This window comes from Leptodactylus fuscus, chromosome 10 (assembly GCF_031893055.1).
Source record: "Leptodactylus fuscus isolate aLepFus1 chromosome 10, aLepFus1.hap2, whole genome shotgun sequence".
Classification (NCBI taxonomy): Eukaryota; Metazoa; Chordata; class Amphibia; order Anura; family Leptodactylidae; genus Leptodactylus; species Leptodactylus fuscus.
In genome coordinates this window covers 14,741,072-14,885,250 of record NC_134274.1, presented here as the reverse complement: position 1 = coordinate 14,885,250, position 144,179 = coordinate 14,741,072, and the positions used below count along the sequence as shown (strand labels likewise).

The window sequence follows — 144,179 nt, the reverse complement described above, 5'->3', positions numbered from 1 at the left end:
CAGCAGAGCCAGCGCTGATTGGTCGAGTTCCGTACTCTGGCCAATCAGCGCTGGCCAATGCATTCTATTAGCCCGATGAAGTAGAGCTGAATGTGTGTGCTTAGCACACACATTCAGCTCTACTTCATCAGGCTAATAGAATACATTGGCCAATCAGCGCTGGCCAATGCATTCTATTAGCTTGATGAAGCAGAGTGTGCACAAGGGTTCAAGCGCACCCTCGGCTCTGATGTAGCAGAGCTGAGGGTGCACAAGGGTTCAAGTGCACCCTCGGCTCTCCTACATCAGAGCCGAGGGTGCGCTTGAACCCTTGTGCACACTCTGCTTCATCAAGCTAATAGAATGCATTGGCCAGCACTGATTGGCCAGAGTACGGAATTCGGCCAATCAGCGCTGGCCAATGCATTCTATTAGCCCGATGAAGTAGAGCTGAATGTGTGTGCTAAGCACACACATTCAGCACTGCTTCATCACGCCAATACAATGCATTAGCCAGTGCTGATTGGCCAGAGTACGGAATTCGGCCAATCAGCGCTGGCTCTGCTGGAGGAGGCGGAGTCTAAGATCGCTCCACACCAGTCTCCATTCAGGTCCGACCTTAGACTCCGCCTCCTCCAGCAGAGCCAGCGCTGATTGGTCGAGTTCCGTACTCTGGCCAATCAGCGCTGGCCAATGCATTCTATTAGCCCGATGAAGTAGAGCTGAATGTGTGTGCTTAGCACACACATTCAGCTCTACTTCATCGGGCTAATAGAATGCATTGGCCAGCGCTGATTGGCCGAATTCCGTACTCTGGCCAATCAGCACTGGCTAATGCATTGTATTGGCTTGATGAAGCAGTGCTGAATGTGTGTGCTTAGCACACACATTCAGCTCTACTTCATCGGGCTAATAGAATGCATTGGCCAATCAGCGCTGGCCAATGCATTCTATTAGCGTGAACTGAGTTTGCACAGGGGTTCTAGTGCACCCTCGGCTCTGCTACATCAGATTGCTACATCTGATGTAGCAGTGCCGAGTGTGCATCAGATGTGTAGTTGAGCAAAACTGACTCAGCACTGCTAAGTCTGCATTCGCATAGGAATGCATTGGCCAGCCTTCGGCCAATCAGCGCTGGCTCTGCCGGAGGAGGCGGAGTCTAAGGTCGGACCTGAATGGAGACTGGTGTGGAGCTATCTTAGACTCCGCCTCCTCCAGCAGAGCCAGCGCTGATTGGTCGAGTTCCGTACTCTGGCCAATCAGCACTGGCCAATGCATTTCTATGGGGAAAAGTTAGCTTGCGAAAATCGCAAACTGACAGGGATTTCCATGAAATAAAGTGACTTTTATGCCCCCAGACATGCTTCCCCTGCTGTCCCAGTGTCATTCCAGGGTGTTGGTATCATTTCCTGGGGTGTCATAGTGGACTTGGTGACCCTCCAGACACGAATTTGGGTTTCCCCCTTAACGAGTTTATGTTCCCCATAGACTATAATGGGGTTCGAAACCCATTCGAACACTCGAACAGTGAGCGGCTGTTCGAATCGAATTTCGAACCTCGAACATTTTAGTGTTCGCTCATCTCTAGTTACAGTACATTCTGCAAGTCATTTCCCTTGTTTTCAGTCTCCTGGAAACCTCACCATCTAGGTGCTTCATGTTCTCCGTTACTGCAATTAAGCGACAATTATCATATTAGTCAGACAATCAAATCAATAAGGGCATTTAATAAGACTGCGCGGAGAGTGACCTGCGTGCAAAGTATCCCCGAGTCTGCATTCGTGAACCACAACCTGGGCAAACACTGTACACAGGACCAAAATATATCATCGACCATTAGGATTGATTGTATTGATACAAAGACACAAAATATCACACGCCAATGTTCGCTTATATTACGTCTGTCGCTAGGTATGTCATTGAAAGTCATTCTATATTCTATGTACAGTGTAGGATAACAGGAGAGAAAGCAATCAGAATATTCCAGGGGACAATATCTCCGTACGTACAGAGTCTAGTGCAGCCCACCATGAATTGGATGAAATTTAAGGCATAGGGAGATACAATAGAGATTCCTGCACCTCTATAGATGTCGCACTATGACTCTATGTAATGACTGGCACTGGCCAAGCGAAGGGTGTGAATACCTGCAGCATCAATGGACATGCTGTGGATAGAAAACCTGCACGGAAAGTCGATTTGGCCTGCACGGTTTTGCACAGCGTGAGGATGGGATTTGATAAAACCTCGTCCACATTTTTTTAACCAGAATTCTTTTTTATTGGTTTTATCAGTTAAACACAAATATATGATTTGTATTAACTGTAGGGAGATACAATGTGAGTACAATAATGGGGATATTATCATCTACATTATATTGGGGTGCAGAACATTTCATCAGTCACTAGTAAATTACATATGGTGGGAGAGGGACGATAGTTGGGGGTGAGGGAGTTGGGAAAGGAGCCATAAGACTTGGTTTACACAGGGTTTTTCGGACCAGAATTTGACGCATAGGCAGTCTCAGATTCTGATACCAAAAATGGCTGGCCTCCACTAGATGCCGGTGCAGTGCATTGGCATCCAGTCGCTGCATTCTGCTCCGGATTAGGCCCAAATGAATAGGCAGACGGGAGGTGTCACGAGACAGACATCTGCGGCTGAATCAGCTGTGGAATCCGCCTGAAGAAAGGGCATGTCGTGGGAACAAACCACTCGTGAAAAAAGTAAATGACCGGATCCCATTGATTTCAATGGGAGGCGTTTTTATGAGCCGGATGATGGTGTGGATTCTGCGACAACATTCGGCCCAAAGAACCCCGTGTGAACCCGGCCTAAGGGGTTGAGGAGACTTCCAGCCAGTATCTTACTCTACACTCAAAACTCACTCGTGGATGGGAACCTCTTCCTTGTGGAGGAGTTATCTTCACCCAACTTTGGATTTTCCAAAAAAATGTAGTGATATTGTAAGCTTTATTGTTGTGTAATAAGTCTGCGATGAATCTGGCAATGTTCAAACCAATACATAAGGACTCCAGAGATAGATAGATAGATAGATAGATAGATAGATAGATAGATAGATAGATAGATAGATAGATGATATATATATAGAGAGAGATAGATAGATAGATAGATAGATAGATAGATAGATAGATAGATAGATAGATAGATAGATAGATAGATAATAGATAGGAGATAGATGTCCAGTACAAGTGAGCAGGTAGACGGAGTAGTGTGACCACAGTCGGAGGACATCTGTTTCCCGCACATAAGCCAAACTTGTTTGTAAATTTTTTTTTCTTGTCTTTTTGTAGCGTCAAACACCAAACAATGTTTTCGTCTGTTCTCCCCGGGGAATGATATCCGTCATCTTTTTCGCCAGGGGCTTGTAACGTTTAAAAGTGCGGCACGGCCATCTCTCTTTTTCCCTCTGTCACTAGATTTACACTTAGAACTGAATTCAAAGCTTTCGCTGGCAAATCTCCAGAAACAGAAAGGGCACAGGAACGAAAACCAACCCATAGGTTGCAGCAGGAGTGATAAATTATTTGCAGTGTCATCTTGCCACACGGAACAAAACATGTGGCCTTTTCACTGCGAGAAATTATCTGAACATCTGTAGGTATTGATTACGCGGTGACGGCCATGTTGCGCTTTGTAGGGCCATTTGGGGAATCGGTGACAATTGTGGATTAGAGTTGAAGTCTTCATCAAAGGAACTATAAAAATGTGTGATCATATAGATAGCAGGTGTAAGACACATAACTATAACAAACATGGGGCTGCCTTACAAGGAAGCCAATTGGAACTAAGCTGCAATACCAGACACAGCCCATGGATAAGGGTGGCACTGTTTCTGGCCCACTCGAAAAAGATCCTATAAATCTAAGAGTCCTCTACTAGTCTGTTTTTGGTCAGCCCAATAGACATTGACCATCGCTCCATTCCAAACCTCCTCAATGGTCAGGCACTGTGAAGGAACAAGGCTTTGGACCCCCATTCTAGTGATCTGTAGGGTTCCCTGTATTGGGCCCCTATGGAACCAACATTCATCAGCTATCCTGTGGATACATTATTCTGTACCCCGTTTCCATTCGGGGTTTCCTACCACAAATCCACTTAAAAACGCGGAGGACTTTTCTCTTTTTCAGGTGAAAGCCAGGGAACCCCATTATAGTTTATGGTGTCCACAAGTTTTCGCGGGTAATGACTTTTCCCAGGAATGGAAACCCAAACACAGGGGTGAACTTAGCATCACAAACCTTTACAAAAAATTACTTGGCAAAAAATTCATTAACACCCCCCCCCCCCCCCCCATAAATACAGAAGAATTTGGAAAATAATATGAGGTGGTCTCAGGTTCCTCTCCAAATTTCAGAATCTGCCTTAAAAAAAAATCAGCTCCAAATTCTGTCATATAAACTAATACCCAAAAACATTGAATGTCTTAGTAGTAGTTTTAATCAATCTATGGAGAGGGGAGGGGGAGGAGGACTCAGTCAATTGCTTTATTATCTCATCCTGTGCTAATCCTGAAACATAACAGCATCAGAAGTAACAAAGTAACAGAGCATGGCAGCTGTAGCTATTTGTGTGTCTTTTCCAACAGCCTCCCCCATCCCCTCTCCATAGACTTCTGTAGACATCTAAGTAACTCAGTCTGATAAATGAAGAAGGAAACATATTTGTTAAACAAGATATATTACAAAGTTTCTTATATCCACATGTACTATTCATTTATGTAAAGTTGTTATATATTTGGAGGTATCTATAGGTGTCTATAGCCTTTAAGCATTAAAGAGGACGACAGATGGATGTGCTTGATATCTGAGTTCAGTTTAAAGTATCACATGATGTTACTCCAGAGAAGGAAATAATATACATAGAATATGCTCAGGTTTTAGAAAATAATTCAGGTGAACGTTGCACTTGGCTTTAGTTGTATACGGCATGACTACTAATGCCTCCTGCCCTAGGGATCCTTTTAGATGTGACCTATACGCTATTTGGTTAAATTACTATGCACTGCGTTTGATTGAATCCAATTTTTCACATGCGCTGTTTTGACTGAAAATAAAAGCTCTTATGGGTAACTCACTTCCCAAATTGCCCATTTAATATCAGGCGGTCTGACTACCTGAATTATCATTGAGTAAGGTTGGCAGATCCCAACAAGGTATTCAATCTGAATTTATGCGGAGGGAGAAAATACAGCCTAAAATATCCTCTGTATGCACGAGTCGGTAAGCACGGAGGTTTTAGCACCGGCATCAATTATAGAGCAGTTCTTTAAAGCAGTTTGGTCATCTGTAACCAGAGGTAACTATGTGGGATATCAATAGGATCCACAATGGGAAGTTGGTAATGATTATGGAGCGCTTTTATAAATGCAATATCTTAGAAGCAGCCGCTCTGTTATTGTAGACTGTACTCCAGTAACGTCTACGTGTGCCTGCAATACTAATCCGATGACCTTTAGCACCCGCTTGCTTTTCCTTCACTTGTATTCTCTGGAGGATCTCGCTCTTATTGCAACATTATCTTTAGATTTGTTTAAATCAAAACATATTTTATCCAATCCTGACAAAAGACTAAAAATCCACATTTATATTCCAAACATCCATTCAATGCAGATACACGAGGAAGCGGGTGAGAAGTAATAGAACTGGTTTCAAGACTTTGTAATCACCGGTAATGTCGTAATGACCAGTTCAATAAATACACCTGCCATACTGCTCAGTAAAGAGAACAGACCTAGGGGAGCATAATAATGGGGAGTAAGCTTTCTGTAGATCATTAAAGGGAGAATTCACATAAGAACGTGAAAGTAGAGCTCAGACTTTGAATGAGACATGGTTAGGGTTGAGCGATCGGGAAAGATCGGAGTAAATTTCACGATCGCGATCGGTTCCTGCGGGATTGAGGTCAGAGGTTAGCTCAAGATCGGCACAACCCTATTCATGTATATATCATTAGTAGGGTTGAGTGATCAGGATCGGAAAAGATCGGAGTAAATTTCACAATCGCGATCGGTTCCTGCGGGATTGAGGTCAGAGGTTAGCTCAAGATCGGCACAACCCTATTCATGCACAGTATATATCATTAGTAGGGTTGAGAGATTGGGATCGGAAACGATCGGAGTAAATTTCACGATCGCGATCGGTTCCGGCTGGATCAAGGTCAGAGGTTAGCTCAACCCTATTCATGTATATATCATTAGTGGGGTTGAGCGATCGGGAAAGGTTGGATCGGCGATTGAGTAAATTTTACGATCGGCTGGAAAATGACTGGAAATCGGATTTTAAAATCGATCCTGAAATCTCTATTTCGGCTCAACCCTAGACATGGTCAATGACCAATATTTTTAAAAAATTTACACCCTTGCACAGGTTGTTCTGGACAACAGTGCCAAGAGTATACAGAGGATACGATAATCGAAAAAAAAAAATTACGGTATTGGATTCAAACAACTACTCAACTAAAGTAGAGCGAGATGTCAAGAAATGTTCTAAATAGGGATTAAAAGGAGTGAACTGCATTAATAAGCTAGGTTCGTTATAAATTTTTCAAAAATTTTGAGTTCAGCTGAACCTGAAATTTTTGGGGTTCTCCACCCAAAAACCATTATTATACTGCTGATATAATATTTGGGGAGGTGAGTAAACATAACAGCCTTGCTCACCTACGCTAGTCTCTGATGCAGCACCCTGCAGCCGCTCGGCATCCTCTTTGGGCCTCCAGAACAATGTCAGTGGGACCACCAAAGCTTGTGATTGGGCCTCTTTCGTCTAGTGGGGTGCATTGACATCATGACACATAGCTTGATGAAGATGGCAAATCTTATGGACATCTGCTGTCTCCTGGGACCACTGACATCATTCTGGAGGTTATTTCTGGTTCTATGCACTGTATAATACACAGACGGCATGGACCCTCAAATGGCTGGTTAAGGGGGTGGCCTATTCTTTGGATAAAAAAAATCCTAGACAACCCCTTTATGTAGCCAGCAGATAGAGTATGCTCATGACCCTAGCAGAGACTGGTATAGGGCAGGAGAAGAGTATCAGCGACGAGGAGAACTTTTAGCACCCTGAGAGGTTCCTCGATGACTTGTCACCACCAACTATGTCCAAAAATTATATCAAGGCATAAAGGCATGGGGTTAGAACCCTATTAAAATACCCATATAAGTAAAACTATCCATAACAGAATCAACTATACAAGGAAACGTGTCCATATGAGAAACAACGTTCATAGATCCCGCTTTCTATTGAAGGTAAGATGCCATGGAAAGATGCTTTCGAGTAATTCAATTCTCATCGTCTGACTTCCTGCAAGGAGCCTTATTACGCTTGCGTGTTACATAATCGCATGTTTTATTGCATTTTAATTCAGCCTTGTGTCAGAGAAATACAATAAAAATGATGTCCTCTAAAATTAGCTTTATTAGGCCACTCATTTCCTTCCACGAGGCAATAACCAGCAAAGCTTTTCTCTCCCAGAGTTTTAGCAAACAGTATGGGATTCATGCGTTTCTTCGGCTGGAGGAAGTCCCAGGGTGCCTATGTACTTTCAGCAAAATATTATTATGTTTACATAGTCAGTTTATTTTGTTCTCTGTACCTTATGAAAACATATAACAAGTTACCCTAAGAAAGTAATGAAATTCCCTAAGGCGGAATTTCAAGATTATCTTATCTCTGTGTGGTGTAAAATAATACAACAGATTCATATGCCGGATAGACCCAGTCATGCCGAACGGCTGCCTCAATGAGTAAAACCTAAAACTGGTTACATATGTATTTTTCACGTGTTTTTGATTCTCATTTTCACCTTCTTATCAATGACCAGATTGGTGTTACGGTTCTGTGTATATATTTATAAATAATATTTTTAAACGACAGACCCGCTAGTCTGCAAGGCACTGCAGCGAGGTCCACAGGCCCACATGGGGGGCTGTAAGGTCTGAACAGCGTGCTACCAGTTAAACTGCATTGGCAGTCATGTGGCGCGGTACACAATGTGAACAAGTTGCAACAACACCCTGCCAGTTAACCTCACTGGACAGGTGCATAGTACAGCTGAAACAGCAAGGCTGCCTAGGGTTAAACTTCACCCCAGGTCAGCAACAAAATATGCTCCTGCAATAGCTAGGAGCTACTAAGTGAGTAGACAGTTAAATGGGCTACTGATTCCCACTGGCAGAGCCAAGGAATCCACTCTAGATTCCTAGAGACTGCTCCTACCATTAACTGGAACCTAGCCCTAACCTCCTGTCTTAAGGTACTTAGTCAAAGTGTGAGCCCCGGGCGGGCATCGGCTCACATCATATAAAAGCTAGTCCCTGCCCAACAGGGCGGTGGCCATGATGTCACCGATCATGCTCAGTATGGGCAAAACGGGACTTGGCCTCTGAGCCTCTGAGCGGCTCCAAAATGTCTGAGCATGCTCAGTAGGCCGAAGACTGGACTTACACTCCAGACACCTCACTACCCGAGGCCAAGAGCAAGAGTTAGATTGACCCGCAGCTGGTGCTGTGCGCTGAGAGAGAACCCTGCGGGACCCAATCCTAACAATTGGTAAAGTTAAGCTGTACTACAATTATGAAGGTATTGATGGCAGGAGATGCATCGCATATACTTAGGTTGGTTTGCTGGATGGACCCATACCATTAATTCTTGAATATACTCAACTCTAGTAGACACGTTATATTGTCCTCCTCTATCGACCTACGTAGGTGTTGCGTCTACTCATGCCTTTACCAGTAGGCATGATGTCAACTTTGCAGTTGTTGTCCATGATGAAAGGTCTTGTGATTGATGTGACTTTGGCGCTCAGAAATAGGCTAGTTACTTATGTCCATAAATCTAGAGCTAGCTGTTATTATATTGTAATCCCATGGTATATATGTATACTGCTTTTACTGTTGATATATTCCCATGTGGCCTCATTATGTAAGAACATCGTTCCCCTGTGATCAAATTACTTGGAACTTAGAAAGTCCAGAAACATTATTTCGGAAAAATTAGTCAAAATAATGAGATAAGCTTTGCCTTGAAGTAAGACAGGCCTGATGTTTAGGCCGCATCATGGGTTGTTTTTTTTTGTTAATTTTTCGAAAACAAGGGTTTCTTGTAAGATTGGATATCTGTAAAAGTAGTTAGGACGGACGTCCAAAGTCTCATTGAATAATGGAACAATGGGACATGTACGGATTTGCCATATCTTCATACAGGTGTGCACCTGTGTAGGTGATCTCCAATTTGGTTGAGGAATCCAATTTGTCATGAAATCAATATGACTCATATGTCCACACAGGGTGGTGACATATATACACTGATAGCATAGTTACCTATATCTGTTTATGTGAACCAGGGTTGTGTAGAGCCGTGGAGTTGGAGTTGGGCCCATTTTGGGCGTGAAAAAAGTTACTGATTCTGATCCAAAATCAAAATAATGTTTTATTATATTATACAATTATTAATACTGAATATATCAGCTGTGAGGGCCGTCTACTACCAAAGACTCTCTGCCCACATCCCAGACTTCACATCTGCAGACGAGAAGAGGAAACTCTACATCCTACTGGGAGAAGAAGAGGCCACTGTGGAGATCGCTGCCCAATATGTGTCCAGCTGTCACCAAACAAGAGGAAGATGAGACATATGGATTATCAAACCCCCCATGGTCTATTAAACCCCCCCTAAACCCCCATCACCTGTCTACCCCATACCCACCAACACCCCAACGCCCCAAACAAGAACGAGAAGACTCTAAAGACACTCAAACCCCCAACCCACAAACCCCGTACCCACCCCCTCCACCACCCCCAACTTTCTTTTTGCTTTGGCAACACCAAATGTTTTATTCTTTGGTAATGCTAATAAAGCTCATTTGTATCTTGTATCTATATATTTTCATAGGAATTTCCTCATCATCTTTGTTTGTGAATTAGAGGACGTTTTGTCTGACCTTTGGCTATTGTTGTCCGCCATTTATGAAAGTGTCGGAATCTTGGCAAGTTTTGGAGTTGGAGTCAGATTCAGGGTTAACATTGCAAAATCATGTTGTTTTTAGAAAAGCTGCTCAAGCTGTGACCATGTTAAGCCAAAAGGAAGTATAAGGAAGGATGTTCCTTTCTGTTCACCTACCTAGCGTGTTGTGTATGTTACTGGGGCCAAATGGGTCCTCAATTCTATTCCCGGAGAAATGTAACAAGTAAGTCCACTAAATCATCTTCACTTTTCTCTTCCTGGTAAGAAATGGGTTTAACTAACTTTTTGCTAACATTTTTGAGTAAGGAGACTTCGCATACAGTCATGTATATCCCAATATCTAGTTGTACCCCCCATAACATGACACCCATCTTCCAAAACTTTGTCTAGTCCGAGCTAGAAAACACAACCCATAGTAGACCCTGCATCATTTTTTATTTCTCAGCAATGTGTTGAATACAGAGTGTATAATAATTGCATATGGTGTCACTCCGGCTGCCGAGCACCATGGAGAGCCGTGAGTCACCGGAGATAAAATAGGAGCAGCCCGGGGCACAATCTAACAGATGAAGCATAAGGTTGACATACAGTTCCATGTGTGGGGGATTTACATACACTTATAGTATCAAGTAACACAACGTTATGACAACAGGCTTGGCAGTTGTGATATGACTTATACATTATTTAGTCACAAGCATATGTTGCATTCTATAATCATTATTATGTTGCTATTGTGAATGACAGGATGTATTGCCAGTCTGTTCCAAAGTACAGATCTCAATATAGTATAGCGTGGGAACTTTGTGTACGTTAAGTTCTCCCAAGGAGCCTTAATGTTTCTAAGATAAGTACTCAGATTAAAATAAATTGTATCAAATCTACAAAGATCCAAATCTTTATGCCTCTTAAAACTACACAGCTAGGGTAATACAAATAAGTCTGGGAACATGGCCTGCACCCCCAAGTTAAGGTTTAGAGAAATGAAGAGCAACACAGTAACTGGATGATGTAGGTAGTCAATAGAAAATCACCAATAAGAGTGGCCAGAGGACTCAGATTACACATGTCTATATAACTCTATGGAGAGGGCAGGGGGAAGGAGTAGGAGCCAAAAGAGAGAAACACAGGATTAGACTGATTCTGGAGCTACATAGACGCTTTCTATCATAGCACAAGTATTTTATTCTACTCTGTACTTGTCCTGCACAGTCCTGGGGCTGAGTGAGCAGAGTTATGGAGCAGATTCTCCTCTACTTACTGTGTGCAGTATATAACAGCTAGTCTCCACCACCAGCTCACAGAGGAATATAAAGTAAAAGTATAACATACATAGGGAAATCTGCTTAATATTGCAGAATATAAGTCCTGTATTGGCCAGATATAAAGTTACTCCTATGTGCACACACTGTACTGGTCATTTCTTGAACATTTATGCTTGAAAGATATTCTCCAAGATGACTGTTTCCCCTCCAGATACATCTTGTCCATGTTTATCTGATCTTGTAGCTCATATCACTTGACTTAAATAAGAAAGAGTTGCAGTACCAGACATGACCCATGGACAGAGGTGGTGCTGTTTTTGGAAAAAAGTAAGCACATCCACATAACACCATATGGAAATCTATGACCTTTCTATAATTTTATACATGACATATTATATACTCATTATCTAGATCTAAGTAGCGGCATATGCAGTATACCTCTCCGCTACTACAGAGAAGGTAACTGATTGAAAATTCCTTTTGTACCTGTTACCATATGAACCCACATGTAAAAGTTGCTCCATTTTTCAACATATTCAGCCCTTCAAAGCCATGCAAATATGACTAGTGAGAATGAAAGGCAACGTTATGTTATGGCCTGTCACGTAAAGCCAAGAGAAATTCAAGACTTGTGAAGTTAATGTCTATATAATGTAAGTATGGTATATAGCGTATACTGAGATACTAGAGGAGGTTTGTATTGGATCTCATGGATCCAGGTGCTTGTTGGAATACTCTGAAGTCAAGGTCATGTCTATGACTTTTTTCTGCTAAGATTATTTTTGGAACGCATAAAACTAGATAGAAGATGCTTCATCCTGACTAGAGGTGGATGGACCTCTGAAGATTAGTTTAATTTTGGGGTCAAATGGTTGGACCAAAGGTTTGTTTCTGGGCCAATAAATTTGTGAAGCTGTTAAATTGTGGGGTATCTTCAGATACCAAAATTTCATAAGGGGAGCATAATAAACAGTTATACTCACCTTCCCTCACCTCTCATGACCATCCTTACAGTGTCCTGGTGGGCCTTGAGGTCCTCTTGGGAGACGTCAAGAGCCCCGAGTTCACATAGGTCGCGCGGAAGTCAGGAAGCTTTAACGATGTCAGCCAGGAGGCTGAAAGAGGACCCCAAGGAAGCGTCACATGCCATGGAGATGCCCAGGAGAGGTGAGGGAAGGCGAGTGTGACTGTTTTATGTTTCCTTACGCCTCCTGGGCCTCCACTTAGATAGTTTGGGGGTTAGGTTTAAGGGTTAGGAATTAGGATTCTCTTCAGAACACAGTGTATACGGTCCAGGTCCATTTTGCTGTGTCGAGACATGGTTGAAAACATTTATCTGGCACAAGCAGGTTTTCATGGGGTATATACAGGGAGTTTAGCTATCTCAGGCAACATCATGGCTGGCCCTATGGTCATTGACAATATTGTGACAATTTGTAGCGCCCTTGTAACTGTCATGGAGGGTATGGTGGCTATTATAGAGCATTGTTGATGTTATTATGTGTTATAGGTTGCACAGGGGCTTTCACATTTTCATCATAAGAATTTTGGCTGGCTTAGGGCTCATTCACACTACGTATACGGCAGCTTATTCTGAATGTAAAACACGTTCAAAATCAGCGGCGTATAAAGCAGTTCCCATTCATTTCTATGGGAGCCGGCATACGAGCGCTCCCCATAGAAATGAATGGGCTGCTTTTTTCACTGGCACAAACGTGTTTTACGTTCAGAATAAGCTGCCGTTTACGTAGTCTAAATGAGCCCTTAGGTACTATTTTGACTGTTGCGAAATGCATTGTGACCATCGCAGGGACGCGGTGGCTGGCATGAGGAGAATGATGGATGTAATTAAACACAACCTTTGGTAATCCCCCCTATTTCCGATCCTTTCCTTTATTCAATAGGTACAACCCCACTAATTCTTTTATCCCCACCATTCCTGAGCAATCAGTGTTATTAGTTTCAGTACCTAATATGGTGTGTCATATTGGGCTGAAGAAGACAAACAGGGACTGTCCACCTGAGAGTAGAGACCAAGCAGTGTGACCATTGTAGGGACAACTTGGCCATCATGAAGGAAAAGTGGCTTTAAGTTGGTGCGATGTGACTATCATAGGGTGCATTGGGACCTCCTTGGGGGGAGCTTTGGCTTGTTATTGGACATAGACCTTATTATTGTCATGGGGGCATTGTTGCTGTTATGGAAACTTTGTTTATATCAAGGTGACATGGTGGCTACTATGCGGGCATTATTTTATCATTGGACATTCTGGCTTTCGTGAGATCATTTTTGCTGTCGTGGTGACTTTCGTGGACTGTGGTGTGGAATTGCCTGGGCTGTAAACACTACAAGAAGCTGGAAGAAGTCTTCATACCACTGATGGTAAGGATTGAGAAAGTGAGAAACTACAAATCCGAGAATATTGTATATCCGTCTATTTGATTGGTGCCATCTATACCTGTCCCGAGCGTGGTTGTAGAAACTGGTCATGTGGTATGTTACATAGTTTCCATTTAGTGCCGTGATTAACGTACTCATTTTTTATGGGACAAAATTTACATTGATGAGAATAGCAATATAGGACGAGGAGCAATAGGCAGGGGTTAATGATGGACGAGTTAACATTCTGAGCAAAAATAGCACAAAAAAACAACCTCTAGACTTGGAAACGGTTCATAGGTTATTTAACATTTCTGTCACTGCTGTCCCTTCAAATTCCATTTTTCAAATGTTTTGGTACACAAGAACCATTTAATGAGTACAGAAAGACGCCGCGTGAATTCCAATGCAGTTCTGTCCGGGCAGGATCCTCGTCTTCAATATCCCCAGCTTAACACTTGTGTATAGGCTACCTAATTCAAGTCTCCAAGCTTTTCTCCTTATTTCCTTGAAAGAATAACCCTTGTCTGATGGCCGATCACTTAAGATGTTATTTACATTCACAATCGCTAAAAAGGTTCAATCAAATTGGCACCTGCTGATTTTCATCCGTTGGCGCTGTCACCGTACCGATACTTTTCACGTTCACGTATTCTTCTCCGATATTTGCTGCAGTGTAAAATAGAATCTAAATTGTTGTCCTAGGCTTTGTGATTAGACGGCAGACATTTCTTATGGAAAGTGCAACTGTGACAGTAAAATATGGATGTTTTAGCTGAAAGAGGTTCATGTCTGGCACAAACTGTTAGAAGAAACATTTACTGCTCCCTGCTCGAGAACAGGGTCATCAATGGAAAGTGCCGAATGTAGAAAATACGACTTTACATTGGGGGGAAAATTGTAACTTTGGGACACATAAATAGAGGAGTTAATAATCATAGAACCCAATTAGAAAGAATTGGGTATGTCGGTATATTGATAACCTATCGTTAGGACGGGCCATCCATATCGCAACTGTTAGGATCTGACACCCGGTTCCCCTACCGATCAGCTGATCGAAGGGACTATGGTACCGGGTCCTGTCTGGTGTTATCAAGTACAGCAATGTAACTTATGAAATAGTTATAAATTGGGAAATAAATTTAGGGGAACTCTAGAATAATTATCATCACCAGGTAGGCCTGAAGACTTCTGGATCTAGGAGAGGTAAGTTACTTATCAAATGTGTCTGAAGCGGAATGCGGAACATAAAAACCACTGTTACATTAGATTATTGAGGCTTTGTTTTTGGTTTTTTTTATACCGGGACATTGAAAAACACTTTGTAATTGTGCCGAAACTGAGTTCTGGAGCGTTCCGGCCCATGTTATACATGGAAAGAGAAGAGGAAACTCTACATCCTACTGGGAGAAGAAGAGGCCACTGTGGAGATCGCTGCCCAATACGTGTCCAGCTGTCACTAAACAAGAGGACGATGAGACTCCACGGACTGTTATACCCCAAACCACCTGCCCCACCCCACCTCCCCATATAGCGGTCACCAACTAAGAGGAAGATGAGACTCCGCGGACTGTTATACCCCAAGCCACCTGCCCCACCCCACCTCCCCATATAGCGGTCACCAACTAAGAGGAAGATGAGACTCCGCGGACTGTTATACCCCAAGCCACCTGCCCCACCCCACCTCCCCATATAGCGGTCACCAACTAAGAGGAAGATGAGACTCCGCGGACTGTTATACCCCAAACCACCTGCCCCACCCCACCTCCCCATATAGCGGTCACCAACTAAGAGGAAGATGAGACTCCGCGGACTGTTATACCCCAAACCACCCTACCCCCTATATAGCGGCCACCAACTAAGATGAAGGTGAGACTCCACGGACTGTTATACCCCAAATCAGCTCCCCCCCCCATACTCTCGCCCTCGACTCCAAGGCAATCCGGTAGTCTTTGGTTAGGTAATGTAAGTCACAGCCTAAAGGGATGAGTGCCGTCTGTGGCAACGCTAGGAGTCAGATTCTCTCCAATCTGATACTGATGACATAGACTAAAGACAGGCCATCAATATCAAAATCCTAGAAAACTCTTTCATATCATGGTGGTAGTGACCCTTTCACTGAGGTTGAGATGTCCTCCTAATGCATACAAACTCTTCCTTTCTTGGACACATAGGGTGATCTCACAATAAGGGCAGCGCTTTAGAGGAACCTGTCCTTGCTATACCCTGTCCTCCATAAATATCTCTTTCTGTTGGATTCCAGAATTCAGCATGATAGAAGAACAGAGCGGGTTGGGGCTGACATTAAGTGGCCATTCCCATACTCAAATATTAAGGAGCTCATGTAGGACATTACATGCAATAGTCAGTGAGAACCACAAACTCAGCACTATTCCCAATCTCTCATAATGTCCACTGCCTCCTCAAGTCTGTCTAGGACCCCATCTACTGAGGATAAGTAGCAAGACCATGTCTACTTGGGTTCTAGATTGTGTTAAGGACTAGTTGATCCAGGGTTCTAGATTGAATGCCATATAGAACCCCTCATGGGGTTTTTGCCTTCCTCTGGATCAATACTGTAGGGGATTGTAGGTTTATAGGTTGGACTTGATGGACTGATGTCTTCATCCAACCTCATCTACTATGCAACTATGTAACTATATGACTTCAATCATAAGATACAGAGCTCTGCTCAAGGAGCTGAGGCAGCAGCAAAGGACCTACAGTAGGAGCCACCAAGGGAAGAGATCAGTCCATCAGTCCACGGTTCAATCTTCTTAACCAAATCTTAAAGGGACTTTACAACCAGTAAAATCCTGCTGCCCAGAAAATAAATGGTTAATCCCTGTGCAAATAAGCTGTCTGGTGCAGTAAGGAGGCTATGACTGACCAAAGTCCCATTTTCATGTGTTCACCACCCAGCGCCACCTCTGTGCTCCTCACCTCCAACACTTAAATTCATACCGGTCACCTCTGTTTTGATAAATCCCCATAACTGGGAACCTCCTTTAAGCAGATGCAGGAAAAAAATGTACCTGTAATTCACAAGACAGCTCTAAAGTGAAAAGGGAGAAAATTCGTGAAGCTCCTTTAAGTCACGAGATCACCGTCTGCATCCTAAGTACAGTGAGCGCTGCAATTACAGATAATGACGGCGACACGCCATTTATATTCAGGATCATTTATTTGCTGTAATGCCTGATGTGGTTCTTGTCACTTCACACTACAATCAGCCCTGGATGATGCGGAGCACAATGTAATACAATGTTAATCCGCCTGATTCGGCACCGTTGTGTGATTTCCCTTTTAGGGTCACTTTTAGGATGATGATTATGTTGATCAGGATTGATGATCTGCTTGTCAGAATTATGATTGCTGCAGTGGAGACCTTACATTTACACCCTGTAACATTAGGCTAGATCAGTCTACCGGCTGATAGTCAGACACATACAATAAGACATGCCCGGTATATACAGTATATATTTGTAGGGATCCAGCTCACACGGTGTGGGTCGCCAATGACACAGTTAACACAGGCAGTAGGTTTCGGCTGCAAGGGTGCTTTTATTTAGTTGCTTCAGCACAAACGAAAAGGAACACTGTGCAAACAAAATACAAAACCTAAGCCTAAACCATAACACCAGCCTATCTTACTAACCTAGTGCAGGGCAAAAACCATACCTCCCAACTTTTGAAGAACTGAAAGAGGGACAAATGTAGCTCCACCCACTTTTGTGTTGACTCCGCCCATTCTCAGTAATTTTTCATGTGCCCGCACACAGTATAATCCTCCTACAGTCACCCGTAAATTATGTCCCCCCTCTATCTCTCCCCCAGTTTCATATACACCCTTCATCTGCCCCCAGTTTCATGTCCCCTTCATCTCTGTCCCAGATTCATGACCCCCATCTCTGCCCACAGTTTCATGTCCTCCATCTCTGCCCCCAGATTCATGTCCCCACATTCTTGTCCCCCATCTCTGCCCCCAGATTCATGTCCCCCCATCTCTGCCCCCAGATTCATGTCCCCCATCTCTTCCCCCAGATTAATGTCCCCCATCTCTGCCACCAGATTCATGTCCCCCCATCTTTGCCCCCAGATTCATGTCCCCCCATCTCTTCCCCCAGATTCATGTCCCCACATCTCTGCCACCAGATTCATGTCCCCCCATCTCTGCCCCCAGATTCATGTCCCCCCATCTCTGCCCCCAGATTCATGTCCCCCCATCTCTGCCCCCAGATTCATGTCCCCCCATCTCTGCCCCCAGATTCATGTCCCCCCATCTCTGCCCCCAGATTCATGTCCCCCATCTCTGCACCCAGTTTCATGTCCCCCATCTCTTCCCCCAGATTAATGTCCCCACATCTCTGCCACCAGATTCATGTCCCCCCATCTCTGCCACCAGATTCATGTCCCCCCATCTCTTCCCCCAGATTAATGTCCCCCCATCTTTGCCCCCAGATTCATGTCCCCCCATCTCTTCCCCCAGATTCATGTCCCCACATCTCTGCCACCAGATTCATGTCCCCCCATCTCTGCCCACACATTCATGTCCCCCATCTCTTCCCCCAGATTCATGTCCCCCATCTCTGCCCCCAGATTCTTGTCCCCCCATCTCTGCCCCAGATTAATGTCCCCCATCTCTGCCATCAGATTCATGTTCCCCCATCTCTGCCCCCAGATTCATGTCCCCCCATCTCTGCCCCCAGATTCATGTCCCCCCATCTCTGCCCCCAGATTCATGTCCCCCATCTCTGCCCCCAGATTCATGTCCCCTCCATCTCTGCCCCCAGATTCATGTCCCCACATCTCTGCCTCCAGATTCATGTCCCCACATCTCTGCTCCCAGATTCATGTCCCCTCCATCTCTTCCCCCAGATTAATGTTCTCCCATCTCTGCCCCAGATTCATGTCCCCCCTTATCTGCCCCCAGATTCATGTCCCTACATCTCTGCCCCCAGTGTCATGCCGTCCTCTCCTTCATCTGCCCCAGACTACGTTCTGCTAAAACAATATATATACTTCTGGATTTCTGCTATCCTGGCTACATATACGCCTTGTCATAATAAATATAACAATAACTTTATAACTCCTGTCCATTTATAAAACTGTGTTTAATGAATAAAACTTCCAAAGCCCAGGATACAATACAATGTTCCATCGTCCTGTATACTATGTGGAGGGACTAGTGTATACTACAGAGCTCTGATCTATTGGAGCACTACAGTATAATACACAGCTCCTTATGTTATATCATTACTCAGTCTTATGTCCAGTCTCCAACACAGACCTTGATCTCAGAAACAATGCAGCCCAGGGATGAAATATTAATGTGTCTCCGAGTAGTCGGACAGAACGCTAAAGCCGCTGCATTCACAATTGTATGTTCTTCTGGTTTCCCTTTAGTACGTTTAGAATGTGAAGTATCTTTGATGTGACTGTATCTATGATGTGGAAATATAGTAGAACAAGATTTTTAGAAATTTGTCTCATCTGAACAAGATAAAGACACTTTTCTAAGCACGGTGATCAGGTTTTATCTCCATGGGAAACTGCTGGTTGTCACATCTGCAGAGGAAACTTATATAGTAGGATTAGATGCTACACATATATCACAGGGTGACCATGTATTAGAGCTGGCCAGTCATGAGTGGCAAAGGCTCTCCGCTCTGTCATGGGTGGCAGACCATATGTAAAGGGGTTATCTAAAAGCTGCAACCCCTTTTATATGAATGAAGCACTTGGGGTGAGATAGCAAACTTTATAATAGCTGCAGCAGCAAGCGTTTGCCTATGTCTCTGCTTCTCTGACAGCTGTAATTTGATACCTGTCATGACACCTGGTGGATAGGGTTGAGCCGATCTTGACTTTTCAAGATCGATTTTAAAATCCGATTTCCGATCATTTTTCATTCGAACCCGATCTCGATCCCAATTCCGATCCCAATGCAAGTCAATGAGATTTTTTTTATTAATCGGAGATCGGGTTTTAAAAGCAATCCTATTCATTATACAAAATGGAATCTAACAATTGAACGCTTTAATTGTTAGAAGCCACGCTGTGTAGTGAATAACTAAGTAGCCAGAGGATTTATTTTTAATCCTCTGGCTACTTAGTCCCCCCTGGTGTCTACTTACCTGCAGAGATGGCTGCTCCGGTGCCCGGTGTTCTTTGCCTCACTGCTGCTCATGCTGCTCTTCTCACCTCGCTGACCCTGCCTCCCAGATTAGGAGAGTGTGGGCGGGTACTGCCCTGTACCCGCCCACACTCTCCTAAGCTACAAGCCCTGCCTTCCTAGCTCTTTAAACACTAACCTGGGAGGGGGCGGCAGCGAGGAGAAGAACACCGGGCACCGGACCAGCCATCTCTGGAGGTAAGTAGCTACTAGAGATGTTAGTTTAGTCTCCCATTAGAATGAATGGAGGCAGCCGGCGCGCAGGGGGTTAAGGCTGTGTGCTGTCTGCTTCCATTCATTCCTATGGAACCGCAGCAGAGCCTTCACACTAAGTATACACTCCACTCAGAATGAGCGGAGCGTATACTCAGTGTGAAGGCTAAGCAAAGCATTGTGGGAAATAGTACCAATCTCGATCCCACCTAAAAAGATCGTGTTTGGAATTCCGATCGCGAAATTTTCTCAATCGGAATCCGATCTTTTCCGAACACGATTGCTCAACCCTACTGGTGGACATCCCCATTCAATCGGAGCACCTAAAATAGCTAAAGGCCATCTCTGGTGTTCCCATTTAAGGGGGTGGTAGCTCGTATGTGTACCGTCCACTGGGTCCATGCACAACAGGGGTAATATCTGCATTCTCAGGATCTGTGGGGGTCTTATTGCTGAGACACTACAAATAAGGGATAAAAAAATCTTCATGGAATGACACCTGGTGTACAGGACACATCCCCATGCCGATTCAATGGTAGCCCCGAAAATAGCTAATGGTGTTCCCATTGAAGATGGTGGTAGTGTGTATATGTGGCGTCCACTGGGTCCATGCACAACAGTGGTAATACATCTTCATTCTCAGGATCCATGGGGGTCTTATTGCTGAGCCACTACGAACATTGGATAAATATTCTTCATGGCATGACCCTTTTAACCATTATATATCAGCAGCATTGCCAAAGACTAACACTACTTGATAGAAAGCCAATGCAGCCATTTGTAGACACAAATAAGCCAAGAGCAATAAAACACGTAAATGTAAGTGCAGCAAATCCAGTAAATTATTGATAGATTTACTGACCTTTGAAACTTTAGAGGATTCATAACTGGGGCTGAGACATTGAGATATTGACTTCCGCTCGAGCATTTGCACAGTTTTGCATATGGTGTAAGTGTCGACAGCCCACCCACATTCTGCATGGCATAAAGCTATGTGGACAGATGGTAAGTAAATTGGCCAGTGGTTTGTGGCACAGCGAAGCCTCATGGAACCCGTGTGATATATTCATGGTTTTCAAAAACAAAGACAGAACACAAATCCCAATCACCCCATAGGCAACTATATGTCTATATGTCTACTGCTGACTGTATTCGGGGTCTCTATAGCTTTGCTGGACTCTTCCTTTTGTGAAGCCGAGGAGCCTTTTATCCTTTTACTATAAGCGGTTTATACAATGTCTCCCTGCTGGGCCCCCCAGCGACAGGCTGTAATATGTGGGAAGACCTGCCAGCGTGCGCTTTATATCCAGGCAGCACCACCACGCGAGAAAGAACGGATAACACAATGCCCATTGCCGTCAAAGAGTTGCCTGTATACCAGGTCCTCCAGCACATGGTCTCCTCTTCGTAACCTCTCTGCACTATGGATATGAGATACGAGTCCTGAGCTGGATTCCCTAATAAGATATAATATAAAAAAACAGGTATCCTAAACTAAACAATCCCTTTAAGCAGCCAGGATAGGAACACAGGGAAGGAGTGAGCGTTTGGATGTCCAGTTTGCATGAAAGGGTTAATTTTGTTGCTTTCATGGTTTTTTTCATTGACATATTCTTAGGTTCAGCATAACTAGTAGAGTTGCAGGTTTACTTTAGTCATTTAGAAGGGAGATGCCCAGTAATGGCAGGTCTAGACAGGATAGGTTGACCATTTTGAAGCTCACTTTTAAGCTTTACTGTGTAGACTGGGCAAAGTCAGCAGTGTCATATCATTATCATCAAAGGGTGAGGGACTTTTAGGGGTTGTCCATGACCCAGTGAAATTGTATACTGATGACCTATCCACGGTATTTGTGTTACTGATATATTTTGTAATATACAGGCTCTGAGAAGGTTCATGTCCATCCCAGTTATCTGCCCATCTAGTGTATGAGAATACCTCTGGTGTAGTATGGGGGTATACAACCTCTGTATGCATCACAAGAGAGGAGTCATCTGATTTAGACATCTACTGGTTGGCTCTAACCAGTGAATTGTATTGATAGCCTTGGTGTTGGCTTGTACATCACCAGTATGACCTTCCCAAGAGAGACCTGACCTGAAGATAAGTGACCTATTGTATTTAGTGTCCTTCCTTCTTATATTCCCATCATCAGAACTCGATCACATCAAATTGAGACATCTAATGGTTCGCTATTACTAGTGAATTGTATTGAGCTCTTGGGTGTTGAGCTCTCCAAGACAGACCTGACCCGAAGCTTAGTGACCACTTCTGTCTGGTGTCCTTCCTTCTTATATTCCCATCGTCATCATCACTGGATCACATTCTTCCATCTGATTGAGACATCTAATGGTTCTCTAATTATCAATGAATTACATTGAGATCTTGGGCGTTGGCGTAGACATTTACACACTGTCTAAGACTTAGATACCATCAGTAAATCTGCCCTACTGTATGCTACTAAATTATTGGCATGTCAACCATTTGATTCCCACCATCCTTGAACCCACCATTAAACAGGGCTGATACATAACTAACATGGGCAATATTTTACGTTCATTTTTTACTCTACAAATCTATCATCGGTAAGGAGGAAATATGGATATGAGATGCCCGTTCTCGTAATCGGTGAAGGTTCCAGTGGTGGGATCCCAAGCTATCAGACATTTGTCATAGGTGGGGAAACCACTGTAAGGTTGACTTCACATGACCAGGTTTGGTCCATGAGATATGGACTAGATGTTGACCGTATGTCCTGGACCAAACCATGAACCAGGACCAAGACCCCCAGCATCTACTGTACATTGGTAGGAGTCTCTGCTTCCCCGCAGTATTCTGTAATGTTTCATTATCGGACAGTAGGGTCTTGGGAAAACAGGATTTCCAGAAGCTGGCTATTATGTTGGGAGTCCAGCGAATACAGCCATCTATATCTTACAGGCTGTCTAAACCTAACACAATATCATAACCTCAGGCTGGATTATTGGTTTTATATTATGGGATGTGGACTTGCTGACTCATTCTACAGTGAAGTGATCATTTTGGGTTGTGTGGGTTGATGTGCTGTTGTTTATTGGTACTGCAATCTGCTTCTGTTCAATATATCCTCCACTGAAAGCAAACTCTGATATACTGCAGGAACCGAAGAAGGAACGTCTGGAGGAATATAACCAGCACTCTGTCTGCTGCATTTATAAGCTGGAGACAGTAAACCATGCCTTGGCCAATATCCATTCACTTCAGTGTGAATTATAAGGAAGAAAAAGACCGGAAGACATCGGCACTAAGAAAATAATGACAAAACATTACGTTGACACCGATATGAATGTGTATAAAGTGAATGTGTAATGACAAAGTAACGTTATTTCATCCAGGTTTTATGATACAGGATAGGTTGACATTTTAAAAGCTCACTTTTAGCTTTACTGTGTAGACTGGGCATGGTCATCAGTGTCATCTCATTATCATCAAAGGGTGAGGAGCTTAAAGGGGTTGTCCCTGACCCAGCAAAGTTGGATACTCATGACCTATCCACAGTATTTGTGTCACTAATATAGGTTGTGATAAATTTTGGCTCCTTAATGTGAAATCCTGAATTTTCTCACTCTGTATTGAGAGCTGTTCCTGCCTCTCACTGAAAGTTACTGTCTATATAGAGTACGGGCTGTGTAATATGTAAAGAAAAGGAAGGATGGCTTTCAATAGAGAAACAAGCGAAGGAGTGAAAGGATTTCACATAAAGGAGCCAAAACATGTTAATAAAGTATATTACAATAGATATTAATGATACAAATACTGTCAGAAAATCCAAAGTTGTCCGAAAGTTTAGTTTACACACAAAAGATGTGAAAAATATCAATACATTAAGTCCTTAGTCTAGTAAGAATGCATTAATATAGGAAACAGCCGTATATCCCTGCCGCTGCACCGCTGCAGCTACAAGGGTCCCCCACTGGTCTGTGCCCCAGAAAAATACTAGAGAGATGGATGAAGTCAGTGTATACAGTACAGGTGATCTAAGAGGTGAGCGTGGCCCAGAAAATAATACACTAATAAATTACAGTTTCTCATTTAATAAAAAAATACACTTAAAAAAAAAACAAAACTACATACACTTTTGGATAACATGGTCGATTCGTCAAGGATCCAATTGCCTCTTGTCGGTCCAATAAAATCATGTCCATTGGTCACATAGCCATGTTACAACTCAGTCCCATCCAAAAGAATGGGGCTGATCTGCTATATCAAACACAGCCATTATGCAATGTTCAAGTTAAAATCACACATAAATCAATAGTATAGCCTCCTATAACTCTCTAAACATCACAATCGTCTTCTATCTACTCCATTTCCCAATCTTGCTCCTTTGAAGTATTTAAAGGAAGTATTTTAAGTTAAAAAAGAGGTGGGGTTTATATGTTAAAGGGGTGTGGTTTAGAAGGAAAGGGGTGTGGCACAAAAGTCTAAGTCTTATTCTATTGTATAAACAGACTAAGTAGTGTAAAGATACATACGATTTATTATCCAGCACTGACAGGAGTATAACTCAAGGGGGCGCAGAGGGTGTGACCAGGACTCAGGAAACTTAGGGGGCCCATAAGGTGTCTCACCCAACTTTCCTAAGCTCATGAATGGCAAATGTATCTAGATATATACTTTAGCAATGTTAAAGTGAAATGTATCAGCAAACACAAAGATTCATTTCTTCCAATTGGTACTTGGGAAATCTGAGTGTTAATCCTGCTGTAAGGGTCCCAAATATTAAGAAACTGGTTCTAGTGAAAGTGAAATGTAACCAATTTTCACACCCCTGTCCCTAGGGTGTATATGGCATTACAGTCCCATTCACTTTAATGGAATTTGGCTGCAATACCAGACACAACCTAAAGACAAGAATAGCACTGTAATTGGAATAAAGCAACCATGTTTTTGCAATCTCATACAACACCTTTAAAGGGGTTTTTCCAGGACTTGTATATAATACAGCAGCAGCTCAGTCCCATTCCAGTGGAAGTGGCTGTGCTGCAATACCAAGCATGGCCACTATAGTATGTACAGCGCTGTGCTTAGTATCCATTAAAGAGGTCACACTGCTCACCCCAACATTTTAGCCTCTTCACCAGCTTATCAGTGGAGATCCCAGGTTTTGCACCCCAAAAATCTAATAGATCATCCATATGTAAATCCAGAAAACCCCTTTAATAATGTAATACACCTTGTTTGGGTCCAAATCTATTAACTAAAGTAGAGAGAAGCTACACAGAATGTCTCTGTCTCTGGGAAACCCAGTAGGTTCATACATTACATTGATTCAATGGGCACCACGTAATACTGAATCTCTCCTGTGGTGGCGCTAGAGGGGAATGGAACACTTATTGCCAAAGATTATGGCATCCCAGCAGCAGGATATCCATGTTATCTCAATCAAACAATACAAAGCAGTAAAAAGTGCAAAAAAAAATCTATTATTAAAGGGAACTAGAGATGGACAAACCAGATTTGTCCCAAATTTCTCAAAAATGTCAGATTTCACAATGTTCCGCTGCACAGGCGCCTTCCTACACCTCTTGAGTCCCTAGCAGATGGTCCATAGGGTGGCCAGTATAGCTTCACTCAGTATATAGCGCCACTCAGTAATGTTCACTAAGGCTGTATTACACTTATCTTTTCATACAGACCCACCCACTTGACACTTAAGCCCAGACTTTATTGAAATTGTAGCTTGCTTAATTATTTTGCAACTTTTCTATCAAAACTACAGTACTAAGCAAAAGTACCGCAGTGGAAATAATACTGCAAAGTAAGAATGTTTCCAGAAATAGAAGGGTTAATAGTTTATTTTTTTTTTTAAATGAACAAAGAAAAGAGAAATGTAAATCCCATCAATATTGGGTGTGACTGGGGACCACACGGTGGCTCAGTGGTTAGCACTACAGCCTTGCAGCGCTGGAGTCCTGGTGTTCAAATCCTGCCAAGGACAAAAAAACATCTGCAAGGAGTTTGTATGTTCTCCCCGTGTTTGCATGGATTTCCATCCCATATTCCAAAGACATACTGATAGGGAAAAATGTACATTGTGAGCTCTATGTGGGGCTCACAATCTACATAAATATATATATATATATATATATATATATATATATATATATATATATATATATATATTGGGTGTGACCTTTGCCTTTGGATGAGGAGTCCTGGTAGTGATGATCCGGCCCCCACAGAGCTCTGAACACGACATCCAATCTCTCTGGGATGACATGAAGAGGCAGACGGATTGGAGCAAGCCGACATCTACAGAAGATCTGTGCTTAGTTCTCCAGGGTGGCAGGAACAACCTCCTTGCTGGGTTCTGAAGAAAACTGTGCAAGTACCAAGAAGAAGTGATAGAAGACAAAAGGGCAAAGGTGAGATCAAATATAGATGGGATTTAGATTTTCCCATATCTCGATTATATGTGTCTCGATATGTTTTTCGCCCAGCACTGTATATATGTATTTCTGCTCTACTTCTCCTGCTCTATAACATGCTGCCGGCAGACTTTATCTTCACCATAGCAAGTTCCCAAATTTGCCAATTTTGTGCAATTTCTATGATACCAGATTATGGGTGTTCTCCATTCAGATCCTAGGCTGAGGTGTGGAGCTAAGGACAGGACTGGCCAGGGTATGGAGTTCATGGAGTAAAGGACAGGCCTGGCCGGGATATGGAGTTGAGGACAGGACTGGCCAGGGTATGGAGTAAAGGACAGGACTGGCCAGGGTATGGAGTAAAGGACAGGCCTGGCCAGGATATGGAGTTGAGGACAGGACTGGCTGGGGTATAGAGTTGAGGACAGGACTGGCCAGAGTATGGAGTAAAGGACAGGCCTGGCCGGGATATGGTGTTGAGGACAGGACTGGCCAGGGTATGGAGTTGAGGACAGGACTGGCCGGGGTATAGAGTTGAGGACAGGACTGGCCAAGATATGGAGTTGAGGACAGGACTGGCCGGAGTATGGAGTTGAGGACAGGACTGGCTGGAGTATGGAGTTGAGGACAGAACTGGCCGGGGTATGGAGCTGAGGACAGGACTGGCCGGAGTATGGAGTAAAGGACAGGCCTGGCCGGGATATGGTGTTGAGGACAGGACTGGCCAGGGTATGGAGTTGAGGACAGGACTGGCCGGGGTATAGAGTTGAGGACAGGACTGGCCAGAGTATGGAGTAAAGGACAGGCCTGGCCGGGATATGGTGTTGAGGACAGGACTGGCCAGGGTATGGAGTTGAGGACAGGACTGGCCGGGGTATAGAGTTGAGGACAGGACTGGCCAAGATATGGAGTTGAGGACAGGACTGGCCGGAGTATGGAGTTGAGGACAGGACTGGCTGGAGTATGGAGTTGAGGACAGAACTGGCCGGGGTATGGAGCTGAGGACAGGACTGGCCAGGGTATAGAGTTGAGGACAGGACTGGCCGGAGTATGGAGCTGAGGACAGGACTGGCTGTAGTATGGAGTTGATGACAGGACTGGCCGGGGTATGGAGTTGAGGACAGGACTGGCCAGGGTATGGAGTTGAGGACAGGACTGGCCAGGGTATATGAGATCCTCATCCGTCGTCGTGTGATATGCTTGCAGGGTAGCAGGGAGGGGGAGGATTACTAAGTGAGATGGGGAGGGAGGAGACTGCCTGCCTGGCTACTGAGCACTGAAGTCTTATTTCCCAGTTCTCCTCACACAGCAGAGCGGCATGCAGGACTTCTACTCTTACTGGCATCTGGATGTTACACTCACTACTGGAGATTTCCATTGCGGGATAAGGGGAAGCTTGGTAGCATCCCTAGTCCAGCCCCATTCTGTGGGAGGCAAAATCCTGGTGCAGTTGGATATATAAGATGTAGGATGCTCCCCGTTTCAAGAATCAAGCGACAGCCCTTTCTCTGGCCGGTGAATGCTGAACCAGCTCCCTGGATTTGTATGATCCCAGATACACCTGGTGTCTTTCGGATAGGTGCGGTGCCCCCTCCATTTATTGTATCCTGCCCTCACCCATCACCTTTGCTACAAGGGGTACCTGCCTGGCAAGTCCCTTGCGACCCTTTCCTACCTTTGATGTCAGTGCCCACTGCACCAGAGCCTGCTGTTCACCAGTTTCCTTTGGCAAATGGGCAGGTAAAACCCCCTTATAGTGTCATTGTGCATGATCTGCAATATAAGAGGTGTCTGTCTACGAAATACCAGTGACGTGTCCTATAGGGTCCCATCCATACCCAACTTTCATTACGATACTATATCATGTCATTGTATATGGAAATTACTTGGGTTCGCTAAGTTGAGTTGTATCCTTAAGACATTTTGTATCATCCTCAAGTGGTTACAAATATTCTATCTATCTATCTATCTATCTATCTATCTATCTATCTATCTATCTATCTATCTCCTATATCTCTCTCTCTCTCTCTATCTATCTCCTCTATCTATCTATCTATCTATCTATCTATCTATCTATCTATCTATCTATCTATCTATCTATCTCCTCTATCTATCTATCTATCTATCTATCTATCTATCTATCTATCTATCTCCTCTATCTATCTATCTATCTATCTATCTATCTATCTATCTATCTATCTATCTATCTCCTATCTATCTATCTATCTATCTATCTATCTATCTCCTATCTATCTACCTCCTATCTATCTATCTATCTATCTATCTATCTATCTATCTATCTATCTATATCTATCATCTATCTATCTCTATTCTGATACTTTATTCTCAAATCAAATTCAATGTATCCAACCAATGTAGCAGAGCTGAATTTGTCATCGGTTTCTTTCGACTCAAGGTAATCCTATGGACATACCTGCAGCCCTATGGAAAACCAGATGATGACTTCTGTCTCATGACATACTGAGCTCTGCTACATCTGTACACAGGCTCCCCTCTATACAGTAGCATCTCCCCAATATCAGTCTAGCATCTCCTTGGTATCACACAGGGAACATTGTGTGTGCAATAAGAGCTACAATATTAAACTATTCATCATGATAAACCCTTTGCACCTCCGCTCCTAGCCGTGGCGTCTCCGCTCCTAGCCGTGGCGGTGTAGCAGAGCGCAGTTTTTAGCAGCTGGGGTTAGTTTTTATAGTTTTCATCATCTGATCGTTTCTAGGTTGACAATACATCACTTTATGCCGAGGACGTCTCATCGATAACGGAAAATTGGAGCCCACTAAAATAATTCAGCATTTCAGGAAAAGCTTCTTGTGCTTTTTATGCTTTGAAGTGTTAACTATGTTCAGTTTTAGTGCTTTCCTATGACATGTAATACCCCACAATGACCACTAGAGGATCCTAGATCCCAAAAATCCTTTCATGTGTTCAGTACAGTCTATCAGTTTGCTTCACTCAACAGACTGTACACATACAGATGAAGCAGAGCTGAATTTGGCGCTTTGGCGTTTGTGTATCATGTCAGGGATGAGTTTGCACGCAGCAGATTTGTTGCAGATTAGGAATCATCTTCATTCATCTCAGTGGATTTATTTTAGCAGCAAACGCAGGAATTGGGGCAGTTGTAGGAATTTCTGCAATGAATCTGCCTGAATCCTCCCAGTCTGCAGTCCTATGTAACTGCACCAGGTGACAAACTCAGTGCAGCTACATCTTCTAATATTGCAACTTTTTTTTGTAAAAATGTTTGGAATAAATGCTCGGTCCGGTATATGGCAGATATAGGGGGCTGATATGTGTCCATCCATAGTATATCCTGGAATAACTGGAGCATAGCCATCAGGGGCTACCCAGATAAAATGAATTGTTAAGCCCGGGGCAAAGATTCAGCAGCTCGGTGACGCCCCCTGGCAATCCATGCCTTAGGCTAATGCCCCAGTAGACTTCCTACTACGCCCCTGGATAAGTATATAGGGGGGGGGGGTGTTTATTCTGTATTGTGCTGGATGTATATGGACTATGCTGCCCCACTATATCATGTGATATACATACAGTACATGCAAACAGCCTATATATACAAATATATGTATTTACAGTGCATGCATACAACATATACACACATACAGTGCATGCATACAACATATACACACATACAGTGCATGCATACAACATATACACACATACAGTGCATGCATACAACATATACACACATACAGTGCATGCATACAACATATACATTCATATACTACATGCTGATATATAAGAGACAACTAGAATGTAAGTGCTTGAAATATTTGTAAAATTTCCACTTCTATACAATGGACCTTACAGAAATCCCTTCCCTACTGCACAACAACACAACCAGCCTGTCCGTGGCTTGCAATGGCTGATAACTGAGCACAATAGCTTGCATTGAAATATATTACAAGTGGATAAGACAGACTGTTGTATCAAACTTTAACCTAAGAACCCTAATTTTCTAGATGGTAGCTGGCTGGTGGGTTTTTTTTGGGATGGGGGGGGGGGGGGTAGAAGATATATAAGGATTTTGTTAGCTGGTAGATGTAATAAAGAAGGTTCCGGGATTGTCTGGTTTTTACCAGGCTGATCATCTGAGTAGAAAGTGAGAGAATTTGTTGTAGATACAATGTACGTTCCATGTTTTGCACTCTGATTGTTACAGATGTAGCAGAGCTGAATCTGTCACCCTACTGCTGACTTTTGGGTCTCAGGTTAGATTATCTAATAGATCTGCCTTCAGCTCCACATTCCAACGTTAATGTGATATCGAAGATTAAGGCAAGTCATAGCACATAGAAGTTTCTTAAAGGGAGTGTGTCACCGGAACCCAGCATGCCAACCCCTGCTCATAGACAGAATTAAACATTGCTGGGATATCGCTGTTGATATGTTTGGAGCAACAAAGGTGTCGCCATTGCTTCAATGAGGTTAAGGAGCTCATTGACAAAAACAGCCATATCCCAGGAATGGAAGCAACACTGTTTCATTCAGGTGACCCTAACCTATCTATCTGCAGGGCTGGGGTCTGCTGACAGACTCTCTTTAGTGTGAAGTAACCCTGAACAAGTTTAACCCTGATGGCCCCTTGCCCCAAGCATCTCGCAGACTAGTGATGCCTAGATCTGGTTTCCATAGACTTCTATAGACTTCCATAGACTTCTTTAGGTTGATACTTTACCTGTTTATTCCATTATTTTAAGGCACATCATGGTAGTAAAGAGAAGCAGTATTTTGGGGGAAGACCATGCACGTGGGGGAAGACCAAGCAGTATTTTTGGGGAAGACCATGCACGTGGGCACCATATGGCAGTACGTAGGACATGCATAGGTCAATGATACAGATCTATAGGGACTCTGCATACTAACATAAATAACTTAAGACTTCTCTATACATTATCCTTCTATATGATTGACCTGTCCATTAAAGGGCTACAGGGCTATCTAATAAGAAATAAAACCCATGGTAATAATTCATCTTACCCTAAATGATAGGAAATGGCTTTGAAGAGATACGAGGTTGATCCAGGGATTTATTCGCATTGCTAAATGTGCAACCCAGAAGGAATTTTCCTCTAATATGGAGTAATTGGTCTTATGGGCGTTTTTTTTTTTTTTTTGCTTTCTTCTGGATCAACACAGTGGGGTCATGGATTGATCTTGATGGATTGAGCCTTCATTCAATCTTATTAACTCTGTCACTCTATAAAGAAAGCCTTCCATGTCTCCTCCATCATTCAGAGATCAGGGAGACGTCTATTTAATGCAAAATTTCACTTTTTAGAAAAATATTCTCTATTTCATGAACGTAAGATTATGGGTGAAGCTGGGAAAGAATAGAAGAAGGAAGGGAACCAAAGACCGGAGTGGGTTGGGGTAGAGAAGTCAGTGCTTGGGATGTATGGTCATTTACATGTAAGGGGCGGGGCTGTGACTACCAGAGACTGGGGTGGGATAGGGCAGAGAAGTCAGTGCTTGGGATGTAGTGTCATTTACATGTAAGGGGCGGGGCTGTGACCACCAAAGACTGGGGTAGGATAGGGCAGAGAAGTCAGTGCTTGGGATGTATGGTCATTTACATGTAAGGGGCGGGGCTGTGACTACTAGAGACTGGGTGGGATAGGGCAGAGAAGTCAGTGCTTGGGATGTATAGTCATTTACATGTAAGGGGCGGGGCTGTGACTACTAGAGACTGGGTGGGATAGGGCAGAGAAGTCAGTGCTTGGGATGTATAGTCATTTACATGTAGGGGCGGGGCTGTGACTACCAGAGACTGGGGTGGGATAGGGCGGAGGAGTCAGTGCTTGGGATGTATGGTCATTTACATGTAAGGGGCGGGGCTGTGACTACTAGAGACTGGGGTGGGATAGGGCAGAGAAGTCAGTGCTTGGGATGTATAGTCATTTACATGTAAGGGGCGGGGCTGTGACTACTAGAGACTGGGTGGGATAGGGCAGAGAAGTCAGTGCTTGGGATGTATAGTCATTTACATGTAAGGGGCGGGGCTGTGACTACTAGAGACTGGGTGGGATAGGGCAGAGAAGTCAGTGCTTGGGATGTATGGTCATTTACATGTAGGGGCGGGGCTGTGACTACCAGAGACTGGGGTAGGATAGGGCAGAGAAGTCAGTGCTTGGGATGTATAGTCATTTACATGTAGGGGCGGGGCTGTGACCACCAAAGACTGGGGTAGGATAGGGCAGAGAAGTCAGTGCTTGGGATGTATGGTCATTTACATGTAGGGGCGGGGCTGTGACTACCAGAGACTGGGGTGGGATAGGGCGGAGGAGTCAGTGCTTGGGATGTATGGTCATTTACATGTAAGGGGCAGGGCTGTGACTACTAGAGACTGGGTGGGATAGGGCAGAGAAGTCAGTGCTTGGGATGTATAGTCATTTACATGTAAGGGGCGGGGCTGTGACCACCAAAGACTGGGGTGGGATATGGCAGACAAGTGCTTGGGATGTATGGTCATTTACATGTAAGGGGCGGGGCTTTGACTACCTTAGCATATTTAACAGAAAAATAAGCTTTTTTTTTTTTTTTTATCAAATACTATATGAAATTGTTTGAGATTTTTCATACTGCCTCAAAAAGTCCAGAAAAATTCCAGATTAACTTAAAAAAAAAATGAAGAATTTAAATCTTCCTGGAAATTGGAACCGAAGATTCACCAAAGTTCTACAGACTTCTCAGGGATACAATGTTTAGGGTGAATGCTGAGAACTCCCTTGTCCTGGGTCTCTTCTATGTCACATCCTCCACCATCCCGTCTCCTCCAGTCTTTCCTTTTCACTTGCGGTTACGTGGCAAGGGACTGAAATATTTAAAGGGCAACTACAATAATATAAAATAATTTTACCATGTGATGAAAAATGTCTTTGTACAAATGTACGATAAATCCATTCGTCTGTCTGAAATGATAGCAATGAGGAATCTGCAGGTCAATTGTCCTATGGAGATGAGCAGCCCCCCTATATTTCTAGTAACATTCACCTCCTGTATGGACAAAGGATTTGGAATGTAATGCAGATTCTTTTTGCTTTATTTTCTGCACATGATTATAGGGGCAATGATGTTGCCTGAATTATTTTTTAGCAGCATTTAGAGATATGCTTTACCGCAGACACATAGACCATAGGAACCTGTAGAGTGAGGATCATTGGCGTCTATTAGAGTGTTGTGGGCGTGCTCTGTGCAGCGGTAACTATGTAGGGGAAGCCATCATGTATTGTGATTGTGTGATCTGGTCCTACTTACTGTATGTATGATATAGGTGTAACCTATCATTGCATCCTGCCTGTCATGATAATGAAATTTATTAAAAGTGATTGATGCTGTTTGAAAAATCTGGAGTATTTTTAGACTCTCTAGTCTAACTTTACACCCCTTTTAAGTTGCACTTACTTTCCAAGAAAAAACATGGCGGCGCATTTCTTGGTGCACAGCGTCACATATTTAGCCTTGCGCCTTTTGCCAAGCTCTATGATGGACAAGGGGCAGAAACTTCCAGAAATAATTTTGGGGGTCAGTGATAATTTGGGGAATATGTCAAATTATCGCTTTCATCGCTCCTCTAACTCCAACTTTTTGAATACTTCAATAAGCTCCACTCCACTTTTTCTGGCACGGTTTTCTTCTCTAGCTCCTACTGTTCCTTAGCCATCAGGAAGCATCCAGCTCGACGTGAGATATAAGTTCATACACTTGAAAAAGGGCAGCTAGCCCGAAACGCGTTGTGTTTATATTTCCAAAATAAAGTGAAATTTTAAAAGACGACGGATTGAGCGCAGAGATCCTCTTTTTTGTCCGGTCCATCCTTGCCATTACTCCACTTTTTCTGGCACGGTTTTCTTCTCTAGCTCCTACTGTTCCTTAGCCATCAGTACTGCCAGGTTCATCAACCAATTTGGTAAGTATTATTGCTAGGTATTATGTCGTTGTCTATCTGCTCCAGCCCAGGACAGCCCACCTGACACTAGACAGCCTATAATATTAGCATATTGGGTGCAGAAGCTAATGCATTGATTGCTCAGGAATGGTGGGGATAGAGAAAAAATTCCAACTGTACCTGAATTAGTGGAGCAGCCCCTATTAAATAACGCAAAGAGTAGTAGTAGGTGGAAGTGGCGAAAGGTTGTCCTTAGGAAACTATATCCAGAAATTAACTATAAAGTAAACAGGAGAATTTTCTGCATAATCCTAACACTGAATTGTAAAAATCACTGGGGTAGTCTCCAGAGGACCTGCTCCATCGTTGGTGGCCGACTAAAGGGCAGAGCGCAATAAGGAGGTAGCAATCTTTTTGTTCTTCTGCAGACAGGGTGGTATAGGTTCCTGCTGCAGCCAGTTGTCTTACAGCCAGACACAGAATAGTGAGGAAAGCAGGACATGGCTGATCTTCTAAGACACAGAAGATTTCATCAAATATTGTATGGCTTAGTCTTCACTGTAACATGAGACCAAACAGGATCAAAGGAAATGAAGAGATTTTAGGCCTGGGCTTCTGAGCAACAGTGAACCCCAACACCATGAAATGTTCAAAGCTCGCGTTTCACTCTGCAACATTGTAACTAATGTAAGTGACTGGAGTTTGTGATTGGGATTCTAAGGTTGCTAACACGAAAAAAAAATCTCAGTTCTCGTTTTTTTGTGACCTTGGGGTTGCAATCCAAATCCTATTCCCTTCCATTAGTTGCAATGTTGTAGCATAATATGGTGATCTTTGTTGCAGCCAAAGTCAATCTGTACCCTTAACCCTTGGAAGGAAGTGCTGGTCTATTTTTCATTTTTTGCTCATTTTCTGTGTTTAGCGCTCCTTTATAGCAGTCTATGTAACTTATCGCCAGCTGCATTATCCTAATAGACCGTCATTTAGTGGTCACATGAGCTAAAGCAATGCGTTTTTAACTTTCAGATCTGCACTTTTATGTTTTACTATTAAGCACAGTAATGTCGCTAATAGGATTAGGCAATTGGCAAACATCTGCTGACAACTTGGCGCCTGCAACATCTGTACTTGTTTGAGGCTGCGGTGAAATCCTCGATCTCCAGTTACTCGCATATGTCTATCCTATTAAATGTACAAGAATAAAACCACTAAAGAGTTCTTTTATCCTGCGGTATAACTCAAGGCTTATGGGTCCTGTTGTAAAGTTTAAGACCACCAGACGTACATTATAACACTGTTTACTTCTCTATCTGGACCTGCACTGCCATAAAGTTTCACAAAATGTCTGTACTCCCAAGCTTCCCATCACTCACAGTCATAGTCCCGTAGACAGCTGCTACTGTTGCCATTATAGGGTTATTTTTCTTCTTTCTGCCATGGAAGGCTGTGTATTATAAATCTTCTCTCTCTGGGCGCACCAGAGGACAGGAGTGATGAATTTATGATGCACAGATGTCAAGCAAATCAAAAAAGTTTAACCAGCCTTGGGAGTTGAGGGTGACCCATGAGACCCCAATGGCTTTTGGGTTCAGCCACAATTGCAACCATTGCGACACCCAGCGCCGCACCTCCAATGAGGCGACCTGAAGCTATGCCAGGACCCCAGGGAGGGCGGCATTTTTGCTTACCTAAGCCAGTCCAGGACAAGCTGTCCTGGACTGGCTTAGCACCAAGGTGGATTGGGGAGGCCGCTGGAGCAGCGCTGCTCCAGTGGCCTCCCCTCATGCTCAGGCAGAGAGCAGGTCCTCTCCCTGCCTGCGAACACCGCTAAGCCACGCCCCCTTGATCTGCCACGCCCTTCTCTCCACCACACCCCCTCCGCTCCGCCCCCTCCTCCGGGCGGGGGGTGGCAGCTTTCTGTCGTCCGCCTCGGGCAGCGAAAGAGGAAGGTTCACCCCTGGCGACACCTAAAGTTACACCCTTATCTGTGTGCTTTGCCTCCTCTTATGGTAGCGCTCTGCCCAGTCTCAAACTGAGGACCGATTGTATGGGAGGCAGAAACACAAACTTTGAGCTTCAGTTGTTTTCTATGGGAGGATTTTCTCTGGCTAAAAGCCTCAATAGTTTCCTTTACATGTATAGTGTACTGGTACAGGAATAATGCGGATACTGATGTCATAGTATAATCGGTGTTTCGATACTGTACATAATGATGTCATAATACAGAAATTATGCTAATAAGGATGCTGCAGTACTAAAATAATGATAAGAACGGGGCTGAAAAATTTGGAGACAATTTTGCTTAAAATCTTAGAGCAAAACCTGACAGGTTAACAGAGCCTTGACATGTAAGAGTAAGTGGATTTTGCGTCAGGATACAAACTGAACCATATAAATTTACAACACACATTTACAGCAATGGGGAATTTGGGTGGAACCTGTTCAAAGATTGAGCAGGACATTTCCTTTTTTGCTTATATTTTTAGCTTCCAGATAAAGCGCTTGACTCCCATCAAAATCAATGGGAAGGGGAATTTTTTACAGTAAAAATCCTGCCATGGGACCTCCCTCTAATAGTTATTTTTGACTGGAGAACATTTGCGTTGCTATTTCATGCATTCTAAGTTCAGGCACTAATGTCATATCTCCTTTCACAGTGGGTCGGAGGTCATTCCCCTGCATTTGGATTTTCGCCATCTTCAAGTGTAGAGATTATTCCTCTTTTTCCACCTGTTTACACGTCCACCATCCCTCCTCACACTGGAAAATGTTGGGTTGAGAAGAAAACACCTAATTGCAAGGTAACTAAATATTCTTACTCTGAACGGAACGCTCTTTGTTTGCATGGATGTTCATTGACACTTGTCCAAGGGGTACTGAAATCATGGTGGCCCTATTTCTCCTTCCTACAGGGTTTCTGAACTCAAGGTCCACAATGATGTTAAAAAACAAGATAAGGTAGAGAGGCAAATGGGTAATAAGTGTTGCTCTTCTTCAAGGTATGTTGCAGGGCTTCAAGTGGTGATGATGGGGCAAGGTAGCACTAGCTGGAGACCAATATGATGGAGTGGAGAATAAATACCCATTACTTGCAGGCCCAGCCCTTGTGCACATTCTCCCAAAAACTTACGTGCCATAGATGGCAGGAGGGCATCTTAAAGGGAGCCTGTCATATCAGGGTAACAAGTCATGATAAATGAATGACCAAGAAAGCAAAGTCTTAAGTTGCAATTGCAAATGCCCTGGACAGTCCCTTCATTTGCAAAGTCCCAGGTTCTCCAGTTTCCTTGAGTCATCATCACCAGAGTTGGATTGAGATTCCCTCACCAGAAAATGATACTGGCCGGTGCTCTGTGCAGCTGGTTCTGATGTGCAGTCGACCCTACAATCAGATGATTAATAGGGGTGCTGGGCGTAGGATCCCCCACTGATATGCTATTGGAAAGGATATGCCGTCAATAGTGAATTTCCACAAAAACTGTTTTAGGCTACATCTACGTCACAGAAACACAACTTATTTTGCAGAGTTTAAGCCAAAGCCAGGAGTGGATTGAGCGGAAGGTAGAAGTATAAGACCTTCCTATATATTCCCATTCCTTATGTAGCCTTTCTTGGCTTTGACTCAAAATAATGCAACAAAATTCGCAACGTGGGGCCTTAGCCTAAAGGGGTTTCCCATAAATAGCCAAAAATCTACTCTAATCTTGCCCATGGGCTTTGTCTGTGTCTCATTCCCATTAAAATAAAGGATTCCGTTCTGCAATACCAAAAACAGACTATGGTCATGGAGGCGCTGTTTTTACAAAAAGTTGACCCTTTCCCAATTTTGGAAAGAGAAATTTGATGTTCTTGCTCTTTACCCTGCTCGTAGAAAGGATTAAATTGAAAATTTCTGATAAAGTGTTATTTTAATATTTAATATGGCTTCAACGAAGATGAGGACTGGCTAATACTCCTGCGCTGTCCTTTGTGTTGGCTGAACGCACAGTCTCTTCCCTTTTAATGATTATATATACAGCAGAGGGACAATGTGCAGATATGACAGGAACACTATATATTTTAAATGGAACAATGAGAGCCGGTAATCCCGCTAGAGAAGACCTTGGCAAAAGAAAATAGGAAGCCGCGGCGCTAGATGGAAATATACAACAATTTCGGTTCTGGAACACTTCATGCCTTGCCTACAAAATATGAAGATCTTTAGCCGTGCGTGCAAGAAAAGAAAATCAATGTCCAGTCTTGTCCAGTTTTTGTTTCTTGGAACGATTACTGATTATACTTGAAAGGAAATCTTTCCATTGGATCCTAACAATGATTCTTATGCGAATGTCTCGAGATTTGCTTTTATTGAGTAGATGCTGGTTCATCACGAGACGTTCCGATTCTGACACCGCAAATGTTCTCTTACCTCCAAGGATTAATATCTTTCAATACCAATTCAATATGTTCTTAATATTTTCTGTCTTAGCCATTTGTTCATTTTATTTGAATATAGGGAGTGTGGGGAAGGTAGCTCGGTAGAAGCAATGGTGCGGAACCAACCGGTCAAAGACAGGAACACAAAATGTGCAGCAAACCGGTTTATTTAGGAAAACAGGAAAATAAATCAATCTTCACTACAGGCACACAATAAGCTAAGTAAAATACAGCCTTAACTTCAGGCAAAACAGTATGAAACAAAATCCTGCTCGTCCGAGCTATTAACAGAAGTAATGAACTAACTATAAGTGTGGCTTACTAGCAGCCACATGAACAAATAAGCACAATACAGTCTCACCGGACTCAGAGTATCAGGTCAGACCCAGACGTCTCCTCTCATTCCCTGGATCTGCCCAGTGCTGTCATTTTTATACAACCATTGCCCTTTCACCATTGGGGTAGAGAGATGTTGTAGAGCTCGAGATCCTGATCTTTTGGTTAGAACGGAAAGCCGCTACAAAGCCTGGGAAGATTTTATTTAAACCAAAGGAGACCTGTCAGGGAAATTTCAGAACCCTAAATCAGGAGTAGATCCTTATGGGTTAAGGTTTAATGTCCCAAATATCCCTTTGTTAATGACATGGGTGCCCTCAATACAAATAAAAGACTCTTACCTACCTCCTATATTCTTGTCACTGGTGCACAGAAGCCAATAGAGTACACCTCAACTTTAGCGCACATGCGCTGGACATGCTCATGCTCAGTGAAGCTATTAAGTAGGAGCCCATCTTCACTGAAGTCAATATATAGGGCCCCAACTTCACTGAAGCCAGTATGTAGGGCCCCAACTTCACTGAAGCCAGTATGTAAGGCCCCAACTTCACTGAAGCTAGTATGTAGGGCTCCAACTTCACTGAAGCCAGTATGTAGGGCTCCAACTTCACTGAAGCGAGTATGTAGTACCCCACCTTCACTGAAGCCAGTATGTAGGGCTTCATTTTCACTGAACCCAATATGCAGGACACCAGCTTCACTGAAGCCAGTATGTAGGGCCCCAACTTCACTGAAGCCAGTATGCAGGGCTCCAACTTCACTGAAGCCAGTATGTAGAGCTCCAACTTCACTGAAGCCAGTATGTAGAGCTCCAACTTCACTGAAGCCAGTATGTAGGACCCCAACTTCACTGAACCCAATATGCAGGACACCAACTTCACTGAAGCCAGTATGTAGGGCTCCAACTTCACTGAAGCCAGTATGCAGGGCACCAACTTCACTGAAGCCAGTATGTAGGGCTCCAACTTCACTGAAGCCAGTATGTAGGACCCCAACTTCACTGAAGCCAGTATGTAAGGCCCCAACTTCACTGAAGCTAGTATGTAGGGCTCCAACTTCACTGAAGCCAGTATGTAGGGCCCCAACTTCACTGAAGCCAGTATGCAGGACACCAACTTCACTGAAGCCAGTATGCAGGGCACCAGCTTCACTGAAGCCAGTATGCAGGACACCAGCTTCACTGAAGCCAGTATGTAGGGCTCCAACTTCACTGAAGCCAGTATGCAGGACACCAGCTTCACTGAAGCCAGTATGTAGGACCCCAACTTCACTGAACCCAATATGCAGGACACCAACTTCACTGAAGCCAGTATGCAGGACACCAGCTTCACTGAAGCCAGTATGTAGGGCCCCAACTTCACTGAAGCCAGTATGTAGGGCCCCAACTTTACTGAAGCCAGTATGTAGGACCCCAACTTCACTGAAGCCAGTATGTAGGACCCCAACTTCACTGAAGCCAGTATGTAGGGCTCCAACTTCACTGAAGCCAGTATGTAGGACCCCAACTTTACTGAAGCCAGTATGTAGGACCCCAACTTTACTGAAGCCAGTATGTAGGACCCCAACTTTACTGATGCAAATATGCAGGACCCCAACTTCACTGACATACTGTGCAGGTGCCAGGAGCACCAGAGACGTTTCCAATGCAACTCATTTTACTTATCTGTAAGTAAATATAAAGGTTTAACTTTTTTTTACTGTGGGAATGGATGGCGCTGCTACAGGTCTGTATGGGACACTAAATCTCTCATCTCTAAGGACTATAACCACCCACAGGTCTTTATAGACTTAGGGTGCCCCATATTGAACTAATAGGTTCCATTTAAACTATATGAATACTAAACCCCATATATTTATAACCTATACCCCGCTGGCATCAGATGTTCCCCTGTTATTAAGGTGCCAGTGTGTGCCAGAACTTCAATTCTATGCCCAACAGGAGTGGACTTAGGTGTCACTCCCACCAGATTTCTGATTTAAATATATAATAAATTGATTTCTCTTATCCATTGACAGCCTGATTAAGTTCTGGGGTTGGTACAACATTTATTTAAAAAATTTTGAACAAAATTTGTGAAGAATGACATAGCAAGGCTGATAAATTGCCTTCTGACTCCAGCTAACTCATTCTGATTATGAATGGACATCATGTAATACCACTTTTCTCCTGTAGTGGCCACTGCATGATAAGTGTGCAGTCACCTGCAGCTTCTCTTGACCTCTAATACTTACAAGTTGTTTTGTTAGGCTCACGTTTAATCCCTATTGGCTATATGCCAGAAAATATTCTATCCAGACGTAACTATAGGGATCCACTAACATGTATCCATCAGAATTCCAATTGTGTCTATAGAAGAGAGTAGAAGACTACAATGTCCAAAACTATAACAAAAGCAAAAAACAAAAAAAGAGCCATCCTCTGCTTTTTGGCAATCCAGACTTGAGCTGCATAACTAAGAATTTGAAATCGGGCGTTTGCTAGGGATTTGTTGCCTGACAATCATACACTTAACGGTTGCTGGGGATTCACATCCATAATAACCAGTCAATGTAAAATGTAAACAGGAGATTCATTTTGTGTTGATTTTTGAGTATATTGTCATATGGTAGTATCGGGCATTCCTTCCATTGTCTAAATCGTTGCAACTTGAAACAAAATAACTAAAATTGTTCTGTTTCTTACTGTGGAGACAATAAACACGATTATTGTATCATTATTGTATCTTATTAGATCTTCCATTAAACCTCCTCTCTAATTCATCCTGATCCTGAATGCAGGGCCTAGACTCAACGTTTAGTCTAACCATAACTCGGGTGCCGGTCGTTGCACTGTTGCCCGTCCACTTTAGAATACAACAGAATACAGGTTATCACTTTCTTCCTTCCATTTCTCCACAATGCTAAACCTCCCTTCATCTCCTCTCTCATCTACAGTATGTATGCTACCCAACTCATGCTCTCCATCTTGCCCATGGTCTAAGATTTACAATATGTAAATCTTTAAGAGTTTCCTTGAGCTGCACCAGTTCTCTGGAATGAGCTACCCCGAGCAGTCCCATTATTGTAATTCCTGTTGAAGCAGTGAGGGGATCAGCGTAGGTATCATCTCATTATTTGAAGCCCATTGTCCAAGAGGTTGCTGGTGCCCCTTGGAGCCCCATTTATTACCTTTGCGGAGGGCAGCTCTTATTCCTCGGCCATCCCTGAGGATGCTCTGATTAGGGTTGAGCCGATCTTGACTTTTCAGGATCGATTTTGAAATCCGATTTCCGATCATTTTTCATTCAAACCCAATCTCAATCCCAATGCAAGTCAATGGGATTTTTTTACTAATCGGAGATCGGATTTTGAAAACAATCCTATTCACTATACAGCATGGAATCTAACAATTGAACACTTTAATTGTTAGAATCCACGCTGTGTAATGAATTGTTTTTATCACCAACCATTTTTTTTTAATCCTCTGGCTACTTAGTCCCCCCTGGAGTCCACTTACCTGTAAAGATGGCTGGTCCGGCGCTCGGTGTTCTCGGCCTTCTTTGCCTCATTGCCCCAGGTTAGTGTTTAAAGAGCTAGGAAGGCTGGGCTTGTAGCTTAGGAGAGTGTGGGCGGGAACAGGGCGGGGAGCCATGACGTCTCCCCGCCCAGTACCCGCCCAAACTCTCCTAACCCGCCCACACTCTCCTAACCTGGGAGGCAGGGGACAGCGAGGCGAAGAAGAACGAGAAGACCGGGCACCGGACCAGCCATCTCTTCAGGTAAGTAGCTACTAGAGATGTTAGCTAGTCTCCCATTAGAATGAATGGAAGACTAGCTAGCAAAGCATTGTGGGAAATGATCACCGATCTCAATCCCACCTAAAAAGATCGTGTTCGGGATTCCGATCGTGAATTTTTCTCAATCGCCGATCAGAATCCGATTTTTTCAAAACACGATCGCTCAACCCTAGCTCTGATACATGTGCAATTCCGCTCTACTCAATGGACCTGCGTCCCAAGTAGAGCGTGTTCAGTGAGGTTAGTGAGAGTTGAAGTCGATGCAGGTGAGATAGAGCAATTAAAGGTTTGCAACCCCCCACAACTACCCTCCATAAGGGTAATAAAAAGGAACCAGGGGCAATAGCAGTAAAAAATGAGTGCAGAGGATGCCTCATTATTCCCCAGATACACTGGAATAGCCCCGTAACATTTCAGACTTTAGTCTCAAAAAAATCCCCCCTTTAACCTCCAAAACCCATTTTACTTTATGGCTGCACGACAAGAGTCAGAGGAGTAAAAGCTCCATATAAATGGGGCTCTAATTCTTATAAAGATTTTAAAAAAAGCAAAAAATTTCAAACTTTTTGAAACTTTTCTATTTGTAGCAACGAAAGAAACTTTTTTGCTCATTCCTCCGTGTGTGAATGAGACCTAGCCTCATTTCAGTGCAGCGCTATTTGACATATCTTGCAAACTACAGCGTATTCCATCTTTCAGGGTACGAGTAAACAATCTCCTGATTCATTTATGAGCGCACGATCCAGTCACATTATACAGATCTCATTAATTGCAAAAAAAAAATAAATCAGAAAATGGTTCTAGTTCACTTTCATGCCAGCCATTAATCGTCTAAACTATGCTTAAATGGCCTTGTAAACAACACAAAACATACATTTGTCCCTATTATGAGATTTCATTAATATACAGCAAATTCCCGCTGGCTGAAATTGCTACTTATTGATGGCAACATATATTAGCTCAGTGTGAACAGTCCCTTCATCACTATTAAAAATGAACCTTAAAAAAAAAACCACAGTGGATGGTCTAGCCCTTTTACTGGATGATTTAGGGCATTTCAAGGTCATCCTTTTCTCCCAGTCTTCACAATGGATAGAACAATGCGGAAAAACTCTGCGTGTAGACGGTGCGAAGAGACTATTATAGCAGCCTGCTGCTATGTGAACTGAATGCAGCTGGCTGACTGGCCGTATGTTTGCTATTTAACTACATCGGATTTCACAGCTGCTACTTGGATTTCCTATAGATCTAGTCCATGTAAAGAGTAGATGAAAATAAAGCAATCAAGAGTGGAAAGTCTGAGCATCTCCATCCAATGACCTTGTCAAGGTCGAACTGGTTTGCTGCATGGCTAAACAGATAAAAAAAAATCCAATCAAATAGACAGATGGAAGACCAATGGAAAATAAGTTAAAGTGGTCATTTTATTAAAGCATCACATGGTTGGGGGGGGTCTATCACCCAACTATCGGGAGAATTGGGAACGGAAGATACTCTTGTGAATGAAGTGGGTTCGCTTAAGTGAGCGGCACTTCATTCACTTCTATGGGGCTAGTAGGGTTGCCGGAGAGTTTAGACACAGAAGCTCCATAGCATAGTCATCCAAAGGCACTGATGCTTCACTGACAAGGAGGTTTTAGGGGGACTCTTAGTCCTTCATTTTCCTGATCACTTGGGAACCCCAGGGATATGACATTTGTGGATTGTGGATAAGTGTCTCTAAAGGTGCAACCCCCTGACTTGTGTTATTTCTTATTGCACTCAAGCCTTTTGTTACGGCTCTGTGTAATATATATATATATATATATATATATATATATATATATTTTTTTTTTTTTAAACAACAGAACCTGTAGTCTGCAAGACACTGCAGCGAGGTCCACAGGACCAGAATGGGGGGCGGCTGTATGTCTGAACAGTGCACTATCAGTTAAACTGCACTGGCAGACAAGTGGTGCGGTACTTAATGTGAACAGGGTGCACGCTGCAATACTCAATGTGAACAGGGTGCAACAAAACCCTGCCAGTTAACCTCACTGGCCAGATACACCAGTACAGCTGAAACAAACAAGGCTGCCAAGGGTTAACTCACCCCAGGTCAGCAACAAACATGCTCCTGCAACAGCTAGGAGTTCTCCTGCAACAGCTAGGAGTTACCAAGTAAGTGACAGTCTACACAAGCTATCTCAGAGTCCAAACCTGCTGCAGCACCACAAGCAGGAACAGTGTCTACTGCTCCTAGCCCTGGTGCAGAGCTGACAGTTCAGGGTTTACAGGTCCTAACTAACAGCACCCAGATAGAAGCAGAGGTAACCCCACATAGAGGCCTAGTCTGAAAACCCGCCTGCAATGCTGGAGCCTGTCCCTGTACTACTGTCATAAAACAACTTCCGTGGACTTTCAGTCAATCTTTAGTCAAAGTGGAAGCCCCTGGTGGGCTTCGGCTCACACTATTTAAAGGGAAGACCCCGCCCAATAGGGGCGGTGGTCATGACCTCACCGCTCATGCTCAGTAGGGGAAAAATGACACACTGCTTGTGAGCGTCTCCAAAGGTCTGAGCATGCTCAGTAGGGTGAAAGCTGGACTTAGATTGACCCGCAGGTGGCGCTGTGTGCCGGAAGAGCAACCTGCGGGACCCAATCCTAACACCTTTGCTCCATAGAATGAGTTAGATGTTGAGGCATGGGCTACTGTTTTGTAGTCCATCTTAGGGTATGTTCACAAAGTGGAATTTGCTGTGAATTTGGGAGAGGATTTCACCCCAAGTCTGGGGAAGATTCTGCCAGAATCTGTCTCCTATTGTTTTCAATGGGAGGTAGAGTTCGCAGCCAGATGCGGAAAAAAGAAGCATCCTACTCAATCTTGAGCTGGATTCCATGGCTGATTCAGTTGTGGAGTCCATAACTTGAGACTCCCCTCCCGATTAGGCTCATTCATCTGGGTTTGATAGGGAGCGGAAAGTGGTGATGGAGGCCACTCTTGGCCAACCGTGGGCGAAAATGCCCATGTGAACACTCTTACAGGTGTAATAGTGCACCGAAGGCTGGTTTCACACATTTTTAATGAAAAGCATCACATCCCCTCCTTTGATACTTGATTGCCTTTCCACATCTCCCCAATCTCAATTTTTACATTTTGCCGAAGTTAACATTGCAAATATATGCAACTCCCAATCTGCTATAGGTAAAGTCACATCATGGCCAGAGCCTTGTAATAAAGCTTAGATTCCCTAGCCTCAGCAAGGGTTCTTCGTAACATTTGCTTTAGCCCCACTGTCCCTGAGCGAAGCTAAAGCAAAACAGTATTGGCCATTACCTGTTGCCAGAGCACAATTTGGGATATTCAATAGGTTAGTTGCATTCTAATTACTTTAAGTACTTTGGGCATCCCAACAGAAAAAAGAAGTTGTATAGTTTAATGAAAAGATGATCCAAAGAGGAGTGACTTTTTTGCAGTAGAAAATTGGTATAAAGTTATTCATAAATCCCCCCTTTAAGTTTCAAGTTAGTGAATGAGACCAGTCTCTAGGCAATGCTTTGTAAGCCAACCAGTCTTGAGTCCAATCCCGATACATTGTAGAATACTACTAGAGAGAGTTGTGCAGCAACAGCTGATCTATTTAGTTCTCTCTATATACTCATAGTCAACGTGGATTTTATGTGCAATATACTCATCATTGTTGTTACCTGGCCAATGCCATGAGTGTTACTTTAACTGTGGCCAATTCTGAACACGATGCCCTATTTTTAGGATAGGTGTTCAATGCTTGACTATTTGGGTTCAACACTTGGCATCTCCACCAGTCTGCTGCTAATGTTAAACCTCTTTGAGACCACCACTCAAAATTACATGAAAAAGTGGTCTCCTGGAGGGTTGGTCTTCTCAGAGAAGATTAATATGGAAAATCCATCACAGGCAATCTGGTCTAGATTAGAGATGAGCGAACACTAAAATGTTCGAGGTTCGAAATTCGATTCGAACAGCCGCTCACTGTTCGAGTGTTCGAATGGGTTTCGAACCACATTATAGTCTATGGGGAACATAAACTCGTTAAGGGGGAAACCCAAATTCGTGTCTGGAGGGTCACCAAGTCCACTATGACACCCCAGGAAATGATACCAACACCCTGGAATGACACTGGGACAGCAGGGGAAGCATGTCTGGGGGCATAAAAGTCACTTTATTTCATGGAAATCCCTGTCAGTTTGCGATTTTCGCAAGCTAACTTTTCCCCATAGAAATGCATTGGCCAGTGCTGATTGGCCAGAGTACGGAACTCGACCAATCAGCGATGGCTCTGCTGGAGGAGGCGGAGTCTAAGATCGCTCCACACCAGTCTCCATTCAGGTCCGACCTTAGACTCCGCCTTCTCCGGCAGAGCCAGCGCTGATTGGCCGAAGGCTGGCCAATGCATTCCTATGCGAATGCAGAGACTTAGCAGTGCTGAGTCAGTTTTGCTCAACTACACATCTGATGCACACTCGGCACTGCTACATCAGATGTAGCAATCTGATGTAGCAGAGCCGAGGGTGCACTAGAACCCCTGTGCAAACTCAGTTCACGCTAATAGAATGCATTGGCCAGCGCTGATTGGCCAATGCATTCTATTAGCCCGATGAAGTAGAGCTGAATGTGTGTGCTAAGCACACTCATTCAGCACTGCTTCATCACGCCAATACAATGCATTAGCCAGTGCTGATTGGCCAGAGTACGGAATTCGGCCAATCAGCGCTGGCTCTGCTGGAGGAGGCGGAGTCTAAGGTCGGACCTGAATGGAGACTGGTGTGGAGCGATCTTAGACTCCGCCTCCTCCAGCAGAGCCAGCGCTGATTGGCCGAATTCCGTACTCTGGCCAATCAGCGCTGGCCAATGCATTCTATTAGATTGATGAAGCAGAGTGTGCACAAGGGTTCAAGCGCACCCTCGGCTCTGATGTAGCAGAGCCGAGGGTGCACAAGGGTTCAAATGCACCCTCGGCTCTCCTACATCAGAGCCGAGGGTGCGCTTGAACCCTTGTGCAGCCTCGGCTCTGCTACATCAGAGCCGAGGGTGTGCTTGAACCCTTGTGCACACTCTGCTTCATCAAGCTAATAGAATGCATTGGCCAGCACTGATTGGCCAGAGTACGGAATTCGGCCAATCAGCGCTGGCCAATGCATCCCTATGGGAAAAAGTTTATCTCACAAAAATCATAATTACACACCCGATAGAGCCCCAAAAAGTTATTTTTAATAACATTCCCCCCTAAATAAAGGTTATCCCTAGCTATCCCTGCCTGTACAGCTATCCCTGTCTCTTAGTCACAAAGTTCACATTCTCATATGACCCGGATTTGAAATCCACTATTCGTCTAAAATGGAGGTCACCTGATTTCGGCAGCCAATGACTTTTTCCAATTTTTTTCAATGCCCCCGGTGTCGTAGTTCCTGTCCCACCTCCCCTGCGCTGTTATTGGTGCAAAAAAGGCGCCAGGGAAGGTGGGAGGGGAATCGAATTTTGGCGCACTTTACCACGCGGTGTTCGATTCGATTCGAACATGGCGAACACCCTGATATCCGATCGAACATGTGTTCGATAGAACACTGTTCGCTCATCTCTAGTCTAGATAAAGGGGTGATATTCTCACTTCTGTATCAGCAGTGTATGAGATGGCTCTGTACACTGTGTAGTGGCCATGCCATGTTATTACAGTTCAGTTCCCATACACTTGATGAATGGGATCTCATATTTCTAATCTCGTCTAAGAATAATATATGGTTTGGACAAAAGAACTATATGTGGAGGCAACAATATGTAGATTGCAATACATAAAATGGAGCTGTATACTGTAACCTAACAATTTTATTTTCTATATTTAACAGATTTTTCTCAACAACTCTTTTGCTCTGGATTCTTCCTGGATACACCCAGCTGAGGAATTGATATTATTTCAGGGACTTGAGAAGCCGACTCGCAGGACAAATCAAGTAACCATGGCTATATCTAGACCATCAACTGCCTCCAGGCCATTGCACACAGTCATATTAACTCCGCAACGAGTAACAGGTTTGTGACAACTGACAAATACTTTGTATACAACTGGGTGACAGGTCTGACAAGTTCTGGGCACCAACTGGGGCTAATCTAAAGAAATGATGCTGATAGCTACCAGATCTGGAGCTAGTCTTCTATGACAAATTGCTTAGATTTCTACTTATTAGTTGCAGCAGGACTACGCTGTTGTATAACACGCAATGTCTTATGTTATCTGTGGTTTAGGGCTAGAGGTAAAATACTGTAAATTAGAGTTACACAAACTTAATGCAGCTCAATTTTTGAATTCGCTTTTTTGACCCAGTACCATTGCTATAGGGGACGCCGAAGACACAACTGGGATTAGACCCTTAAGTGAGGGGGACCACAGGGTTGTCCCCTCAGCACACCTTACATATCCTGTAGCTGTTGGACAGGTTGACCCTCATAGAAAGCCACATATTCATTCATTCATACATTCAGTTTGGTGTTGTGAATAGATACGTTTAAGGCCAAGGAGGTCTATTGTGAGAAGCAACTCTTCACTCTTGTACTTGGCCATCCAGAGGCCAGGAAGCAGCCCTATATTTCATGTGGAGATAGAGGATGAGGTTGAGCTTGTTTCCACCATGTCTCCTGTCCATTATTACTCAGGTACAGTCCAGAAGAACAGACAGTAATGAGCGAGTATAGGTAAGATGATTTAGCCTTCCTTTTCCTAATGGAGATTAGAGAGCCCAGAGGAACTTCCATATTTAATAATGTTGCACCAAGTGCTCATGTCCTAGTCTTGGCTGCTGTTGGGCATCATGGCTGTGAGAGAGTATATCATATAGCTGAGACTTGCTGAGACTTACTGTAGTGTTTCTGCAGAATTCAGTATGCAGTAGTCAGTGTCCCTCAGCTCATACATAGTATCATATAAAATATACATACATACACTGTACCAGCTGCCACATGCTGTCCTTCATAGAAAGCTCCATGGTCTAGCGGTATATACAGTATGTTGTATATATTGCTGTTACATATGAGGCAGATCTTTAGGAGACTCCCATGAGTTATCAGCTGCCACGTGTCAGAGTAATAGAAAAACGCAAGTAGTTCAGCGTTAAAGGGGCTCTATCAGCAAAATCATGCTGATAGAGCCCCACATATGCGTGCATAGCCTTTAAAAAGGCTATTCAGGCATCGGTAATGTTATATTAAACTACCCCCCCCCCCCCCCCCGTTTTAAAAAAATAACCTAAAAAAGAATGTTCTCTACTTACCGAACGTGCACACTGGGCGGGCATTCAGGGTGTGTCTTCATCTTCATCCCCGCCTCTTCTTCCTCCGATGTCCTCCGGTCCCGTCTTCCTCCAGCGCTCGCGAACTGACAGTGATAGTCAGGGCGCATGCGCAGTAGCCGTAGTAGAAGCCGCATGCTACTGCGCATGCGCCCAGGCCATTTTTTCATATCAGTGTCCGCGAGCGAGCGCTGGAAGAAGACGGGACCGGAGGAAGAAGAGGCGGGGAAGAAGATGAAGACACACCCTGAATGCCCGCCCAGCGTGCACGATCCGTAAGTAGAGCACATTCTTTTTTAGGTTATTTTTTAAAAACGGGAGGTGGGGGGGGTGTAGTTTAATATAACATTACCGATGCCTGAATAGCCTTTTTAAAGGCTATGCACGCATATGTGGGGCTCTATCAGCATGATTTTGCTGATAGAGCCCCTTTAAACAAGATGTGGTAGCTCAAAAACATGTACTTGTATAGATCTACAAAACCATGGAGCCATTAACAGTGAACAAAAATTTCATTGTGATCTTACTGAAATCAGAGGTGGCTACCTTGGCCAGGTGGTTTTTAGCCATACCCTGGCCACATCATGGTCATGTCTGACTTTTCAATAAAGAAATACTCCCACAACTACCATATAGGTAATGCAAATGGTGTAAATCGCATCTCCAAATAATCTACTCTGTTATGGTAGAACCTTATTCCACGTGAGCCTCAAACCTCATACTGACTGCATTGCCATTCAACAGGACGAGGCAGAAAAGCCTCAAGGGAAGTTGGAGGTATGGGCCAGTAAGGAGGATGGGACCAAGCTGAACTCTTGCACCAGAACCCATGACTCTTTCGCTACACCCTTGCCCAACCCAACAACCCACTGTTATTTAAGTGTTTGGATTTTGGCTTCTATGGAGGTCTAAATTCATACAAGTCATATTACATACACAATGTTATATTATGTAAATTTCAATGTGGCTCCTGGCAGCATCTGCAAAGCCTGGGCATAAGTCATGGCCACTGCAGCTTATCTGTGCCCTATAGTGAGGCTGACAGGGACCGTGTCCATGACCTCCAGAGAAAAGATCATCCTATTGTAAATCTAAGGTATCCTGCTGCTATTGCCCATTATAATGGTCAACACACTTCTCCATATCCTTCTAAGATCTTGTGTGTCGATGCTTTGCTAGATGCTGCTGTTTTTGAAATGTTTATGCCATATTCTTCGGCACGTCCTTCGACTGCATTCATCTGATCTGTCCAGTCCACAGTGAGACTTCTTCTCCTACGGGAACCTTATACTCCATGTTTAATTCTACTGATATGTCTCAAATAGTTAATTACTAGATATCCAACATCCAGTTAATGCCGGGGATTGGCAGAATACCAAGACTCAATCTAAAGCCAAGGGAAAGGGGAATTCACAGGTGAAATTTGCAATTCAGCGTAACTCTAAGTTTACAGCAAAATGAAATGGAAAACATAGAATGAAAAATTTTTCAGAGTTTATCAAGGATTAAAGCAATAGGTCTGGTTTCTTTCAAAAACAGTTCCATGGGCTGTGGCTGTAATAGCATTGGGGTAAATGGGGATGAGCTTCAATACTATGCACAACCTGTAGACAGAGGTGGCACTGTTCTTGGAACAAAAAAATCTTTGATATCCCTGGTTTGGATATCCCTTTAGGAGATATCCAAACCAGTTTTTACATTGGTCATAGGAGGCTACTGCCTCAGGCAGCCTTGCGAAATGGTATCAGGTCCCCATGAACAAGAGTCATAATTCTTACATATTGCACATACAATATAGATCTATCTTGTACGCCATGGGTACCACCATATACTACACTGCAACAACTCTGGCCAATAACTTACCCATACAGCCTCCTAAACTGTATATTGTTACCAGAGCCATCCGTTCATGATCAATATGGGGACATGAATACCTTATACTGCCAAGCATATGTTTTAGAAATGTATTTTTCTTGCCTAGGACAACGTGTAGCATCATTGCCTGACAACATCATCTTAAGACAATCGTATCAATTATCATATTCATAGATTTTCCAATCTGCCTTTTATCACCCCGTATACAGAAAATAATATATCCCAAGATATTCTGTGTATCTATTTGTGTCTCAAACTTTCAGCTGGGAGATAGAGATGAGAGACGCTTTCACAATTCCATCCAGCTTGGGTTCAATCAGTTTGGGCCAAAACTTCAATTTGGTCCAAACCAGAAGTACAAATTATCTTAAGAATTCGTGTATGACACTCTGAGGGCTCTTAGTACTCTGTCTTACCCCTATGTAATGAAAACACAGTCTTACTTATGTCTAAGTGACAGCAAAACATATGATATAGGTAAATGGGTGGCAGTGGGTGATGAAAAACACATTGCACTGTCATTTTTTTTCGGCTGTTTAAAATTCCACTGGATTTTCCTCGTGTTCGGCAACAGACCAAATTTTATGGAATTGATTTTATGTAGCAAAAGCTCAATTAAAAGAGATTCTAATTGTACTAAATTTACTACTACTAAGATTGTAAATTTCATTTTTTTAAAATTTTTTTTTGGTGTATGGGTAAAAGCAAGGGGGAAAAAAATCAAAGAGATAGAGTTTACAACTTCACTGGGTTTTGGTGTTTAGGAAGGAAAAAAATATAACCAAATTAGGAGGCAGGCAGTGACCTCAGTCTACGATCTCTCTCTAGTCTTCTTTTCCAGTCGTAACACACTACAGATTCCCAGAATCCCCACACTGTATAATCTGTGGATTATTTCCTATCTCCTATTAACTATCGTAGACAAGCCCATATCATCTCTGTGGTCATGTAAACACTTCTTCCCGTTTACGGTAGGTTCATTCCTGCGTTCGGGCTTACTTTTGCGTGGTCCACTTAGGGACTCCACAAATAGAAATTAAATCCACTTAATGTGGTTACTCATGGAAACCAATTGATCCCATAGACTATAATGGGAACCGCCAGGTTTCCGCATGAAAAATGAGGAAAGGAAAGTTTTGATGGCATTCTTTAACCACTTCAGTACCGGGCCAATTTGTGGTCCAGGACCAGACACATTTTCGGGTTTTTTTGTATGTGCGGTTTTGAGGGCTGTAACATTTTTCTCGTATGTCTCAGTCAACTAATTTTTGCGTCTTTTGTTTGGCGACACATAGGGCTTTATTTTTATGTTTTTATTTTCGAATGTGTTTTCATTTTTTTTTTTATATCCGGGAAAATATAAACTTAATAGGAGGGAAATTGTGTCTGGTTTTCAATATTTTTTTTTTAAATTTAATAACACAAAGTGTCACTGAAAAACTTTATAAAATAGTTTTTCCTCTCTGTTTCGGTAATTTTTATTTTGTATGGTGATGTCGGGGGTGGGGCTATAACCTTTAATAACGGCGTTTTATTAGCGTATTATTTTTTTATTATTTTATTTACATTTTTTTAAACTTTATTATATTTTTACTTAATTTTTTTTTTCAGATTGTGTCCCCATAAGGTGATAAGAGACCTTTGGGGACATCTGATCACTTTTTTTTTTTTATTGTTACAGAGGCTGATTTCCCCTGATACTGGGGCTGGTACATTTAGCCTCAGTTGCAGGAGGAATCCAGCCTCCTGCACGCTGTATATGCAGTATACGGAGCTGATCTGGGTCCTGTAGGACCCAGCAACTCTTGCAAGATGTGATCCGCTGGGTCAGAGGGCAGCCCCATCATAGCGGCGCCCATAGCCGTGTATACAGTGCTTATTGAGCACTGTTTACACAGCGATCGAGAAGGCAGGGAAGGGAATAAACCTTCCCTGCCATCTCTCTGGGAGCGCCGGCTCCCAGCTTCAGTAGCGGCACGATCTCTCTGCAGCTACTGTGTTCTGATTGGACGTACCGGTACGTCCTGTCAGAACTAGGCAACCACTTCCCAGATGTATAAAGTCTATGGGCGGTCCGGAAGTGGTTAAGAGTAACGATTGACGGAATGCCTGAAAGGGCAATGACCGCATTTGTGAATCCAGGTCTATCTACAGGTCCATTCACATGGAGGAAAATGGTGAGGAAACTTATGAACCTTTGAAAATGTCCCAAACTGGGAAGCAAGGAGGTTCTATGCCACATACCTTTTGGAAGCCATGAACTTGCATTAGAAAACCCAGGTTAGAAACAAAACACAAAAATGTCACGAAAAAACAATCTTTTTCTCCATTCCGTGAATCCATTTGTAACGTAAAGGAGAGGTTCTTAGTAGCAAACATTAGTGTATCAGCAGAAGTGAACTTAATAAAGTCATAGTTGTTCTCTCCTCGCCGTACTAATCATATTTCTTTTTGTCCGCCACCATTTTTGTTATTTATTGAGTATTGGAGACGAAACAGATTTAGTAATACTGCACAAGAAGCTGTATTCGATTTGTGTCACCGAACCTTATTGATTGCGTCTTGTGTCTATTAGCTTCCTTCTATGGATTCTCCGAGACAATTCTCTTGTTTTATGTAGCTGGTGTAACCCTGATTCTCCAAGAAGAGGTGGCTTAAATAACAGTGAAGAACAATAAATAGTTTTAATTTGCTTTCTATTGCTGGATGTGCTGTGTCAATGTATTTGTTATTTCCTCTGGTTGCAATTTCTTTTGATTTATTTCTATCTAATCCTATATGTAATATAATAGCAGTGAGGCCGGCGCTCTTCTGTATAGCGCACACTCGCTATGAATTCTAATACTATGCCATGTCAAGACGGGAACGAGAGGAGCTGATTAGCTCAAGGTCATCTTGAGTCTTGCTTGCTGCTAAGTAAAACTCTGATGCATTTTATCTCTTACTCGGTGAAGTATGGCCGGCGCACAATGAGGATAATAAAATGTAGACATTTAAGGAAGTTCTCTGGTGTAAATTTGTGTTTTGACATATTTTTTCCCGACTAGATATATTTACCATGTCTACCCGGTACAGATTCTTATTAAAGATGACAGAATTGATTATCTCACTTCAAGATTTGCATTAAAGTCAGCTTAGTATGCTGCCCTGTGTAAAGGTAACTGTTATGGTCAGCAGGATTTATAAAAAAAAACAAACTAAACCCTACGGAGCCCTCTGGGCTACTGACTGCTAAACAACCTGGTGTGAACACTATCTAACAGTTACTGTCACTGCCAGCTAAATAAAAGGACCAGGTGTACTCTGTTACCGTTCACAGAGTCCTGTGCAGTCAGAGCAGCCGCACAAATAAACTAACTGGCTAGCCAGCACTCCTGGACTAGCCAGAGACCAACAAAACCTGTGTGCTTCCAGTCACCCAACCCCCAATGCAGCAACAGCCTAACAACTGGTCAGTGTGAATACTGACTGACACACACACGGCAGCATGCTGCCCAACTATAAATGGCATTGCTGACTCAGGGGATTTTTCTAACTAGGGCCACTAAGTGTTGACAGGCTGGAACCCAAGCACACACACACCAATTCAGGTTAGGATTTGAATTTGATCTTAGAGCGCCGGGCGTCCAGACCAGCCCCCTTATATAGGCAAGGGGCGGTCACCAGCAAATAGCCCAGCTGCCCAATCCGAGCGTCCATTGGTCGACACACATGTAGATCAACCAGTCGACCACGCCCGGCTCTTGCAAGGCAGATTAACCCCTGCAACCCTGGATTGTCCAGAGGAGCAGACAGCGATGCCCATATCATGCCCAAAGTTACTGCACAATCCTAACACTACCCCCCCTCTCCCCAACGGCGCAACAACGCCATGCGTCTCCGGATCAGAGACAAAAATGGCGAGGAGTGCGCCAGACATGATCCCTTGGGGACAGTTCCGTCCCTGACCTATGTCTGCTATCAGCTGTTGCTCTGCTCCTGCCCTTGGCCTGGCTAATGTATAAGCCGTGGAGCTTTATTAATTGGTAACTCTACCACAGGACTTGGCAAGTCAGGGGAGTAAGAAAGTCCAGTCCTAATATCCTGCCCACATACTGTGCCTACACTCTTTTTAAGGTTTGGTTTTTCCCCACTTATTTCTTGCGGGCGCAAACCCTGGCTGGCACAAGATGGCAGGGGACAATGAGACTTTCCTGCAGATTTACACCTCCAGTTTCTGCGTGGAAGTGGCATTGCCCTAGGCAACAGGTCAGTGGAGTATACTCCAGGTCTGTGTTTTACCAGAGACCCAGCAGTGTGTACAGTAAAGACCTCTGCAGACTGAGGCGGTAAGACCTCTTGCTTTGAAGGCCTCACTGGAGGGACAGCTGCTGGTATAGCCTCCATACACCTTCCCTTGCACTCAGGACTCCACTTATTAATCTCCCCTTGCTTCCAGTCTATGACCCATATCATGGCCGCAGTTACTGCACAATCCTAACAGTAACCTAATACTACTACATTTCTATGCTCCTAGTAGCCAGAATGGAACAAAAAAATTGGGCCACTTGGCTTGTGGAAGCAGAAAAATAATGCACAGGGAACATAATTTATGAGTCCTATGTATTCATCGGGAAAACGCTCTCTGTATCTCCCCCTGCTGATTTCTGGTGTGACTGACTGCTGTGTATACTGTATGAGCAAACTAAGACCCCACGAGTCTGGGAGAGGCAGGGGGAGGGATATCCTCATGAATATAGTGGACTCATGAATTAGGTGTCCAGTGAATTGTTTCAGCAATCCTAAGAGCCAAACATCACAAGAGTATTCTGTGCAGTATTGGGTTTACGAGTAAGGACCAGGGAAAGGGAATTGCTAGTAGTGCAATCCCCTAGTGCTGTTATTGGAACAATGGAACAAGGGAGGGACAGAGACAGAGAGCCCTAAACTCAACTAGGCCCCTGTCTCTACCTAATTGCCACAAATGTCCCAATGACAGGAGCAACTTGGTGACAGTACCTTCTCTAAATAAGTGTACACAGAACAAGAGAGTCAGCAAGCCAAGGGTCAAAGCTGTGCAAAATTACAATGCCCACACATAGGGCAGCATATTAAGCTTTACATTGGGCTTTAAGTTGCGTTGACTTAAATCATGAAGAACCGAAAAAGAGGAACCCACCCTGTCCCTGTCTCATTTGTCTGGCCAGACATGACTTCTTGGTGGATCTCAGCTGATTCTCCAGTAGTTAGATAAATTAGATCTGGTTGCACAGCCCGTACTTAACAAAACGCAGGCCGGATCGGTCGATTAGAAGCGCGAGGCCCTCAAGCTCAACCAGCCCATAAGCAAGCAAAGAGTAAAAGAGATATAGAAATCTGTTATATTGAAATTCCTCACTCCGAAATTATTGCATCAGTGTGAAATACTTAAAGAAGTCCACAAAAAATGGGCCGGGCGAGCCAGCGGGGCCCTGCGGTCCGGACCTAACCAAAAAACGCAGATCAGTTAGAAGCGCAACCCCTTAAGCAGCCCCATAAGCAAGCAAAGAGAGAATCAATGTGAAATACTTAAATAAAACCACAATCCGGTATTTATTGTTATTATATTTTTTGTAGAGCCCTCCTGGGCCTAAAGCAGCTCGAATTGAATATAGAACACATTTTTAGGGGTAATTTTTTCAAAAAATCCTGGGGGGGGGGGGGGGGACAGTAAGTAGGGCCCCGCCAAAGTCAATTGTCCAGGGCCCCACAAAGCCTGGATCCGCCACTGGATCTGGTCTTCTGTTGCTTAATCCATGAGGGATCAGTTTATTTTGGGTCTGAAGAACCAAGCAAATTTTCATATTTTTATGAAGTTTTTAAGATTTTTTTTTTTTTTAATTTTCCTATGTACATTAACCATATGGGAATTGGTTTTTTTTTCAGAATGAATTGTATTTTTGAGTTTGTTTCCTACTGGACCTTTGGTCCCCATTTTTGTGTCGGACTTTGGGCTGAGTGTCGGATCGTTTGTTACTGTGGTAGACCAGTCTAACTCATGGATTTAACAAATTTTCATATGATGGGAAGGAAATCAAGGCAGAAAACATTTAGAAAGATTCTTGTTTGGTTTTAGTCATAAATAATGTCACTGGATTTCTTCAAAACTAGCCATTGATCTATATGGAGCTACCTTCCCATAGGTGGCGCTAGAGCATGTTTTCCTTTTCCCATCAATGAGAACTTATTTGCATCATATTCAGGGCAAGCTGCTATGACGATATCTGGGGCGATTTCTACATTAAAGAGGATCATTAAAAAAATGGAGTTGATAAAATGTCTAAGTTCAGAAATTTGAAGAAGTTTAGGAAGAACTTTCCGGTGAGTATAAATTAGTTCACGGTTACAACTGGCCTTTTCTTAATGAGAACCTTTGGGCTTGTCCTTCGGTGCCCTGGAAAGAACTCACATGGACTTGACACAATGTAGAGCCTTGTCTAGAAGTTTCATAGAGGTAGCATTATCTTCTCGAGTCGAGTGGGAACTTTCTTCATTAAGAGGTGATACATTGTAATATAATCCTGGCAGATATTCATACTATTCAATGCCGTGAACATCTAAGTTTTATACTGTTAGTCCACGGATATATCAAATTTACATTCAGTGCATCAATGTGTAAAAAAAATAATATCACAAAGTTACGTACCATGATGCTTATTATGTCTCCAGCCTACTGTACTGTGGAGGAAGCTTGAGGACACAATAAACAGATGGAATTTTAGCAACACAAACTGGAAAACACATTTACATAGATACATTCATATAGATAAAATGAACAAGGGTAAATTCTGCAGAAAGTGGCTTAAAATCCAATATTCTTTTTTTTATTGAGTTAAATGTATCTGTAGGTTCCATGTAATGCACGATATGTGATATACAATGTAGCAATTAAAGGGAATGTTCCATGTATTTGATTTTATTTTTGTTTGTTTTTATGTTTTTGTATCTATTTTTTATTAAAATTTCCCTTGGGGAAGCCATATTGGAGACACGAAGCTTCTTCCTGTATAGACAGTGAAGGGATGTGTGTTGTTTATGGCAGCTCATATGACTGGTGATTAATTGGCAGTGAGTATAACGGTACAGTCTTTAGGGAGTACAGCCCTCTTACCCAGAGACCACAGAGTGAGAGGGAAGATGTGTACAAAGCCCAATCTGTTTGTATAGTGTTACCGAAGCACAAGCCACACAATAGAGCCCCTGTATCAATATCTCCTCTAATGATCATGAGATGGCTCTGCTCATTCTCTCCCAGTCTGTACTGCAAAGCTGATAAGAAATCAGAGGATGATTCTAATAATTAGTGTAAAATCAGGAATGTTTTGAGGGTCTTTTTCCCACCCCCCAGTAAATAATTGGGGTAAAAATTTTGGCATAATACTTGAACTACAACTGGGAATTTACTTATTTATTGATCAAGTGTACATTATCAATAGCAACATCACCAAATTTGATACAATAAAGGACGGTATAGGATTCATATGGATGTACCCAGTTTTGCCCATCATATTATGTCCCTGCTATCATTGATGGGAGCAACGGGTAGAGATAGGTCCCTCTTGCAAGATTCATTTTACAAATGTTTGAGAGGTTTGTCTGCCATTTAGGTTGCAGACTCATTTGGAAGTACTTTTATTATAGTCTGGGTCCAGTTATAATAAACGGAGGACCAGGGAAGGTGCGGAACTATAATAAACACTAATAAACCATGGACACTCCCTCGCGACATCTGACACTCCATCAGGGTCCTCTACTGGTCTCCTGGATGCCATCATAGGCATGTGTTCTTGTGAGGTATACCAACATCATGACACTTTTATGCATGAGAGACCTGAGAGTGTGATAGTGATTTGTTGGGTTCCAAGTCTTAGATTTTTGGAAAATGTGTGAACCTCACCATGTTTGCTCACCAGTAGACACTAGTAAATAAGTATCTAGCTATGTACAATGTGTCTGCAGAAATCTGGTGGCATTGTACAACAGGCACACTCTAAATAATGAGTAAATGGAGGTACACTGGGCATTGTAGATTTATATGGGCACCCTATGACAACTTTGTAGAGAAACTTTGTATAGAGCCACATATAATAATGCCATATGCAGGAACCTTAATAGCAGACTTATGAGAAACAAAAGTACAAGACAAGAATATACACTTACCATAATGCACACACAGTTAGAAAGGAAGGAAAAAGCATTGACAAGATGAATGTAATTTGGTTTTAAACACTTCCAGCAATCTGCAGAGTAGCCTAATGTACCAAAGTCTACGCTCAATGGATATTATTAGCAGGGGTCATAGCCATTATATCATCTAGCCACAGCTTTTTACTAATGTAATCCACTATAAGATCTATCCATTAAGCTTATAATGTCATTTCTGAAGAAGAAAAAATAAAATATTGTATCTGTAGGAATCAATCAGCCGAGCTCACATCTGCAACCAGCTTCGGTGCGGTCCTGATAGAAAACAGAATAACAGTACGGGCAGGAATACATCATGGCAGATCAACAGGAAGCTTAAAAGTGATTGCTCAAACTCTGTTAGAATATTTTTTCCCCCATTGGTTATATTGGTTATTCCACAGTGCTGTACAAAATCTGGCATCATTCTCCAATGGAGCTCACAATCTAATTTTTTTTAATCTCAGACACATTGACGGTACAATTGGGGCAATTTCATTGAAAGTCCTTCCATGAGAGGTCTCCCAGGGATGACCGATTGTATTATAGGATTGCTCCCTAGATGATCACCAGGAGTTGGGGCAGTGTGTCACTCTACGACAAAGGCACGTGTGAAGCCATAACCATGTGGTCTCCATACTCAAATACTCGATGGAACCCAAGCAGAATCTTAACCCATTTCTAATGGCGATATACTTCTAGTCCATAGCAGTCCAGGGTTCTTCAAGGTGGCAATAGGTGCCTCTCAATGGTAGCACTCATAATAGGTGCAGTGATACCAAATTTCATTTTGGTGATGAACTGAGGAACCATCATATACAATAGTCACTACTTACAATAGTGTTAATCACAGACACAGGATGGTCTAGTATAGTGCGCTAAATCCAGCTCTAGCTGACGCGTTTCGAGAGTAAACCTCTCTTAGTCATAGCCAACTAAAATTGTGAGTACGGTGTCTAAATGTGTACCCGTGCTAGATCCTAGACCGCTGTAACTGTTTATACTTAATTAAAAACACAATATAAAACAAAAACTCCAAAAATAAAAAATAAAATATAAAAACCCGGATTACTACCACTGGCGTTTGAACAAATATTATTACCACGATCAGAAGATACATGTATTATTAGTTTTGAATACATTATTTGGCACCGACATGTAAAATGAAAAATCATTTCAATAGATGTTCCACAATTAGAAACGAGCAGAAAATGCAGAAAATTATACCGCGCAAACCTATAAAAATCCACAACCTCATCTCATAAAAGATGCATGGGAACCACACATATGTATATCTTGGAAGTGCGGTCCTACCTTGCCCACAACAAATATGGCGCACTTTCCTTCAGTGGACCATGAGGCGCATGCACAAAAAAATAGTTACGATATAGAACTGACACCAAAACGTATAACAAAGCGCATGAGTAGCAATGTATAAGCAAAATATGTTTGTTAATGGAAAGAACTACATCAAGGATGACACCGCGGACTGGGACAATAAATGTATACAACAATCAGGGATATTAACTACATATACAATTAAAACTACCATTGATGTTAGATCATGACAACTAGTCCACTATATGGTCACAACAAAACTACGTATTTATGTGTAAGCTGAAAAACATACCAACAGAAGCACATGCTACCACATCAACACGTTCTGAACCAGTGGAACGATAAGTCCGTGCGCCTAGTCCGTGCACCTAGGGAGACAAAGAGCCGGGTCAGTGATTCAATTAAAATTCATTGAATTTTTTGACTTTTGCATTGCCAATATTGCATTACATTGCTTTAGAAATTCTGTTGGATGGCTGTGATTTTTTTTCCCCCTTTTTCCTATCACATTGGATAGACCTTCCAGAGCCTGCTTACCATTTGCACGCCCTCCTTACAGCCAGGTCAGAACAGCCTAAATAGTGGGCAATTTGTCAAAACAACCCTTCTGTTTGTCTCAGTCCATTTCCGTACCCCCTCAAAGTCTGCCAGCTAGACAAAATGTCTTTGAGTGTGTCACAGTGGCATATCTAGAAATCAACAATCTCTCACCAAGAAGTGTACTACCCAAAAGTAGCATCAGAGGACCTTTTTATAGAGCTGTGGAGAAAGTATAGTCACTCTTGCAGAAACACTTGTCTACTCAGACCGCATCTATAATGATTTACATATCTTCTATCTATTGAGAAAGAGGGAACAACTTCCTGGATGCATTCAAAACTTTTCTCATGCTGCACCAATTCCCTAGAATGGGAAACCCCAAACTATCACAATTTCCTAAATGCACAATATTAGAAATGCCATAAATCCAGATTTTTAGGCAGGCTATTCACATTCTCTAATCCACCTTCTTTCTTTCCCTCCATTCAGGAGCAGCCTCCATACACCTTATTGTCTTTACATCTAGGCGGACACAGGGACTACAACTACAAGGGTATAACTGACCTGAAGGGCTTTTATTGCACTTGATTCATGACTATATAGGTTACTGTATGTTTCCTTGACTTAAACAGTTACTTGGCAGGTAGTTATGCGTGTAATGAATAGATGTCTTGTAGAGGATCATTGCTGAATTCCACAATGAAAAGAAGCCGTGTGTCTCCTTCTAATCACCCATGTAAAAGAAACGCACTCGGGGAATAGAAAGAAGGGCAAAGGTTACGGAAAGTGGAAGCAAATAGAGAATTCATCATGTAAGGGACCTGCTGTAAAGAGGGATGACATAAAGGGAATGGGAAAAGGTCAAAGAGGGCCGAGAGGAGAGTGATCAAGTAGAAGTCATAGGAAGCGTTGGGAAGTCAAGGAAAATGCTATATCCTGTTATGTTACATAGGAGTCTTGGACCTCTTATGGCACCTTGTATACAGTGTTGATTATATGTAATGTATCTATATAGGATACCAGTAAAGACTGTGAACCATTCCAAATGATTATTTTGATACATCTATGATATACTATATTGGCGGTTATACTTTCACTAGATATCTCCTTGAAACGAATCAAAATGTTCCCTGGTATATTACAGCTAGGAATGATAGATTTTAGCAGCTTCCCCGTTGGTTTCGTGAATCTAATGAGATTTCAGCTTCAGTGTTGGATTCAACATATAACAGGGTCCTTGATCTTCTGTAGTTGAGTCTCTTTGTATATATTGGGCTCTTTCCAGTGGATTTATTACAGTTCTATTATAGTATATATAATCATGTGTATATTCTTATCTATTTGCAGGTTCTTACAATACACATTCAATACAATTACACAACATGGCAGCAAAACTTTTTACAGGATTTAATTTATATTACTGTTTTGAATAGCCCCACATATTGCATAAGCATCACCTGGGTAGACTATACTGACTATCCTATAGGTTTCTATATGCAGCCATCCAGCACTGATGAATTGAAGCCTTTCAACACTTTTATAATATTGTGTTGTATTGCCGTTATGAGAAATTGGAGTCCTTAAGCTAAACTCAAGTGTGGGCGCATATGTAGAATATGGCAAAAACTGGAACAGAATGGAAATAACCTCAGATCCTTTTAAAGAAGTCCTATCCTCAGGTGTAAAAAGCCCGGTCACATACATCATCTGAAGAAATTTGATATTTATTTTTTTTCAAAATCTATTCAGCCATTCCAAAGTTATAAACCCTTTTAGTGTTGATACAAATTAGGATATAGAGGGTAATTGGGCAGTAACACTCTGGTTTCTCAGTGCTGGGGTCCCTGTGTGCTGTATGTCAGGCAGTATCACCACCCACTTGGCTTGTATACCCTTATTGGCCTCAGAAGTCACATGTGGTGGGGACTTCTTTGTCTGGGTTGGACTGTGCAAGAAGACACAAGAGCATCGGGAACAGATCCCTTTAAGATCATTAAAAAGGCGGTTCCTAGAAAATCATGGTCTCATCAAATATGGGCAGAACGCTGAAATATCTAATCCCTGTTAATTCTCCATCATCCTGATTCAATGTGATTTGAGCTGTCAAGACGAGCACATGTACAGAATCTCTCCGCCATTGATTCTCTGAAATGCAAATCACTCCGGTTTCCTGAGAAACCAAAGTAATCAATTCTATTATCTCAACTAGTTATTTTTATTAGATTGCTTTGATTTCGATTTTGTTCCATTTTGCCTGAGATAACTCAATTAGAATTAGATTGGCATCGTCAGACAAAATGAAGCCGCTCAATATCAATTTTTGATGCATCTCTGTAAGGAATGATGGATGCCACAAAAGGTCATAAATAAACAAACCAAAAAGAAAGTTGTGGCTCTCGTGAAGTTATTCCATAATTTTTCTTAAATGCAAAATTCAGCTGCAATTGGGGGGTTATCTTTGGTGTGCATTATTGTGGCAGACCCTGTGTGTGCCCATTGGGGTATCTCTTGGTAGTCTTATAGCTCCAACCTTTGCTTAACTAAGATAAGATAAGATATTCCTTTAATAGTCCCACAATGGGGAAATTTCAGTGATACAGTTTCATAGATGGTACAGTAGTATATAACAAGAGAGAAACACATACAAGCTCATGGCAGATAGAGAAATCCTAGGAATCAGAGCAACTAAAAAGAAAGAAACACAGACACACTTCAGGATCATTTAGTTCTCTGTGCGGAGTGATGTTAATAATAATACAGCCGACTGTGGTTGTAGGACTCGAGGAGGGGTCACAGCATGTAGATATAACAAGCAGAAATATTTGCAGAGGTGGGGGATATAGTCCGCTATCATGATAGCATGTGGTAGTTCTTGGAAGGTAATGAGATCTCCTGCTCACTGCTGATAGTTCGGCATCTTACATCAGCACTATTGTCCATTAACCACAAAAAATGCCCCAAATGTCCTTCATCACAAGCCCTCCTCCTCCTTTTTTCGTACCACTTTGTTCTACTGCCCCAAAGAAGTCAGAAACCATCCAGGTATACATGGTGCTGCTCTCTTGCCATGCTTCCATAACTCCTGGGGGTAGGTGGGTGATGGTAGGTTCCCAGGCTGTAGCAGAGTCCCACGTGTCCACAGTAGAAGAAAGAAATACCAGTCAGCTGTAGGCATCTTCACGCATCAGCAATAGATGCCAAAAAATCATCTCCTTGAAGAAGAAGTCCACACTTCCATGTAGGTTTTCCTCCATGCCGCATGGTGTCCATGGGGGGGATGGTAACAGGCACATGTGTGCACACAGGAAACCAGCTGAACCAGGTCTTACCAGGTTAACTATATTGATGTAGCAGACTCTGCTACATTAGAATTTCTACTAAGAATTTCTTTTTGGATTTTCACATTTTCTTTTTTCCCTATGTGGGATATTCTAAATACTTTAATCGGATTAAAGGGGTATTCTTGGCCAACAATCATTTTTCGTATTAGTCAGTATCTGATCGTTGGGATCCAACACCTGATCCCTGTACCGATCACCTGTTCCAACTGTCTCCCAGAGCCAGAAACTAGGGTGCTGGATGGAGCCAAAAATAGCGAGCTGCTTTACCCCAATACCACCACTATAGAAAGGATAGGCAACCATATCGCTATTACTTGAATAGAAACACAACAGCTTCCTGCTCCATCCATCACTACAGCTTCTAGGATTCAGAAACACCTTGATCAGCTCTATGTTGGTCAGATACTGATGCCCTAACTTATGGACCATTACAACAAAAAGGGATTGGGGGCCAGAGGCCCTTTTAAAAAATTACCCTGTCCTCCATTCCCCTATGGCTCCTCATCCATGTCTTAGTCTCAGAAATGAGTACAAGGGCAGGCAGTGGTCTGGCAGGATGTCAAGACTGAATGCACATTAACTACAGTAATCAGCCCAAACAAAGTGACAGTCACAAAGGACAATCATCTTAAAGACCTTCTCCACTTTGACCAATCTTTCCGTATTACATGGTGACTGTTACGGTCAGCAGGATATATAAAAAAAACCTAAATAATAATATCCTGCTGAGCCCAATTGGGCTCTGAACCACAGGGCGCACTGGAGTGAACATGGCCCGAGAGTTAACCTCACTGCCGGGCTACACCATAAACTAGATGCTCCCTGTTACCTCACAGGGCAGCTGCCACTGCAGTACAAAGCAGCCGCTTAAATGAATTCTAAAGTCTTGCAGTTACTCCACTGCAAGACAAATACAAAGTATGACAGTGTGTTACCAGTAGCTTCCTGGGCCGCACCCACTACAGCCACCTGCTGTAGAAGCATTACAGCTCTCAGACTAGCTAAGGTAGGAATTCCCAGGTCAATTACTTGGGGAAAAATTTTAAGTAAAGCCCTAGCTAGATAAGGCAGCACTCTGCCAACTAATGTCTGCACAGATGTGCACAATTGTGAGTTAAGGCATGGGGCGAATAGACCTGCCTCCTAAAATAGAGGAAGGGCATGTCTAAAGAGCAAGCCCCAGGTGCCCACGCCAGGTGCTCATAGGCTAGCACCTCTGTCAGTCAGAAGACCGACCATGCCTATCGGCTGCAAGGGAATTAACCCCATGCATGTGTTACGGTTCTGTCTATATATATATATATATATATATATATATATATATATATATATATAAATTATAACTTAACAGAACCTCTTGACTGCGGTAGTGGCTGCAGTCGAGGTCCACAAGCCCTAGGAGGGCGTCCGTCTGCCTAAGCAGAGCAGCAGTATGTCTGTGCGGCTCTAGTGTGAATAGGGAGCAACACACGTTCACCAGTTTTCTTCACTGAGTGAATGTGTCTGCGCAGCTCACAATGTGAACAGACTGCAAGGAGGCTTACACCAGTTGACTTCACTGGGCAAAGGTATTTGTGCAGCTTTAATGTGAACAGGCAGCAACAATGGTCCACCAGTAACTTACTGGGGAACTGCACCTGAGTATAGGCTGCAGCAAAGGCTGCCAAGGGTTAAATGTCACCCCTGGTCAGCAACACAAAGGGCTCCACAAACAGCTTTGGAGCTACAATACTACTGGACAGGCTAATTAGTTCCCTACTGGCAGTACCCAGGAATCCTACCTAGAATCCCTGAACTGACAACCTGCCTTTCACAGGAACCTAGCGCTGACCTCCTGTCTCAAAGTAATAGTCAAAGTGTGAGCACCCGGCAGACGTCGGCTGACACCATATAAAGGCAAGTCCCCACCCACAACCTCACCGGGCATGCCCAGTATGGGCCGAACGGGACTTGGCGTCTGAGCGCCTCCAAAATGTCTGAGCATGCTCAGTAGGGAGAGAATGAGACAGCCTCAGAGCATCTCCAAAAAGTCTGAGCATGCTCAGTAGGGGGAGAATGAGACTTAGCCTCAGAGCATCTCCAAAAAGTCTGAGCATGCTCAGTAGGCCAAATGCTGGACTTAGACTCCACAAACCTCACCATCCAACGCAGAGGGCGAGAGCTGGATCGACCCACAGGTGGCGCTGTGCGCCAGAAGGAAACCTGCAGGACCCCATCCTAACAACATGTTGGACTGAGCAATGAAAGCGGACCAGGCTGTGACCATGATCTCATGGCCACACCTGCCGCATAGTCCTAACAGTGACCTTCACAATAGACAGATGCAAAGTGTTTCCTTCTTGAGACCTCTAACAATTAGCTGTGGGTAAAACTGTCAGAAAGTATTTAGTTTCCCTGCAGTAACACCACTGGGGAAACGAGGTATTACACCGTGTCCATTCATATCAATGGATTTTTTGTGTAATGCAGGTCAAGTCAGGTCCTCCAGAGTGAGAGACACTTTGTAAACGCAACAACACCCTAAATACAAGACTTCCCTTTATTAGGTTTGAATTCCCCAATAGGGTTTATAAAATAGATTCTGTAATGCAGACAACACCTTTACCCTACAGTAGTATATAAACATGTACTACATATATATATATATATATATATATATATATATATATATATATATATATATATATATACACACACACACACATTTATATAAACACAAGTCACTGAGTTTAGTTGACTTTGTGACTTTGACAGAATTAGATTGAGCAGAAGGAAGATAGAATTCAATGTAACAACAGTGGGGGAATGTTTTTGAGTTTCATGGACATGCAAGCTTTCTTTCTATGGCTATATACATAGGCTGAATTGGTTGTTTTGTGTTCCTACCAGGGAATTATAGTGAGCAGTAAAGTTCTGTAGAATGGCCATGTTGTCATTGACCTACATTACACTCCCAGCACTTCCAACTGCAATTGTTGCCGAGTTTTCACACTGCGGCTCACATTACGAAAGCTTTCCAGGGCCAGACAGGGTGTCGTTCGCTGACATAGCTTCACATATGCTCCAGCGACATATATTATAGCGCTATTTTATATGGTAATTCTTCCCTCTGTGTGCTATCACAAATCTGAGTTCTCTTTACTAAATCCATATGCTCACTCTCACTTATTGCTGCCAGGACTTGCAATGACTGACTAATTAAAAATCCAGCGATGAACTGACTGCAATTGTCAATTTATCTTTGTACATTTTAGGATTTACTCCACTTATCTTCCTAACAGAGAACATTCTACATTTTCTATCAATCTAATATGGTATTATCTGCTAGGAAGACCTGGAATTACAAAGATTATAAAGGATCAATGACACTTAAAGCCAACGTGCACATCTATATTAGATTTCATCCATGGAGAGTAAAGCTCCACCTTGGATGATATTCTCTCTCTCTCTCTCTCTCTTTCGCTTTTCACTTTCAAAAACAGAAGGGTTAATAGTTTATTTTTGGCATTTCACCAAATAAAGTGAATTACGAAATCCATCAATATTTGGGGTGACCTTTGCCCTTTGCCTTCCATCCCTTCTCAGTAATTGCAGATAGTGTTTGGCAGTACTGGGCAGGGAGGTTGATCCTGCCGCCATCTTGCTGAACTAAGCACAGATGATCTGTGGATGTAGACTTGCTCCAATCCTCCTATCTCTTCATGTCATCCCAGACAGACTGGATGATGTTGAGATCAGGGCTCTTTGGGGGCCGGATCATTACTTCCAGGACTCCTCCTCCAAAGGGCAGTCACACCAAATATTGATGGGATTTACATTTCTATTTCCTTAATTGACTTCATTTTCTTAATTGACCAAAATAAACTATTAACCCTTCTATTTCTGAGAGCAGTCTTGCTTTGCTTATGGTCCAAAGACCAAATATTGTGCATGCATTATCTATATTTCATTGCTATATTGGCCATTGGTTGTGTGAATAAAGCCTTTATATTTGTAATCTTACAATCATGCAATGCAATCTCCGACAGTACTTTATACTTATCTAATACATTGTATTCCCTTTTGGTTTTTTATGTTTACAGGCAGCTGCCAGAATGGAATTAAGCCAGTCAGCAACAACCAGTCTATTGCCATTGTTGGTGCCATGACGGTGCCTCCCGCAACATTAATGGGCATTGAATCAGAATCAACACAAGGGTTAACAACGCCTTTAGCTCCGCCGTATCACATGTTGACAATTAGTCCTATCAAGATACCACTTTTAGCCTCCCAACTGCCCGGTAAGTTTTTTTTTATTGGTGTCTTTACTTGGATGTGTAACTTGGAGTTAAGGTGTGGCTAAATCTGGACATCAATATAGGCAAGTCTACTGGAGGGAGGAGCCATAAAGAAGCAAATTTCCTAAAAGAATGGGAACTGGTAGAGATATATTCAAGTTGGGCCAATTGATATCTTAACTGGGCCACGGTGATTGCTTACAAAATTCAGACCCCGACCATAACCATCAACATTGAAATACCTATGCTGTGCTCATTTCCATTACACATCAAGTCACATAATCCGGACACAAGTTCTTGGCATTGGGTCCATCCAACCTCCCTCGTCCAAGTACACCAATGGTAACTAAATTCAACTAAGGGGTTGTCCACTTTTAGGTTTCCAATTTTGCTCTCATCTTGTCATGGCTAGTAATGGGCTACCATGTTCAACGGAGCCTAACAACAAAAATTTAATTCTTCTGTAGCGTGACCACAAGGAAAAAGAGACATGGAGACAGGAGAGGGGGCAGATTCTCTTTGACACATTTGTGCAATTTGGATCTTTGCTTCCTGATCTCTGCCAAAATTTGTGACAATTTAAGGCATCACTTCATCTTGTGCGGCTTGTGATTGCAATATGAATTTTTTGCAACTTTTTGGGGTTCAGTTTATGCCATTTTGAACAAACATGTTATTTTTGTACAGAGTTTTTCAATATTTCAGCAAATATATGGAAAAAGTTCAATTTTTCAGATTTTTGCTGTAGTCATTCAATAGAAACCTCTATTTCTTACTTCCAGTGGATAAAGATCTGTGCTGGCCACATAGGTGTCCATTTTTTTCACAACTGATTCCTCATAGACTTGAGTCCATTGACTGATTTGTGAAAATGGACATGTCCTGTTTTTTGATGGTGTTTTGTAAGTCAGTTATTGGATGTTCCTTTCACCATCCAGCCACTCGTGGATTCTGTGCACGACCAAGACCAAATTTTATCTACTGGAAGCTAATAAAGTTTCCTATGTGAGAAGATGATACAGATATTATGTTAGAAAAGCCTTAACATCTCATTATCTAATAAACACGGCTCTATAATACCCTATGAATATGTGTAGGTTGGTTTCATATATATAAAAATATAAGCATTGGAGCGAGTCCAGAAATGAATAATGTTCTAAATTGTACGGAAACATCCTGGGTCGTATTTCCATTTGACCTAACATATTGGGACTCGTCTTTGCTCTTTTCTGACTACGTCTATTTTCAGCTTAATTAATTATGGTTTCCGCTGTGAAGCTATCTGCAAATCTGGCGTGTCAAGCTGAAACACCGAGGACCTGATATTAGCTGAGCAATGCATGTCTTGGCAGAGACATTGACGAATGTTGGCAAACCAGAAGATGTACATACTGTATAGTAGTGAAAAGTGTATAGGCAGAGTGACTTTCCTGCAGGCCCATTAAATAGGTATCATTACCCATTGTACTGATGGTTCATAAACTTTATATAAACTGTAGTGTTTGAGCCAGTTTTATCCCAAAAGCCAAAATCCTGTAAGGAGATCTAGATGTATAGGTGTATGCTTGTTTACACTCTATGGAATAGATATGTTGATCAATATCCATGTACAGACTAGAGATGAGCGAACACTAAAATGTCGGAGGTTCGAAATCTGATTTGAACAGCCGCACACTGTTCGACGAGTCCACGAGTGACGGTCGTGCTGGATTCTCCTTCAAGTCTTCTCCCGGCGCAGCATCCCCGCATCTTCTTCCGGCTGGAATTCACTCTGCCTAGGCATCGGGGACTAGGCAGAGCTGACTGCGCATGCGCGGTCGGCTCTGCCCGGCCCGACGCCTGAGCAGAGCCAACTGCGCATGCGAGGGCATGCCCGCGCATGCGCAGTCTTCTCCGCCTAGGCCGGATGCCTAGGCAGAGTGAATTCCAGCCAGAAGACGCCGCGGGGACGCTGTACGGAGAAGACTTCTAAAGGTAAGAGAAGAACCAGCGTTGATTGGCAGAATGTATAGCATTCTGCCAATCAACGCTGGTTCTGCATCGAACCTTAAACATCGATCAGCTAGTAGTGTTCGATCGAGTACGAGTATTTTGAATACCGTAGTATTCGATCAAACACCTACTCGCTCATCTCTAGTACAGACCATACAGATACTGTGTAACACAGCCGGTGTGGATTCACTGCGTCACCTAAATGGTTTGACATTGGTTACTCATGAAGGCAATGTCTAAGTGGCCCCCTTATCTTTACCATTTCAACCCTACAGTATATAGGGGCCTGGACTTAGAAGCATTGAACCAACAGGATACTACTTCTTGGAATAGACCCAGTGTAGGTGACAGCTCATCTAGCAGGTCTAGAAACACAGTTGTGATGGACCAAGGGGGCAGTCTGGAATGTAGTCTGGGTACTGGCTGTGGTCAGGGCAAGTAGAGTTCTAGCATGGTCAAAAGCCAGGCAATGGGTCAGGGCAGGTAGCATAGTTTCAGAAGTCAGAAAAAGACCAGAGTAAGAGAAGGGTATGCAGCGGTTTGTTCAAGACCTATTCCAAATGACGCACCCATACACATGCATGCGCACTGTGATAAAACATGCACGTGTTCTGAACGGGTAGAGGAGTGTAAGACGTTGACAGTTGACAGTCACGTCTGGCTTATCTTCTGAGAACAAAGAATTCTGCATGCTGAAATTTAACATTGCTGATGTTATTGTATGTCCCATGATCCAATGTTCCAATGATATGAAAGTATCTGATACATTAATGGAGGACATATATATCTCTTGTATATGAGAAGGATTGGTCTTCGGAATATTCTTGGTAGAACAGAAAGGAAACCCAAGTCAAAGTAGATCAGATAGAACAAAATCGTGAAACTTACCCTAGTAGACAAACATCGATGTTATAAATCTTATTTTATGAAGTGGAAATAAGCTTTTATTTTTCACGCATCACATAAAGAGGCAATCATCGCCTTATTTTGCTTTACTGTAGGTCAAGATTTTGGTGGGTTGTCTACTATGATTTTTTCCACACAATGTACTTTAGCCTCTTTGGTTGCCTTCTAGCGGGACCTCTTCTCACATCACGTAACTAGCGATAGGTGTTATATGTTTCTGTGAAGTGATGGTTCTGATTTACTCTAAAAAATCCCTTTTCATCTTTCTTCCGAGGCTATTGTTGGCTGATGAAAGTTGTATTGCTTACTTCTTTTCACGGAAGAGCAATTTATAAAAAATCAATATGGCATTTTCCTTCTTCCATGTACAGATTTTACATTTAATAAGCTGTGTAAACTCAGAACCATTTTCTGCTAATCTGCTGTATAGATTTATGACGGATGGAGGAAAAACAAACCTGTCATCACTTTTGGATCATTTTATCTAGAAGCTTTCCCTGTAGGACAAAGCAGTAGATATGGAGAAGGGTTTCCCACCGAGGACAGACCAACTACTGTCGGAGTCAAATGAGCAGCTCTATCTATATCGAGGAGCGTTCATATCATTGGGGCATCCTGTGTAGTTGTACAGGGGAGGAAAATGTGAAAGTTGCCAAGCATTAACGTCCAAAACACCCTCTGTCCAGTAGTTTAACTAGAGGCTTACGGGCCCTGGTGCGAAAGTCCAGCTTGGGCCCTCCACATCCATTTTCTCCCCTTTTTGGGGTACAACCTCCCCCCAGAATCCATCCTTGACTATACTCTGAACAGCTACTCCATCGGTCATGAAAAGGTTTCTATTTTTTTGACAGTGGAAGTCTAAGTGTCTTAATTTTTTGGATTCCAGTTGACCAGAGGACAGGGGTAATACATTTAGCATGCAAAAACACCCAGTGATCAGAAGAATTCAGAAAGGTGAAAGGTGTAGTGAGAGTAACTTATGGACCCTCAGCCTTATGGAATCAGTGGTAAATGGGGCCCCTAAGACTCATGGGCCCAAGTGCAGTTGTACCATCTGCTCCCCTAAAGTTACACCCCTGTTGTGTCCTTAAAGGATTAAAGAGCTTGAAAGATGTTAGACAGCGTTCTCAGAGTGACTTTTTAGGGCAATTAGCACTTTGAGTTTGGACCAACGTACTGGTCCATTCCAAACCCAAAGATCCGAAACAAACAAATTTTGAAATTTTTGACTATCTAGTTTTTATACAGTGGTTGCCACAATTTATTCCTTATATGCCTTAGTCAAACTGTATATTTTTGGATATTTGACAGTGAATGATCCGCCATTCTTCATCCTTCCACTGTGTGGATTAATTAGTCAAACTTACCCAAGTGTCAGGACTTTGCCTTTTCTGTATTCCACGGCAGGCTGGAAAGGCAAAAGCTTTAAGTTTCCTATTCCATTGTAATTAAAGCAATGTCTCTGGAGCTGGACAAGAGTTCAGTTCTATCCATCAGACTAAATTAAGATGAACTATCATCTTGCACTATGGACAGCATATTGAGCAAGAACTTTGAGAACTGACAGATGTGGTAGGAATGCCCTGAGAAAATCCCACGCATTTTCATCTGTTTTCTAAGTCAAATAGAATGAAAATCGAATATGGAAAAGTAACAAAAAACTCAAGTTACGTTCGATGGAAAGTTGTCTTTGTTAACCTTGTAACTTTTTGTTTTGCATTGTTGTAGGGAATGGAATAAAAAACGGAGATAAATAATAGCTATAGACAAAAAAATTGGAAATTTTAAAGAACGCACATAGCAATATTAAAAAAAAAGCCGGGCCATCTGCTAAATACACTATTTGCCACCTGTTCATTGGCTCTCGGAATGATTTAGTGTTTTCGATGTAATTTTCTGTTGTGTTGTAGAACAGCTGGGATGTGCCTGAGTCTTATATCCATCAGCCATACAACAGCCAAGCAGTACTTCATGTTACAAAAACAATTCTGTTCAATGGCCTTTCATGTTCTGTCAGTTTATCTCATTAGCGAGGTTTGTTGATAGCAAACAAGTTGAGATCTCAATAATGTTTTGCTGTTTTTTTTTGTTCTGAAGTTTTACGAGGGTTTTAATGGGAGAAAAAAAAAGATGAGTATTTGCAGAACAATGTCCCATTTCTTAAAGTATTTTCATGATGGCCTAAAATTTTGGGGGATTTTCTCAAGAAGACAACCCTCACCCATACCCACATGTATCAGTTTTTGAATGGGGAGTAGAGATAGTTGAAGCATTCAGGATTCACTTCATTCTGAGTTTGGTTGGTTCAGGTCCCTGATTCGTTTTGGGTAAAAACAAGGTCTGTATGAACTGCACCTTCAATTGGCTTAAAACATAGAGTAGAACACTGTCAGGGCTCCTAGGAACCTATGTATAAAACATAGTGTAGAACACTTTCAGGGCTCCTAGGATCCTATCTATAATACATAGTGTAGAACACTGTCAGGACTCCTAGGAACCTATCTATAGAACATAGTGTATGACACTGTCAGGGCTCCTAGGAACCTATCTATAAAACATAATGTATGACACTGTCAAGGCTCCTAGGAACCCATCTATAGAACATAGTGTATAACACTGTCAGGACTCCTAGGAACCCATCTATAGAACATAGTGTATAACACTGTCAGGACTCCTAGGAACCCATCTATAGAACATAGTGTATAACACTGTCAGGGCTCCTAGGAACCTATCTATAGAACATAGTGTATAACACTGTCAGGGCTCCTAGGAACCTATCTATAGAACATAGTGTATAACACTGTCAGGACTCCTAGGAACCGATCTATAATACATAGTGTATGACACTGTCAGGGCTCCTAGGAACCTATCTATAAAGCATAGTGTAGTCACTGTTTATCTAATTTCTAGATCTCTAAATGAGCATTCACACTACCATTTATATTGTCCATTGCTGTCTTCCATCATAGGATGACAGCAATGTACATCAGCTGTCACAGAGAACGGTCCCAGACTGATTCTGTGTTCATTCCCATTTGCGTTGGTAAGAGAATATAAAGTTATGAATGCAAAACTCCAACTTATTCAGTGGATAGAAATAAGTTATTATGGTGGGAAAACTCCCAGTAGAGTTCTAGTGGCTCTAACCCATCTATGTATTACATGGACAGCCAATCAGTTGAATAGCTGCCAAGTAAGTCTGCATTTCCTACACGTCTGGCCAAAAGTGACTCGCCATATTAGTAACATCTCAATGTCTATTAAGACATGATGGACACACTAGGGTCTTCTTCATACATCAACCTTTTTAATCAAGATGGGAACCAATTCTTCATTAATCTTAATAAGTGGATACGATTTTTCTTAACATCTTGTTTTCCTAAAGTACATAGAATAAGTTAAAAATCTATAGGAATTTTTTGCTTATTTTCTTCCTAGAGAATCAATCAGACCTAATGATCCATTGTCCAACCTCGATAGAAATCTATGGGCTCACACTTGCCTAGGTCTCTGATTTTATCCAGAGGGTAAAGGAGCTTTTCTTTCATGGTTAATTCAGTGTTAAGATAGAGAAATGCAATGTAGGGGTTTTCAGTAATGCGTATTGATAGCCTGTCCTTAGATAAGATCATCAATAAGAGTATGCAGCTCTATCTGGTAGTGCAGCTCAGGTCATTTAGGTAAGTGAATGGGATTGAGTTGCAAGACCAGACATAGCTGTTTGTTCAGATTGTCCATATTATCCATCACAAAATAAGGTTAATTGATTACTTACTATAGAGGCAACCCATGTGACTGCTATGATGCCACTGAAGTATCCCTGAGCTTAGATATAATGTATTCTATTCAATGTGTGAAACTGAACATTGATGACTAGAGATGGGGAAATCTTGGTTCATTTGTCCATTTGCTTTGTTTTGATCCAAACCCAAAGCACTAGAACTCTGGTGTTTCTTCATACCCCGTAGTATAAGAAATGGAGGCCTCCGGGAGGTTCATACAGGCGTGAACCTGCCTTTTTCGCCGCCCGAGGCGGACAGAAAGCCATGCCCCCACAGGAGGATGGGCGGAGCAAATGGGGGCGGAACGAAGGGGGCGTGGCGGAGCGGCGTTAGCAGGCAGAGAGCAGGCACAGAGAGGACCTGCTCTCTGTCTGAGCGTAAGGGGAGGCCACTGGAGCAGCACTGCTCCAGCAGCCTCCCCAATCCACCGCTTGGTGACGCTAAGCTAGTCCAGGGCAGCTTGTCCTGGACTGGCTTAGGTAAGCAAAAATGCCGCCCTCCCTGGGGCCCTAGCATAGCGCTGCCTGAAGCGGTCGCTTCAGGTCACCTCATGGGAGGTGCAGTGCTCCACATTTCCTAACTTCTCTTGGGCCTTCTGATAGCATCTGACGCTTCTTGGGGGTCCTCAATCTCCTCATCATTCATCTTCCATTTGGTGATGGCGCATGCCTCAGGAGTGATTGGCTCTCACCCATCTGACGTCATTGCCCTTTAAGTGCCAAATTGCGTGCCCCATGTAACCACTGAGGTCCATTCACAGGTCTAAGTAGTCCTCCAGGTCTATGACATCAAGAGATTGTAAGATGACTTAGAAAGACTATAAGATAGCCAAGGACAGGTGAAATCCCAAAATATAATAGTGTTTTGAGTTTGGCGTATTTCCAAAAGTGTTGGAGAATTCTTAATGAATCTGGTTGACTACAAACCAGTTTACTCATCTCTAATGATGACTGATGATCTTCAAAGGGGCTCTAACATTAGTAAAGAAATCGAGTATAAAAATGGCAGGGGGCACCTGAACCTCACCTTGTTGGGGGTATCAAACATCTCCTGAAAGGAGCCTCATTTTTTCTATGATTTCCATTGTCCCTTATGTAAGGCCCAAATGGTTCAGGGGTGGATTGGAGATTCCGGACCCCCACCAATCCATATAGAATTGATGGCCTTTTCTAAAGATATTTTTTCCCCAAAAATTGAAAACTAAGTCCTGCCAAGTATTTTGTGCTTTATCAGTTTAGTGACAATTATGTCTTGAGATGAAGATCTGAGTTTCTTGAGACTGATTGCTAAGGACATACTTCCTGACAACCATGTTAAAAAATTATAGACATTGTTAGCCAGCGTATCGCGAGCTAACTGTTATACTGTCATCCATGACTCAACTATTCCGCTGAAAATTGGATTGGCACAGTAGAGAAGACAAGACTACCTGGTGACAAGTCGTTCACATCAGGCGGTGGCAATATTCATTATTATTTTACCGGTTTAGAAAAATAAATACAACAGTGAAGCGTCAACGTTCCCGGAGCATACGCCAAACTTCGTCTTAGAAAGTGATGCAAATAAAGTTGAATTAACCATTTCAGGACCTGGCCATTTCTCTGGTTCAGACCTTTAGGGGCATTTAAATTTTTTGGCTGATTACTCTTGTAACTGGGGTTGATATGTTATTACAAGCTCGATTGTGATACTAAAGAGTTGATCTGTGTTCTCTACAACCCAGGAGCACATACAGCTCCAGACTACAATGGGTCACAAGACCACTGGGCCAGAAGGGACGTTCATAGTTGGACACACCGTGCTCATTGAAGCCGGGGAGCCTGGAACGTTTGGCTTTTGTAACTTCAACATTGGACAACTGCTTTAGGGCCCATTCACACGGGTACAGAGGCGGCAGATTATGGCGTGTAATCCACATCATAAACCACCCCCTCACAATGGTGGTCTATGTACTTTTTTCTGTAAGCAGTAGAAGCGAGCTGCCCTTTCTCCAGGCAGATGCCGCGGCATCCGCCTGGCGGCAGCAACCTCCGGAGTCAAGCCATTCATTTGAGCCTGCTCCGGAGGGGGAATCCACGACTGTCGGAAGATGCGATAGTCGTGGCAGGCGGATTTTGACCCCAGAGTGACGCAGCTCCCCACGTAACTCTCGGTGCCAAAATCCGTGCTTCCACTCCCCGTATATACTTAGCCTAACTCTGCAAATACATATCTAAACTTCCCTAAGAAGGGACTGCCTGGACAAATATAGTCAACGAGCAGTCAGAAACAGCATAAATTAAGCGACAAACCTCTTAATGTTCTCTTCAGAATAGAAATAGTTAATTCTTAATTTTACTCGATACCGTTGTCTTGCTCTCATTTTCTCTGATTACATTAACACGCTCCGTAATTATTTTGCGCTCTCGATTTAACTCCAGTTTTTACTTCAATTCCCTTGACAATTCACAGCAAAAACCTTCAAAGTCTTCGTTATTTAGCCCACTTTGCATTTTTATAAATGTAGCTCTAGGAAATATTTTCTTAAACCCCATTGTGTAAAGGGTAAAGGGTAAACAGGTAGACGTGGCGTAACCTGGGGCTAGAAGAATATTGATGAGAAGAGAGATACGGTGTATAGTTAGGGGACCTGTTTGATAAAGTCTGGCTGAGCTCAGTAGAAATCTACCCAAATGATGGCAGAAGAGACAGATGGTCTTTTCATTAGTTCAATGACTTCCTCTAATGACTTACATCCTTTACGAACAGAACTGCAACGTATCAAATGCTGTTGAGAAGAAACCTGTTTCGAGAAGTAGTAGCATTGTTCCTATACCGCAAAATTAAAAGAACGATATGTGATCACCATTTCTGAACAGGGTGAATTTAAGTTTTCTAGACGTCATTAAAGGTAGATCTGTAAGTAAATAAGCTTTTTTTTGTAAGGTCAGTGAACTATTATACCAAATATGGCAAAACTATTGGGGCATTTGGCTAATAACTCGGTAGACTCTTCGCATTATGGGTCTAGTGTATTCATGAGAACTGGCAGTATACTGTATATTGTAGGACCCATGTTTTAACAATCTGGTTTAGAACAAAAAGTCTCTATGTAGCCCAGGTTATTTCTAGGGGTTCTTAATGAGCCAAGTTTTCCAAAATTCGGTTAATCCAAAATAGAATTTTTTAGGGTTCGCCACCCACGAATCATTATTATACTCTAGTATCTCTTCAGAACCCAAAGTATAACAACCAAAGAAACATGGGATGTGAATTGGTATACTGTAGTGGAGGCCCAGTGGAGGTCATACTCACCTTCCCACACATCTCCTGGCCTCCCTCGTGGAATCTGGTATGCCTTCCAGGACATCTAAAGTTGTATTCCAGCCTCTTCTTTGATGTGTGAAAGTGTCATGATGTTTCTACTCTACATATCACTATTGAGGCCCAATTACAGACCTCTGTGGTGACGTCACAGACAAAGGCCAAAAGATACCTGAATATGACCAAGAAATTCACCCCGTATGCTGCAAGGGAGCCCACGAGAGGTGAAGGAAGGTGAGTATCATTGTCTATTATCCACACCTACTCTGGGCTTCTACTTGACCAATGCTCCATTCCCTTCTATGGGGATTCTCGGACTGTAATCTTAGGCAGAGGCCAAAGGAGACCAGAAGATGACCAAGAAATGCACCCTGCACACTGTGAGGGAACCCAAGAAGGTGGGCATTATTTTTCCACACCATCTCTAGGCTTCTACTTGACTGATGCTCCACTCCCTTCTAATGGGCTACTTGGACTATAATCTCCGACAGAGGCCAGAGGAGACCAGAAGACCAATAACAAATGATCCCTATACTGCAAGGAAACCCAGGTAGGTAGATATCATTCTTTATTATTTTTCCACACCTTCTCTGGGCTTCTACTTGACTGAGCTCCATTCCCTTCTATGGGGCTACACGGACTGTAATTAGCGACAGAGGCCAAAGGAGACCAGAAGATGACCAAGAAATGCACCCTATACTGCGAGGGAGCCCAGGATGGTGAGTATCACTGTTTATTATTTTTCCACACCTTCTCTGAGCTTCTACTTGACCAACACTTCTATGGAGCAACTTGGACTGTAATCTCTGGCAGCACCAGAAGTAAGTGGGGCACCAGCCAGGCAAGTACACTGGCTCTCCAAATCACAAGGGGAAACTTTTGGTGCCCCATTGTCTTGATCACTGGGCCACCTGGAAGTCGTACTCTCATTCCCTGTCCCATGTCCTTAATAGCACAACCCCTTTAACTTTTTTTTTCTTTAAAGGCTAAGGTCCCACGTTGCGGACATGTAGATTTTTTTGTTGCAGATTTTGTGGTGGGGTTTTTTAAGTCAAAGCCAAGAATGGCTACAAGTGGAATGGGAAATATCTAGGAAGTTCTTATACTTCTACCTTCTGTTCAATCCACTCTTGGCTTTGGCTCAAAAAAATGCAAGAAAATCTGCAACAAAAAAAACTGTGTTTCCGCAATATGTGGGCACTTAGCCTAAGGTGAATTTTTTTCCCCCACTTATTTTTTTTAAAATGGAATTTTCCATTGAAATTTATTTTATATTCAGACATTATCTATCTATCTAAGTTTTTCTTGCATTAATAAACTATCAGACACAAATCCTGTATTTATGTAAATGCAGATCCCGTCGCTCTTCTGATTAGTATGTAAAGGAAACGGTTAGCTTCATTAATAAACATAGAGTCATGATGTTCTACAGCGGCTGGAAAGCGCTGGCTACAAAATATTCATCTTCCGTTGCTTTTCTGCAAATACATTCATTTCTGCGATGCTTTAGTCAACAGCATTTGCAACATTGCAGAACAAATATTGTAAGTAGAAATTCACACATTTTCCCTTATCCAATTTATGGAGGCGTCATACATTAGAGCATTAAATAACGGCTGCCGTTTCCTCTGTAATATAAGAAGGATCTAAGAATGTATTTGTAAGTAAAATCAGTCTCTTTTCTTCAAGGAATACATGTCAAACAACTCCTTCCAATTTAATCTTGCTCGGGCTCATGCTTGACTAGTTTGCTCTGCCTGCACCTTTCCTGATAATCTCCGCACAAGTAGCTGGCATGTGTTAGTAAAGTGTCTTGCATCTCAAAATGTCCTTTCTATCGACATACAATGTGAATCTCCAGCTTCCCCCTGCTCCTGTGATGGACACTCTGCGTGTATCAAGAACTATTCCAGCCATGACAGAAATAGATCCTTCCTGTATAGTAAATACATATCAGTCAAGCTTACCTTCTCTATTCAAGGGCACGTGCCAACAGGACGGACGCTTCAGGGCAACTACACTACTAAACAACCTTCTGAAATGCTAATCGCTTGCCTGCCAAGTAGTCACCTTTTTGAAGAAACACATCTTTTGGAATTTTTTCATTTAATTTCCTTTAAATAATTTATTACATTGCATTTTTTTGCCATATCCCCTGTCTTGTAATGTGTACAGAAGTTTCCATCCTTATGTTTCCATGAGTTTTGTTAAAGAGGACCTTTCACCACCTCCAACAAGTTTTTTTGCTTCATTTAATAGCTGCTCCTTCACAGACTCCAACACTGTTGGAATTTTTTCTCTAGCCCCCACCATTCCTGAGCAATCGATGTAGATAGTTTTGTTGCCTGGTATACAATTTAGACACTATACTGTCAGGAGGACAGTGTCAGGCAGGAGCAGACAAGGGGAATGATTCTGAGCTCAGACACGAGTTCTGAATCACACCCCCTGCCTAACACTGCCCTTCTGACATTACAGAGCTTAAGTAGCATATCAGACACCAAAACTAACTGCACTTGTTGTTCAGGAACCGTGGGGAGCAGCAGCATGGAGGGCATTATGCAGCAGCAATATATTTATGAATTTTGGATGGAGTCATATCCCTTTCCAGAGTCAGTAGTTGCATATATCTACACTGTTTTTCTATTTCCTCCTCTCCATTGACTTCTATGACTTTATCCATCACTGCGTTGTGTCCGTTTCTACTCTCAAAACTCTTAGATTTTACTAGGGAATTGCAGAAGGAGGGAGGAAGAAGTGGAGAAAGAAGCATTTTTCACTGATATTTTACAAAGTTTCTTTCACTTACTTTTGCTATTGCTTTATTAAATGTTTGCTGAAAGTGCAAGGGCTATTTAAAGGGAGTCTGTCAGCACAACATTTACTTTAATATATAAGTGCAGCCAAATAGTTGGGGTTCACATCAGTAAAATGCTTTTCTTTCATTTCTTTCATCTTCACTATTGATGCCTCTATTGCTGAGAAGTTAGCCATTTCCAGATATATTAAGGAGCTGTTTGGTACAATTAGGATGTTGCCCTGTGCTATGGCTGACAGGGCCAGGCAGTGTGTGTGTGTGTGTGTGTGTGTGTGTATGTGTATGTGTATGTGTATGTGTATGTGTATGTGTATGTGTATGTGTATGTGTATGTGTATGTGTATGTATATATATATATATATATATATATATATATATATATATATATATATATACACACACACATATATATGTAGCCTGGTAGTAGCAGTGGTGTGGACCCAACAAGCCAGGGACAGGGACACAATATCTGGTGTAAACAGGTTTATTTGGAAAAATAACAAACACAAATAAACCAAACAAACAAATAAAATGTTCCTTAACTTCAAACAAAAACTAAAAACAAAACCCTGCTCGTCTGAGCACTAACTACACATTATAAAGCCGACTATACATGTGGCTTACTACCAACCACATGAACAAACAAAATAGCACTGTACAGTTTCACCAGACTCTCAGTATTTCAGGACAGACCCAGGCGCCTCCTCTCACTCTCAGGATCTGCCCTGAAGTGCAGGCTCTACTGCCTTTTATGGCCCAGTAACAAGCCTATGACCCACATCTAGGCTGAGGCCTACTCAAGACTCTCACCGGAAACCTGGGGAAGGTATAACGTGATTCCAACACTCTGCCGGTCACCTTCTCACAACTGCTAATCTGACCTGTTGCGGCATGGGCTCCATGGATTGGGTCATTGTCTCATACATATCCCACAGATGCTAGATCAAGGAATCTCAACACCAAGCCAAAACATAAGAAGGGTAACAGGCCAGGCCATTTCAATCACAAACATAGGCTTACAATCCCATATCTATACAATCTTGCTTAGGCACCTAGTATGCATAGGCAAAGGTTGGAACCTAAAATCCCATAGCAGCCCCATAGGTCCCCTTTGTAGTATTTACATCCTTATCTCTCACACAGGAAGGTGCAGAATTCACCCCTTCCTTACCAATCACAAACAGTACTAAAGCTGAGCGCCAAAAGAAATAAAAGAGGGGTCGGAGGAGGGGTGCTGTCACCCATACTGCAGAACCTGACAACCTCGAGATAAAAAGTACTGCAACAAACATTCCCAGGGTTCCCATAGTTTCTTACAATGAGGAGACGGTGCGGAAAGAGCCTGAACGTATGAGATGGTTTCATATCACTGCAAAAGGCTTTACTGATACGGGAGCGGGTTATAATCTCATCTCCCGGCAGGATGCAGACAAATCATAATGTTACGCCGAGGAAGTCGCAGAAGTGTTTAACGCTGTGATACTTTTACACGATACAAAGTGCTGACGCCCCATTCACCCTATATGACCTGCTTCATGCTTCGTCTACGCACTGCGAATGGCTTTTTAACTAGGTTTACATAACCAATGTTCTTTTGTGAAGTGTTTAGAGCTGCAGTACAAGGAATGGTAATTGTTCTGCTATTGGAATGAACAAAGTATCACTGGAGAGAAGCTGATACATTGTAACACTCTGTATAATGCATCGGTGGGATCGATAGAATACAGATCCCAAAAACAAGACTTATGGCTGACCACGCCTTAATAATGTACAACCCTGTTCTTTTATTTATGGCCGCTCAGCCGTCTAACCCTCTTTATAAACCGCTACAATGCTGTTAGTCAGATCCTCAATAAAACCTGTTTAAATATACTGCTGAAACATCTGCACAGGGAGTCATCGCTCTGTAATTTCTTCCTTCCAGTAGATCTAATTACTTTGCTTTGTCTTATAAGGCACTTTTGGTTTACAAGAAATATGTAATGAATATATGAGTCAACAGAAATTAGACCTCAAAGTAAAACTCCCTGCACTATCGTAGCTCATGGCGTGCCAGGATGGCGGTTATTGTTATATTTCTATCATTAGATGTTACAGCTTATTGGAATCATTTCTGTATTTTTGCGGTATTTATTATAGGATAGGTATCTTACCTATCATAAAATACAGGAGGGATCCCAAGTGATCTGAAATATTTAATGATTTGTGATCTGCAGGTAGCGGTATATATAGTATGAAGAGCTGAGCAGAGTGTTGTGGGAAACATTTTAGTATCATTATACTGTATTATTTACCTCTCTGCTGTTCCTGTGCTTAGGGATCCAGTGGGTGGTCTTGGACAAAAGGGGTAGAATTTAGCAGCACGGTGGCTCAGTGGTTAGCACTGCAGCGCTGGAGTCCTGGGTTCGAAACCTGCCGAGGACAACATCTGCAAGGAGTTTGTATGTTCTGCCTTTGTTTGCATGGGTTTCCTCCCACACTCCAGACATACTGATAAGGAAAACAAAGACAAAAAAAAAAAAAAAGGAAAGGGTCAGTAAAGGTGGTAATACTGTATACTATGTGGGGCAGTAAAGAGGGAATTATACAGTATGACGCCAATACTGGGGACTTTGTACTATGTGGTGGTCCAGTAAAGGGGATATTATTCATTGTGGGACCAGCAACTGGGGCATTATAGTCTACTGGGTTTAGTAAAGGGGGTATTATAATGTGTGAAGGGGGAAGTATATTGTATATGGGTCTGTACAGGGAAATATATACTGCTTGAAGGCATTATTTGCTGATGGAGCACTAAAGCAGTATTACAGTCAGGGGGTATTATACTATGGAGGGGTACAGTATAAGGAAACATTATAAAGGGTAGTATGCTGCACCATGTTGTCCTTTAAGTAGGAGATGGCTCTGTTAAACAAGGGACATGTCATGTAAATAGGGGTATAGCCTAAAATGTTTTGGTGTTTTACTTCCTGAAAATTTGGAACCCACCTAGTGGAGGCCACATCCCACCCCATGCCAAAAAAAACCCTTAAATATCCCTTAAAACTTGTTTCAATGTTGCCATCTTTGCAGGAGTGGTGCAAAGTGGTTCTTCATTGACCAGTAGCACTATATACGCACATGCAATTGAGATATATATAATTTATATGGTGCTCCAAAATTGTCATCTACATATGGGGGTAAATAGTAGTGCAGGTCCTTAGATGCATCACATGACCAGAACTCAAACTCCGATTCGTACAAGCTCTTCTGCCCAAAATCAGTTTCTCAATCCATTCTTAACGTATGAAACACTCTATGTAAATCTCATAGGAACGTATAGAGAGACTGACATCTGGTCATAGAAGAGTGGTGATCACATGATGCACTGAAGGACCTGAACAGAGGCAATAACTTAAGAATTAGGGTTAAGCGATCGGGATCGGAAAAGATCGGATTCCGATCGGCGATCGAGTAAATTTCACGATCGCGATCGGAATTCCGACCCGATATTTTTCAGCGGGATCAAGATCATCTCAAGATCGACTCAACCCCAAAAGTGACTTTTCCCATAGAAAAGCATTGACTAGGGTTGAGGATTGGGATCGGAAAAGATCGGATTCCGATCGGCGATCGAGCAAATTTCGCGATCGAGATTGGCTGGAAAATGATCGGAAATCGGATTTTAAAATCGATCTTGAAATCTCAAAACCGGCTAAACCCCATTAAGAATACATCCACCGGGTACAATTGTTATCTCTGCTTACTCTGTATCCCTGTCCTAGGAGATACTGTAAGAACGAGAGTATGTACAAGTGTCTTTATACCTAGGGCTAAGTGAAGAACTCCGAAAATATTTTCGTAAATTCCTGCTTTTTCATGAAACAGATGGCACAATCTCGGTTATTTAAATACTTCAACATTTGGAAATCGAATATTGCTCTTCATTTTCCTTTGATAAACCTCTAGGATGTGTAAGTGCTGCTAAAATATACATGAGTACTTTAACCACATTTATTTCCTGGACCGCTTCAAAGATGGTGATAATAGGAAATGCTTTTAAAGTCATCCTATCACCAGGACAGACTGTTTTGTGTTGGGATAATAATATACCTATCAACGCCACCGAGTGTAGCGATAAACTGCCTGGCTTTTATCACGGTTTCGTTCTTAGATTTTGTTTTGGTCGCTGCATGTACCGCCGCTCCCTACTTCTCTCTGCTGATCTACATGTGCATGTGACTTAAAAGAGAGCAACATTTCTTGGAGTACCTGTTGATAGTGACATGCTTGTGCCTATAGCTTCTGGCTCTGGGGTATAAGTAACAGTTTCTGTAAAAATCTGTCTGTGTAAAGGTATATTGTTGGTATATTGAGTTTTGAGGGTAGTTTGCTGGATAATTTCATAGGGGTCCTGAGCACTGGACCATCAGAAGCAAATTGACAATGGAAAAACATTCTATAATTATGGATCATTTACATTGAGTATGTGACCTGACAATATAGAAGACTACCCTACAGAGAGAATTGTGCAACAATATAAAGAAGTGTGCAATAAGAGAACTACCTAAAAACAGAAAGAACTGTGCAGCTACAGAGAGAACTGTGCAACAAAAGAAAGAACTACTGAAAAACAGAGAGAACTGCGCAGCTATAGAGAGAACTGTGCAACAATAGAAAGAACTACTGAAAAACAGAGAACTGCGCAGCTATAGAGAGAACTATGCAACAATAGAGAGAACTTCCTGACAATATAGAGAAGTGTGCAACAATAGAGAGAACTGTGCAATAGACCAAACTGCAACAATAGAAAAAAACTACAGAAAAACAGAACAAACTATGCAACCATAGAGAGAAAGAACTGTGCAATAGAAAACCACATGACAATATAGATAAGTGTGCATCAATAGAAATAACTGTGTAATAGAGAAAACTACCCCAAAACAGAGAGAACTGTACAACAGAGAGAAATACTTGACAATCTAGAGAAGTGTGCAATAGTGACAACTATGCAATAGAGAGAACTAACTAACAATCTAAAGAGAACTGTGCAGCTACTAAATCACAACCTTGCAGCCGTTTTTGGCTTCTGAGCTACAAAATTTTTGCATAAGTTTTCTAGTGTGTGTTATAAATCTGTCAAGCTGAGACATTCCTGACTTGGCACCTTATATTATTACAGCTGTGGCTCATGAGGTCAAAGGGGTTTTCCGGCCCCTAATGCAGGTTTCACATTGATTGGACTTGGACTACACACAGATCAGCTTTACTGGCAGCCTTTCCAATGGATATTAGGTGATCAGCATGAAACATGCATTAGGGGCCGGAAAAAACTTTTAACTTACACCTATTTGTTTTATTGTCTTATCTCTATGGGCACCATCACAAGATCAATAGCAGAACCTGCTTGTTGATGGATTCAAGTAGGCAACAGATTTTGATCGGCTGATCCGAACAGTGTTCGCTCATCTCTAATCCCTCCTCCTTTCACTGAGGATAGCTATGGATAGAGCAATGTTACGGACCCTTATTGTATTAACTTTCCGTCTTATTTTGCACACCTACAATAATACAGATTTTATTTATTTGCTTTTATTTTTACCTTTTTACAGTTTACAGAACTTTTATATACAGCCCGGCGTCGCCTTCTCCTATGAAACATTGCCGAGTGTTTTGAAGTGTTTGTCCCCCGAGTTCAGTAGGTAGCGGCAACCGATATTGCTCCATGCAATGGTTTGGCCGACGGCCAGTTTCGATGGCAGCTGTTTCGATGTGAGTCTTTATGTTAGTTTGTGTGATTCATTTTACTGTGTGTACTTTAGAGACTTCCCACCTTCTCCAGCTGCTTCAGCTGTTGTCGTGCGAGTACAGAACAGCAACACAATTTTATTTATAAAGGGGAAAAACTGAGAAAATTGATGTGACTATATCTGCTTTTTGTTTTATGTTTTTTTAGTATTATTGTTTCCACGAATAAGATAGTCTGAACGTGTTTCGCTTGCAGAGTCGGGATGTGACAAATTCTGCTTGGTTTCCCAGTGTGATACTAACAATATGGACACATGCTTATGCGGAGATACAGTCACAAGCCCAAACCTTACACAATCGTAGCCGCTTCTTTATGGATAGAATGCCATGGAAACTAGAGAATATTTATAGAAAATTTGAGTTTAGGTTGAGGTCTACGAGTGCAATCGTTTGGACTTATTAACTTGTTTGGATACCTCGAAATGGTAATTTTTGTATATTATATATAGTTAATATAATTCAATTACTTTCAATAAAGTTTTGAGGCAAACTAAAAAAGCAACGCAAAGCAACGTTTTTCCTTGTAATAGTTGAAATTATACAGCAGAGAATATAACAATATATTGAGAACTGGGACCGTGCTCTGGGTCCAGTTAGTGGTGCTAGTTCCCGACTCTGTAAAGACACCCCCCCCCCCCCCCATTAACAAGGAAAATGATAACCCCAATGGGAACACTACATTTTTATTGTATTTAATTTTAACTTAGGGTGGGTTCACACCTGCGCTCGTTGACCAGTTTGTGTAATCGGGCCATTTTCCGTCTTCTGGACAGGACAAGAGATGGAAACCTGGTGGCCAGCTTTCAAACGCATTCACTTGAATGGGTTTGCAAAGGTGACCATCCGTTGCGTCTTCTGCTGCCCTAATTACATTTCCCCTTTATACTTTACTACTTTATATAGAATTCTTTCTACAATTTCTGGAAATGCTACCACTTTATTGGGTTGGTTCACTGAAATCCGGTCTTCCTAACTACATCAGGGAAGACAGGCTTGCACATTCCAGTGAGCGCCCTCTATTGGTTTGCAATACTGAGGCAGCAACTGACTTCTTAATTACATCATGGAAGGCAGATTTGCATATTCTTCCCATAGTTCCTTGCAAAGTGGAGTGCTAAAGGCTTAATAAGTCTCCACACACCTATATGGTGGTCTCTCCCTAAGGAGTGACAATATCCCCTGAACACTTTATTTATGTTACTACATATATTTTTGCAGTGGGGTCCGATAACTGAGACCCTCATACATCAGCGACACCATGTTTATTTGTCACATGGCCTATTTGCAACTCAGTCCCATTTAAGTGAATGAGGCCCTATGCCATGTATGGTTTGTGCTTAATCTTTAGCCGATTGGTGTGGGGGTCTTGGGTGTTGGAATCCCATAGATCTTATATTGATAACCTAGGCTATGGATAGGTCATCAATATTACAATCCCAGATTGCAGCGCTGGAGTCCTGGTGTTCAAATCCCGCCAAGGGCAAAAAAGATATCTGCAAGGAGTTTGTATGTTCTCCCCATGTTTGCATGGATTTCCATCCCATATTCCAAAGACATACTGATAGGGGAAAAAAATGTACATTGTGAGCTCTATGTGGGGCTCACAATCTACATTTAAAAAAAAAAATTAAAATTACAATCCCAGAAAACCTCTTTAATGGTAGGATCACACTACTAGTCAAGTTTCCATCCTTACAATCTGTATGTGGAATCAAAACATGGAAATCCTGTCTGCTTAAAAAGTGGTTCCGACCCCATAGACTATAATAGGGTCCAATGGGTTTCCAGTTAGTTATCATCAACTTTATACTGCAATCGGTGGAGAGAAAAGTCCTCCTTGCACCAATTTTAAGCGGAATCTGGGACAAGTCTTCTACAACAAATGTAACAAAGCACTGCATACCAAATATTGTGTGTAAAGATATATATGGCCCCATTGGTTTCCACCAGTGCCAACGGAGCAACAGCCCATCTGTATGGTCATTTAAGAACAAAGACACTACTGTAGGTACAATTCAACATCTACACTGGCAATTTTGTATAAATTTCCATTTGTCTACCGAGCCCCCTCCCTTGTCTGTTCCCATTGACTCTAATACAAACATCATGATGGGCACTTTCTTTCGTCAGGTTTGGTTATTTTTTTAATCCTAAAAAACATGACAAAAGAAAGCCTCCAGCAAAGCAGACGGACACCAGATGGAGGGTTTTCTACATATAACGTCCATTGCTCTCATCCTACAACGTCTTCTTGCATGGCTACAGTATACACTGCGGAACTTCTTCTATTCTTCTATACACTGCGGAATGTTCCCTTTATGTTATTTTTGAGCTTTTGATGACCTCTTCTGGTTTTTGTTATTACAAGGAGACCAAGCCTCTATTTACATCTGAGAATGTTATATCTGGAAAAGGCGCTTATTTTATTTCGGTATTGAAAGTAACAATCCAAACGATAAAAAAAATAATAAGTAAAAACCAGACACCCTGCGGTTTCAATTTCTAGACCACACGTTCTTATTATCGTGCACACCTCTGAAAGCTCGCTGAGCAAGTATTGGATGTTTGATCCATAAAAGCACAATAACCGGCTACATATTATTGATAAACCATGAAGTCTGATGCAGAATTATTTGCTTGTCTGGGTAGACGTTGCGCTCGTTGTAGCCTCAGTCTATCCAAATGCTCCAGCAGAGAAAAAAAATACATTTAGGCAATTTTATGCTTTCTACTTTTTAGGAACAGGTTTGGGAAGACTTAATTGGGTTTCAGCCTAAATGTGTCCAAGTGCACAAAGCGAGATCCATAAAGGCATGCAGGGGGAATTTGGCCTATAATTGACCCATACAGATCCCTGACTTCTACCCCATTCAACACCTTTGGGATAACTAGAACAGAGATTGCAAGACAGACTCTCTCACCCAACATCAGTGCCTGACCTCACAAATGCTCCTCTGTATGAATGGGCAAAACGGCCCATAGACACTCTAAGTAGTCTTCCTAGAGTGGACACTAATTTAATGGCAAAGGACCGACTCCATATTAAAGTCTATGGATTGTGGGGAAGATAACTTGGTAGCAGCAATGGTGCAGACTCAACCAGTCAGAGACAGGGACACGATGTTTGATGCAAACAGGTTTATATGGAAAAACAGCAAAAATAAGTAAACCTTCATGTCAGGTACCGAATAAGCAACATAAATTACAGTCTTAACTGCAGGCAAAACCCTGCTCGTCTGAGCACTAAATAAACAGTGAAGAACTAACTATATGTGTAGCTTACTAGCAACGACATGAACAAAGTAGCACAGTACAGGGTCACCAGGCTCTCAGGACAGACCCAGGCGCCTCCTCTCGCTCTCAGGATCTGCCCTTAAGTGCCTTTTATGGCCCAGTGATGAGCCCAGGACCCACACCTGGGGCTGAGGCCTATACAAAACACCTTCACTGGACCACACATACATCAGAAAACCGGGGCTGATATACCAGGACTCCAGCACTCAGCCTGTCACCTTCTCACAGGATTTAGAATTGGATGTCAAAACATCTCCTGAAGGTGTAGTATTGTCTTAATACTGTTGTCCTTATAGTGGTTTCTGACTTTTTATACTATTATCTGTGTAAGTCTTAAAATTTTCATTTTTTACGTTTACCTCTAAGGGCTGGCCCATCCTGTTTCCTGCTGTTCACTTGATTGATTTACTGTTTAGATTGGGACAAGATCAGCAGAGGTTGATGGCTTTAGCGACATTGCTATTATGCTGCTCTTGGGCTAGATAAGCTGTCTTCTGGGGGAAGGGATCTTGCACTCTATTACTTCCTAGAGACCATATTAATCTGTGACATTTCTCTGTCAATTCACTCCCTCCCATTGCATCACACAACCTGGTACAGTATACAGATGATACAGCAAGCATGTGTTTCCAATATGGCTGCCCCAAGGGAAGCTTTTAGTAAGTGCTCAAATGGTCTTAGTGGGGCCCTGGGTTCGAATCCATACAAAGACAGAATCTGCATGGAGTTACTATATTCTCCCTATGTATGCGTGGAATTATTCTGGTTTCCTTCTACTCTCCATAGACATACAGATATGAGACAAAGAAATGTGGTGCGAAAGGAACTGGTGCAAGAAGAGACTGTAGACCAAATGTGAGCCCCCTTTAAACCCAGAAAACTGACATAGGGCCCTTCACACAGCGTAAGCGTGCCGCTCATTTAGACCAGTACACACGAGCGCTTCAAAACACATCCCATTCACTTCAATGGGAGCGCGCCTAAAGCCGGCTTTACCCGCGCTCCCATTGAAGTGAATGGGATGTGTTTTGAAGCGCTTGCGTGTACGGGTCTAAATGAGCGGCGCGTACGCCGTGTGAAGGGGCCCATACATGGGTTATTGAATTCCCAACTCTATAGGAGTCAGACCTCAACTAATCTATAGGTCATTAGTGTTAAATTCCAGGTTAACCCCCTCAGTTTCCTAAAATTTAGGGATGTTTCCATTTGATAATGGCAATAAAAATGAAAGTGGACTTATGGGACTTCTTAATTTTTTACCTATCTTTAGGATGTCATCATCCATGAAAGATCCTTGGGAGTCCACCATCCAGGACCTCTACAGATCAGCTATTTGAAATGACAGAGCTGCTCCCTTCCACTTAACAGTCCATGTGATCTCACATTCATCGATCCCATAGCCTGACCGCAGCTCAGACCCATTCAAGTGAAAGGTCTGAGCTGTGATGCCAGACACAGCTGCTTTACAAATGCATTACGTTACACTTGTTAAGGCTCAAGCCCCTGTAAACAGCTGATCAGGCAATGCGCAGGTGCAAATCTATTCGTCATTCAGCCTGAAAATCCCCTTTAACATGAATCCCTTTAAGACTGCACTGCCAGGGAAATAAAATGGCATTGCTTTGTGTATGATTCAGCTGATTTTTTTTCATCTGTGACCTCAGCTCTTTCCATTCAGTAATGAAAGGATCCTGTTTTTCTATTTAAACACCTGGTTCAGTAATTTCTGCCAAGTGTGGAATCCGTTTTACCGTCGCCGCGTCCTCTTACTTAACAATTACGGCTGATTGTGTGTATTTAAAATTCAAAGGCATGAAGCTAGTACAAACCGTCTTGGAATTAAATTTATGCACCGAAAATTGTTTTTCTATCCATTTTTTATAAGTCACGCCGAACTTTCATTTTATTATATGTAATAATCTCCTTTTGGAAAAACAGATCTCGCGAATGATGAAACGCAACGCTGGGAATTCTGCTCTGCTTCCTATGATTTTATACTTGGGCTTCTTCACATGTGTAGAAATAATTTGAGAAACGTATCAAGATAATGAAATTATTACATGCTCACGTAACTTTGCATTTCTAGTCTATCGGCAAAATTGGCCCAAAATTCTGTGTGGATTTCATAATATCCATTTGGCATAACTTGATATTAGTGGGACTCATCCTAAAATCTCCACTCCATGTCTTCTATGGACTTTTGATATTGATGACCCATCCTTAAGACTGGTCATCGATATCAGATACGTGAGGGTGTGACATGTGGTACCCCTAAGATAACCTAATATGGTAAGCTACTGCCAACTATATATTGAATGAGACCTGAAGAAGGCAGCTCTTTCCACTGTATAGTGGTCATTCCCATTACTTCCATTCTACTGCAATTGAATGTAGGTTAACGCCACTAAGGGCTAATTCACACGTAGGCAAAGGGGCGGATTTTGACAGCGGATTTCGCTTCAAAATCCGCCCCTTTACAATGGTGGTCTATGTAGACCACCGGGCTTTTTTTTCCCGCTAGTGGCGGGCTGCCGCTAGCGGAGAAAAGAAAGGACATGCCCTTTCTTCAGGCTTCCGCCCCAGGCAGCTCCCTCCTATGTCGGCTCATTCATTTGAGCCGACAGCGGAGGGGAAAGCCGCGACTGCGATGGTCGCGGCAGGTGGATTTTGACGAGAGAGACGCGGCTCGACGCGGCTCGACGCGGCTCGACGCGTCTCTCTCGGTGTCAAAACTCGCGCGGGCAATTCACGTGTGAACTGACCATAAGAAACTGTATACTCCTTGCTGTTACGGTTGGCAGGATATATTAACAAAAAACAAAAATAAATATCCTGCAGAGCCCACTGGGCTCTGAACTGCAGGGTGTTCAGACCTGAATAAGGCTAGCTAGGTGGGAATTCCCTGGGCAATTTTAGGGCCAATTCTAACTAAGCCCTACCTAGCAAAGGCAGAACTCTGTGAAACTAAAGAGTTGTGCAGCATGCGGTATTTGGTTTGATAATAGAGCACCCAGTATCCAAACCAGCCTCCTTAAATGGATGGAAGGCGGAACCGATCAACCAACCCAGGGGCTTCAAGCCAGATGCCGATAGGCCTACACCAGTGTCAGTCAGCAGACCGACCACGGATTAACACCATGCATGCTGGACTAAGCCGAAATAGTGGAACAGGCTGCAACTCTCATATCATGGCTGCACCTGCTGCACAATCCTAAAACTTGCTCCAATGACTATATTAGCTAATTGGTGGGATTGTCAGATCCTCATCATCCAGATAATGAAATGCTAACCGAAAGCTAGATCCGCAGTATTAAAGGCTGTGAAATCCCATTTAATGGAGCAATTCTTCAAGGAAAGTCATGAATTGATTCCATTAATATAAAGTCATAATGTTGCTCCACTCCTTACCAGCTGTTTTTGGTTTTCCATTAAGAAAATTTTTTTAATAGTATGTTTGGGGGTACACTGCTTCCCAACATCTGCAAGGCATAAAAGACTTGTACAGTTTTAGGACCTTCGAGATCTTAGAGGTCTATCATATGACCAAGACTCATATGTTGGGTGCATGATAAATTCAAAGTCTCAAAGTAAGGTCAGAAGATGGGATATTACATTTTTCTACACCTGCTGTTGGATTGAAGGAGTTTACTACATTTTCATAGGTTTACATAATTTACCTTTACCTTTAGAATTGCAGAAGCATTTTTATACTAAACATCCTGTTATATCTTTAGTAACCTTAAGGAATTGTGCGTTAACAGCAACACTACCGCTTCCTACTTTGCTCTTTATCTTCCTCATGAGCTACTTGACCAAGAGTCTGATGAAGGTCACTGTATTGACTGAAACGTCACTCTAAGTTCACTGTACATGGATGTAACCACATGTGATGAATAAAAACATAACAACAAAAGTCAAAAACATTTTTGGAGTGTGAAATCATTTTTCTACTTTATTATATGAGTTGGGACGCTATTTCTCCACTTATTATTGGAGGGCAGCCTACGCTCATCGAAACTTAAGGAACTGTAAAGACTATTGCCCATAATATGGTGAACATGTCAGAGACCAGCCAAAATGTGACCCATACCTCCTTAAGCTATCCATCCAGGGTTGTTTTTACATAGAGTAGAGCGAGCAGTGGCAGCCATTATTTTTCACAATCGTACCGCTAGAGTTAAAATAAGCTCCTTCATCTTACTAGGAAGATGCAAGTAGGTATCAGGGAAGGTGTCCTGACACTTGTTTTAGATTTTTTGGACAACTCTAGAGATGAGCGAACAGTAAAATGTTCGAGATTCGATATTCGTTTCGAGTAGCCCCTCAGTATTCGATTACTCAAATCAAATATCGAACCCTATTATAGTCTATGGGGGAAAATGCTCGTTTCAGGGGTAGGCAACATTCCATCAAATTATACTTACCAAGTCCACGAGTGAGGGTCGGGCTGGATCCGCTTGTAGTGCGGACATGCGGGTGAATACCTACTCGATCGAATACTACTCGCTAGAGATGAGCGAACAGTGTTCTATCGAACACATGTTCGATCGGATATCAGGGTGTTCGCCATGTTCTAATCGAATCGAACACCGCGTGGTAAAGTGCGCCAAAATTCGATTCCCCTCCCACCTTCCCTTGCGCCTTTTTTGCACCAATAACAGCGCAGGGGAGGTAGGACAGGAACTACGACACCGGGGGCATTGAAAAAAATTGGAAAAAGTCATTGGCTGCCGAAATCAGGTGACCTCCATTTTAGACGAATAGTGGATTTCAAATCCGGGTCATATGAGAATGTGAACTTTGTGACTATGAGACAGGGATAGCTGTACAGGCAGGGATAGCTAGGGATAACCTTTATTTAGGGGGGAATGTTATTAAAAATAACTTTTTGGGGCTCTATCGGGTGTGTAATTGTGATTTTTGTGAGATAAACTTTTTCCCATAGGGATGCATTGGCCAGCGCTGATTGGCCGAATTCCGTACTCTGGCCAATCAGTGCTGGCCAATGCATTCTATTAGCTTGATGAAGCAGAGTGTGCACAAGGGTTCAAGCGCACCCTCGGCTCTGATGTAGCAGAGCCGAGGCTGCACAAGGGTTCAAGCGCACCCTCGGCTCTGATGTAGCAGAGCCGAGGCTGCACAAGGGTTCAAGCGCACCCTCGGCTCTGATGTAGGAGAGCCGAGGGTGCACTTGAACCCTTGTGCACCCTCGGCTCTGCTACATCAGAGCCGAGGGTGCGCTTGAACCCTTGTGCACACTCTGCTTCATCAAGCTAATAGAATGCATTGGCCAGCGCTGATTGGCCAATGCATTCTATTAGCCTGATGAAGTAGAGCTGAATGTGTGTGCTAAGCACACACATTCAGCTCTACTTCATCGGGCTAATAGAATGCATTGGCCAGCGCTGATTGGCCAGAGTACGGAATTCGGCCAATCAGCGCTGGCTCTGCTGGAGGAGGCGGAGTCTAAGATCGCTCCACACCAGTCTCCATTCAGGTCCGACCTTAGACTCCGCCTCCTCCAGCAGAGCCAGCGCTGATTGGCCGAATTCCGTACTCTGGCCAATCAGCACTGGCTAATGCATTGTATTGGCGTGATGAAGCAGTGCTGAATGTGTGTGCTTAACACACACATTCAGCTCTACTTCATCAGGCTAATAGAATGCATTGGCCAATCAGCGCTGGCCAATGCATTCTATTAGCGTGAACTGAGTTTGCACAGGGGTTCTAGTGCACCCTCGGCTCTGCTACATCAGATTGCTACATCTGATGTAGCAGTGCCGAGTGTGCATCAGATGTGTAGTTGAGCAAAACTGACTCAGCACTGCTAAGTCTCTGCATTCGCATAGGAATGCATTGGCCAGCCTTTGGCCAATCAGCGCTGGCTCTGCTGGAGGAGGCGGAGTCTAAGGTCGGACCTGAATGGAGACTGGTGTGGAGCGATCTTAGACTCCGCCTCCTCCAGCAGAGCCAGCGCTGATTGGTCGAGTTCCGTACTCTGGCCAATCAGCACTGGCCAATGCATTTCTATGGGGAAAAGTTAGCTTGCGAAAATCGCAAACTGACAGGGATTTCCATGAAATAAAGTGACTTTTATGCCCCCAGACATGCTTCCCCTGCTGTCCCAGTGTCATTCCAGGGTGTTGGTATCATTTCCTGGGGTGTCATAGTGGACTTGGTGACCCTCCAGACACGAATTTGGGTTTCCCCCTTAACGAGTTTATGTTCCCCATAGACTATAATGGGGTTCGAAACCCATTCGAACACTCGAACAGTGAGCGGCTGTTCGAATCGAATTTCGAACCTCAAACATTTTAGTGTTCGCTCATCTCTACTACTCGCTCATCTCTAGACAACTCCCATGTCTACGGTCTCCTTTCTAAACGAAGGCAAAAGAAAACCCCCGAGGACAATAGTGGCCAATTTTTTCCCAATTTTTGGCAGCAGAATTATGGTTTTGTTGCTATTGATTGATGTTATAAGAGATACCGAAACTTCTACATAGCGTCAGACAGAAACCTGGAGAGCGAAATATATTTTGTGCACTTTTTCCAGAGGGAGCGAGGCAGAGGCCAATACATGTGCTTTCACATTTTGGCAAATCCTAAGCATGATTAATGGCTACCTTTAAAAAAAAAAACTTTTAGTTGGAATTTACATTAAAACATTGATATAAATGTCACAGATGATAAATGTTCCTTAGTTGGGAAGTTATTGTAATTAATTATACTGACTTTCTGCTTTGTGTTAATAATGAATGGAAGTAAAAACTTTTCCCGAGTGTTGAAGAGGATTCATTCACGATATAATGATGTTTTCATTATCTTCTTATTTTTCATGCAGTTTCATCTGCGGTGACATAAAACATTTTATCAGGCGTAATATTGATGTCCAGATGCATTTTATTGGATCAGTTAAGGTTGCCAGCACGTTAGATTAACGACATGTATGACGTGACTGGCCAACTACCTACTGGATGTCTGGATCTCTCCCTTTGATGCCCTTCGATGGCAGATGTCAGGGCAGATAAGGAGTGAACTGGTGGATTTCAGCTTTACTATGGGTGATGATAAGACCAGATCTGATGAGATAAAAAGGTTGGAAGCTAAAAGACATTCAGAATTTTTTAAGGTGTGCCTACCACAGGTGCCCCGATAAACAAAAGGTTATGCTTGGCATGCTACATGTGCCAACTTTTCTTACCCACACATACCACAGGGGGTACACAGTGCAGTCTCAAGGGGTATGCGCCATGGCAGAGAACCACTGCTCTGGAATTGGTAGAGTTACTAAGTGCTTATAGATTTAGCCCAGTCCTTTAGCAGTTTTTCATGACGTCTAATGTTAATGTTATCTATTGTCTTACTAGGTCATCCTTCGAGAATTGAGGCTCGTGTCACTCCCCTGCTGCCAGCTCAGTTTGCCAGATTTGCTAAATCACCCGCAGTGACCTTCATGACTACTTTGGCTGATCATGCATCGAATGGTATGTAAAATGAAGAGGCTGCCTTGTGGATTATTTCTTTTACCAGTTGTGAAAATCCATAAAAGAGTTCAGAAGTTTCCAATATTTATGTTTTCTGCTTGTGGTCTACTCATTGGAATTGTGCGGTTTATGTTCTTTGTACATAATACAGTAGTAAAGGTCTTTCTATAAGGTTCTAGCTGGCTAGTTTTGGTGGTCTTGTCTTTTGATATTGTATGTTACGATTACCCATGCTTGACCTTTCTCTGCTTACATGGAGCCCTACACTCTTCCTGGTTATTATTTTGATCCTCTGCCACCTGCTTTGAACTTCTACCATGTCCTTAAGAAATGTTTCTTTCTTATCTTATTTGGCTCTATTCCACTCCTTCCCTCACTAAACTGAGGAATCTCTCCAGAATTACAACTTGCTTTCCTAAAATGAATTGTAAATTCAAGGAAGTATCAGATTACAGCTCTCTATAGAAGTCTAAATTCATGGAATTATCAGATTACAGCTCTCTATAGAAGTCTAAATTCACAGAAGTATCAGATTACAGCTCTCTATAGAAGTCTAAATTCACTGAAGTATTAGATTACACCTCTCTATAGAAGTCTAAATTCACCGAAGTATCAGATTACACCTCTCCATAGAAGTCTAAATTCACAGAACTATCAAATTACAGCTCTCCATAGAAGTCTATGGAGAGAGTAGGAGCTGTGTAGAAATCCTGCTGTCCCCCATAATACTGTTACTTCCCAAAAAAGTGGTAAAAGAGGTTGGGATGTAGAATCTCCTGCTTTCTACATGTGCTGTCTATGGGAGACATAATAGCTGGTCTCCACTCACCGGCATAAGGAAAACTAAGAATTCGAGCTAGATGTTGCAGAAGGGAAAATCCAGAAATGGTGTTATTCCTCACGACAAGTTATCCTGAGAAGAAGAAGAAGCCCCGTAACTTGACTTCTACATCACCTTCATCGAAACGTACGCTATTAACTTCTACAGGCATTTAAGCATGCACACCATTTTTACTTATGATATCCAGTGTCAGGGAAATAGAAATTTTGAGCGACCAATGAATACATTACGGCGGTGGATGTGTACCCATTAAGAGACCGGCTACTGAACGGCAGAACAAATAGCTGTCATTGTTATCTGTCGCCCGCTGCGGGATGTAACCTACAACATAGAACTGTTATCTTAATAGCCGGGCGAATGTCATTTGTTATATTGCATTTGCAATTTTTTGGATTGCTTACATTATATTCAGCCGGTAATTATTTGCTTTTTTTCAGAATTTTTTTCTAAAATTTGTATCATTCCTTGCTTCCTGTGTTAATTAAATCTGCAATTTCTGTTGATGTAAATGAGTTCCCCGACTCATCTGGGTCAAATGTAAAAGGCAATTTGCATGTTTTATGGGTATAGAGCTTGAAAACATTTCAGCAGAATGTGTTATTTTTGATCTCAATTATGCAAGTAATGACTCCATCTTGAATGTCTCCCTCTTCCTATGACGGATCTGGACAATGATTTTTAATGATAATTATCAATAAAGAAATAAATCGCTGCTTCTTGACATCTGGTCAATGGCTGTATAGGAATCATAAAATAGAATTTGTCGTATCCGGGCTCCGCTTTGAGGTATATAAAAGATGCGATGACCTTTAATTATCAGCATGTAAACCAATTGATGTTGGATAACGGCCAAGCTTGGGAAGTGTTTGCTTAGTTCCGAAAAGGACGAACGTTAAGACTTTCAGTTTTCGGTTTTGTGAGCTGAGGTTTTTTTTATCATCATCTTAAGTAACTTCATTGTAATTTGTAAGAGTAATAGAGATGGGAATACCCTATTGGGATGTATTAGTATTTGTCTTAGAGTGATCTTATAGACTTACTAGCTTTTACCTGCGACTTCGTCTGCGGTGATTTGAGAATTGGGCGGACACAGACGTGTGAAACTGTAAAAGTGCTTTAAAAAGTTTGGTGGGCTAGCAAATGTGATGTGTTATATTGTGTATGTAGTGATACAGGCAATGTGATGTGTTGTATTGTGTATGTAGTGATACAGACAATGTGATGTGTTGTATTGTGTATGTAGTGATACAGACAATGTGATGTGTTGTATTGTGTATGTCGTGATACAGACAATGTGATGTGTTGTATTGTGTATGTAGTGATACAGACAATGTGATGTGTTGTATTGTGTATGTCGTGATACAGACAATGTGATGTGTTGTATTGTGTATGTCGTGATACAGACAATGTGATGTGTTATATTGTGTATGTAATGAAAGAAATTTTCTGAGAGAAGTCCTCAGTAGTTGATACCTTTTTTAATGGCTAACTCAAAAAGTTTTTTGATGACATATCGAGCTTTTTGAGTTAGCCATTAAAAAAGGTATCAACTACTGAGGACTTCTCTCAGAAAATTTCTTTCATTTCATATCCACTGGCTAACACGGTACAAGGATATATATATTTTTTCTTTTACATTGTGTACGTAGTGATACAGACAATGTGATCTGTTATACAGTATAGTGGAAAGCTATATGTAAATGTGAGTGAGTAGAGTGAGGGCTACTCCTGAGGTGACAGTAAGGAGTGTGCAGGCAGGTTGAGGCAGGAAATGCCAGGCAGTGTGTGTGAGTCTATAGCTGGGGCTAGGAGTCCTGCTTTTGTGAGTCTCCTGCTAGGAAGCCATGTTGTTTAGTGGCACCAAAAGTAGCCTGTGACTCAATCCTGAGGGAAAACTATGTTTGTGGAAAATTGCACGCAAATCCGTCCAGGCGTTTTAGCGTGATTGGGGAACAAACATCCAAACTCACAAACATCCAAACACACAAACTTTCACACTTATAATATTAGTAGGATAAGAGTTAGAGCCGGATTTCAGAGTTAAAAATGGATTCGCTCTTGGAAGGACTCCTAAGGAGACAGTGAGAGTCCTGGTTACTCCACCTACGCACAGTGATTGACAGCTCTCCCCTGTACCAGTATGTGTACACAGAAGGCTGTCAGTGGGGTTGAGACGATTTTGAGATTTCGGGATCATTTTACAGTCAATCCCGATTGTGAAATTTGCTCGATTGCCGGTCGGAATCCGATCTTTTCCGATCCCTCAACACTAGGCAATGCTTCTCTATAGGAAAAGTCACTTTTAGGGTTGAGATACCCTCTGACCTCGATCCCGCTGGAAAAGATCGAGATTGGAATTCCGATCGCGATTGTGAAATTTATTCAATCGCCGATCGGAATCCGATCTTGATCGCTCAACCCTAGCTGTCAGTCATCCTGAGCAGGGTAAGCAGGACTCTTACGGTCTCTCCTAGGAGTCCTGTCAGGATTTACTCTGCTTTATACTCCTACTCAAATCATAAATGTCTATATTACTATTATTATCATTATATTTATAGTGAACCGTTAATTCCAGGATGCTGTACATCATTATATTAATTCCATGGCGCTGTACATTATTATATTAATTCCATGGCGCTGTACATTATTATATTAATTCCATGGCGCTGTACATTATTATATTAATTTCATAGTGCTGCACATTATTATATTAATTCCATGGTGCTGTACATTATTATATTAATTCCATGGTGCTGTACATTATTATATTATATTGGTGCTGTACATTATTATATTAATTCCATGGTGCTGTACATTATTATATTATATTGGTGCTGTACATTGTTATATTAATTCCATGGTACTGTACATTATTATATTAATTCCATGGTGCTGTACATTATTATATTAATTCCATGGTACTGTACATTATATTAATTCCATGGTGCTGTACATTATTATATTAATTCCATGGTGCTCTGTACATTATTATATTAATTCCATGGTGCTGTACATTATTATATTAATTCCATAGTGCTGTACATTATTATATTAATTCCATAGTGCTGTACATTATTATATTAATTCCATAGTGCTGTACATTATTATAATAATTCCATGGTGCTGTACATTATTATATTATATTGGTGCTGTACATTATTATATTAATTCCATGGTGCTGTACATTATTATATTATATTGGTGCTGTACATTGTTATATTAATTCCATGGTACTGTACATTATTATATTAATTCCATGGTGCTGTACATTATTATATTAATTCCATGGTGCTCTGTACATTATTATATTAATTCCATGGTGCTGTACATTATTATATTAATTCCATAGTGCTGTACATTATTATATTAATTCCATGGTGCTGTACATTATTATATTAATTCCATAGTGCTGTACATTATTATATTAATTCCATAGTGCTGTACATTATTATATTAATTCCATAGTGCTGTACATTATTATAATAATTCCATGGTGCTGTACATTATTATATTAATTCCATGGTGCTGTACATTATTATATTATATTGGTGCTGTACATTGTTATATTAATTCCATGGTGCTGTACATTATTATATTAATTCCATGGTGCTGTACATTATTATATTAATTCCATGGTACTGTACATTATTATATTAATTCCATGGTGCTGTACATTATTATATTAATTCCATGGTGCTGTACATTATTATATTAATTCCTTGGTGCTGTACATTATTATATTAATTCCATGGTGCTGTACATTATATTACTTCCATGGTACTGTACATTATTATATTACTTCCTTGGTACTTTACATTTGAGAGTTTATATACGGTACAGACAATATACAACACAACTACAATATAACAGTGACCACCTGGCACATTGGGATTGAGGGTCCTGCCCGCAAGAGCTTACAGTCCATGAGGGAAGAGGGATAGAGAGAGTAGATGAAGGTAGAGGCTATTGAGATGATGATGTGGTGACATTGATATAGTGTTAATTTGAGGTTGTAGACCTTCTTGAATAGTTGAACATAAGAATGGATACAGTGAATGATAAATTCATTTTCCTAAATAACATGATTTTGTAAGTGATATGCTGACCATCTTATCTATGTCGGTCTGTGGCAACCACATTGAACTGGTTTTAAGATAAGTCTAATTCTAAAACAGATTGGAGATGCCTTAAGTGTGTCCGCACCTGTATACACAAGGCTTCTTATCTGAGATACAACTTTATACTTTCCTATATAGGTAAACAGATGTAATATTTCCAGAACAGTCATGACCCAGCATAAGAGATGCCGCTAAATATATTCAGGTTGAATTATAAGATGTCTCCTTATAGAGTAAAGCAGAAACCTGTCCTCCGTATTATTCTCAGACAGAATGAATTTTTTCTTAAACCTTCCAGCGCTGTAAAGAAGCGCTCAGCACCATAGAGCACATCCAGCGTCCCACTGACTCTCAAAGGTCACGGCTGCTCCTTCCCTGCATTCAGGGTAAAGCTTCTATAAAAACATTCCCTTAAGATAATAATCACACATCTATCTATACTGAAGTGGTCAACCTAAGACGGAATTGTAATCCACCAATCTTTTACGATGTGACCTTTAGGAAAGTGCCAGAGCCATTTATAAGGCGATACAAATACATGTACCGGTTACAGATAAGTCAGTGGTGGTATCTGCAGTCCTATGTAAAATCACTGTGGTATGCTACAATGTAATGCTTGGTCAATGGTATCATCTATAGAGGCTTTATCTGCTCTGTGATGTAAATGGGATGACTACTGCCAAGAAAACCGCTAAAGAAGTGGAAAATGGTAAATTGATTATTAGGCTTAGCGGCCAGAGTGAAGATTGCAGGATTTAGTAGTAAGCTTTCAAACTATAAAAGACTAAAAATAATCAATAACTTCAGAAATCTTTTTAACTGCAATCTAGATTTAGTGAAATTCTTACATTACTCTATGAAACATGACCCAGCCCCCTTAAAGGGGTATTCCCATGTTGCATACTCACCAGTCTTCACTGCTGTAAAATCTTCTTTCTTCCTGGTTTCTTGCGTCATTTGGTGGGTGGGGTTTCATGCAACCTGCCATTTATCTCCACCCTCAAATTAGTGTGTAGCTCCGCCCACCGCATAGCGTGATCTTATGGGGCGGCTGAAGGGCCTGTGATGTCATCAAAGGTCCTCAAACACTATATGCACAATACTGCCTGTCTCTGCCATAATGAACACAATTGAATTAGCTAACCTGATAAATAGGAGAACAGAAGACGAGTTCAGAAATGAAAGCAGCTCCTCTCCCCTATCTGAGTGCAGGAAACTAGGTCACGTGGTGTAGACACAGGAATAGCTAGAAACACAGGCTCGCTCCCTGCACTTAGCCTCTCCTCCCTCCCCCCTCAGAGCAGCAGATACATCACTTGACTTTTGAGCAGATAAGTCAAGGGCTGTGTCAACAAAGAAATGAATAAAGTAAGATAGTGGACAAACAAAGAAGTTGTGCTGAAGCAGTGTATTTAGGAAAAGTCTTACATTCACAATAACAAGCAGTATAGATAGGATCCTTGTGATGGGACAACCCCTTTAACTAGTGAAAGTAAATTTGCATATGCTGATCTAAGATTCTACAAACTTATCTGCTAATTTGATGATGTAAGTTGATAATTATCACTATGTTAGCCTTATTTGCACCGTTAAACCAGATACAATGTATGTTACAAAGTTATCTGGGCTAATGAGGAGTCTCGGAGGGCTCGCTGACTATAGTATAATTTCCCACCATGTATTGAGTAGGCGGTAAATAACGTGCGACTTCACACTATCACACGTCGTATGGGTCAGATGTATTACTGGAGAGGAGTTTCTTTTCTACATAATTTACAATTAATTATGATACCAAGAAGAAAAAGAAGAAATGGATCCTTTAAAGTCAATGGGACAAAGTCATTATTTCCAAGAATTTGTACTATGCTATCGCAACATGTGAATGGGATTGGTAATGCACCATTGATTTCCAGAAGAGACAACATCTATAATTGCACTGTGTTAATAAAACTACAGCAAAACCTCAAAATCTTACAATTCATCTTATGGTGACCCCCATAGAATTATTGGTCACTCTATTTTCTCTAGGGAGTTACCATCTCAGTTATTAGGCTTTGTGTAGGGTAAAAATGTATGGACTGTACCATGTAAGTCCTCCGCAGGGGTCAGAGATGGGGTTGAACCGATCTTGAGATTTCAGGATAGATTTTAAAACCTGATTTTTGATCATTTTCCAGCCAATCCCGATCGTGAAATTTGCTCGATCGCCGATGGGGATCCGGTCTTTCCCGATCACTTAACCAAAGTCACTGCTGATGATTGGAGAGAAATCTAAAAATATTTGATGTAATATAGAATGTAATTATTAACTTGATGAATTTATGCTGGAATTTTTGAAAAATTTTTACAAAAAATTTCAATTTTTTAAAAAAATTGTTGAATATTTATAGTACAGCATGCCTCAAGTTCCACGTCATGGTAGCTCAGGACTGTGGACTATAAGGACTCCGACATCTCGCATCTATAATTCACGTTTTCTTAGGGGTAACCGGTCCCAAACTAGCTCTGTCCAGTTAATCTCAGTCTTTATCTTCATATTTCAGGCTCTAGAAATTGATTTTTCATTCTCTATTTTGTATGGCTCTAAGACAGTGTGTGCAGCAGCAAACTAAATCTGAGAAATATATTCTATGTCAGTGCAAAACCAGGAGAAAGAAAAGTGAAAAGAAATGTCCATAGCGTCTTCAAGGCGATAAATAATAGATCACCCCGCGGTGCTGTAACTACACAAATTGCTGAAGGTGCATTTCTGTCTAACACACCAGTCACACAACCATTATAATAAAGGTGTGCGGGAAATAAACTGCTTAGTGAGGTCCAGTCCAAGCAATTCCCATCTCTGAAGAAGGTGAGAAGAAGACGCTTCAGTCTAAGAAGTAGAGAGGCAGCAGAGATCTGCCAGAGAGGCGCACTTCTATAGAAAGCTGATGTTACAGAGAGAGTATGAATACTATATTATCCAGAATTTTAACCAACTGTGATGTCACAGTACAGAGATAATACACACAGTGATGTCACAGTACAGGATAATACACACAGTGATGTCACAGTACAGAGATAATACACACAGTGATGTCACAGTACAGGGATAATACACAGTGATGTCACAGTACAGGGATAATACACACAGTGATGTCACAGTACAGAGATAATACACACAGTGATGTCACAGTACAGGGATAATACACACAGTGATGTCACAGTACAGGGATAATACACACAGTGATGTCACAGTACAGAGATAATACACACAGTGATGTCACAGTACAGGGATAATACACACAGTGATGTCACAGTACAGGGATAATACACACAGTGATGTCACAGTACAGAGATAATACACACAGTGATGTCACAGTACAGAGATAATACACACAGTGATGTCACAGTACAGAGATAATACACACAGTGATGTCACAGTACAGGGATAATACACACAGTGATGTCACAGTACAGGGATAATACACACAGTGATGTCACAGTATAGGGATAATACACACAGTGATGTCACAGTACAGGGATAATACACACAGTGATGTCACAGTACAGGATAATACACACAGTGATGTCACAGTACAGGGATAATACACACAGTGATGTCACAGTACAGGGATAATACACACAGTGATGTCACAGTACAGGATAATACACACAGTGATGTCACAGTACAGGGATAATACACACAGTGATGTCACAGTACAGGGATAATACACACAGTGATGTCACAGTACAGGGATAATACACACAGTGATGTCACAGTACAGGGATAATACACACAGTGATGTCACAGTACAGAGATAATACACACAGTGATGTCACAGTACAGAGATAATACACACAGTGATGTCACAGTACAGGATAATACATACAGTGATGTCACAGTACAGGATAATACACACAGTGATGTCACAGTACAGGGATAATACACACAGTGATGTCACAGTACAGGGATAATACACACAGAGATGTCACAGTACAGGGATAATACACACAGTGATGTCACAGTACAGGGATGTCACAGTACAGGGATAATACACACAGTGATGTCACAGTACAAGGATAATACACTGAGTAATACACCATGCTAGCTCAGGAATAACACATAGAAAACGAGCACTAAGTACACATATGATGTCACGGTATATTGTACAAGTGATGTCTCCATACAATGCAAAAAGTAATTCTGCAGAAAAGAGATCTGGTGCACAGTATGAATAATCATGGTACTATCATTATCACTTGCTTATCTCTTGGTGGAGATGCCCCCTCCCCCCCCCCCCCTAGTGTTTGGCCCCCAGCCCACTTGCTCTGCCTTTACCTTGATATATACACCTGTGATTTCTATCATAAAAGATCTTATTACAGGCCACTATCCATAATGAATAGAAATGTTTCTACCCGTATATCTCCGCACAGCGCTGTCACTGACCGCCACTTAGCATTAATGGTTGATTAAAGTGAACGGCTCTCATTCGCTTCTCTCATTTCTCTATAAAACTTTGTCATTAGAACTTAATAAAACTATCAGAAGAAAATAAAACGCCTAAAATAATCACAAATATCCATGAAGCCCAATTACGGAAACAGGATTCTTCTTTGTGATATTGCGCATCTTAGTGAGGACGGCGCTCATTCTGCACATTAACGATAAAATGATAACGCTCATCAAGTTTACGATCTGGGGCCGATTTTTCCCCGGTGAACAGGAGAGGTTAAAGTTGGAGTCATTTTGTTTGGTAATATTTGCAGTCGGATGATTAGCAGCCGGTAATGTCCCTCCTGGGCCGGGGGAAGTAATGAAGTGTTCTGCTTCACAGCCTTTCATTCACCGCACAGGTTGGATTTTTTTTGTAAGACCAATATGTTACTATTGTTATTACTGGAGAATGTGGTGATATATGACGAATCGGAGGAAGAAAAGATACATAAAATACATTCGTTTCTTGACACTAAATTTTGGGGTTTGCATAAACAGGAATTACGCTTTATATGATACTTTTTATTTCACTGTGTTCCCATTGCTTGCATTGGTCATACAGAGGCTACTGGAAACATAGGATAGGGGATAACTTGCAGATCGATGCGGGTTCTAATGCTCAGAACCCTATCGGTCCACTGTTCATAATGGAGTTGTTGTTGGATGGCATATGCATTGTTCCATTAATTTCCAGGAGAACATGGTTTGATTCACATGATCGTCACCTATCTATCTGTGGGGTGGGTTCTGGTGGAAGAATCCCTTTAAAGAGGACCTTTCATGTTCTCCTGCACATGTGGTTTTATATACCACTAGAAAGCTGTTGGATTTTCTGTTAAATGCCCCCGAGCTGGAGATATCAGTGGTGTTAGCTTTGGCACCGATCTCCGCCCACTGTCAGAAGGGCTTTCCATGGACATATGAAATGCTCATAGACTTGTACTTGGGATGGGAGGGGGGGTCTTCCTCACCACTCAGCGTCATTCCTGTGTGGCAAGGAACACCCTCTCTGCCTGTACAGGGCTATGGGCAAGTACTGTCACAGGGGTGTTCCTCACAGCTCAGATAGACTGTCAGGAATGCCCATCTGACAGTGGGCAGAGATCGGTACCGAAACTAACGGCACAGATATCTCCAGCCCCAGGCTACATAATGGAAAAACTACTGAATTCAGTGCACTGTTATTTGCCCCTGGGCTGGATATATCGGGTGCCATTAGTTTTGGCACCAATCTCTTCCCACTGTCAGAAGGGGATTCCATCGACATATGGAACTCTCATAGATTTGTACTGGGGGGGGGGGGGGGGAGCTGTTCCTCACCACTCAGCGTCATTCCTGGACGGTAATAAACACTCCCTCTGACTGGATGAGTACTATCATGGGGCATTCCTTACAGCCCAGCTAGACCTTCAGGAATGCCCTTCTGACGGTGGGCACCAATATGTCCAACCCCGGGCCAAATAACGAGAAAGCCACTGAATTCATCGCACTGTCGGCTTTCTAGCAGTATATAAAACCGTGTGTACCCGAAGTCATGAAAGGTCCTGTCCGATTCTGCTGAAATCAAGTCTCAGCCAACACTCATCCTATATGTTTTGCTACCTTGAACCAAGTCCTAGATTATTGAATCAGTTGGGTCTCACGACACAATCAAGTAACTTTGTGAAATATTCTGAGCTTGACAATACACGTCTCCAAGTTTTTTTTTTTTTCATATTTTTTCATTTCAGTGAAAATTATTTTTATATTACAGATAAAAGCAAAGACGCGAACAGAGCGACGGCATTCATTTTACATTCAGAAAGAAAAAATAACACTGCCAAGACGGATGAAAAGGTTTGTCTTTTCTAATTTCCAGAAAGTTAAAAGATATGTTTATATGTCAACGGTAAAAACATTTTTTGGTCGGGTGAGTTTTTTTTTTTTTCCTCAATAGTAGACTATAGGAGTAATTATTCCGTAAAAACATTAACATTGTCAGTAGGCGATAAATAAATAAGTGTAATTAAATAGATTTCTTTAATAAAACCCAATCTCTTCCATAATTTAATTACTTTTTTTTCTCCTCTTTTGTTAAATAAGTTAAAGGATGATAAATTAATAATAAGTTTTTGAATTTTGTAATAGGAATGACTTGTTGGTTTATGCTCTTCATTAAACTTTTTCATATATCGGATTAAAGGACAACGTATTGAAGATGTCAAGTGACGAGGACTGTGTGGCTAAAATTAACAAGCCTGTGGCATCAACGCCGGTGCCTGGGTCACCGTGGTAAGGTCCAACATTTATTCATTTTTGGCTATTTTTTGAATATTTAGAATATATCAGGCAAAGTCCGTTGCAATTCCCCTATAGTTGATGCTGAAACCTGAGAGGAAGGGAATGACAGAGACGGTGAGTCCTACACTCGATTCAGCCCCTGTCCCTAACTACTTGCCGCACTATCCTAATGATAAGGACAACTGGGCGACAGTCCCTTCTCTAGATAAGTGTACACACAAGCTGCCAACAAGGCAACACAACATAGAAGAGGAGTCAGAAAGCCAAGGTTCAAACCCAGAGAGACAAGCAGTACCAAAACGCAATCCGAAAGAGTAGTCACAGGAAAAGCCAAAGGTCAGAAGTCAGTAAATACAATACAATAAAGAGAAAGTAGAAACACTTAGCAAGGACAGAGTCCCAGTAGCCAGCAAGCAGATGACCTCTTTAAGGAAGTCCAGAACCCGTCCCAGGCTTGAGTGGCAGATAGTTTTCAATCACACATATAAGACCAAGATTAAGTGTTTGAGGGCCAGAAGGAAACAAAGGTGTAAGAGATGGATCTGGTGGAAAATCAATCATGGAGATGAGAGGATGGAGCATTGTTCATACAGAGCAACAAGAAATCATAACTGAACATGGCTCCTGCACCGCAGTGTGCGAGCGTAGGGTGGCACAGAGACCCAAACAGGCAAAGATGTTATACCACCTTTAGTGGCATAAAAATAAGTTTGATAATTTAACTTTTGTGTGTGTTTTACTGTGTTTTACCATTAAATTTTATGTTACCTTTTAATATCCTTTTTTAAAAAAAAAAAAAAAAAAAAACAGATTGTGAGCCCCATATAGAGCTCACAGTGTACGATTTTCCCTATCAGTATGTCTTTGGAGTATGGGATGGAAATCCACGCAAACACGGGGAGAACATACAAACTCTTTGCAGGTTGTTTTTTGCCCTTGGCAGGATTCGAACCCAGGACTCCAGCGCTGCAAGGCTGCAGTGCTAACCACTGAGCCACCGTGTGGCCCCTACCTTTTAATATACTTAGTAACCTAGCTATACGAAACATGGGGGTCATTGTATCTAGACCGGCACTTTGTATACAAGTCTATATCCATTTGTGAGCTGGTGCAAAATGTTCCAAAATTATTAAGAGGCTTTGTTCAGAATTGTGGCATACCACAGAGAGGTCCCATCCGCCAGAAATTAAATATACATTAGTCAAAGACTGGGGTAGGTTTCTGTTGTAACTCATAAGTCATAGTAAATCTAAAGATGACCCAGGCCCGCCTAGATTTCTGGCCCCTTTCCGACCACTTTTTTGGGACACAAAGTAGAAAAAGCCACAAAAGCCTATGTACAAATGACAAACATTGGGACTCTCCATGGCTTGTACAGTAAAAATTGGGATCTAAAGCATGATAAGTTGGCCCTTTAAATAATCCTACCCTTTAGTTTGAAGATTAATAAACAAGAAATCCAATCCCATCATCATTCTTATGTGTAATGATATACCGTGCACATAAGCATTGCTCCAATCCATTACAACAGGACAGTGACTGTCAATCATAGCTACTCGCCACCTGCTGTGCCCATATGTTCAGAAACTTGTATACGGTTGGCACGGGTTATAGACGTTGTCCAGTATTATACAAATCACGCTCATTTTCGGGCATGTTGCATATTTTCTAATTCACACCACGTTCTTTTTATATGTGCACAAATTGGCGGGTATTTGCTGCAAATTTCACCCAGAGCAATGCATTGGTTGCAATTTGATAAGTATTCCTATCCGATAATGTTCTACTGTTTAGTATGTATTTTTAGGTTTTTTTGCATATACTTCATTTATCTTTCCCTGTAAAAGGAATTTTTTTTCTAATTACCATGTCGGAATAGCCTTAAGAAAGGCTATTCGTCTTCTACCTTTAGATGTGGTCTCCGTCGTGCTGTTCCTTAGAAATGTCGGTACTTACCGGTATGCTAATGAGGTCTCGGCAGCAATGGGGGCGTCCTTCTTCTTCATCTGCCTCCTCCCCATGTCTGTCGTCTTCTTTCTTCATCATGTCTGACGCCTGCGCAGTCAGCTCTGACAGCGAGACCCTGTTAGAGCTGACTGCGCATGCTCAGTAATGTCCGTACAGTCCTCCGACGCATGAGTGAACTCATCCAGGAGTCGGAGGTCTGTACGGACCTTACTGAGCATGCGCAGTTGGCTCTAACAGGGTGTCAGAGCCGACTGCGCAGGCGTCAGACATGACGAAGAAAGACGACGACAGACAAGGGGAGGAGGTAGATGAAGAAGAAGGACGCCCCCATTGCTGCCGAGACCTCATTAGCATACCGGTAATTACCGGTATTTCTAAGGAACGGCGCGACGCAGACCACATCAAAAAGTAGGAGACGAATAGCCTTTCTTAAGGCTATTCCGACAGGGTAATTTGAAAAAAAGGTAGTTTAATGGTAGAATCCCTTTAAAGTGATTTCCAAAAATCTTCTACTTGGAAATTGTATGGTTTTATCTAGTCTGTGATAGGGATGGGTTTTTTTCTTTACTTTGGTTATGGGACCTACTCTTTCATCTACAGATGTGTCCACCCTTACCTTATATTACATTTAGTTAAGGATTCCTTACACAAAAAAAATCACTACAGCGTTGTCACATGCTATCAAAACTGGCTGCAATTCACAACACAATCACTAGGCGGCCAAGGATTGTGGCCAAGTATATCAAAATTATATTGTTTCGAAAAGCTGGTCATCTCATGACTCATATTTATGTATATATGGTGATCCTATCTCTATGTAACTGATGGGACCTTTAATTTATAGCTGGGGAATAGTTTTACCAACATTGCAGGTAGTTGTAACCCAAAGTTTGGTCAATAATATTTGGTTAATAGTTGGAATTTTTATAGTTTATTGATCCGTTTTCTAAGAAGTGAATTACAATATTGATCCACAAACTAGAAAGTGAAAGTCTATAAACTTGTTATTCACTGCAGACTTTTTGCAGTCTTGCATATTTTACGTAGGTTTGTTGAAGCGCTTTTCATATAAGCCAATGAAAAAAAATATACCCATGTTTAACAACAATTTTATTAAAAAAAAAAAAAAAATCCATATTTTTTTGTCAACTTGGAAACTACTAAAGCAATTTTATGACACTTCTGATAATAAAGTTGGATTTGCATTTAAATTTAATGTGCCTGTGAATTCTGTAGCCAAATTTATGTGTGAGTGAAAAACGGCTCCGCAGAGACATCATGAAATGTGTTGTACAGCTGCGATAATAAAGGTTTCCCTGACAAGAATCAGAAGGAACGTCTCTCAAAACTACCTGATTTTGCTAAGTTATTTATTTTTGTAAAAAAAGATATAATTGCCATTGGGAACTCCGATATGCTCTAGCGAGATCTGTTTAGTTTATATTTTGCCCAGAGAGCCGTGATCTTGTTCCGTCTCTAGTCGGCACAGCAAATAAAGATTATTCAATTAAGAAATTTTCCTCCAAAAAAGTGAGACAGATATCTAATGTGATCCCAGCCCTGGGCGGAGAGGAACCTAAGGGCTGAAACGGAGATGTCCTCAGCTGTCCATGGTCATATCCGAAGAAGGCAATATTATACTGTGAAGATCACCTGTGTACCCAGACCATGTTTTCTGTTACGGTTTTTCCGTTTCCCACACTAGCCATCTTCTTTGAGAAGACGACCCTCTTGAAGACAACTTTGTAATGCAATTTTGGATTGCTGTCTTTTATTACAGAGAATTAATTTACATTTTTCTCCCAGAGAGCTTTCCCTTCCTGATGACTCTCCCCAAGGCTACAGTCACATCTGCACCAAAGACCCTGTTGGAGACTCCATCGCAGTTTCTGCCCAAAATCAGCGGAGGAAAAAGTTGTACCTCCTCTGATGGACCCCATTATGGTCAAAGGTGTCAACTGGGCTCCACATGTTACCGCTGCTTTAGTGTTCCACCTCTCTGTTTTTAGGCTCCCCGACAGATCCAAAAACCAGAGAGACAATGCTAGTACCTAGCGCAAGGACAGTCACGGCTTCACTTTGCCCTTGTAACCTTATGTTTTACAAAAAATCATTATGTCCCATTTCCGTTTATCCATCACAATCAAATATTATAGCTATTAATAGAGATGAGCGAACACTGTTCGGATCAGCCGATCCTAACAGCACGCTCCCATAGAAATGAATGGAAGCACCTGGCACACAGACTTTGCCGGCGGCCGGCTGCTTAACCCCCCGCGTGCCGGCCGCTTCCATTCATTTCTATGGGAGCGTGCTGTTTGGAACGGCTGTTCCGAACAGTGTTCGCTCACCTCTAGTAGAGATGAGCGAACAGTGTTCTATCGAACACATGTCCGATCGGATATCAGGGTGTTCGCCATGTTCGAATCGAATACCGCGTGATAAAGTGCGCCAAAATTCGATTCCCCTCCCACCTTCCCTGGCGCCTTTTTTGCACCAATAACAGCGCAGGGGAGGTGGGACAGGAACTACGACACCGGGGGCATTAAAAAAAATTGGAAAAAGTCATTGGCTGCCGAAATCAGGTGACCTCCATTTTAGACGAATAGTGGATTTCAAATCCGGGTCATATGAGAATGTGAACTTTGTGACTATGAGACAGGGATAGCTGTACAGGCAGGGATAGCTAGGGATAACCTTTATTTAGGGGGGAATGTTATTAAAAATAACTTTTTGGGGCTCTATCGGGTGTGTAATTGTGATTTTTGTGAGATAAACTTTTTCCCATAGGGATGCATTGGCCAGCGCTGATTGGCCGAATTCCGTACTCTGGCCAATCAGTGCTGGCCAATGCATTCTATTAGCTTGATGAAGCAGAGTGTGCACAAGGGTTCAAGCGCACCCTCGGCTCTGATGTAGCAGAGCTGAGGCTGTACAAGGGTTCAAGCGCACCCTCGGCTCTGATGTAGGAGAGCCGAGGGTGCACTTGAACCCTTGTGCACCCTCGGCTCTGCTACATCAGAGCCGAGGGTGCGCTTGAACCCTTGTGCACACTCTGCTTCATCAAGCTAATAGAATGCATTGGCCAGCACTGATTGGCCAGAGTACGGAATTCGGCCAATCAGCGCTGGCTCTGCTGGAGGAGGCGGAGTCTAAGATCGCTCCACACCAGTCTCCATTCAGGTCCGACCTTAGACTCCGCCTCCTCCGGCAGAGCCAGCGCTGATTGGCCGAAGGCTGGCCAATGCATTCCTATGCGAATGCAGAGACTTAGCAGTGCTGAGTCAGTTTTGCTCAACTACACATCTGATGCACACTCGGCACTGCTACATCAGATGTAGCAATCTGATGTAGCAGAGCTGAGGGTGCACTAGAACCCCTGTGCAAACTCAGTTCACGCTAATAGAATGCTTTGGCCAGCGCTGATTGGCCAGAGTACGGAATTCAGCCAATCAGCGCTGGCTCTGCTGGAGGAGGCGGAGTCTAAGATCGCTCCACACCAGTCTCCATTCAGGTCCGACCTTAGACTCCGCCTCCTCCAGCAGAGCCAGCGCCGATTGGCCGAATTCCGTACTCTGGCCAATCAGCACTGGCTAATGCATTGTATTGGCGTGATGAAGCAGTGCTGAATGTGTGTGCTTAGCACACACATTCAGCTCTACTTCATCGGGCTAATAGAATGCATTGGCCAATCAGCGCTGGCCAATGCATTCTATTAGCGTGAACTGAGCTTGCACAGGGGTTCTAGTGCACCCTCGGCTCAGCTACATCAGATTGCTACATCTGATGTAGCAGTGCCGAGTGTGCATCAGATGTGTAGTTGAGCAAAACTGACTCAGCACTGCTAAGTCTCTGCATTCGCATAGGAATGCATTGGCCAGCCTTCGGCCAATCAGCGCTGGCTCTGCCGGAGGAGGCGGAGTCTAAGGTCGGACCTGAATGGAGACTGGTGTGGAGCGATCTTAGACTCCGCCTCCTCCAGCAGAGCCAGCGCTGATTGGTCGAGTTCCGTACTCTGGCCAATCAGCACTGGCCAATGCATTTCTATGGGGAAAAGTTAGCTTGCGAAAATCGCAAACTGACAGGGATTTCCATGAAATAAAGTGACTTTTATGCCCCCAGACATGCTTCCCCTGTTGTCCCAGTGTCATTCCAGGGTGTTGGTATCATTTCCTGGGGTGTCATAGTGGACTTGGTGACCCTCCAGACACGAATTTGGGTTTCCCCCTTAACGAGTTTATGTTCCCCATAGACTATAATGGGGTTCGAAACCCATTCGAACACTCGAACAGTGAGCGGCTGTTCGAATCGAATTTCGAACCTCGAACATTTTAGTGTTCGCTCATCTCTAATCTCTAGCTATTAATAGTATTTATCAAGCATAGTATTCACTATTAAAACATTATCTTTAGCCAAAAATAAACCTATTTTTCCGACTACACCTTTCTTTTCTCCATGGGAGTCCTCTAACTTAGAGCAAAATCAGCTTCTTTAATATTTTACTAAAATTAGAACTCTAAATATTATTGATATAGAATATACAGACCAACCCAACAGCAGACAAATTAAGGGTCAAAACCAGGAGAGCACAGGGATATCCAAAGCATTAACAGAACAGCCTCCAGGCCAGGGTCAATTGCAGGAGTTCACAGATAAAACCAAAACAGTAAGAAATTAGAGAACCAGAAAAGCAAGCCAAACTCAGTAACCAGGGAGTCACAGATAACTAGATAAGTTCTGAGAACAAAATTCTAACTAAAATCAGTAGCAGGGGCTTCAGTAGTCTCAATGCAGAGTTTAAATACATTGCCTCAGATCAGGATTGGGAAATGAGGAAGCAATCTGGTTGAATCAATGTCTCAAGGATTTAACTGACTGTGGACAAAGCCTTAGTTTGACTTGTAGGCATAGGAACAGTAAGCAATGGCTATAAGCAGATAACTAGATAAGTTATGAGAACAAAAACCTAACTAAAATCACTAGCAGATGCTTCTGTAGTCTCAATGCAGAGTTTAAATACCTTTCAGATTGGGATTGGGCAATTAGGAAGCCTTCTGGTTGGATCAACGTCTCAAGGATCTAACTGGCTGTGGACCCAACCAGAGTTTGCTTGTAGGCATAAGAACCTTAATCAATGCCTATAAGCAGTGCTGCACTCAAAAATATTATGGATAATATGATTACAAAATTTGAGCTACCTAACATATACAATATTCCAGTCTTAATAAATTCACTCCAATGTCTTGGGACACATCTAGAGATGTATCCACACTAAATTTATCTCAAGTTGTTCAAGGACTCCAAATTTTCACTAAACCAACTGGACACAATATAACAACATGCAAACAAAAGCTTTGAAAGGCTGAATTTGAACCCTCCACCCTTCACTATGCGATGTACATAGACTCAAATGGGATAATTAGCACATCATCTCGTGACAACATATCACAAAATCATGTTTTTTCTAAAAACGGCTTCACTTGTGATACGCCTATCCGGACAGGGCCAGCTAGGAGAACATCTGACCAATCATGTTTAACCAATAGCTATCTAGTGTGTATGTCCAACTTTGTAAGATTGGTAACGCAATCTAGTGGAAGCTCAGCTCTTGTAAGATGTCGATCACACTTAATCCAATAAGTGCCTCTTACCTTGTCATTTCATTGTTAACTTGTAAGGCCGCTTCTGCTTGAATACAATACATTAACAGACAGCTCCTAAATAAGGAAAACTCCACTTTTTGGCAGTGATTCAAGCTAGGAATTTTTTTTTTTTTTTGCAAAGATCTGCATCACGTCGAGTCTGGAGATGTTGTGAATACGTTGTACTGAAGGAATACACTGTTGATGCGCTCTCGCCGAATGGTATTATTGGTGCTAACTGGAATCTGCATAATTTACAATGCATCTTAATTGCTTTCTGCTCTGTTTAATAACACAACTCACATGCCCAGCTGCTTACTGGCACATAACCATATATTTACTCCATCAGGTGCTCAGTCTGTAGGCTGTTTAAGCATCTCTGATGCAGGTGGAACAAATTAGTGGCTCTCAGATTTACAAGCGAGCGTGAATGTAATCTACCTTTATCTCATACATCTACATCTATACCTAGACATGCTTTGTGGCTTGTTTACCTGATATATTCTGTGTAATGACACCGCGCTCTATCATTCCAAATACAATCTTCTGCCTTATTTTTCTACAAACCTCAAAGGGATTTTTCAGAGTATGCAAAGCTAGAATTCAACGAAGAAACAAAACTTCTTTCTTAGGGAGGCCACACTCCAATTTTTAAAAGGTGGGTTCCGCGACAGTTTTACTATTTATCCAAAACATCTGGCCATAATCACACGAAGAATCCGAATGAAGCATATGAGGGATGTATTGAGTTTATCTTATATCTTGCTCATATTGCAAGACCTGTTAGAGGAGTTCTAGATCCCCAAAAAGATCCAAAGCATAGGTATGTAATCTGTGGGGGTCCAACCCCTGGACCATGCAGGTCCTGTAAGTTGGTGGTGGACAGAGATCATGGGCTGCATGTTCATCTGACCACAGCACCTTCCACCAATCACTCAGGATGGAGACAAATATTAAGCTCTTTGGCATTAACTAAACTCGCCATGTTTGGAGGAAGAGAAATGCCACCTATGACCCAAAGAACACTGTCCCCACTGCCAAGCTTGGAGGTGGAAGCATTTTGTTTGGGAAGTTTCTCTGCTAAGGGCACAGGACTAATTCACTGCATCAATGGAGATTGGATGGAGCCATGTACTGTAAAATCCCGAGTGACAACCTCCTTTCTTCCGTGGCTGGGTCATGACTGGGTCTTCCAGCAGAACACTGACCCAAAACATACAGCCAAGGCAACAAAGGAGTGGATCAAAAAGAAGCCCATTAAGGTCATGGAGTAGCCTAGACAGTCTCCATCCCATAGAAAACTTATGGAGGGAACTGAAGCTCCGAGTTCCCAAGCGACAGCCTCAAAATCTTATTAATTTAGAGATAATGTACAAAGAGGAGTGGACCAAAATTCCTCCCGACGTGAGCGCAAACCTCATCACCAATTACAAAAAACCTCTGACTGCTGTGCGCGTCAACAAGGGTTTTGCCACCAAGTCTTGTTTGCCAAAGGGATCAAATACTTATTTCTCTCTGCAAAATGCAAATAAATGTATACAATGTGATTTTTTGGATTTTATTTTTGATATTCTCTCACTGTTAAAATTAACCTACCCTTAAAATTATAGACAGTTCATGCAAATTTTCAAATCAGCAAGGGATCAAATACTTATTTCCTTCACTGTATTACATTGGGTCTTTCATATCTGGTGTCAGGTCTTCTTTAACCACTTCCATACCAGATCCTTTATCCCCCTTCCAGACCAGGCACATTTTCAGGTTTTACAGTGTCACAGTGCTCACATGCCCCAGAGACCACTATGCCCTATCAGTGGTCTCTGGGCAAAACTGTGTGATCATACCTGTCTTCTGACAGCTGACCACGGAGCATTGCTGGGGGTGGAGGCAGAAGTGCTGATCTCCCTCTCTGATAGGCTAAAGGAGAGGGAGATCAGCGTTCAGCCAATGACGTTTGTCACTGTGACAAACTTCCTTGTGATCGCTGTGACTGGCTGACCCAGCGATCACACACCCACACGGGCTGGTCGCAGGATAAGCTCTGAGGTCTCCGCTGTCTATTGACAGTGAAGACTTCGGAGCTGTGTGCAAGGGGGGTGGAGGGGGAGGTGCAGAGCAGCATATTCTGCTCATGCACCATACGATGTGATTGCTGGCTGTCACAGCGATTGTATGCCCAGAGAGCACGCAGGCTGGTCTCTGAGCAAAACTATGAAGTTTCCACTGTCAATAAACAGCAGGACCTCATAGCAAAGTACAGGAGGGGATGGAGGCACAGAGGAGCAATCTGCTGATGTGCCGACTGTCGTTGTGATCGCTGTGACGGTGTGTCCCAGGGATCACATAATTGGAGACCACACAGAGTGGCCCCTGGGTGAAGCTCTGAGGTCTCCAATGTCTATTGACAGCGGGACCTCGGAGCTCAGTACAATGGGGGAGACGCAGTAGAGCAAGTTCTGCTGGACGTACTGGTACGTCCTACCAGAACTAGGCAACCACCTTTCGGACGTTTATAGTCTATGTTCGGTCCGGAAGTGGTTAAGAGCTCTCCATTTTAGCTAACAATTTCTCATGAAACCAGTTTGATACAATATTACAATATGATAACCAAAGACTCAGTTAGGATAGCTAGCAAATCAAGTGGCGTAACTAAAGTTTTGTGGGCCCCGATGCAATCTTTTATCCGGGCCCCCCTACTTCATCCCTACAGCAAATTCTTGATAGTGATTGTTATGGGTGGTAAGGAATTTAATCCACTTTAATGCTGTTAGGGTAATGTGTGGGTCTCCTTGGCTTATGGGTGAGATGGAACCTGCAATCTCAATAATGATGTCATAACTGATGGGCCCCATAAGGCTCCTTGGCCCCGGTACTACTGCACCCTCTGCACCTCCTCAAGGTCCGTCCATGAGCAAATCCCCTTATGTTAGCTTATCAGGAGATCATGCTGCTTTGAGAAAAGTTGCTTAATTTGTGACACATCGGGCAAGGGAGGACACATCTGTATAATAATTTTTTGCTCAATTTTTATTTTTGGATGAATAACATGAACTTTTTCATGATTTTTGATTCCTAGGTGTGTTGTATGGACTGGAGATGACAAAGTATTTTTCTTCAACCCTACAATTCAACTATCGGTTTGGGACAAGCCAATGGACTTAAAGAATCGAGTGGATATAAATAGAATCATTGAGGACCCCCCACATAAACGCAAATTGGAATCTCCCCCAAGTAACTAAGCGCTGTGATTATTTCATTCTATTTCATTTAATTACACAAAATCTAAAGAAAATCTCACATTTTCTAGTTAGGGAATACTGATGGGTATATCAGTTATAGGGAGTCGTGAAACGGTCCACAAATGTGGTGGAGGACTTCAGTTATACACAACTAACATCACGACCAGTCGGAGGTTTGTCATGGCCACTACACAATATACAGAGACTTGTTATTCCATTATAATGGGGGAGCTGATCAGTGGGGGTCCCAGCGACGGAACTCTCAGCGATCAGATACATCATCACATTTTGTATCAATAGGATACGTGTGATTATGGGACAACCTCTAACACTTAGTGACTGTAAGTGATAAAATAATGGTATATGGCAGGTGTATATACTGCATACGTTGAGTTTATAGGGTTCTGAATATGAAACCATGTGGAAATCACCTGTGATCACTGTGGAAGTAGCAGCCACCTATAGGCCACTATGTATGAATTACAAGGTTATTCAAATTAAATCCATGGGCCAGGTTTACCAGAATATTAGACCCGGACATCCAACAGCTTATCCGTAGCTCATAGAGGGTAATTCTAAGTGGTGTTCCTATAATCTAACAGGGCTTTCCTCTTATTATTAATGAGACCAAATCTAGCACATACCAATATAAAATAATCCTCTACAGACGGGCCAACAATCTAATAGAAAAAGAAAGTCTCTGCCAGAATTCTAAATCAATTTGAGCACATGGATCTTCTCCAACATTTCCAAATGATCGACGGCATCATAGGCCTAAAAGCTAAATATTAGTTCATTAGGTATTTTGTGTTCAGCTCCGAGATTGGGAATTAGTCCATTGTTTGGAGACGGAGACATTTGGCTTCCGAGACCGAACATAAAATTGTCATTATGGAAGCGTTTGGGGTATTTAAGCCTTCTGATTACTTTGGTTCTAAAGCTATTTTTTTTCCTCCTTGTCTCCACTAGCTGGCAAGAAAGACGGACTTGTCCCCGAAGATGTTAATGATGAACACAGCTCCAAAATTAAGAGGAATAAGTGAGTACTCTATATGTGACAGTGGGAGGTTATGTGTGGTTCATGTGTCAGTAAAGCCTGATACGTAAGGGGATTGGGTGTACACTGTGTGTGCCAATGCGGCGTGATGTGTACTCAAGGTTTATGTAGTGCTTCATGAATCCTGGACTTGATGTGCACAAAAACATTTCCAATTCTAAAACCACTTCCTATAGATGACTAGTACTGGTGAATATAAGAAACTTTGTAATATATCTTAATAAAGAAATATATTTCATTCTGCCCTTATTAGGCTGCTCGCATTCTCCTTGCCTTCACTCAGTCTGTATACTTTTCTAGAAAAAATGTCTATATCAATCTCATATATAGAAGTCTACGGAGAGGGTAGGCTAAGAGGAGGCTGTTAACAGCTAGTTTATTGACTTATAGCCTTATTTAGTTCAGTTATAGAGTATTAGCTTGCAAGATAAATCAGTGTAAAAAGAAGCTTTAGCAGCAGCAGTTATTTGTGTGTATTTTCCAGCAGTCTCCACTCACCATAGACTTCTATGTAAAAAATTACCCAACGTTATAAGTAGAGATATAGGGATATAGAGTTCCATGGGACTGGCCAACAACTGAAGATTCATTGTTTTCTAGATTTTGTCTTTCAATAACAATTTCCTACAGTACTTAGAGTACTAGAAGGCATTACAGATGTTGTCTCACATGGATTATACTACTTTGTTGGAAGGGTCCCACATGATAAGCTGGTTACAGGTTGTCCAACTGATAATGGGCTGTCCATGTAGTGTATCAACTTGTTGGTTCCTCCGGAGTAAGGCAATGTGTAGGAGACTCCTTTGTCATAGAGTCTGTCTATAATGAGAGATGGAAAAGTCCTGGATGAAAGACCTAGTGATCCTTGTGGTAGTCAATGAGGTCCATCAGTATACAGTGGTGTCTGACATTTGACATATCTTTACTGTTTAGTCTGCTCTTCTGTTTCTAAGATGGACCTCAAGAATGGATAACAACTAACACTAAGAATATTCTCAAATGAATGACCTCCAGCTCTATAGTTGTTGGATGAGGTTGGATGAAAACATGGGTCCATCAAGTCCAACCTATAACCCTACAGTGTTGAGCCAGAGGAAGGCAGAAAATCCCATGAGGCTTGTGCCAATTGCCCCATGTCAGGGAAGAAAAACTACAGTTGTATTATTCTTTAGCTTTCCTTTTTGCTGGACATACCCCGAGATGAGGGATATGAGATGACCAGCTCTGAAGGCAAACCCGATTTGGTAATACTTCATTGGGAGTTGTTGCATCTTTCCACTTCTCGAGGGCCTTGCTACCTTTTCACTATAATGCATTAAAGAAATTGAAGTCCTTACTGAAAATTTTGGAAAAGTAATACTGGGCACATCTGTATTTGCCTAAGAGTTCCTAATGAAATTTTTGAAAATCGTTTTTCTAAAGCAGACTTCCCCTTTAAGAAATATTAAACATGGATAAGATGTTGGACACCAAACCATGTCACATCATTAAGTTGTAACTTGTCTACAGTTTTCTAGCTTTGTCATTTATCATTCACGTTGAAGCCAGTAATTAATCTCTCTGGCATTAAAGCAGGCAGCTATGTGACGCTAATGTTCTAATGGACTTCTTAATTAGACGTTGTAAGCAAATAAATGAAGACTTAATTTCGGAAGCAGTGCAGAAGATGCTGAGGAACCGCAAGCTACACTCAGCACTAATGTCCTAACAACAGGGTAATAGATTTTGTAGGGTTCTTCTGAAGATTAAAGTATGTGAAACTTCAAGGTGATGTTTTATGTTTCGGCGATCTCATTAGGATTTCTACAAACGTGAACGTTAAGTACAAAAGTCAAACGTTGATGGGTAAAAAGCAAAGAACCTAGAAAACCAAAGATTTCAGTAAAGAAGTACACTGTGATGTGTTAAGTGCCATATTCACAGTGCTAGGTAGGTGTTAAGTGGTTACAACATACAGTACTGCCAAAAGGGGTTAAAAATTGCTACAAAGTAAGAATCGCTTAAAGAAATCGACTCTTAATAGGTTAAAAGAGAAACGTAAACCACCTCAATATTTGGTGTGCGCGCCCATTGAAGGAGGAATCCTGGAAATTATGATATGGCCACCATAGAGATCTGATATGATCATCCACGCTGTCTGGGATGACATGAAAAGACAGGCGGATTGAAGAAGATCTGTGCTTAGTTCTTCAAGATGGCAGGAACAACCTCCCTGCCAAATTCTACCAAAAACTGTCTGCAAGTACTGAGAAGAATTGATGCAATGGTCACCCCAAATATTGATGGGATTTGCATTTCTTAATGGCATCTCTCTAGGATTTTGTACCCCCACCAGAATTTATCCCACTGCAGAAAGTTAGGTTAACTCGGCTTCATCTATACACCAGTTATCGGGATCAATGAGTGTTAGAGATGGGCAAATCAGTTCGTAATGAGTCGAATTTGACAAAAAAAGTAATAACGACACTTTTTGGGTTTGTTGGTGCTGTACCCCCAACGTTCATCATCTATGAACGAAGGTGAAATTATTATACTCTGGGTTCTCTATAATAGGTAGAAGCCAATGGAGGGGGGGGGGGTGAAAAAAAAAATAGCAAACCGTTACGCTCATTTCCCTCTTTGGACCTCCGTTCAGCATCTGTAGTTGTCTCGAGGTTTCTGGGTGACATCGTGTACCCAAGGTCTGTGTGTATGTTATGCTGGTGCCACATGGCTAGTAGACCTTAATTTACATATACACTAGAAGGACTTATATCTTTGGAATAGCTGAACAGATTTGGAAACACAACCCCAAAATACTTAGCGTGACAGCATTGAAGGTCATTGGGCTTTTCCGACTTGGAGACATGTCCTCTTTACCATATATACATAGCTGGAGAATGAAACATTTCGCGGGAGTGCATAAGTCAAAAGTTTCATTACAAGCAATTCCAGAGCAATACAGTTTGAACAATACGGCACAAAGGACAGGTCTGACATTATAATCATTAGGAGTATGAAAATGAGGGGAAAATGGATAAAGTTAGGTAAAAGTATAATAGGAAATCATTAGCTTTCTGCACAATTGGTGCGACACTGGCAATAAAAGCTTTCCCAGGCATAAAGACCAGTAGTAGACACCAAAATAACAATGTCCCAAACGTTCCTTCACTTTGGCGCCATTATCTTACTGTAATTATAAGCAGAATGCATTTCTGAAAATTATACCCATTTTTGTGCGTTTCGAATGATTTATGACAATTTATGTTCCGTGTGTTATTATGTTTTTTTTCATAAGTGGAATTTTCACCTGAAAATGGAAATTACAGTATTTTTTGGTCGATGAACAAATTGTAGATTGTGGATCATGGTTGAAATGTCAAACTACGTTCCCATCTGTATCAGAGTCTCTGTTTGGCAGAAATTTCAGACAAGCTCATGGCATGGTCAATGCCAACCCTTGGTCTTTAGACTCTTTCTCCATTCTTTTGGTCTTCGATGGACCAGAAAGATGGACGAACCGACACCAACGTGAATGTTTGATCAAATGGACAAGTGTTGGAGTCTTGGAATGGGGAAGCAGTTCCAAAAAATTATAGTAATATTCCTTTGAGTATGTGTTTCCCATCCACAGGACAAAGTATGTCTGATTGCTTGGTGTCCAACCACTGGAACCCCAAGTGACCATGAGTATAAAGTCTCAAAAGTTTCCCTTCATGCTTTATGTAAATGGAGTGGTGATTTTGATTTATGGCCATTGTGGGACTGCCAAGATGGCGATCTACAACAGTGGTGGCCACACATACTGAATACTGCTCCATTCACATGGAGGAGAACTTGTAGTCCTCCAATCTTCTGATCACTAGATGTCCCACCCCAATGATCAGATACTTATTTTCTATTCTGCTGATAGGGGATAAGTGTTTAGAGATGGTTAAAGTCTTTTAATCTAGATAATTTGTTACTAAGGCTGAAGTAATTATCTAAGACATCGACATTTGGATTCCTAATAATTAATGACTTAGGAGTCGGCTAAGCAGTTCTCTTTAGTTAAGATGCCACACTGCTCCAGAACGTAACATCTGTACTCCAGACCATTTAGTACCTGTGGCTCAAAATCAAGAATTCTGGGGTCTCTTCAGACCCACCAAACAGAAACATGAAACCAATCTTGGTACATCTGTAGTAGTAAAGGTCGCAACTGACGCCAAGTGCCCATAAGGTTACGTCCTCTTAATAATTCAGTTGTACTTCCATGCACCGATATGGAAAACAACTACTGTAGATTTCCTATATAACGCTCAAGTCTGTACCCGCTCTACCCACTTTTCTAAGGCCCTGTTCCCACAGAGTAACGCGGTGCTCATTCTGACACGAAAACAAGTGTCAGAGTGAGCGCTTCAAAACAGAATCCCATTGACTTCAATGGGTTCCGTCTTAGACACGTTACACATTGAAATCAATGGGAGGCTTTTTAACCCATTGACTCCAATGTGTTACACACGTTAAACGGAACCCATTGAAGTCAATGGGATTCTGTTTTGAAGCGCTCACTCTGACACTTGTTTACATGTCAGAATGAGCACCGTGTTACTCTGTGGGAACGGGGCCTAAAAAGTAGTAATGAAGTGGTGCTTCTTTGGGGCAAGAAAGGCCTTCGCGTCAAAGATCCACCTCCCAATATCTGGTGCTTTGTTGTCCACTCTCGAACACCATTCCCACGAGGCTCGTAAAACTGCTGAGGTCACTAATTGGTCTCAGTGGTCATGTGAGCTTCTCAGTTTTTATTATGGTGGGTTCCAGAAAGGAAAGGATAAACTGGATAAACTATTCGAAACTGGATCCCAGAGAGCCGGGGACAGAGGAGTATGACTTTTTATTTTGCTTAAAAAAAATTCTAGACCATCCCTTTAAGACTCACCTTAAGTAAGAATATAAATTTTATACATAAAATATCAATTTTTTGCACATTGTAGCGTACATAAGCAGCCATTCTTTTCAGTTCCACCTTCAAGGGAATTCCGGACCTATCAACAAATGTAAATAATAACATAAAAAGCAGAATTATTGATTTGCCAATTTTGATGGACATAAATTTTGAGGTAAGGAGTTCTAGTGACAGCAGCCGTTGATGAATGGGCCTATGGTTGAATAAAGCTTGTTTCCAGAATCAGAGCTCACTATATCATATACTGTATCATTCTTTTGTGGCTGCAAATCCATGAATAATATATGGAAAGCGAAGCTGAAGTGATTCCTCATTTCTATTCAAGAAAAGCGAGCAGGGGAGCTGAGCCGGACCTCTGGAGACCACTAAAACTACAACCTTTTATGGATTCCATAAAAAATACCTCTCCACCACATGAAGCTTTACCATCTCTTAAAGCTGCACATATCGAGTAGGGTAAAACAACATCACTGGGTCCATTGATCCAAAGCATAGCAAAGTTATAATCAAAATTGTACACATGTAGCCATCTTCAACTTGAAACTCATAACCTGCTGAACTCTCCTAGGGGGTACTGTAAGAATATATTCCATATGACAAATCTATATATCACACAGCTCAGCTTCTCTCCTCTATCCTATAACCCTATATATCACAGAGCTCGGCTTCTCTCCTCTATCATATAATCCTATATATCACAGAGCTCGGCTTCTCTCCTCTATCCTATAACCCTATATATCACAGAGCTCAGCTTCTCTCCTCTATCCTATAACCCTATATATCACAGAGCTCAGCTTCTCTCCTCTATCCTATAACCCTATATATCACAGAGCTCAGCTTCTCTCCTCTATCCTATAACCCTATATATCACAGAGCTCAGCTTCTCTCCTCTATCATATAACCCAATATATCACAGAGCTCAGCTTCTCTCCTCTATTATATAACCTATATATCACAGAGCTCAGCTTCTCTCCTCTATCCTATAACCCTATATATCACAGAGCTCAGCTTCTCTCCTCTATCATATAACCCTATAAATTACAGAGCTCAGATTCTCTCCTCTATCCTATAACCCTATATATCACAGAGCTCAGCTTCTCTCCTCTATCCTATAACCCTATATATCACACAGCTCAGCTTCTCTCCTCTATCCTATAACCCTATATATCACAGAGCTCAGCTTCTCTCCTCTATCCTATAACCCTATATATCACACAGCTCAGCTTCTCTCCTCTATCATATAACCCTATATATCACAGAGCTCAGCTTCTCTCCTCTATCCTATAACCCAATATATCACAGAGCTCAGCTTCTCTCCTCTATTATATAACCTATATATCACAGAGCTCAGCTTCTCTCCTCTATCCTATAACCCTATATATCACAGAGCTCAGCTTCTCTCCTCTATCATATAACCCTATAAATTACAGAGCTCAGATTCTCTCATCTATCATATAACCCTATATATCACAGAGCTCAGCTTCTCTCCTCTATCATATAACCCTATATATCAGAGCTCAGCTTCTCTCCTCTATTATATAACCTATATATCACAGAGCTCAGCTTCTCTCCTATAACCCTATATATCACAGAGCTCAGCTTCTCTCCTCTATCATATAACCCTATAAATTACAGAGCTCAGATTCTCTCATCTATCTCATAACTGTATATATCACAGAGCTCACCTAATAGGTTTGCTTTATATATTTGTATATAAATGACCTTTCATTGTAACTTTATTATAAAGCTGTGCTAAATGTGTTGCCAAAACACATAATTTTTATTACAGGACAGAGGATTCCCATACCATCGAACAAGGAGAAGAAAAGGACGAAAAATCTACGGCCTTGAAATCATTGCCCCCTTTGGAGGAGCGGATGACGTGCTTCAGGAACATGCTTCTGGAGAGAGGGGTAGGCGCGCTCGCTCATCCACTGTAACTTTCTGATTTAATTTATAGTCTTAGTCCTATTGGTAAAATTCTGTTTCGGTTCCTGCTGGTGAATGAGATTGGGGAGGGGGGAGGGAATACGTCTACCCCATTATGGCAACAATAACAGTTCCCTAGATCAAATGACTGTTTCTCCTTGTTTTTGTATGGTAATAACATTTCACTACTCACATTATGTTTTTTATATGGACTTTTCATTTTTTTTCTTATCACATTTTATTGCTGTGGTATTTTGCATATTATTTCCATACACATTTATAGCACGCAACCCTGAGGGGCATCATATTTCCCTGGTTAGCATTTTTACATGTCATCATGAGAATTCGGAGTTTAAATAAAGCAAGAGAAAATTTGCATATAGTTTCTAGTGCTTGCACGGGTTTCTTTCCAAGGGAAATCTGATTTCTTGGCATATTTGAGGCATACCAATAGATCAGAGATAATACTGATCTTGAATATCGAGGACGGGGGGGGGGGATAAGTGAATATCTCGGTATACTCTATGCAGGGCTACTTTGTTCTAAATTGATTTAAATATATATCAAAGAGGATATCTCAAAAATAGAGTTGAGTGATTGGGAAATATCAGATTCCGATCAGCGATCGAGCAAATTTCACAATCGCGATTGGCTGGAAAATGATCAAAAATCAGATTTTAAAAACAATTCTGAAATCAAGATCGGCTCAACCTTAAAAGTGACTTTTCCCATAGAGAAGCAATGACTAGGGTTGAGCAATCGGGATCAGGAAAGATCAGATCCCAATCGGCGATCGAGCAAATTTGACGATCGTGATCAGGATCGGCTGTAAAATGATCCTGAAATCTCAAGCTCGGCTCAACCCTACTCAAGAATTCACTGGGATTGGGATAAAATAGAGAAAGAATTGGAAATATTAAATTGGTGGGGGTCCAACATTGGGAACCCCTACAGATCTTCGGTATCGAGGCATCACATCTCATGGTGTGCTGTTCACTCTTTGTGCAAATTCTGGTGGCAAATGTAGGTCTGCATCACTATCCTATAGACTTCAATGGAACAGCACTGCAGCTCTCCTCTGCTACCTCGGTACCAGAGATCTGTAAGGATCCTGGGTCTCATATAAGCCACAGCTAATATTGATGACCTATAGAGATGAGCGAGTACTGTTCGGATCAGCCAATCCGAACAGCACGCACGCATTGAAATGAATGGAAGCACCTGGTACTTCCGCTTTGACGCCGGCCGGCCGCTTAACCCCCCACATGCCGGCTACGTCCATTCATTTCAATGCATGCGTGCTGTTCGGATCGGCTGATCCGATCAGTACTCGCTCATCTCTAATGACCTATCCTAAGAACTGGTCATCAATAGTTGGAAGTTGATAAATATGGCCCCAAGATGAGTCCGAATTAGTATAGTTATGTGTAGCTGCTCCTAATTCCAACTGTGTTTCCAACTGCTGATATCTCCGGAAATAACACAGGTGGAACTTAGCTCTGTCTGTAATATGAAAGTTGATCATCTCACTATTGAACCACTTTCCTAAATTTTATAATTCCCAAGATATAACCACTTACCCCAACCTCAGTTTAAAGTAAGTTCACACAGAGTTTTTTTGGTCAAGATTTTGAGGCCGTATCAATGGGAGCCACTCAGGAGTTTGTTCTGGAAAAAGTAGTGAGGTACTCATTCTTCAGGCCATTTCACCTCACAATTCGGCCTGAATACCCACCCTCCTCCAGACTAGGCCCATTCATTGAGCCTAATGCCAGTGCCACACCTCCCATGAGGAGACCTGAAGCGACCGCTTGAGGCGGCGCTATGCCAGGGCCCGGGGGGGGCGGCATTTTTGCTTACCTAAGCCAGTCCAGGACAAGCACGGGAAGCGAGAGGTGGATTGGGCAGGCACTGTGGATGCAGCGCTGATCCACCGGCCTCCCCTCATGCTCAGGCAGAGAGCAGATCCTCTCCCTGCCTGCTAACACAGCTCCGCCACGCCTCCATCATCCCACCCCCTCGGGGCAAAAAAGGTAGGTTCACCCCTGCCTAACCCAGAGCGGAGTGCGCGGCTGGATGCCGGTGCAGGCTTTTATTCGCGGCTACCCGTCTTTTGGACCAAAACCTGAGACGGCCTCCCCTTCAGGTTTCGATCCAAAAAACCCATCTGAACTTACCCTTAAGATTCTCTGTATTATACAAAAGACCACCCATTTAGGCTTCATTGTTAGCAATAGAGAAACAGACAAAAATTGGAACTTTCAGCAGAATTTTACAGAATGGAGCAACATTAGTTAAAACCATATCATAGAATTTATTAGCCACACAATTTCTACCAAAAAATCTAAAGTTGTTCACGAGTTTAGGTCCAAATCCATTTTCAAAAAGATCCCAATGCGTCCCGAAAGACTTATAATGTGGTTTCAGACTGCAAGAACAGCGCTGCATACTAAGAGATTCCCTTTGTCAAAAACATCTGACCCATAACAGAACACAAAGAAAAGCAGAAGAGAACAGAACATTGCACATATATATCAACATGAGCAATACCAAAGGAAAAACCCAGATATTCTACGATAACCATACAACGAACATAGCTCGGCCATATCTCTAGGAATATCTCTTTAACAGATACAATCTAAATTACCTGAAATAACCTTCTGATACTTTTATAATGATGAGAATGTTCTCTACCTAATGACTTGTGTATTGTTCTTAAATATTTACATTTCTTCCATAACAACCGTTCCGTCCTCCCGTTCCTCAGCGAGGAATGCTCTAATTATCTGCGTCTCAAGTTCATTAAAGTGTCAGCCGACTATAGCTAGACAGAATGCGAAAAAATTCTTAAGAATGGAACTGACTATTTTGAATGCTCCGCAGGTGTCTGCATTCTCCACATGGGAAAAGGAGCTGCATAAAATTGTGTTTGATCCTCGATATCTCTTACTAAATTCGGAAGAACGAAAACAGGCAAGTTCTGTGTACTACGTAAATGATAACCGTATGACATTTCAGAAAATAGTGTTACTTTCTTTAACATGTATACAGTTGTCTGCAACTAAATTTGCAGGGTATATATTATTTACATTCAGCATCTTACCTTGATATTGTGTTAATAAACCTCAGTTAAACCTGGACACTAGTGATATTTGTTATATGTGGAAACCAGAGATTTCAGCCGTGGAGAGTTCTACACAGAAGGGTATTCATTTTGGTGATGTCAGAGTGCAGGGAATCCTAATGAAGCAGCTGGCAGGGTGAAAGTCAACATTGAGCAGAATGCCAGGCACATATCGTGCATTAAGTGGAAAAGTGATGCTTGCAGTAAAGCAAATCTGTGTATCATGGCTTATTCCATCACCATCAACAAATACTGTGTATATTAATAAAGCAGAAGACTAGAGTATGCCCCAATATAGATTTTTAATTGGTATGAAACTTGATCCTGTTGCATTCTATTAGTTATGGTGTTCTCAGTGTTCCTTCTCAGAATGCCCACCTAATTTGTCTATTTCTGGTGAGAAAGAGCCTTGTTCAGCTTTTTTTTATTGACTGTATTGCATAACATGAGGAATCGCTGTGTTGCCTGTGCACAAATGGATCCAACCTTTGGGACTGAACTAAAATACTGAGCATGTGTGACCACCGGCACTGGACAGATTAGGTGGACATTCTAAAAGGGAATTCTAATAGAAATATGTTTTCCATGTCTGGCTTGGGTTATAATGGAAATCAATGGATTTCTTTTCTGGGACATGGATGTCTCATTGATTTAAGAAGAAGGAAAATATTTTTGTACCGTGTTAGCCAGTCGGTAGGAAATATAAAAAACAAAAAACTTGCAAGTCTTCAGTAGATGATACCTTTTTTAATGGCTAACTCATAATGATGACAGATTATAACGTTTCGAAGATCTCGGCTTCTTCTTCAGATATAACGGTTATATCTGAAGAAGAAGCCGAGAGCTTCGAAACGTTATAATCTGCCATCATTATGAGTTAGCCATTAAAAAAGGTATCATCTACTGAAGACTTTCAAGTTTTTTGTTTTTTATATTGATTTAAGAAGAGACCATTACCCTAGGTGGGCTGTGTAATAAGACTGGCATACGATACACCAATCTTAATACATTTGACCTGTTTTGCTTAGTAGGTTTCCCCCAGTATCTCTAGTGGACATGCCCTTGTCCTTATTTAGATATAAGATTCAACAATGTCCTCGTGGATCTGGCTTTTTCATTACAGTTTTGGAAAAAAACTGAAAACAACAACGTAATAAAACATCATTCTCCTGATATAACACATGTAAATGACTTCACTTCTAGGTGTTTGACCAATTTGTAAAGACTCGAATTAAGGAAGAATATAAAGAGAAGAGAAGTAAATTAATGCTTGCCAAAGAAGAATTTAAGAAGCTTCTAGAAGAATCCAAGCTGTCACCAAGGTATTATTATTGTTTCTAAAAAGTGACTCATACCGTAGGTGGTGTCACGTTGTTTGTAATTCTGCACACACATTCTAGATTTATGTGAACCAGTGTTTTTTGTAATGTAACAAGTATAAGGCGACATATTCACTTACTTACAAGAGGTCTTGCTCTGGGGGACCCAATATACATTATATGGGCCATTGATTTCACTTTAACTCCGTAATGTTTCATTTCCTCTGGGGTGGCGCTGAATGGGGTTCTTGAAGGAGTTTTGAGCTATCCTTTAATTTCTTCAATTTAGGGGGGGTTGTTGTTTTCATATCATCATTCTATGTAGTGGAAGAGTCTTATTGTCGTGAGGCATTATATACAAACACAGTTATAACAGCACTCAGTTCTGGGGCCACATGTGTTTTTCCTTATAACTAGGTAAAACACTGAATATTTGCAGGTCATTTCTTAGTATTGGCATCAAAATATCACAATCGGTAATAACTAGGGTTGAGCGATCGGGAAAGATCGGATACCGATCGGCAATTGAGCAAATTTCACGATCGGGATCGGCGGCAAAATGATCAGAAATCAGATTTTAAAATCGATCCTGAAATCTCAAGATCGTCTAACCCTACAGTATATATAATATACAATTAGGGTTGAGCAATTGGGAAAGATCGGCTCCCAATCGGTGATTGGGCAAATTTCACGATCGGGATGGGCTGGAAAATGATCGGAAATTGGATTTTAAAATCGATCCTTAAATCTCAAGATCGTCTAACCCTAAAGTATATATAATATACAATTAGGGTTGAGTGATCGGGAAAGATCGGCTTCCAATCGGTGATCGAGCAAATTTCACGATCGGGATCGGTAGGAAAGTGATTGGATTTTCAAATCGATCCTGAAATCTCAAGATCAGCTCAAGGCCAGTAATAACAAATACCCTAGAATTAATGTTTAATTAAGAATATATGTTTAATTAAAGCTCCTGTGTCCCAGAATGGAGTGCAGCTATAACTGTGCTCAATACATATTGTGTCACCCAACATGGGCAGTTGCAGTTATTAGTGAGCCATTTCCGGGCGCCTCCTCCTCCACCTTCCCCTCCCCATAGATTACTATGTAAAAAAGTAACTCATCTTGATAAAAGAAAAAGGAAGCAACTTCCCTAAATAAGATATATTAGAAACTTTCTTATATTCATCTGTACTACAAATTTATGAAAAATTGGTTTTTAATTGGAAATAAACTTTAAGTAATTAAAACACGGTAGTTAAATCAGTTTAAAGCAATGTTTCTCTTCCTTAAGGTTTGATAATGTCAGTGCATTAAATTGTAAAATGTCATGATATTTAGAAAATGAAATTTCATGCCTGAATATTTTTCCAATTATTCTAATTATTTTTAATTTGGAACAACAATAGGAAGTTCTGACAGTCTACCTGCAGGGTACATATGGAGCCATGAAACCTAATTGATAGATGAAACATGTTGGGAGGCGACTTGAAGAAGTTGGGGGACAGAAGAACTTTAATATTATTCTAATGCAGGTGCTGTTACCAATTAGATTCTCACCTGTCAAGTGGGCAGTCCTATACTATCTACTGCAGCTGAGAACTTCCCACTTGACAGTTGAAGATCTCATTTGCATATTTGATGCTGAAAATAACGGCATTGATTGCTCAGGAATGGTAGGGGCTAGAGTAAAAATTCCAATTGCTTAGGAATCAGTGGATCGGTGCCTCGATAATGAAGCAAAGATTTGGTAGACATGGAGAAAGGCCTTCTTTAGCTTATTTTGTACTACTCCAGAGTTACTGCTCGTACTATAGTCCAGTGCTGTACTTGCAATTCTGCAGATTTCAGAGCTGTCATCTGTTAGCATTTCCTGATGATTCAATGTCAGTACAGAACGTCCTCTATAATTTGCATGCTGGGCAGTGTGGCCTTTATACCAGACACTGTAAATGAATCTAATGTAGGAAGAATAAGTGTCCCTCTGTATTACAGGATCTCAGCTAAGCTGTTAGGGATGTATCGGACAACAAGGATCAGCAGGAATGTTCCGTAATACAGATTGTCAATCAGGATCAGTACATAAGATTTACAATACACAGTATTACCAATCTTACTCATTGCAACTTTTTGACTAGAATTATCCCCTATGTTTGGAACAATAAAACATAGGCCTTATATACAAAAATAGATTTAATTTTAGGCTCACCAGAGATATACCTATAATTAAAGGGGTATTCCAATTTCCACCTCTAAACCCACATATACTTGAAAAACAGGCGTCCATCCATTTTTGATGTGAATAGAGGTGGAATATCCAATGCATTGGAGATAATTGCTTGATCAATGAGGATCTGGTTGTTGGGACCCCAAATGGATCAAGAAAACAGGGGTCTCAAGTCTCTCCAGTTTCAATGGAGTATACATACTTCATTTGTTTGGGACTGCTGAGTACAAACAATGAAACCCTTAACCAATTAATCCCTTCCTTTTAAAGGTCAAAATGGCGACTGGAAGCCAAGCTTCCTACAACTATAATAATAATATAGTGCATCAAAAGAGTTTGCCACAAGGGATTACCCTTTAGGATGTTTCCACATCATAGAAGTTTGCCATAACAGGAATGTGCCACAAGGGAATACCCTATAGGATACTACACATCATAGGAGAGTGCCATAAGGAATACCTTTTAGGATCTTGCCCCATCATAGGAGTGTGCCACAATAGGAATGTGTTATGGTCAGCAGGGTTTATTAAAAAAAACAACAAAAAAAACTAAACACTACAGAGCCCTCTGGGCTACTGACTGCTAAACAACCTGGTGGGAACACTGTCTAAAAGTTACTGTCACTGCCAGCTAAATAAAGGGACCAGGTGTGCTCTGTTACCGTTCACAGAGCCCTGTGCAGTCAGAGCAGCCGCGCAAATAAACTAACTGGCTAGCCAGCACTCCTGGACTAGCCAGAGACCAACGAACCCTGTGTGCTTCCAGCCACCCAACCCCCAATGCAGCTACAGCTAAACAACTGGTCAGTGTGAATACTGACAGACAACTCACACACACCAGGCAGCATGCTGCCCAACTAGAAATGGCATTGCTGTCTCTGGGGATATTCTAACTAGGGCCACTGAGTATTTACAGGCTGGAACCCAAGCACCACACACACATCAATTCAGATTAGGATTAGAGTTTGAATTTGATCATAGAGCGCCGGGCGTCCAGACCAGCCCCCTTATATAGGCAAGGGGCGGTCACCAGCAAATAGCCCAGCTGCCCAATCCGAGCGTCCATTGGTCGACAAACATGTCGATCAACCAGTCGACCACGCCCCACTGTTGCAAGGAAGATTAACCCCTGCAACCCTGGATTGTCCAGAGGAACAGACAGCGATGCCCATATCATGCCCAAAGTTACTGCACAATCCTAACAGAATATGCCACAAGGAAATACCCTTTAGGATGCTGCCCCAACAATGAAACCCCCAACCTATTAATCTCTTCCTTGTAAAGGTCAACATGGCGACTGGAAGCAAAGTTTCCTACAACTATAATGTTATGGCACATCATAAGAGTGTGCCACGAGAGATTACCCTTTAGGATGCTCACCCATTATAGGAGTGTGCCATAATAGGAATGTACCATAAGGGAAAACCCTTTAGGATGTTTATTTAAATAGTTAAGTTTTTTGCCATTTTTTATTTTATTTACACTGATCTTAAAAGTTTATTCTTTGTTATTTATTTTTTTTTTTTTGTTAGGACCACCTTTAAGGAATTTGCCGAAAAATACGGAAGAGACCAACGTTTCCGCGTCGTCCAGAAAAAAAAAGACCAAGAACACTTTTTCAACCAGTTTATCAATTCACTTAAAAAACGGGACAAAGAAAACAGAATGAGGTTACGGAAAATGAGATAAAACAAAACAAAAACACTACCCACGTGCAATAAATGTTTCCCCTATGTTTTAGCTGCTGGAAGAAGAAGAAGGGAAAATTTACTTTCTAATTTATCAGACAGAAGAAAACCAACAAGGATATTATACCCTGGAGACTTACCGTAAACGGTCTAGTGTATAAAGAGTATCTCCGAAGAAAAAAAAAACAAAATAAAAAGTTCTCTAAGGAATAATGTTTCATATTGAAGCTATTTTTTTACAATGTTGCGTTTAATGTGTTTCTATTTTCCATTATAATTTGAAGTCATATATTAAGTTGCTTCAATTATGCAAATTACCAGTGAGATGCACAATGACATGACAATAGAAGCTAATTCCATAAAATATCAAAAAACAAAAAGACTTCGTTCCGTTCTCGTTGAAAGCACAGTCCCCCCTAAACTAGTGATTCCCGTGTATCTGGAAAGACCAACGCTTTACCCATGTCCCTACTCCATTGTTTGAGTGATTACGGAATATGGTCGAAACTATACGTGAAGTGTGAAAATTCTAAATGATGTCGTCGTTCGCACAAAAAACTAAATTTTTTTTTGTTTGGCTCTGATGGAAACATTTGCTATAAGTAACTTGTTTATAGAAGATACAGTAACACCGTTATTTTGTAAAGCCATCCGATGTAGAGTTCTGTTCTTTCTATTGTATGCCGACAGTATGCATGGGATTTTTCTCATCAGATTTGTATACACAAATATTTTAGATTTTTTTTTAATCAATAAATATTTTAAGAATGTTCATCTTCATGTTGTCTTAGGTTTATTGTACTAATAGACCAATAGACTAATGGAATTTTTTAGTGAATTTTAAGGTTACCATTGTATTCTTGAAGTGCAGATCCACTCTTTAAAGCCCCACTTTGCCAATTTGTGTTACTACTTAGAGTTTAGTAAATGCCTCCATTGTGTCTTGTGTGGACCTGGCCTAAAAGGGTTTTTTATTGTACTGTGCAATTCCGTAGCAAATCCATCACACCAAAAGTGGTCTATAATGGAATGGTCATCTTCTTGCACCTACATCTAGTAGTACATGTAAGTAACCATATGTGCTAACCATACCCACAAATACACTACATAAAGATACAATATTTACATTCACATTCTACATTCATATATGTATATGGCTCTGGTATACACATTTCATACGCTCACTTATACCCATTGCACATGGTTACATGTCTATCCCTTGTTTATGCATACACATTGTATTTTGACTATATACTCATGTGTATTTATCACACACACGCATACACATTTATGCATACACATTACACACATTCACATATATATACTCTGTACGCACTTGCTTTTTCTGGAAGTCTGGAAATTAAGGCAGCCTCAAGATGTACAGAACATTTTTCCAGTCTCATGTCCATACAGCAGTGGAGAGGAGCCATTACTAAATGAGTAAGGGTAGAGGAAGATGAACAGATAGGAGACATTTGGCAAAAGAGTCGATAGAGGGGGGTAATAGAGAACAGAAGGAAAGGAAAGGTGAGCAGAGGACAGGAGTCTACTGTGTTTGTCCTTTGCTGCCCATACAGCTCATTCTGACAACAGTGTCTAATTATATCAGGAGGGACAGGAGGAATGGTCTCTCTAAGTGATCCATCATAACTGGAGCAGAAATGTGACAGTCTATGGCCCAGAACACAACCCGGAACCCATAAAAATAACTAGAATAGCAGTTGTCAATAGGCTTTTCTTCATATGGGGTACATAATGTACGTAAATAATGTGCATAGTGACTTGTGATCAACTAATCTGGCTAGTGGAAACCCAGCCTGAGAGGAATAGAGCAAGTCAGAAGCTCTGAAATCTGACCATCTTAGTCACCTATCATAAAGAGGACCTTTCACCAACTCTAACACTTTGTATCCTTCAATAGGTGTCACTTTGGCAAAGTTGTAATTCTTTTTTCTAGCCCCCACCATTCCTGAGCAATCAGAGATATTCCGCATCCAATATGTGAATTTGTCTCTCTATTGTTAGGTGGGCCCTCCTGGCCGATAGAAGACCATCCATGATGAATTAGTTCTTTAGGTGCAGAAAATAATAGCTTGCAAACAGTGGGGGCTAGAAATAATATTTCAACTCTGTTGGTAACAGTGGAGAGTCACCTATTGAAGGATGTTGAAGCAAGAGTCGGCAGAGATGGTAAAAGTTATTTTTTAAAGACAGGCCAACAATAATATATTCTTTGAAAAAAAAAACGTTAAAATATGATACAAATGAGTGTCTGTTAGGTTCTGTGTATATATTTAAAAATAATATTTTTAAACAACAGACCCGCTAGTCTGCAAGGCACTGCAGCGAGGTCCACAGGCCCAGATGGGCATCTGTAAGGTCTGAACAGTGTGCTACCAGTTAAACTGCACTAGCAGTCATGTGGCACGGTACACAATGTGAACAAGCTGCAACAACACCCTGCCAGTTAACCTCACTGGACAGGTGCGTAGTACAGCTGAAACAGCAAGGCTGCCAAGGGTTAACCTTCACCCCAGGTCAGCAACAAAACATGCTCCTGCAATAGCTAGGAGCTACTTAGGGAGTAGACAGTTAAATGGGCTACTGATTCCCACTGGCAGGGCCAAGGAATCCTACCTAGATCCCTATAGACTGCTCCTACCATTTACTGGAACCTGGCCCTAACCTCCTGTCTTAAGGTACTTAGTCATAGAGTGAGCACCGGGCGGTCATCAGCTCACACCATATAAAGGCTAATCCCCGCCCAACAGGGCAGTGGCCATGATGTCACCGATGATGCTCAGTATGGGCAAAATGGGACTTAGCCTCTGAGCGGCTCCAAAATGTCTGAGCATGCTCAGTAGGCCGAAAGCTGGATTTACACTCCAGACACCTCACTACCCGAGGCCGAGGGCAAGAGTTAGATTGACCCGCAGGTGGCGCTGTGCGCTGAGAGAGAACCCTGCGGGACCCAATCCTAACAGTGTCCTACGTGTAAGTATAACAAACATCCCCCTTCCCCCATGAGTAGTTACCACTGTATTACATTTTTGAATAGAAATCTATTCTTTATATCAAAAGCGTAGGAAAAGATGACAGAACAAATCGGGAAACCAAATTTGTTTTGCAGACAAAAATGTCAATAACAGAATTAAGGTATGGAACCATTTCTTAAAATCTCATCCACTTGGCTGCACAAAAGTTCTAGATCATCCCAATGCCTTGGGAACATAGGCTAAGTTTCAGGCATTACTGAGGGCCCCTCTCCCCAGTGGTAGTGTCACATAGTATATGGGTAGCTTCATTGCTGGATAACAATATTTAAAAAAAAGTCCATATTTTATTTTTGAGAACTGCTTATACAATGGAAAGTAAATAGATGTACAGTTGTTTTAAGTTCCTGAATGTTCAACTATTCTTAACACCCCATGACTTATCATCAATATGATGATAGTTCTGTTCTGAGGATTCTTCCCTAGGAGGAGAAGCAACACCTCGCAGTGATATTGACTACCAGGATTAGTAAATAGCTTCAGAATGAAAGAACTTGACTTTGATGTTTCTTTCCATACATCTACAATTATACCTTTATTAAAAATGGATGATTTACGATATACTGTGTTAATCTCGGTTTCATTTTGTGGATTTGACGACTCCAGATGAGCTGGTCAATAATGTTCAATGTTATTGACCAAGCCCTCATGTGGCGCGGTATCCAGTTATGGGTTTATGAATATTTGTGTTCATTTACCACTTTCTATGTACAATACATTGTTTAATACCATTTAATAAATAAAAACAAGTGTTCTACTAATAATATATGGTTTCTTAAGATTCTGACCATTATTAGCAAACTTAGGAAGGATTAAATTGTTTAGAAATTCTTGATATTACCCATATCTAAGTCATATTTTTCCACATTTTATAATTTTATTTTCTGTAAGAAGAACAATTTTTAATTCTTATAATATGTTTAAATTTTTAACATTGGATCTAACAACTGTCAGTCACACAATATTCAGTTTAACACACCGTGAAGAGTCTACATCGTTTTCTACCCAATAGTTGAATTGACATCTTTTCAGTTTTGGCTGTCTATAGATCTAGCGATCTAGCTTAGCCTTGAAACAAGTCACTTCATACCAGTATTGCCAAGTTTTTTTTTAAAAAAAATGGAGAGTATCAAATGTTTCTAACTGGCATCAGAGCCATAACTTCTCTAGGTGCCCAGTCACTGTTGGCCCAATACTTTCATTCACATTAATTATACAGTAGGTCTCTAGAGAAAAGCTAAAAAACAAGACAAAGGAATAAACAAACAGAGTTGTCTTGGAACTTGTATAAATATCCCAACATGGACGGTATCCAGTAACTCCCAAGTATCAGTAATTAGAGATGAGCGAGTAGTGAAATATTTGAGATTCGATATTCATTTTGAGTAGAGCCTCAATATTCGACTACTTTATCGAATTTCGAATCCTTTTATAGTCTATGGGAATCAAATGCTCGTTTCAGGGGAAACCACTATTCGACAAATGGGAGTCACCAAGTCCACGAGTAGCAGGAGGAGAGTGTTGAGGAGGAGCGAAGGGGAGTGCGGTACTTGGGCAGTCAGCACTGGGAGCTATCTAGGGCCGGATGTGGTTTCTGTATATTACCAGGAGAGCACAGACTGTTAAAACTAGCCTAGTACCCGAACACTGGACGAGTAAAAGCAAAGCAGAAGGAGCCCGGGCCCACATACAGATTAAGAACCGTAGAGAGCAGGACACGGCGTGCGGAGAATGATAGACCCGCAGGATAGTATTTTACTTTTTAGTAGCAATCCCCAGCATCCCTCCTGCAGAACCAGCGTTGATTGGCTGAATGCTATAGAGTGCATAGCGAGTGGTATTCAATCGAGTACGAGTATTCGAGTATTTTGAATACTGTAGTATTCTATCGAATACCTACTTGATCGAATACTACTCGCTCATCTCTATCAGTAATATAAAGGCAATATAAAATATCAATTGAAACAATCTCTTAGCATAATCACTGAGTAGATGAGGTTGGATGAAGACTCCAGTCCATCAAGTACAACCTGTAACCGTAACTATACTTTCAAGCTATAATCCACCAATGTGGACTTGTAAACTGTTACCCTCAACCAAAAGAAAAAACGCAACACTGGCTCTTAGTTCTGGTCACTTCCCTCTGTCCACACAATACAGATTCACTGGGAGGGACAAAACTTTTCTACCTCAAAGCAGCAACATGACTTAAAGGGTTCTGCCTATTATTGAGTGTCCCACTGTGGTTATGGTCAGAGAAACTTCAAGAGGGAGAGAAATGAAGCAACATGGTGTGAAATCACTTTTAACAATACTAAGCTTTCAATTTTATGGCACTTACAAGATATAAACTGCACAACAAAAAGCTTGTCGAGTCATACTTAAGGGTATTGCCAGACTGGTTTCGCCTTCTGACTTTGTCAACACTGAAGTTTACACAAATCTCTATAGCCCGTTCCTAGGAATTACTTCCAGTTGACTCTCCAAATAGTATTACATGAAACCAATAACCGCGAATAAAATCAACTACAGTCCACACTATCCAGGTCCAATTCAGTGATATTTGGTGACATTGCATTTAAGTAATACACTGTTTCCATTGCATTCATGACAAAGCTTGTATTTTATTCCTATCTATAAGTTGCACAGGAATTGAAAAGGATGGGGATAAAAATAAGAGTCAAAAGGAAGAGGGAATGATTTATATATTACATATAAAGTCACCAGAGGGACAAAACACTGATTCTGATTTTGTTATTTTATGGCTTTTTTTTTGTGCTTTGCTTTTGTAGTGTTAGTTTTGGCCTGGAAATGATTCCTGGGGAGAGGTTGTAGGGATTTGTGTAAGCTTCAAGATAATGCTCCTGACAAGGCTGGAAGGCAAAACCGGTCAGTAAAGTACGGTGAGATTTCTGATGTGCAGTGAAACAAGTCTTTATCTTGTAAATACAGTAAAGTTTCAAGTGTAAGGTTCCGGAAAGTGATTCCACTCTGTGTCACATTGTCTCCTTCCTGATTTTTCTCTGACCACTGACAAACTAAACACTAAACACTATGAGCTCTGACCTAAAGTATTGTCCCTTGAGAAGAGTTTAGAGAGTTCAGAGGGTATGGTCGCATCGGGGCCCAGGAGCCTTGGTGGACCCATAAGCACTGGCATCAGTTTTAAGATTGCA

General features: G+C 41.9%; 1 protein-coding gene across 1 annotated transcript; it reads left to right on the top strand.

The window, feature by feature from the left end:
* The first annotated feature begins 27,741 nt into the window (after window positions 1-27,741).
* Window positions 27,742-138,279, top strand: TCERG1L (transcription elongation regulator 1 like). Its single transcript, XM_075257723.1, has 13 exons — window positions 27,742-28,154; window positions 37,005-37,148; window positions 48,738-48,921; window positions 69,553-69,750; window positions 98,999-99,115; window positions 110,305-110,387; window positions 110,734-110,822; window positions 121,518-121,672; window positions 122,650-122,719; window positions 129,454-129,577; window positions 132,477-132,566; window positions 133,921-134,039; window positions 137,795-138,279. Exons 1-13 carry the CDS (start codon window positions 27,885-27,887, stop codon window positions 137,949-137,951), a joined length of 1,800 nt encoding a protein of 599 aa, XP_075113824.1. The 5' UTR covers window positions 27,742-27,884; the 3' UTR covers window positions 137,952-138,279.
* The last annotated feature ends 5,900 nt before the right edge of the window (window positions 138,280-144,179 follow it).

Bases quoted from the DNA above. Each gene is read 5' to 3' on its own strand.
- TCERG1L (XM_075257723.1), top strand. From the start codon at position 27,885: ATGCTCCCCGTTTCAAGAATCAAGCGACAGCCCTTTCTCTGGCCGGTG. The intron at 28,155-37,004 runs GTAAAACCCCCT...CTCCTTTCACAG, and splicing joins TTCCTTTGGCAAATGGGCAG to TGGGTCGGAGGTCATTCCCC. The intron at 99,116-110,304 runs GTATGTAAAATG...TTTATATTACAG, and splicing joins GGCTGATCATGCATCGAATG to ATAAAAGCAAAGACGCGAAC.